This window comes from Aotus nancymaae, unplaced genomic scaffold (genome assembly GCF_030222135.1).
Source record: "Aotus nancymaae isolate 86718 unplaced genomic scaffold, 86718_ANA_hifiasm-v0.15.2.pri h1tg000004l, whole genome shotgun sequence".
Taxonomy (NCBI): Eukaryota; Metazoa; Chordata; class Mammalia; order Primates; family Aotidae; genus Aotus; species Aotus nancymaae.
Genome location: NW_026988415.1, coordinates 29,759,688 through 29,903,866, shown reverse-complemented (window position 1 = coordinate 29,903,866; position 144,179 = coordinate 29,759,688). Strand labels below are relative to the sequence as shown.

Sequence of the window (144,179 nt, the reverse complement as noted above, 5' to 3'; positions counted from 1 at the left end):
AATGAAGTTATAATAAATTAATCAAAATACACTTTAAGACAAAGAATATTACTTCATTAATGAAAGGTACTTCATAGTGATAAGTGGTTGGGTTCATGAGGAAACTATAACAATTCTAGATTTGCACATATTTGAGGAAATAGCCTTGAAAATGTAAAGCAAAAATTAACAGAATTATAAGAAGAATTTGACAAATGCATCATCATAATATAGTGAGAACTGTAACACCTGTCTCTCAGTAATTGGCAGGTCCAGTGGAGCAAAAAACCAGCAAGTATGTTGATTTGACCAACAAAATCCACAAACTTGACTTAATGGAACATATAGAACACTGGGTCCAGTAATTGGAGAATATGCATTTTCCTCAAACACTCATGGAACACTTATAAAAACAAACTATATACTGTGACATAAAGCAAACTTCATCACGCTCACAAAGACTGGTCCCATCCAGGAAACTGGGAATGCAGAAAAGTAAATGAGTGGTCCTTGCTTCTGTGACTGAGAAGCAGCAAGACTGGTGCAGCACAACACCAGGGATGCTACCAGCGAGGTCGCATTGCAGTCAACTTGCTCTATGACTGAGGGTCAGAAAAAGCAGTCCAGGTCAACAACTCTGGGAGAGATGGTTTTATGCAGGGACTAAACTAGGGTGGGTTTTGCTGCTCCTCCAGAAGCCTGGTATTTTGCAATCTACAAATGAGGCCTCAGTTCTATGCTTGCATAGGGATCCGTCCAATAGCTAGATATGCAGAGTGACATCTGGGGATGCAATTGGGATATGCAAATGAAAGCATTAATTCCTGGGGTAACGTCATAGATATGCAAAGAGTGACCTCCTTGGAGAGGCATTGTGGATTGGGGCCAGAGGGACTAGAGGCTTCTTTGTTTAAATGAAAGTACTAATTACCCTACACTTTCAAAGCAACAATGGAGGCCTTTCAAGGCAAGAAGGTGCAGGTGACTAACATACAAATAGAGCATTTGAATCCTTTTTTTTTTTTTGAGACGGAGTCTCGCTCTGTCGCCAGGCTGGAGTGCGATGGTATGATCTCGGCTCACTGAAACCCACTGCACCCCGCTTTTTTTTTTTGAGACAGTCTTGCACTGTCACACAGGCTGGAGAGTAGTGGCGTGATCTCAGCTCACTACAATCACCTCTTGGGCTCAAGCCATCCTCCAGCCTCAGCCTCCAGAGTAGCTGTGACTACAGGCATATGCCACAGTGCCTGGCTAATTTCTTTTGGTATTTTTTGTAGACATGGAGTCTAGCCACGTTGCCCAGGCTGATCTGGAACCCCTGTGCTCAAGTGATCCACCTGCCCCAGCCTCCCAAAGTGTGAATGTTTAAACTGCGGAACTCTAAGGCGGAAGAGAGAGCCTAATGCCAGGGAGCTGAGTGGTGAAGCACTAACAGGGCTGATAAAGGCTGGTAAAGCGTGCAAGGATTGGACCTGTCCTGCCTGGACCAGAACAGGGGACAGGCCCTACATAGAGTTTTAGATCCAGGATGGAGAGAGTGCAGTGAAAAAGTTGTAGGCGATCCTGGCTGACACGCCGGGGTAGTGGTAGTGATGACAGCACCGCAGCCAGAAGCCAAAGGAAGGGCCCTGGATGCTAAGACACAGGGTCCCTTCCTGTTTCAGAGACTGAAATGTTGGAAAGCAGAGCAGGGCCAATTCCAGAGAGTGAGGCTTGGCAGCCTGGAGGAAGTGAGGCCAGGGAGCTTCTGAAAGGAATGAGTGCTTTCAAGGGGAGCAAGAGAAAGTAGAGGCTCCAGGCCCCAGGAGCATGCCTCTATGTAGAGCAGCACCCCAAGTAGTTTTGCCCAGGGAAGAGTCAGCCTCCTGGCACCTGGGCTCTGACTGAGGGAGCCAGCAGTTTGCCTGGAGGCTGGCCCTGTCCCTGGCTGCCAACACCTCAAATACTCTTTCCTGGGCCTTCTTATCTCCAGACAAGAATTAGCAAAGTCTTGGTAATTCATCTTAGAAAGCTAAACACCACATACTATGTCAGCACCTTGTTTGTAAAAGCCCGGTGTGGCTTCTTATTGCTTATGAGGTCAAGCCATAAACAGACTGCTCCCTCCCCTCTCCTCTCCTCTCCTCTCCCTTACCCTCCCCTCACCTCCCCTCCCCTCCCCTCCCCTCCTCTCCCCTCTCCTCCCCTCCCCTCCTCCTAAGCCCCATCTCTCATTCTGGTCATCCTTCAAGGTCTAGTTCAATTCCCATCTACTCCAAGAAACCTTCAAAAGCAATTTCAACCACACAGGCCTGTGTCACCTTTCTTTGAATCTGCACCACAGATGAGCATTTGTACCATTTTTGTGTTTTTGCTTTTTGTATTTTCTCTAATTGCCCTCTACACCTTTCCACAACTTAGACCAGAAGTTTCCTAAGAGCAAGCCTTTGATTTGTTGGTTGGTATCCCTCAGAGCACCTAGAAAAATGTATAATTTATTTATTCAATTAAAATATATTTATTGAGCATGTATTATGTGCCACGTATAGTTTTGAGTGCTGGGGATCTAGCTGGGAACTAATCAGAAAAAACTTCCTGCCCTGATGGAGCTTATATTCTTGTATAGAGAACAGATGACCCAGGAAGTAGGAGGAGAGAGAGGAGGTGGCCACAGGGCTTACAGTTTTCAATGGGGTGGCCAGGGCAGGCCTCATTGAGAGATCTGACAGAAGCCAGGGAGTGAGGCATGAGGATATCTTGAAGGGGAGAGAACAAATAGATAAAGAAATAGTCAAGGCAAAGGCCCTCAGGCAGTAGTGCACTTAGCTTGTGCGAGGAACAGCCAGGCAATCAGTGTTGCTGGAGGAGAGTAAGGGAGCCAAGGAGAGCAGTAGGAGAGAAGTTAGAGAGATATGGGGGTCAGATAGGGTAGGGCCTTAGAAGCCATCTTGAGGACTTTAGCACTGGAGAGTTCCGGACAAAGGGAGTGCCTTGTTGAATTAATGAGTTAATTTAATAACTGCTGTAGGCTGGGCACGGGTGGCTCATGCCTTTAATCCCAGCACTTTAAGAGGCCAAGGCAAGTGGATCACCTAAGGTCAGGAGTTCGAGACCAGCCTGGCCAACATGGGGAATCCCCAGCTCTACTAAAAATCCAAAAATTAGCCGGGCGTGGTGGTGCACACCTGTAATCCCAGTTACTTTGGAGGCTGAGGCAGGAGAATCTCTTGAACCCAGGAGGCAGAGGTTGCAGTGAGCTGAGATCACACCACTGCACTCCAGTCTAGGCAACAGAGAGAGACTCAGTCTAAAAAAAAAAAACTGCTGTGAAGTACGGAAGCCTACAGGTCTACAGGCTTCAGGACACTGACCCAGTCACCCAGAAGTGTGCCAACTCTCAGGCGGAACCCAGAGGGTCCTGTCAGTGGCCTCTTGTGCAAGCAACACTCCCTTGAGTGAACTCCACTAAACCTGTAGAAGAAAAGCACTTGCTGAAGAGCAAGGACCTTTAATGCAATTACACCCAAACATTAAGAATGAGTTATGAGCCACTAACCATGTTCCATTCATCTTTATATTCTCTGTGGTGCCAGAGGATGCCTCTCTCCCAGCTCCTACCACTCAATCCACTCAGAATCTAAGTAAGAGCAGAGCTCTTGCTGTACACACAAGGCTCCAAGACAAGCCCCCTGGAGATTGTTACTTCCAATCAGATTCTTGCCACTAAGCTCCTCCTAGGAACATGTCTGGTGCTATGAGCACACACACACACAGGAGGGAGCAAAGAATTTTTCATTTTGGAGTTAGAGAAGTCACTAAAACAATGTGATACTTGAGAAATGGAAAAGCATTTTAGATAAAGGGAACAGCAAGACAAAAGGTTTGTAGTGACAAAATATCACAGGTGACAAGCAAGTCGTAAGTGAGGAAACGCTGAGCAGGCCAGGGAGCACTAGGGAGCCCTGGGGCCTGTACAGACAGGAAGTACATCCCCTGTTAACAAGGTGACAGCCCATTTGACATCTGCTGATGGTTGCCACACTGGAACAGGTCCAGTATTACCAGGACTTCTGATTTCTTCAAAAGAAGCTGGAAATCCGGGGCCTTACGTAAAATCTCCTGACTTAAAAATAACTTTGGCATCTAGATCCCAATAAATTCCAACATAATATGGACCAAACACAATTGCTCACAAGGGACATTCAGCCTGAAGGTGGCCAGTCAGCCACCTGGGACCAGGAAGCCTGGCTGGAAGTGAAGTTGGAAAGTGTGGGGAATCTATCCTGAAGAGGCAGAGGAGTTGGGACTGCCTTTTGGAGCATTTGAAGGGAGGGGTGTCACTTAAGCTTAAGCTGAGGAGTGACATGGACAGATTTGCTCATTGGGAAGATCCCTGTAAAGGGTAGATCCAGTTTGAAAACTGTTGCTGGAACGGTGATAAAGGCCTGAAATAGAAGCATAGAGGTGAAGTTGGGTGGTGGTGGGAGGAATAGATCTGAGAGATGTTTCACCATCTCATAAGTGACTGCAGGGCTAGACAGTGGATGGGGAACTGGGGGTACTAGATACAGGAAAGGGAGTTGTCAAGAGTAAGTACTTTTAGCATTCATCTCTAATTCTGGCCAGGCATGGGGGACACTGGGTGGGTGGAGACCAAATACAAAAGACAACAAAGCGTATTCTAGTTTAGGATTGCTCACCTTTGGCCCTGCTGTCATCTTCAGTAGAATAAGTCTTTGTTGTGGGGGCAGTCTGTGCATTGTATTAACAGCAGTATCCCCGACCTCTACTCACTACATTCCAGAAGCAAGCCCCCTGCTCCAGTCATGACAACCAAAAACATATCTCCGTATTGCCAAATGTCCCCTGGGATATAAAATCGCCCCTGGTTGGGAACTATTGATCTAGAATCAGGAGGGAAATTCCCTGTTTTCAACTTCTCCTTTTTCTTTCGATTGCAGTGGTGTGAGGTTTTTGCTTGATAAAAGGTAGAGGACACTTTGTGAGATTTTTGTCTAAGGGACCAGCACTTTTAGCTAAGCCCTTGGAATATGCTGGTGTCTGTGTCCTTTTTGGACTCAGGAGGGTATCTCTAACTGGATGGAAGGAGACCTGACTTTGGAAAGAGGGACATCATTGTTTTCTGCCAGACATTTTCTTGTATATGCCCTTTCCAGCCTCCAGTTACAGAAAAGGACAAAGCCTTAGTTAGAAAGAAGGGCAAAGGTCAAAACAGCTGACCGGAGTGGCCTAGGTACACAGGGCAGTGCAGAACTCCAGCTGCCCCAGGCCAAAGTGAAAGAAAGGCCACTGGTAGTCTCACACCCAAGTTATCAGGGCTCGAAGGGTTAAACTTGATGTTGACTCATCATGATTTTGATTTACACAAAGCCATACTGAGAGCTCCTTGTCTACTGCAGTTCCTGGAAAGCCTTCTATCTGTCTTCATTCTTCCTGCAGACCAGGGAGGCGGCCTGATTCAATCCAAGACACTCTTTGAATCACAGTACACGGAGGTTACAAATAAAAGTTTTATGTTGAGGAAACAGCATTCCTGGCCCTTTCCGCCCCCTTCCAAAAATTTGAAAAATCGTTGCATGATGTTTAGGGTTGGGAAGAAAGGAAAGTAACTATATAGTCTTAAGGACAGCAGACTGGAACTATCTTGGTGAAAAGAAATCAGGTCTCCCCTCTCCACACTGCCCTTTGTTTTTTTTTCTCACAATGTTCAAATTCTCCAGGCTTTTCTGGAAGCTAATGACAAGTTGCAATCTCTGTTTTTCTAATCATTTGCTACCATTACCGTTTTATTAAGCGCTTGCTCAATCTGTGCCAAGCAGTGCCCATCATGGCACTCGGCCACTCCCCAGGGGCTCCTGTTCCAACTGAAGACTCCTTAAAAGGCAGATGATATAACCATTTTGGAAACGTTCTTGTAAACTTATTGTATAATGTTTATAGCAAATGTCAACAAGTGTATATGTCTGTGGTGGTGGGGGAGGAAAGGCTTTGGGTTACACAGGGGCTGACCTATTTGGGGTGTGGGATTTAGAAATAATGATATTATCTCTCAGTTCTACAGGCTTTGATACTTTACAAACTGTTTTCACAAACATTATTTTGTTCAATAACATATGCAGGCCAGGATTATTATTATTATTTGAGAACAGGGTCTCACTCTGTTCACAGGCTGGTTTTGAGCTCCTGGCTCAGGTGATCCTTCCACCTCAGCCTCCAGAGTACCTGGGATTACAGGTACATGCCACCGTGCAGCTTCTGGAATTTATTCTGAACCATTAGCCACAAGAATCAACATCCTGAGATTCAGCACAGGCAGGCCCTCCTCCTGGAAGCTTCCCTTGCTCCTTCTCTCCCATAAGGCACCCTTTTTGTATCCCACAATTCCTTGCTCTTCCCTTTATCATAGACCCTCAAACTGATTGCAGCTCTCTGTCCGCAGAGCTTGCTTTCGATGAGTGTCTTCCACAGTTCCTGGAACGATTTCATAAATATTTATTGAATTTGAGGGTTCTACTCTTAATTCCAAGAGGGGAACCTTTATTTTGAATAACTTAAACATCCCTGTGCCCTCTGGGTGGGGTCTAGACTAGGCATATTATCAGCATTTTTATTGCTATACTTTTTGTAACTGTTTTCAGGTATATGCATTGGCTTAATTAAACCAAAATACACCTCATTATGGGTCTCACCATCCATCTAGACATGACACTTTTTTTGGAGAAGGTGATAGAATGATGCCCCCTCCCATGAGTCCACATTCTGATCCCCAACACCTGTGAATATATTCCCTTACATTGCAAAAATGACTTTTCAGTTATGATCAAATCACAGATTTTGAGATGGGGAGATTATTACGAATTATCTGGTCATCATAATCTAATCACAAGGGTCTTTATAAAGGAAAAGGGGAAGGAAGAGGGTCAGAGTCAGATAAGATAAGGGAAGCAGAGGTCTGAGTGGTTCTGCAACAAGCCAAGGAATGTGGGCAGCCTCTAGAAGTTGGAAAAGTCAGACACAAATTGTCTCCTAGAATCTCCAGAAGAAATACAGCTTTGCCCACACCTTGATTACAAGTCAGTGTCACTTCTGACCTCCAGAACTGTAATAGAACGGTTAAGTCACGTCACTAAATTTGCAATAATTTGTGACAGCAGCAGCAGGAAACTCCTAAGGACTCTTGTTTTCCTTCCTCCCAGACTCACTGACCCTCATAGGCGCCCAAGTATCAATGCGTATTCTTTCGACTCATCTCCCATCCCCTTGAAAAATATGTAGAAAGCTGGTCATGTGCTTTAAAAAACGCAAGTATGGTACTGTCCCTCGTGTTTGGAATGTTCCTTTTAAAATCAACATTATGTATTGCCAGCTTTCAAACATGCCCTTTGTCCTTTTCACAAAGCACAGTGTTGCCAGGGTCCCCAAGCATACCCAGAAAAGTAGGTCTGGTATTAGTAACGCTGGAGTCAGGGCTAGCAAAGAAGGGCTCAGAGGTCAAGGACTGGAAGCCAGGTCTCCAGACTCCCAGGCCAAGGCTATTTTCTGCAGATGACCCTGTCCCGGTGTCCGGCAGGGCACAGCCCCTAGCACCTCCCAGGGCATGCAAGTGTGCAGGCAGCGGCGACGCCGGCTCCGTCACGCGGATGGAGGGGGCCTGGTCAGCGTCCGGACTGGGCGGTGACGTGGTCGAGGAAGTTCTGCTCGGTCAGAGACCGGACCCAGGAGCTGCGGGTGGGCCAGGTGTCGCGCCTTGGGAACCGCAGGAGCCGCCAGAGCCGCTGGCGCCCCGCCCCGCCTCCTCTGCCCGCGCTCGCCGGCCCAGGTTACCTGAGGCCGGTGGGCGGGGCGGCCCTTCCCGTCTGCGCCGGCCTCCAACCTCCAGGGCGGCGAAGTCGGGAAGTGGGAGAGGGAGCGAAGGAGGCGGGGACTGCCGAGGCTCCAGCCCAGCCGGGCTCCGAGGCGAGAGGCTGCATGGAGCGGCCGGCGCAGCTCTGCGGGCTGTGGGCGCTGCTGCTCTGCGCAGTCGGCAGGAGTGGGGGCGCCGCGCCCACGGGTGAGTGCGGTCCCCGGGGTCCGAGGAGAGGCTGGAGAGCAGAGGGCGGTGAGGGTCACGGCTGAAAGGCCGGGGAGGTCACCACTGGGCGGAGGGCCGAAGCTAGGGTGGGCCCTGGGGGCTGCCCTTCCCGCGCGGGATCTCCGGGGCCCAGTACTGGGGCAGGTTCGAGGTGGGACCCTGGAGCGGCGGTGTTTTCCCGAACTCTTGGTGCGGCGGAGGTGGCAGCGGCGAAGTAGGAGGACGACAACTTGTCGTCGCACTTCCCTTACGCCGTCGGGAAGAGCCAAGGAGGCTGCCGTACAGGGGAGCAGGACCGGGTGAGGGGTGGTCGGGTCCCGGGTCCCGAAACTTGCCCACGGCGTCGGAGGGCCGCGGGTCAGCGCCCGGAATGTCGTCTGTGATCCCTGGAGGAAATGAGGAGCCAGAGCCGGCGGGTCGCCGACCGAAGTCCAGGCGAGCCGAGAACGCGCCGGGGCTCTTTGCCCGAGGCCGCGCCAATCCTCACTATCTAAGGGTGACTCTTGCGGGTGGAACTTGAAGGGAACCTCTAAACACCCCAGTCCTTGTTGAAAACAGACGTGAGGATCATGACCTCCTCTGGCATTCAAGAAATCCTTTGGGGAACCCAGAACAGCGTCCCGGCAGATGCGCCCCGCCCCCCGCCTCCGCTGCCCTGCTCTCTTTAATAAACCTTATATTTTGGGATAACTGTAGATTAATCGAAAAGTTGCAAAGATAGTTCAGAGAGTTCCTATATATCCCTCACCCTGTTTGGTAACTTCTAGTTAATCAACCCAGCAGTTGTGAAAAATTGGGAGTTAATGATTTCTTTAGGAGCAACTCCTGGAAGGAGTGGCCTTCCGGACGTTTTTGGTGACCGTGAAAGCCACAAATTGTATGGGTTTTATTATCACATTGACACAAACACCTATATGCTTATCGCATTTTTTTAACAATGTGCTTTGAAATCCAAGTTGAAATGTTGATTAGGAAACCTTGATGCCCTCTGTGGATTCAGTCAACAAAATATATAGAGTCTGCTCTGTGCCAAGCAGTGTTTTAGGGGCGGAGGATGTAGCAGTCAGCGAAACAGATCAGGTCCCTGCCCTGTGGAACTAATATACTATTGGCGCGGTTGTGGGGTGTGTAGTAAAATATATGATATGTCTGAGGGTGCTAAGTAGAGAAAAACAAAGCTGGGAAGAGGATTGCCGTTGTAAAAAGGGTGGATAGAGAAGAAAACAAGTGTTACTGAAAGGTGGCATTTGAGTAGAGACCTGAGGGAGGGTTGAAACTTGTCCGTCAGTAATTGTTTAGTACTGAGCCAGGCTCTGTAGGTTGGCTTAGAACCTGAGAGTGTATAGCAAAATTATTGCCCCAAAAGGGCCTCTAGTTCATCTGGGGACACCTGATTTCCATAATCATATGGGGACACTGCCGTCCACAGAAGGGAAGAAACTTGTCTAAAGTTACCCATCTCATTAGTCTCCTGATTTTCTTTCTCTTTCTTTTCTTTTTGAGATGGAATCTCACTCTGTTGCCAGGCTGGAGTGCAGTGGCGCCATCTCAGCTCACTGCAACCTCTCCGCCTCCCGGGTTCAAGCAATTCTCCTGCCTCAGCTTCCCAAGTAGCTGGGACTACTGGCGCCTGCCACCACGCCTGGCTAACTTTTTGTATTTTTTAGTAGAGACCGAGTTTCACCATGTTGGCCAGGGTGGTCTTGATCTCTTGACCTTGTGATCTGCCCGCCTAGGCCTCCCAAAGTGCTGGGATTACAGGTGTGAGCCACCTCGCCTGGCCGCATCTCCTGATTTTCACAGTGCCACTCCAGCACCCTCCCTCCTACAGACTCACTCCCACATACACCTGAAACAACAGCTGGCCATCTAGACAATACTGGCAACTCCCAACTTCATCAGTTTTGTCACAATGGTTTGTTTTTATCTTGCTTATTTAGAATGCAGAAACTTCTTTCCCCATTAAAAGTATTGATCGAATTGCATTGAGGTACGGTGGGAAAAAAAATTAGATGTCTTCAGTAAGGAGACTTGAGTTTTAGTGGTTCTGATATTTACCAGCTGTGGGACTCTGGGCTCGTCATTTCCTCTCTTTTGTGCTGCAGTTAGTTTTCTCATCTGTGAAATGAGGAGGTTGAACTCTGTAAATTCTAAGAGTTCCTCCAGCTCTAATCCTCAGAATGTTTATAAAAGTGATTAGATTACTAGCTTAGTTTAATTGGTCCCACTCAATGGCCCACATTGTGGCATGTCTTAATTACAACTAGCATGTATATAGCGTTTAGGCCCGGCAGTTTTCTAAGTGCTTTACTTGTGCTATTTCATTTAATCTTTAACAAAAACCTAACCTGTAGGTGCTGTTATTAGTTTCATTTTGTACATGAAGAAGCCGAGGCACACTGAGACCAAGACCCTTGCCCAAATTCACATAGCTGGCAAAGTGGAAGAGCTAGGTTTCCAACCCTGGCAGCCTGATTCCAGAGGCCATGCCCTTAACCACTGTACTCAGTGCTCCTACCAAGCAGAAGTAATGGGAGTCCTTGACTGGCAGAGGAGTTGGATACCTCCCAGGGTAGCAGGACAGGACTGCTTGGGACCCACGAAAGTATGTGCAGGCCACTTGTTAAGAAGCTAATGATACTATATTAGGCCAGGTGCAGTAGCTCATGCCTGTAATCCCAGCACTTTGAGAGACTGAGGTGGGTGGATCACCTGAGGTCAGGAGTTTGAGATGAGCCTGGCCAACATGGCGAAACCCCATCTCTACTAAAAATACAAAGATTAGCCGGGCATGGTGGTGGGTACCTGTAATCCCAGTTCCTCAGGAGACTAAGGCACAAGACTCACCTGAACCCGGAAGGCAGAGGTTGCAGTGAGTGAAGATCAGGCCACTGCACTCCAGCCTGGGCAACAGAGCAAGCCTCTGTCTCAAAACAAAACAAAAACAAGAAGCTAATGATACTATGTGGGAGACTGCCTTTATAGTGGCTGGGCTGTGTGGTTCAAACTAGTAGTATAGGCATTCAAAAGAGAAAAAACTGAAGGTTAATAGTTTTATGGAAGACGTAAAACTTGAGCTAGATCTTCTGGATGAGTGGGATTTGAGTAGGTGGGGAATTTATTCTGGGTGGGGGAAATAGCAGGAGCAGAGACCCAGAAATGAGGGTAAGAGTTATCCTTTGTGGTCAGGAAGGAGCCTGGCTTGGCAGGAGAGTGCATTGGTAAAGTCAATCCAGGCAGAGTAGCTTGATTTATCCTTGAAGGCTCTGAGTCCGGCACAGCATAGGGAAAATAACACAGGAGCGGAAGCAAACAGCGAGACTTGACTGGGTAGGGGAACCCCTGGAGTGTGAAGCTACACAGGAATCTATGGTTGCAGGTCTCCACTAGAAAAATGTGCTGTGAACTCTTCCTGTCCAGGACCGTGACTTACTGGTGTCTTCCCACCTCTTGGGGTGCAACAGAGCATATTGGCATGATTTGGGTAACTAAGAAAGATGTTGCAAGAAAAAAACGAACAGGAGTCGGCCTGAGTGGATGTAAGGGAAGGAGACAGATGACTCATATATGACTCTTGTGATTTCCTTAACTTTTCCCGAAATGTTCATGCGTCTGCCAGCTGCTGTGATTGGACAGGCGAGAGCAAAAGCTATCAGCTAAGCAAAATGCCTTCTTATTTAAGACTAGATTGTGTTAACTCTTAATAGGATGTTGTGCTAGATGACCGTACAGACTCACTTGGGATTTGAGGTTTAGATACAGAGATACTTGCATTCCTTCCTACTCCCCTTTCTGAAGTCAGTGGTGCAATCCCCAAGAAATGGTTGAAATTAGGTGCATAAGGGAAGTTTATCAGGCAGAAGGGATCGGATACTTGTTCCATCTTAAAGGCCAGGGGTACATATCAATTCAACAGAAAACTAAAGCAACCCTTTAGAATTATTTTGTCTCTTAAAGAAATGAAGCAGATAGCTAACACATAGCTCTTACTGTCTGTGGGCACTGTTCCAAGCACATTACTTGTATTAACTCATTTAATCCTCATAATAACCCTTTGCAAGAGGTTACTGTTATTATCCTCATATTGGAGATGAGAAAACTGAGAAATAGAGAGGTTAAGTAATTTCCCTGCTAGCAAGTAGCAGAGGTGGGATATAAACTCAGCCAGTCAGGCTCCAGAGTCTGTGCTCTTAATCGCTATGCTATGCTGAAGTTATACATGAAGAGCTGTTAGAGACCTTTACAAGTAGTATAATCATTACTTATTCATGTATATGTCTAGGCATGTTGTACACACATACACAATTCACATGTATTTGTATATATTTAAACATTTAGAGATTAAAGTTTCGGTTTCTGTGTTATTATTATTATTATATTACTATTATTTTTAGACGGAGTTTTGCTCGTTACCCAGGCTGGAGTGCAATGGCGTGATCTCGGCTCACTGCAACATTCGCCTCCTGGGTTCAAGCAATTCTCCTCCCTCAGCCTCCCGAGTAGCTGGGACTACAGGCGTGCTCCAGCATGCCCAGCTAATTTTTGTAATTTTAGTAATTTTAGTATTTAGAGACAGGGTTTCACCATGTTGACCACGATGGTCTTGATCTCTTGACCTCGTGATCCACCCACCTCAGCCTCCCAAAGTGCTGGGATTATAGGCATGAGCCACCACGCCCAGCCTTAATTTTTTTTTATTATAAAATACGCATAACATAAAATTTACCATCTTAACCATTTTTAAGCATACAGTTCAGTGTTACTAAATCCATTCATAATGCCATGTAACTGTCATCACCATCCATCCCCACAACTCTTTTTATCTTGTAAAACTAAAACTCTGTACCCATTGAACAATAACTCCACATTTTCCCCTGCCCCTAGCCCCTGGAAACCAACCACCATTCTACTTTCTGTCTCCATGATTTGGATTACTCTAAGTATCTCACATGAGTGGAATAATATATTAGTTGTCTTTTTTTTTGTGACTGGCTTATTTCAGTCAGCATAATGCCCTCATGGTTCATGTTGTATCATATGTTAGAATTTTTCCTTTTAAAAAGCTGAATAATATTCCATTGTATGTATATACTACATTTTGCTTATCCATTTATCTGCCAATGGACACTTGGGTTGCTTCCATGTTTTAGCTATTTCACAGTACTATTATGAACTTGTGTATAGAATATCTCTTTGAGACCTCGCTTTCGCTTCTTTTGGGTATATACTCAGAAATGGAATTACTGTATCATGTGGTAATTCTATTTGTAATTTTTTGAGGAACCACCATACTGTCCATAGTGAAATTTTACATTTCTATCAACTATGCACAAGGGTTCGAATTTTTCCATATCTTTGCCAACATTTATTTTCTACTTTTTGATAGTAGCCATTCTAATGGTGGGTAAGGTGGTATCTCATTGTGGTTTTGGTTTGTATTTTCCTAAATATTAGTGATGAACACCTTCATGTGCTTATTGGACATTTGCATATCTTTGTTGGTGAAATATCTATTTAAGCCTTTGCCTATTTTTGAATTGTTTCTTTTTTCATTGTTGAGTTTTAGGCATTCTCTATATATTCTGGATATTAATCCCTTATCAGATATATGATTTACACATATTTTTCCATTCTGTGAGTCACTGTTTTATTTTGTTAATATTATCTTTTGATGTACAAATTTAAATTTTTTCCATGAGGTCCAATTTGTCAGTTTTTTCTTTTGTTACCTACATTGTTGGTGTCATATCCAAGAAATTGTCACTGAATCCAATGGTGTGACGCTTTTGTCTTATGTTGTCTTCTAAAAATTTTATAGGTTTAGTCTTGCGTTTAGGTCTCTGATCCATTTTGAGTTTATTCTTTTACTTGGTATTAGGTAAGGGTCCAATTTCATTCTTTTTCATGTGGATATCCAGTTTTCCCAGCACCATTTGTTGAAAAGACTGTCCACATTGAGTGGTCTTGGCACTCTTGTCAAAAATCATTTGGCCATACATGTGATGGTTATTTCTAGGCTGTCTATTCTATTACATTGATCAGTATGTCTGTTTTTATGCCAGTACACACTGTTTTGTTTATTGCAGCTTTGTAGTAAGTTCTGAAATCAGGAAGTATGAGTCCTACAGCTTTGTTTTTCCTTTTCAAGACTATTTGGCTATTCAGGGTTCCTTCAGATTTCATAAGAATTTTAGGATGGATTTTTCTATTTCTGCAAAATTATATCATTTAGATTTTGATAAGGATTGAATTGAATTTGTATATCACTTTGGATAGTATTGACATCTCAACAATATTAAGTGTTCTAATACATGAACATGGGATGTGTTTCCATATCATCTGCAGAGATAATTTTACACCCTACTTTTAACTGGATGTCTTTTATCTCTTTTTCTTGCCTAATTGCTAAGTAGAGCACTGGGTAGAACTTCCAGTACTATGTTGAATAGGAGTGGTGAAAGTGGGCATCTTTGTTTCATTCCTGATCCTAGAGGAAAAACTTTCAGTCTTTCACCATTAAGATGTTTGCTGTGGGTTTTCCATATAAAACTTTTAAGTCAATTTCCTTACACTCCTAGTTTGTTGAGTGTTTTTATCATGAAAGGTAAATTTTGTCAAATGCTTTTTCTATATCAATTGAGATGATCATGTAGTTTTTTTCCCCTTTATTCTGTTAATGTGGTGTATTAGATTGATCAATTTTTGTATGTTAAAACATCTTTGTATTCCAGGAATAAATCCCACTTGGTCATGGTCTATAATCCTTTTGATATGCTCCTATATTCACTTTACTGCTATTTTGTTGAGAATTTGTACATCAATATTTATAAGGCATATAGGTCTATAGTTTTATTTTCTTGTAGTGTCTTTGTCTGGCTTTGGTATCAGGTAATGCTGGCCTCATAGAATGAGTTAGGAAGTTTGAGAAGGTTTGGTATTAGTTTTTTAGCTGTTTGGTAGAATTTTATCTGTGAGGTAATCAGGTCTAGGGCTTTTCTTTTGTTGGGAGATTTTTGATTACTGATTGATTTTCCTTACTACTTATAGGTCTATTTAGATTTCCTGTTTCTTTGTGATTTAGTTTTGGTGATTTTGTGTTTCTGGAAATGTGTCCATTTCATCTAGGCTGTCCAATTTGTTAGTGTATAGTCGTTCATAGTACTCTCTTATAATCCTTTTATTTCTCTAGAATAAGTAGTAATGTACTCATTTTCATTTTTGATTTTAGTAATTTCATCCTTCTTTCTTTTTTATTAGTCTATCTAGCTAAAGATTTGTCCATTTTGTTGATTTTTTCAAGGTTTAGTTTCATTGATTTTCTCTATTTTTCTATTCCCTATTTCCTTTATCTCTGCTCTAATCTTCGTTACTTCCTTCCTTGTGATAGCTTAAGATTAGTTTGTTCTTTTTCTAGTTACTTAAGTTGTAAAGTTAAGGTTGCTGATTTGAGACCTTTCTTGTTTCCTAATGTAAGTGTTTATAGCTATAAATTTTTCCATTAGCACTGCACTCACTGCATCATCTAAATTTTAGATGTTTATATTTATGTCTTTCTTTGGATTTGGGAAATTGTCATATATTATTTCTTTTCTTTTCTTTTCTTTTTTGTTTTTGAGACAGAATCTTACTTTGTCACCCTGGCTGGAGTTCAGTCGTGTGATCTTGGTTCACTGCAACCTCTGCCTCCCAGGTTCAAGCAATTCTCCTGCCCCAGCCACCCAAGTAGCTAGGATTACAGGTGTGTACCACCACACCCAGCTAATTTTAGTATTCTTAGTAGAACTGGGGTTTTGCCATGTTGGCCAGGCTGGTTTTGAACTCCTGGACCCAGGCCATCTGCCTGCCTTGGCCTCCCAAAGTGCTGGGATGAGCCACCATGTCCAGCTCATTATTTTTTCAAGTATTCTTTCCTCCCTCTTCTGTCTTCTCCTGAAACCTCCGTAATACATACACTGGTCTGCTGATGGTGTACCACGGGTCCCTTAGACTCTGTTCACTTTTCTTCAATCTTTTTTCCTTTCTGTTCCTCAGACTCAATAATTTTTATTGTCCTATTTCAAGTTTATTGATTCTTTCTTCTGCCTGCTCAAATCTACCTTTGATTCCCTTTAATGAATTTTTCATTTCAGTTGTACTTTTCTGCTCCATAGTTTCTTTTTGGTCTCTCTTTAGGTTTTCTATCTCTGTATTGATATTTTGATTTTGCTTACATATCATTTTCTTGACTTTCTCCAAATCTTCCTTTAGTTCTGTGAACATCTGAAGATATTTATTTCAGAATCTTTCTTTAATATATTTGCCATCAGGTCTTTTTCAGGGACAACAGGTTTGCTGTTGATTAACTTTTTTTCTTTGAATGGGCCATAGTTTCCTGTTTTTTTGTCTGCCTTGTGATTTTTTTGTTAAAAACTGGTCATTTAAATCTGGTTTCTCTGGAAACCAGATTGTCCCCTTCCCCCAGGTTTGCTGTTTTTTGTGTTGTTTTGTTTATTGTTTTTATTTTATTTTTTTATTGTTGTAGGCTGTCTCTGTGTTGAAGATCAACCTGAAGTACAAACTTAAAGTCTTCTCAGGTTTTTTCTGGGCTTTCCCTGAGCATGTGTGGTCGCTTTCTATTTTTCCCTGTATATATAGTTTTGGTTCGTTTTGTTTTGTTTTGTTTTTGAGACCTAGTCTCGCTCTGTTGCTCAGGCTAGAGTGCAATCGTGTGATCACAGCTCACTGTAACCTCAAATCCCTGGGCTCAAGTGCTTCTCCCTCTTCAGTCTCCTGAGGAGCTGCAACTAGAAATTCGTGCCACCACACCTAGCTAATTTAAACAACAACAACAAAAAAATTGTTTTGGTAGAGATGGGATCTTGCTATGTTGCCACGGCTGGTCTTTGTCTCCTGGCCTCAAGTAATCCTCCTGCCTTGGCCTACCAAAGTGATGGGATTGTAGGCATGAGCCACCTTGCCTCTGTAGTTGTTTTGGAATGTTCTAATCTTTAATGCCTGGCTCCCAAACGTGGAAAAGGAGAAAAATGAGGTGGCATGGGAAGAGTGCAATTCTTTTATATCTTCTGGAAATCACTTCAGCTAGATAGGGAGGGGCTTGCAACAATGAGAATAGGTGCGACCACAGTGGCTGCCAGCCTTTGTCTGTGATCAGCCTCACCTCTGTGATCAGAAGCAGCAATCAGTAATCAGAATACAGATCCCTGATATTTTAGAGTCCTTTTGCCCACATAGCCCACAAGCTATGTGCAGATTGTTCCAGGAACATGTGTACAACTGCCTGCCATGGGGTTGGGGATGAAGGATGTGCAGCTACTACTATGTAAAAGCTGACATTGATCGAAATTTATTGCAATTTGCTGTTTAAGCCTTTCCTTGGAAATTGCAAGCCTTCGGTATAAGTGTTTCCTAATATAACTCTGGAGTCTTCCAAAATTGTTACATCTAACAGATTCTGCCGCTACCATTGTTATCTAGGTGAGGAGATAGATATCTGGTGCTTCCTACTCTTGCCATATTCCCGGAATCCATGTTTGTGTGTTTAAAGTGTAGGAAGTAGAAAAATCAAGAGATATGGAGGGAACCAGAAGAGAAAAAGGATGGCAGATAGCCCCCACGAAGCCCAAAATGCAAACCAGTTAGATGATCTGATCAAAAGGACACTTCAAAACAGATGGGAAAATATTAATCCCATTTGAAAGACTGAATATAGGGCAGGCTATTATTTTATTTCAAAACTGAGGTTAAAGTAGGTTTTAAAAGGTCTTAAATTATCTTGAAAATTGGAGTACAATTGAAGTGAACCACAAATAGGTATATTTTTATTATCAGGGCTTTAATTTTTGTATGGGGGTAGGAGGTAGGTGGGTGAGGAAAGTACTGGAAATGCTAAACTAGGTATCTTGGATGTGTTTCTGGAAACTGCAGAATAAGGCAGATAATCCTACAGTAAATTGTACTCTCCTGTAGGAACAATGTTTTTATTAGAGGCTCTCTACTTGACAAATGATTTGTCTTCAAAAATATCATTGATATGGTGTTAGAAAGGCCAAAATGGAATAGCCATACCTTCTCTTAATCACTTAAAATCCTAATGATAGCACTGTTGCCTAAGCCATTGGTGCTCCCTGGAACTAGCTGGGATTTAATGCAGTGCAATAGGAATTATTTGCTTCCACAGGGCCTTGTCCTGCTGTGGGCTGCTCCTTCCCACAGTTGGACCTTGGGAAAAACTATTGATAGTAGCGTTAGAAGAGTGAATGAATTGTTTTTGATTTCCAATTTTACTATAAAGGGTATACGGGCAGATTTACTATGTGGGTAAAAATGCATGATGCTGAGGCTTGGGGTCCCAATGATCCGATCACCTAGGCTGTAACCATAGTACCCAATTGGTGGTTTTTTGGTCCCCACACCCACCTCCCTACTTCCCCTGTCTAGTGATCCCCAGTATCTGTCATTCCCATCTTTATGATGATGTGTATTCAATGATTAACACCCACTTATAAGTGAGAACATGCAGTATTTGGTTTTCTATTCTTGCATTAAGTCACTTGGGATAAAGGCCTCCAGCTCCACCCATGTTGCTGCACAGGGCATGGTTTCATTCGTTTTATGTGTGCATAGTATTCCAGGGTGTATACGTGCCACATCATCTGTATCCAGTCCACTGTTGGTGGGCACTCGAACTCCTGAGCTCAAGTAATCCGCCCACCTCAGCCTCCCAAAGTGCTGGGATTACAGGTGTGAGCTATCACACCTGGCCTATTAGCCTCATGTTATAGATGAGGCAACTGAGGCAACAGGCAGATTTGTCCCATTAAGTCATTTGTCCCATATCCCTTGGCTACAGTAAATGGCAGAGCTGGGACTGTAACTTGAAAAGTGTGGCTCCAATGTCATATTCTTAACCACTTTCATAGAGAAGAGTGATATTCTTAAATACTAGTATTTCCAAATTGTTCTCTTCCAGGAATTTGGGGTTCCCTAACCTTGGGATCCACACCTTACTCAATACAGACTGTTCAGGCTGGGCACGGTGGCTCACACCTGTAATCCCAGCTCACTGGGAGGCCAAGTGGTTTGAACCCAGAAGTTTGAGACCAGCCCGGGCAAAATGGCAAAACCCTGTCTATACAAAAAAGTTACAAAAGTTAGCCAAGCATGCTGGTATGTGCCTATAGTCCCAGCTACTAGGGGGTTGAAGCAAAAGGATCACTTGAGCCTGGGAGTTTGAGGCTGCAGTGAGCCAAGATCATGCCACTGCACTCTAGCCTGGGTGACAGAGCAAGACCCTGTCTCAAAAGCAATGACAACAACAAAAAAACAGCTTGTTCAAAATCTCAGCAGTTCTGTAAGTTTAAGAAGCTCATCTTTAATTCTGCTTGCTAACATGACCTGGTAATTGGTTTTTTATAGCTTTTTTCCAAAGAAGTACTGAGAAAGAGATTTAGCAGCCTTTGTTCCCCTGAGGTCTGACACTAAACAGCTGGAGCTAGAGCTTGACTAATCTGAAGAGGGAAGAGAAAGAGGAGGAACTGTGAAACATCATTTTAAACTTTCCTGAGAACTCCTGAGACCAAGACTATCAAAATCATCACCCAGAAACTGGGTGAGGGTTATAAAGGAACCCTCTGTCCTACCTTTGCAACTTTTCTGTAAATCAAAAATTATTTCAACATAGAAGTTTATTAAAGTTATTAGAAAATAATTCCCCTAAATTTTCTAAAGTGATGAACAGAATCATTATTAATTACTTAAGGATTATAGTAATAGTAATTTACCAAATGATAGAGTTAAATCTTATACTCTATGCTAATACTTTGGAGTGCACTGGGCCTGTTACATAATCGGCGATATTTATACTGTTACCTTCCTCTCTAACTGAACAAAAAATTCCATTTGTCCCAAAACATCAAACTCACAGGCACTATGTAGTTGAGGTTTCTCTAATAGTCAATTTTATACATAGCAGCTACTTGGTCAGCAGTCTACAAAGGCCCTTGACCCTCAATATTCATTCCCTGGTGATTATTTAAAAGTCTGAAAACAACAGATGTTAGCAAGGCTGTGGAGAAAGGGAATGCTTATACCCTATTAGTGGGAATGCAAACTAGTTCCACCACTGCGGAAAGCAGTTTAGAAATTTCTCAAAGAACTTAAAATAGGCCAGGCACAGTGGCTCATGCCTATAATCTCAGCACTTTGGGAGGCTGAAGTGGGCGAATCACTTGAGGTCACTAGTTTGAGACCAGTCTGGCCAACATAAATGAAACCCCGTCTCTACTAAAAATACAAAAATTATCCAGGCGTGGTGGTGTGCACCTGTAATCCCAGAAACTCAGGAGGCTGTAGCATGAAAATCACTTGAACGCAGGGGGTGGAATTTGCAGTGAAGCGAGATCACACCACTGCACCCCAGCTTGGGCAACAGAGCAAGACCCTGTCTCAAAAAATAAATAGATAAATAAAAGAACTTAAAACAGAGCTACCATTCAACCCAACACTTCCATTACTTGATATATACCCAAAGGAAAATAACTCATTCTATCAAAAAGACACATGCACCTGTATGTTCACTGCAGCACTATTCATAAAAGCAAGGACACAGAATTAACCTTGCTAACTTTTGTAACTTTTTTGTATAGACAGGGTTTTGCCATTTTGCCTGGGCTGGTCTCAAATTTCTGGGCTCAAACCACTTGGCCTCCCAGTGAGCTGGGATTACAGGTGTGAGCCACCGTGCCCAGCCTGAACAGTCTGTATTGAGTAAGGTGTGGATCCCAAGGTTAGGGAACCCCAAATTCCTGGAAGAGAACAATTTGGAAATACTAGTATTTAAGAATATCACTCTTCTCTATGAAAGTGGTTAAGAATATGACATTGGAGCCACACTTTTCAAGTTACAGTCCCAGCTCTGCCATTTACTGTATGTAGCCAAGGGATATGGGACAAATGACTTAATCTGCCTGTTGCCTCAGTTGTCTCATCTATAACATGAGGCTAATAGGCCAGGTGTGATAGCTCACACCTGTAATCCCAGCACTTTGGGAGGCTGAGGTGGGCGGATTACTTGAGCTCAGGAGTTCGTGACCAGCCTGGCCAGCATGGCGAAACCTCATCTCTACTAAAATTACAAAAATTAACCAGACATGGTGGCATGAACCTGTAGTCCCAGTAATAGGCTAGGTGAATGAATCATTTTAACCTGGGAGGCAGAGGCTACAGTGAACTGAGATCATGACACTGCACTCCAGCCTGGGCTACAGAGTGAGACTCTGTCTCAAATAACAACAACAAAAACAAAAACATGAGGCTAATACTAGTCCCTATCTCAAAGATTGTTGTGAGGATTAAATGGATTAATATGTGTGGAATATTTAGAATAGTCCCTGGCCCAGTAAATGTTAGGTATTGTTAACTCAGCTATTATTATCTTGCCTTCCAGGACTTGGGAGAATTAAGCGAACCATTAAAAATACTGTTGATAAATTTGTTTTTTTGTGTGTGTGTGTGCTTGATTTGAACAGAAACTCAGCCACCTGTGACAAATTTGAGTGTCTCTGTTGAAAACCTCTGCACTGTAATATGGACATGGAATCCACCAGAGGGAGCCAGCCCAAATTGTAGTCTATGGTATTTTAGTCATTTTGGCGACAAACAGGATAAGGTAAGTTTTCTGCAACATGTTATATTGATGAGGTAAAGTGAACACTATGAATTGGAGCCAAGAATAAGCCAAATTCTAATCTTACATCAAAGTGGAAATTGTATTTTGGGGTGTGTTTAAATTTCAGTTGGGGAAATTATAGAAGCAACTATTGAGACAAGTGAACACTTAAAAATATTTGCTAATCATTTGATAATTAAATGGAACTGAGATTGCTCTGACAGAAAATACTAGATATATTTTTCTCTTAGGTACTCAATAAATAATTATGTTATTGTTAAATTTGTTCCTACGTTCCTGCCTGTAGCTGTATCACCGTGTATCTATATAACACTTAATTTTTCAGGGAATTTTTACATTTACCATCTTGCTAATCACATGGACAAATAGATATACAAGCACTATGTGGTGTAAAAATAAATGGCCATGTGGAAAGTGAAAAAATAAGATGTCAGTGGCAGGTGTGCTTGAGTGGAGGGTTCCCTAATGCCCGAGGAAAAATGAGGAAGACTATCAAGATTTCTAGTCAACTGATATAAGTGAATTTTTGTTAATAGGTTTGGATAATTTCAGGTTCTTTATGATAATCTTATGCAACCGTTTTTGATCTTTTTATACCTTCTTTCAGTATGTGTGTGTTTGTTGCAGGCTGCCAGCAGCGGCGAGGGGCTTGGGTGTTTGGGATTGAATTCGTCCAGGATTTTGAGTAGGCAGAATGAGAAGTTATTAGTGACAGTGCTTTGCATCAGTGAATTGTAAAAGCACCAAGTTCAGGCAGCTTTGGTGGCAGAAAGAGCCAGGAGAACTAGCTTCTGATTGGCACTGTCACTCTTAGCTGACTCTGGCCTGGGATAAATTGTTTAACTTCTCTGAGCCTTTGTTTCCTGTGTATAAAGTATGGCTTTACTCACTTCCCTGGCATTCTGGGATACAGAAAATAATGTATATAAAAGTTTAATAGTCAGGATGGAACATGCTCTTCCTCTGGAGGGAAATTTGCGAATCTGCCTTCCTCTCCCTTGTCCTGCTGAGATGTTACTTAGGGCTTAGGGCTTAGGCATTAATTGATAAAGAATTGAGGCTTGTCAGAAATATTTACATTTTAAAAGAGGTCTTCTACATGTGGAAGCCACTGATACTACTAGCAGTGAGATTGGAGTTTGCCTTTACATATTGTTGGCTTCATCTTGTTCCTCCTAAGGAAGGGCCTTAGGCATTTGGAGTCTTAGTGGTGATTTTTGGTAATTGAGCCTTGAGAAATTCATTCTCTGAATTTCTAAGACCCTAAGTGCCTCTGGGTATAAACCCTATAATCACCTAAGTGTCTAACTGAAACCCTAAAGAGAGATTACTTTTCAGGTCCCTTTTCCTTAAGCTGTCAAGGATTAATCAGGTAGCCAGGCTGGTATTCTAGCCCAGAAATCGGGCTATTTCCTCAGTGTACGTACAGAAATTCAGAGTTAAATGTAACTTTAGGAGGCAGTGGAATCAGATAGAATTGTGTGTGAAATTTTATCTCTTCCCCTTTCAAGCTGTTTGATTTTGGGCAAATCACTTAACCTCTCTGAGCTCCCATTTTCTTGTTTGTAAAATATGAGTGTGTTGTGGGGGTAATAATAGTACCTACTGAATATGGATGGCATGTGCATTAAAGGAGATGAGGTTTGTAATGCACCGACACAGAGTTAGTGCTAGGTAATTGTTAGCTTTTATTATTATTACTGTTGTTAGGTTGAGCCATGTGAAATTACCACTTTTACGGGTCAAAATATTTGAATGTTTTCAGTATTATTTGGTTCAGCCTAATGTTATCATTTAATCTTGTTTCTTCCATTTTGCCCTTGAAGAAACTAGATAGAGCCCAAAAAGGGTGACCTCTGCCTAAAGCCAGCTCATTTATTTTAGCCATTTGATAGCATTGATGACCATCACTCCTGCAGTTGTGATAAACATGGATTATTCCTTCCAATCAGTGACAGGAGACATCCTGTCTGGACCTTTTGAAGTTTATCATCCTGAGGCTGAAAATGAATGGCAGAAGTAATTTTCCTCTCCTCTTTCTGTCCTTTGTGTACAGCATTAGCATCATCAGGCCAAACTGAGGTGTATTTATCCCTGAAGCATATTGAAGAAATTATATTATGATAGTTTATACATGAGAGGGCTTATGAAAATGTTCAAAGGTCCCAAGTTGCTAAATGAGATAAACTCTTGAGGTCATTTTCGATCTTAAGATTGGAGGCTCATCAAGATGAGGGATGGGGATTTGCAGAGATTTTTGGAAAAGAAAAGATTAGTGTAAATGGCTGCCCAGCACAATTTTTAAAGCAATGTCTAATAGTTCCTCAGCTGGAAGTAGAAGGAGGATCTGGCATCAGACTTTATATATCTTTTATCACTAAGAGATAGGCAAGTCCTATTAGGTGAACTAATCAAAAGGCCAGGCATCCAAATAGGCAGATGCTGAAGCTAAGTCCCTTTCTTTCTGAGAAAGGAATTCTGGGGTTGAGAAAGGTGAACTCCCGCCAAGTGAACATTGGTCTGGGGAGATCAGTTCAGGATTCTTGCCTTGGTTTTTGATAAATTTCCAAAGGGAACCAGATTCCCTGGGGAGCATAACATCATACAGCAGCTAACAGTGAGGATGATTCACCAAAGCCAAAAGTCACGTGGGAGCCACTACACATGCCTCAAGATCTGATGGAAGGGTTAGGTGCAGTGGCTCACGCCTGTAATCCCAGCACTTTGTGAGGCTGAAGTGGGCTGATCACATGAGGTCAGGAGTTCAAGACCAGCCTGGCCAACATGGTGAAAACCTGTATCTACAAAAAATACAAAAATTAACCGGGCATGGTGGTGCACACCTGTAATCTCAGCTACTCAGGAGGCTGAGGTAGGAAAATCACTTGAACCTGGGAGGTGGTGGTTTTAGTGAGCTGAGATCATGCCACTGCACTCCAGCCTGGGCAACAGAGCAAGACTCTGTCTCAAAAAAAAAAAAAAAAAAAAGAGAGAGAGGTAAAGAAAAAAGATCTGATGCAAAGAATTTAGTTTCTTGAGTGATGCAGAGAGATATGCTTGACTTGGCAGCTGTTGATAATCTGGGTTCCTACTTTATTAGTGCCAGTTTAATATTCTTTACCTTGAACTTTGAAAGATATTTTAAAAAAATTATTATTTGTAAAATCTTTCCCTCTGCTGTCCCTTTTCTAAGTTATGTTATTATTTATATGCCTAAAGCATAAGGTTCAGATTTAGATACTAAGGCATTTTTTATTTTTTATGTTATTTTATTTTATTATTTTGTTTTGTCATGGAGTCTGCTTTGTCACCCAGGCTGGAGTGCACTGGTGCAATCTTGGCTCACTGCAACTTCTGCCTCCTGAATTTAAGTGATTCTTGTGCCTCAGCCTCCCAAATAGCTAGAACTACAGGTGCATGCCACCACACCTGGCTATTTTTTTTTTTTTTGTACTTTTAGTAGAGTCAGGGTTTTGCCATGTTGGCCAACTTGGTCTCAAACTCCTAATCTCAGGTAATCCTGACCTGAGGTGACCTTGGCCTCCCAAAGTGCTGGGATTACAGGCGTGACCCACCATGCCTGACCACTAAGGCATTTTTTAAATTAAAAATTCCATTGTGATAATTTCTGTATATAAAAACTCCATAGCCCTCTAACTGGAACAATGTCTATAACAATAAGAAAACTGGAATTTTTTTCATGATGATTCTAATTTGGCTGCATTTGTACAGTCTAATTTGACATTTGACTGTACATTTTCCCTTGGTGTCTTCAAAGGGAAAATATAGCTTCCAAACAAGAATTGCCAAGGATCCTTGGATAAGGGTGGCTCCTTCAGAGATATATAGGACTTGTGCTTAGTAAAATTGTGAGGTTGGTAAAATTTGTATTCAAAGCCTTCCTGCCACCATTACCATAATCCTGGAGGCAGGTCTTCAGCTTCACGTACTCAGAAACCTCATTTTCAGCACACATGCATCTCTCAAGGGCTAATTTTTTACTCTATTGTGAAAATGGTAATGGTGAAGCATTCTAAGAAGATTTCTATTGGCATAACTGGTGCATTTCATCTCTGTAGCCAGAGCCTGTATGGGAAGCCAAATGTTAAGTAGGTTTCTTGGTGAGGAATCAGAAATTAGTTGTAAAAATGTACTTGTCTAAGAATAGCTGGAGGCCCTACTGAGGGTAAACATCTTTGCTAGTGGGACAGAAAAATTCAATGTCCACATTCCTATATCACCCTCTTTTTCCTCCCTGTCAGAATTTTCCTGGCAGACATTTCTTTTTCTGTTCTTCCAGGGCTGACCACCTCCCTTTTCAGAGTGCTGTCTTGACTGGACCTAAGCTATTCTGGCTCTATAAAGTGATTTTGTTTTTGTGTCCTTGCTATGATTTATTCATTGTTGACTTGCTAAGTAATTCTCACAGGCCATCCATATGTCCTGGTTTTGGGGGTATCTCACAGTTGCCCTCATGCTCAGCTGGCAGCAGGCATGTGACATGGCAGAATAGCTCCTTCGGGTAGTAGATAGAACTAACTGTGGCAAATTTTCCCCTTCATGGCCGTCAACACGTAGATGAAAGGAAATATTATCTCTAACTTGAGTTAGAAACTATTGCAAAACAGGAAGCACTCTCCTTGGAGCTCTGATTAAAAGCAGCTCCATTCTTAATTATTCAAACTCTGTCAATTTGGGAAATGTTAATTTCCCAGAGAGCCCATTAATCTTGTTATTCTAAGTCATAGTAACCAGATTGGTGATTTATGTCTCTATGGTGTCTATAAATTGGCTTTCTGTGGCTCCACAAAGCTTATCTACTTTTCAGAATGAGAGTGTATATACTCAGCACATATAGCAATGCTTGAAATTTATACATGAATATGAGGTAGTCAAAATAGTCAAACAGTAGAGAAAGAGGTTTAATGAAACGTCTCTCACGCCCCCCTCCTTTATTTCCTTACCCAGAAGTAACCACGATTACTGGATTCTTTTTTTTTTTCTTTCTTTCTTTCTTTTTTTTTTTTTTGAGACAGCATCTCATTGCATTGTCCAGGCTGGAGTGCAATGGTGCAATCTTGGCTCACTGCAACCTCCCCCTCCTGGGCTCAAGTGATCTTCCCACCTCAGCCTCACGAGTAGCTGGGACTACAGGCATGAGCCACCATGCCTGCCCAATTTTTTTTTTTGTACAGATGGGGTTTTGCCATATTGCCCAGGCTGGTCTCGAACTCCTGGGCTTAAGCGATCCACCTGCCTCTGCCTTCCAAAGTGCTGGGATTACAGGCATGAGCCACTGCTCCTGGCCTGATTCCTGGATTCTTAACGCATTCCTTTTTTACCTTAATTTTCATGGTACAGTGCATCTACTTCTAAGTGAATTTTGAAAATCATATTTTGTTTCCTTTAAAATTGCTTTTAGAGAGTTGATATGTTAGCATTGTAGGTTTATAGGTAAATTTCATGATGTTTATACATTTAAAATGTGGGAAATTGTTCTATCTGCACCAGGGTTTCTCAGTGGTGACACTACTGACATTTGGTGAAGGGTTTGTTGTAGGAGGAGGCGGGCTGTCATGTGTATTGCATTGTAGGATGTTTAGCAGCATCCTTGATCTCTGCTTACTAGATGCTGATAGCCTCCCCCTCACAAGTTAGGACAATAAAAAAGTTCAATATTACCAAATGTACCTGAGAGTGGCAGGGAGAACAAAATCACCCCCAATTGAGAATCACTGATCTATACCATTTGAGAACATTTAAAAAAAAACAACACCACATTTGGACATGCTAATGTTTTATTATTTAAGTGTGTGTTTCCTGAAGCAATGCCTTTTACGATTTTCTAACCTTAGAAAATAGCTCCAGAAACTCATCGTTCAAAAGAAGTGCCCCTGAATGAGAGGATTTGTCTGCAAGTGGGATCCCAGTGTAGCACCAATGAAAGTGAGAAGCCTAGCATCTTGGTTGAAAAATGCATCTCACCCCCGGAAGGTAACAATTGAAAGCACTATTTCTTGGTGTTTAGAGAATGAATCTGAATGTTCCATTGCTTTTGTGCATTGTTCATTAATTCATTCAATTCTCAAACATTTTCTGAGTCTAATAAGGGCCAAGCATTGTACTAGGTGCTACCAGCTCAATGAAAATGTGAGTGTGTCTCTGCCTTGAAGAAGCTTACAAACAACTTGAATAACAATGCCTAATAGTTATATAAAATTTAATAGTTTAAAAAATGATATACACATGTGTGTGCATGCACATGGGCACACGTGTGCATGCACGTGCATGCACACACACACACACACACATACACCACACTTCCTTAAATCGAGCTTTACAAGGTTATCTTCTGAAGTGAATAAGGTGTGTAATATTACCCTGATCCATTTTATGAGGAAGAAATGAACTGAATGACTTGCTATATGTCTTTATATTCCAGGCCCAGTGCTTTAAAAATAAAACACAAAATACTATCTTACTCATTATATATGATAATTAGTTTGCTATGCAGGATATATTTGGGAAACCATGTTTAAAAAGAAAAATATTATGCTGGCCTAGCTCCAATACAACTCTAGACAAGATAATATAAGACAGCCCTAGGAAAAGCTGTCAAGTAGTGAGGTTGATCATTGTTCCCCAGTCCCACCTCACCTAGTGTCCTTCTGGCTCTTATGTTACATACAGGGGAGTAGCATATACTGATTAAGAGTAGGGCAACCAGAAACCAACTGTCTAAGTTTAAATCCCAGCTCTGCCAGCTATTAGCTGTATAACCTTGGGCAAATTTCTTAGCCCCTCTGCACCTTAGTTTCCTCATCTGTAAAATGGGCATGATAATGGTATCTATCTTCTGTGATTACTGGGATGGTTACATAAGTCAATATATGTGAGGTACTTAGAATAGTGCCTGGCAAAGAGTGAATGTTTTATATATATTACATTTATATATATTATGTTATCCCTTGGTTGGGTAGGGCTGGGCCCCATCTCTTACCTCCAGTCCTTAGTTCTATGTGGCCTGTGCTCTAAGCCATTCCATTTACCTGCTTTGTACTGATCACAAACATATGAAGTGCTGTTTGTAAAATTATAAAATTCAGGACTGCCAAGAGGTTTGAAACAACTTACCTGCCCTATTCTCCTTTCCTTAGGAGTTTAAAACAAAAGAAAAATGGCTGGGCACAGTGCCTCACGCCTATAATCCCAGCACTTTGGGAGGTCGAGGCGGGTGAATCACCTAATGTCAGGAGTTTGATACCAGCCCGGCCAACATGGCAAAACCCTGTCCCTACTTAAAATACAAAAATCAGCCGGGCATGGTGGCACGTGCCTGTAATCCCAGCTACTGGGGAGGCTGAGGCAGGAGGATCACTTGAACCCAGGAGGCAGAGCATGCAATGAGCTAAAATCACATGGCTGCACTCCATTCTGGGCCAAAGAGTGAGATTCCATCTCAAAAAAACAAACAACAGCAACGAAAAAACTGGCCAGGTGCGGTGGCTCATGCCTGTAATTGCAGCACTTTGGGAGGCTGAGGCGGGTGGAATACTTGAAGCTAGGAGTTCAAGACCAGCCTGGCCAACGTGACGAAACCTGATCTCTACTAAAAATACAAAAATTAGCCAGGCGTGGTGGCGGGCACCTGTAACCCCAGCTGCTCAGGAGGCTGAGGCAGCAGAATCACTTGAACTCAGGAGGTGGAGGTTGCAGTGAGCTGAGGTCAAGCCATTGCAGTCCTCATGGCAGCAAGACTCTGTCTCAAAAAAAAAAAAAAAAAGGCAGGCATGGTGGCACATGCTTGGCAGGAAAATTGCTTGAACCCGGGAAGCAGAGGTTGCAGTTAGCCATGATCACGCCACTGCGCTCTAGTCTGGGTGACGGAGCAAGACTCTGTCTCAAAAAAAATTATTATTATACTATACTGTGACATAAAATGGTTGATGATGGCTTAGTGTAGTACCCCTTCAAGGATCATGAGGGGTAACAGGTTTACATTTTAAACAGAGGTGTTTAGTTTAAAGACATTATACCTTAACTAAAGATAGAGATTTTAGGTCAGAAAGATATTAGGGCTCCTAAAGTCATGACACTTAAGAGGCAACTACTAAGAGTTCAGTTAGGCTTACCTTTCCCCAGAATTGCTTCAGGAGGAATGTTTATTTATTTATTTAGAGACAGAGTCTCGTTCTGTCACCCAGGCTGGAGTACAGTGGCAAGATTTCGTGGCAACCTCCACCCCCCTGGTTTAAGCAATTCTTGTGCCTCAGCCTCCCAAGTAGCTGGGACTACAGGTGTGTACCACCACATCTGGCTATTTTTGTGTTTATAGTAGAGACAAGGTTTCGCTATGTTGACCAGGCTCTTGTAGAACTCCTGACCTCAAATGATCCGCTCACATTGGGCTCCTAAAGTGCTGGGATTACAGGCATGAGCCACCCTGCCTGACTAAATGTTTGTTTGTTTGTTTGTTTGTTTATTTTAAAAAAAAAGATGTGTCAGTATTGATCAAAAGACAGAAACTTAAGTTGTACTTCAGTAAATTTTTTTAAGACAGGTATATATATAAAGGTTGTTTGTATGTCCACATTCATTTAGGAATTGTGTAGATATTGTCTGTGATTGAAATGGTTTTTGATCTTTTATCTCTCTTTCCAGTAAGGGATATTACTTAGGGTCCCTCAGTGATAGGGAAGATGTTTTCTTTGTATCATGAGGTAAGAGAGAAGGTTGTGAACAAATTAGATTTGGGTTTCCTCCATTCTGGGTGACTTCTGGGTAAAATGGGGTGAGAGATGAAGAGTTTACTTTCTGACGAAGCAACATAAAGCACTCTCATTATCCCCTTTGCCAAAGAGTGATTGCTACTTTGCATTACAAGGAAAGAAGGGTCTTAAACTCTTGGCCTGGATATTCTAGGCGATCCTGAGTCTGCTGTGACTGAGCTTCAATGTGTTTGGCACAACCTGAGCTACATGAAGTGTTCGTGGCTCCCTGGAAGGAATGCCAGTCCCGACACTAACTATACTCTCTACTATTGGTGAGTATGTACAGTACAATTACTGGAAGACTGATTGTAATTGTGTTGGGAGCCTTTGGATCCAACCTAGTTAAAAAAAAGAACAGTCTATTTTTTTCTGCAAACCCAACAAGATGGACAGTTTGCTTCAATGAAAAATGTGTCTGCCTTTGGTGTCTACTTTTTAAATAAACTTTCTATTTTCAAATATAGATCCTGTATGTTACCAAAAAAATGTACAGAGAGATCTCATATACCTTTCACTCAGTTTCTCCCAATGGTAACATCTTATGTAACTATAGGACATTATCAAAAGCGGAAAATTGGCATGGGTACAATCCAAAAACCTCAATCCTATTTCAACAGCTTTACATGCATTCTGTGTGTGTATATGTATAGTTGTATGCAATTTTATCACATGAAGATATACAGTGGTTCAATCACCACAAGGAGTTGCACTTTTATAGACACACTCACCTCCCTCTTAAACCATCTCTCCATCACACCCCTCTCCCCCAAGCCTCTAACCTCTGGCAACCTTAATCTGTTCTCCATCTCTTTAATTTTATTAATTCAAGAATGTTACTGGAATGGAATCCTATAGTATATAACCACTTAAGACTGGCTTAAAAAAAAAAAAACTCAGTGTAATACCCTGGAGATCTGTACAAGTAGTTGCATATCAAGAGGTCACTCCTTTTTATAGCTCAGTAGTATTCCATGATATGGATGTACCAGTTTTTTAAACCATTCATTCATTAGAGGATATCTCAGTTGTTTCCAGTTTTTCGCTATTATGAATAAAGCTACTGTAAATATTCACATACAGATTTTTATATGAACATAACTTTTCATTTCTCTGGAATAAATGCCCAAGAGTGTAATTGCTGGGTCATATAGTAATTGCATATTTAGTTTTTTTTTTTTTAATGCCAAACTGTTTTCTAAAGAAGTTAGTTCACCTTACATTCCCCCTAGCAATATATGAGTTATTGATGTCTTTTTTTTTTTTTTTTTTTTCCGAGATGGAGGCTCACTCTGTTGCCCAGGCTGGAGTGCAACGGCACAATCTTGGCTCACTCCAACCTCCATCTCCTCTTCAAGCAATTCTCCTGCCTTGGCCTCCCAAGTAGCTGGGACTGCAGGCATGAGCCACTGCGCCCAGCCTGATGTCTGCTTTTAAAAAGGAAAATTATATCATGTCTGGGGCCATAAAGTAGTTTGTTTATTGATTCATTGATTGAGATAGAGTCTTGCTCTGTCACCCAGGCTAGAATGCAGTGGTGCGATCTTGGCTCACTACAACCTCTGCCTCCTGGGTTCAAGTGATTCTCCTGCCTCAGCCTCTGAAGCAGCTGGAATTACATGCATGTGCCACCATGTCCAGCTAATTTTTGTATTTTTAGTAGAAACAGGGTTTCAACATGTTGGTCAAGCTGGTCTCGAACTCCTGGCCTCAGGCGATCTGCTCATCTCAGCCTCCCAAAGTGCTGGGATTACAAGTGTGAGCCACCACACTCAGCCTCAAAAAGTAGTTTAGCTTCCTGCAGAATAACTTTGATGTTTTGATATTTGATCCTTTAGTATTTGGTATTTGTGACTATATCTACTACAATGTTTGTTATGTTTCTAAGTTAGTCTTCCATCATTTCCTTTAGAGCCTAGAATTATTAGCAACAGAACAAGAAAGGAAGACTAAGTTAATCTGGTTTAATTCAGTAAACCTTTATTTAGAACACTTTGTGGATAAACCACTGAATGTACAGCAGAGACAAGAAACATGTCTCTTTTCTCCTGAAGCTTAAAATATAGAGGAGGAGTTAGTGCCTGATACAGTGACCTGCATTAAATTAAATGAGATAGTGTATGCTGAAGGCTGTTGCAGAGGAATAGATAGATTCCTGTGGGAAGTTAGGTTGGAGCTTGGGGTAGGGTTGTGGGGAGGTGGATGGGTGGATGGAGAGGAGACTGGAAAGATTTTTTTTTTTTTGAGACAGAGTCTCGCTCTGTTGCCCACGCTGGAGTGCAGTGGCACGATCTTGGCTCACTGCAACCTCTGTCTCCCGGGTTCAAGCAATTCTCTGCTTCAACCTCCCGAGTAGCTGGGATTACAGGTGCCCTCCACCATGCCCGGCTACTTTTTTTTTTTTTTTTTTTTTGTATTTTTAATAGAGACCGGGTTTCACCATCTTGGCCAGGCTGGTCTTGAACTCCTGACCTTGTGATCCACCCATCTCAGCCCCCCAAAGTGCTGGGATTACAGGCATGAGCCACTGCGCCCTGACCTCCCTCCGCCTGGGAGGCTTTGATGAAGGAGGCAGACTGCCCAGATGAGGGAGTTTCTCTGAGGCTGGCCTCTGGAGAAGAGCATTTTGAGAAATGGAGATATTTAATCATTGTGATACCAGGGTGGAGAAGGGGAGACCTAGTATAGGCAGTCTGCCCTCCACATGACCTTGTTATTTGTCCTTATCTCAGCCCAGACACGATTTCCACTCCAGAAAGTCTGCCTTGACCTCTCAAGTCTAGACATGTGTGCCTTCCTATTTTCTCATGACACCTTGCAATTTCTTGCATCATACTACCCTTGACTGTCATTTGTTAAGAGTGCTTCTGAGAGAATGGGATGTGAGGGACCATGTCCAAGACTTGTGAAGCTACTGGATAAACATGGCCTTTCATGCTAAAGTGTCTCTTTTGCTTGGTGACATGATGGAAAGAATTTTTGGTACGTTAAAACATTCATGGCTATATCATGGAATAGAATGCAAAAGAAACAATCACATACATTTTTGGATGAAAACCTCTAAAATTGCCCTGGGATTCACATCCTTATTCCTCCCTGGTGGAAGGATCCTCCTGGCAAAGTTGGGAAGTGCTTCAGGTGAAGCCAGAAGTTCTGTGTGGTTATGTCCGAGGTCTGTTTCTTCCCCCTATCATGTAAATCTCATTTAAGGTTTTGTAGTTTCACCTGCTCACTCTTGGTACCTGTTGTTTCTCCTTTACTTAAAGCCCTTCAGTGGCTCCCTGGTGGCTTTAGGTTAAAGTCCAAACTCTCCACCACGACAGACAAATTGCTTTATGACCTGGCCCCTGTCAACCTCTCCAGACTCAGTTGCATCTGCCTCCATGCACTCCTGCCCCCCTACCCCCCGCAGCATTCACCCACAGCAAACTTCCTTCAGTTCCTCAGACTGATTCTTCAAATAAACAGAACACTGGAATTCAAACAGAATATTCAAATGGAATAGTGGAAACATTCTGCATCCTCTTGTAGCCTAGGCCTTTCCTCTTCACCTGGTTGCCTCTTATTTGTTCTTAGCTCAGCTCAGACACCATTTCCTCTCCAGAAAGCCTCCCTTGACCTCTCAAGTCTAGACATGTACTCTTTCCTCTTGTCCCACGGCACCTTGCAGTTTCTTGTGTCATACTACCCAGCACATTGTGTTATTTCCTGTCACTTGGTGGTAGCTTGCTACAGGCTGCAGTTTCTCTTGAGAGCAGGAGCTGTGTCTTGTTTCTCTTAGTGCCTGATATATAGTAAATATTCCATAAATAAGTTTTGAATGTTTGATAGGATCCAAAGCTAGAGAATATTCAGGGTTGGGGTGACAGTTATGAGGTATAAGCAACTGAGGAGTATTAGCATTCATGAATAAAAAGAGAGAGGGATTGAGTAGATCTAGCTCCCTAAAGGATTGCTAAGAAGGGGCCAAAGAACTAAGCCTTACTAAGAAGGAGTAGCCTGGTTGTTGATATTGCAATAAGGTTTAGGGAGAGCCATTACACAAGCCTTTAAGTTGTCTTGTGAGTTGGTAGCATGCATGTGTTTATTATGCTATTAACCCCTGTTGTTTTCCCTGGAGTCATTATTGGTAAAACCTCAGGGAAAATCTTTAAAGAATCTATGTCTATATAAGGGGCTGGAAAAGAAGGGAAGAAGTCTTAAAACTGTATCTCATTCCATGGCAGACTGGGTAAGAAATTTTCCCAGCTATTAGAATCGCGTCGGCACTGGAGGCAGATGGTGGCCTAATCCTTGGGGCTCTTTCAAGACAAAAATAGGGAAATGCCTTGGGGATATACTAGCAAAAAACAAGTCTCAATGTAAATTGTTAAAAGAATGTTCCCTCTAGGTGAATGAATTACAAAAAAACTGGACTGACCAATTTGAAAAAGCATTCCTCTTCCTCTGGGATGAAGCAGGCTCTCACCAAAGCTGACAGCAGATGGTACTTGGGCTGGCTTTCAGCCATCAGTTGATGTCTTTTTGCAGGGCACAGTCTGTATAGTCACTGGAGGTGGCTCAAGACACAATCCCAAGATAGTGGTGGGTCACTAGCATCCGAGGGGGGCAGATATCAAGGATCCAACTTTTTTTTTTTGAGATAGAATCTTGCTCTGTTGTCCAGGCTGAAGCACAGTGGTGTGATCATTGCTCACTGCAGCTTCAACCTTCCAGGCCCTATCCACCTTCCCACGTCAGCTTCCCAAGTAGCTGGGACCACATGTGTGTACCACCATAGCCGGCTAATTTTTGTATTTTTTGTAGAGATGGGGTTTTGCCATCTTGTCCAGGTTGCTCTCAAACTCCTGGACTCAAGCCCACCTTGGCCTCCCAAAGTGCTGGGATTACAGGCATGAGCCACTTCACCTGGACTACTTCTTGTCATACATGATCCCAGAACTGGTCATCAGCAGGGCCTCTTTCTGTAGTGTAGATCTGTGCCGTCCAGTGTAGGAGCCACTGGCTACATGTGGCTAGTTACATTTTAATTTAAATGAATTAAAATTGAATTGAATTAAACTTCAGTTGCTTAGTCTCGCCAGCCACTTTCACAAGTGATGAGCAGCTCTTGTATTGGACAGCACAGATAGCAACCATTTCCATCGTCCCAGAAAGTTCTATTGGATGGTGCTGGTACAGATTCTGTATCTTATGCCCTTACCACCCCACAGATTATTCTTTCTGGAGCCACACTGCTTAGGTTGAAATCCTGGCTCTCTTCCTTACATCACTGTGATTTTGGGCAAGTCCTTTTTCTCTCAGCCTTAGTTTTATAATCTGTAAAATGGAGATAGTAATAATAGTACCTCCTTCTTAAGGTTGCTGTGAGGGCTAGTGTTTAGAGCCATAACTAGCTGCTAGCATATGTAGAGTAAGCACTCAATCCATGATAGTTATCAATACTGTTTATTATTATTATTATTATTATTAATCCACACTCCCTTGCAGATGTAGTCAGTACACAGTGCTGGCCTCTTCCCCTGTCTCACAGAATTAGTACCTAACCCATACCTCCTTCTTTCTTGCTTTCCCCTAGATAGATCCTTTCTAATAAAAGCCACAAAAGAAAGGGAGTCAAGGCACAGTGCTCATTAGCAAGTACCAGAAATGGTTTAGGTACCAGTATAAATCACATCAAACAAACTGCCAAAGACTGTTTTCTCTAACCCCTAACTAGGAAACATGGAGTGTTTTTTTGTTTTTGTTTTTTTGGAGATGGAGTCTTGTTCTGTCACCCAGGCTGGAGTGCAGTGGTAGGATTTTGGCTCACTGCAGCCTCTGCCTCCCAGGTTCCAGTGATTCTCCTGCCTCACTCTCCTGAATAGCTGGGATTACAGGCACATGCCACCACACCCGGCTAATTTTTGTATTTTCAGTAGAGATGGGGTTTTACCATGTTGGCTAGGCTGGTCTGGAACTCCTGACCTCAAGTGATCCACCCACCTCAGCCTCCCAAAGTGCTGGGATTATAGATGTGAGCCACCGCATCTGGCCTGGAGTCACTCTTTGAAATCAAAATAATTCATTGAAGCCCTAGGGCAATGACATGTGTTCCTGCAGGGACAGTTTGGCATTGAACAGACCCTGGCCTGTAGAGCTGGAGACTACTCATGCCAATGAATTTTAGGGAATTTTTTTTTTACCACATTAATCATCTTCTGAGTTGGAAGAATAGTCTTCAATTTGTCAATTTCCTTTTCATATCTGCAGTGTGATTCTGCAGATAAATTCATTGCATAAATTTTAACAGGAATCACCTGCTGTTTTAGGTTAATGTTTCACAAGAATTCAAAAAATGTTACCTATCCATTTTTTCCCTTCTATAAGTATTTCTAAATTACAACAAAATTGTTTTAAAATTTCATATCTGAGATCCATGAGCATATGCAAAATACTGAGGGTACAGAAATAAAAAAGGGATCAAGAAGATTGTGAATTCAAGGGGTTTCTTTCACCATTAAAAAACAGTTTTGCACATAGCTTTCTTTAGTTATGTAAGAAAAATGTCATTAAGTTTCTTCAGTTTCTGTTTTTGGCCATGTGCGGAAAACATTCCAGGACTGTCTGATCCAAAAACTAGTCATGACAATAACTTTATTTTTACAACATTGTTTTCTTCATAAACCACAGGAGGCTGCAACTAGGGGAAAAAGCTTATGTACTACTTATTGAAGGGAGAAAACGCATTTTCTATATTGAAGCATTTCTTTGCGCAGCCTTTGAAGGAATAAATACATTAGCTCTGAGTTTTTTTTAGAAACCTGATTTGCAGTAGAATCTCCTGGAGAATTGCTGTTCAAATGCTGGTTCCTAGGTTCTGGCAAAAACCTTCTAAATTAGATTCTCTGGAAGAGGGTTTGAGGAACCTGCATTTCAGAGTACTACAGAGGATTCTGAGGTAACAGGTTAGGGATTTGAGACTGTTGACTCTTAGTAAATTTTTCTTAGAATTGTCTTCCTTTTCTACAAAACTTTTGCACAACTCCCTTTGTGGCTGATGATGTAAGACTTGACTCTCTGTCTTTGCCAGTTACTACAAAACAGAGTTCTCTGATAGCCTAGATTTTTTAAAAAGTGTAATAAACACATTGTCTGCCTGCGCTGGGCTAGGTGCTGATGATCTTTGGGGAAAGGTTATGTGTAGAGGTGAAACGGGAAATAAGGTACCTACAATACTGCTTATGGAAGACATTTAAAGCCACACAGTAGAATGAGACACTTACAAAGCCATTGTGTTTTAGAACATTTACCTGGCAGTGATTCGAGGACAGTAATAATGAAAGTTAAGGAGGTCAATCTGAAGAAGCAATGGAGCCTGTAGTCATTAGGGTATGAATCTCAGGGTGTGGGCAATGGGAGTATCATAGAAGATGAGGATCCAGAAAGCTTTGCAAAGGAAGAAAGAACAGAATTTGGTGATAGAATACAGGGAACAGAAAGAGGGGAAGGTGATTTAAAATTATGTAATCTAGGAGCCCAAAGAAAATGAGCTCTGACTGATGGAAATGGGAATGTTGGGAGAAAAAACAGTTTGGTGGAGAAGAGGGTGCATGATGTGTTTTGGACACTGGATTTGAGGCAATGGTGGAACACTCAAATGGAGCAGTTGAAAATCTGGGACTAGTTCTGAAGTGAGAGGTCAGGATTAGGAATTCACAACAAAGAAACCGTAGTCAAGGGATGGGGGAGTGATAAACTGGAGGTGAGTGCACGAGGGAGTCAGAAAGAGAGAAGAATGTGAGTAGCCCTCCTACTCCTCCTCTGCTGGAACAGGGAGGAGGGAGCAAAACAAGCCAAGAAACAAGTAAGGAGCAGGGCAGAGGGACCAGAGGAGGAGTGGTGGGATTCAGGAGATTGGCATTTTCAAGAAGCATGAAACTTCTAGTCCCAGCTTTAGAATGTCTTCTCTTATACAGAAGAAATAGGCTCCTACAGTCTTCATAGCTGCTGACAGTACCAGTGTTCATCATAAAGGAACAATCTAGGTTGGGCACAGGGGCTCACACCTGTAATCCTAGCACTTTGAGAGGCCAAGGCGGGTAGGTCACTTGAGGTCAGGAGTTTGAAACCAGCCTGGCCAACATGGTGAACCTCGTCTCCACTAAAAATACAGAAATTAGCCAGGCATAGTAGTGCATGCCTGTAATCCCAGCTACTCGGGAGACTGAGGCACAAGAATCGCTGAAACCCAGGAGGCGGAGGCTGCAGTTAGCCAAGATCACACCACTGCACTCCAGCCTGGGCAGACAGAGTGAGACTCTGTCTCAAAAAAAAAATCTTTTCTTCCTAGCATATGAAATGAGTCACACTGTAAAATAGGGTGTTTTTTTTTTTTAAAGTTCTCTTGCCTATTGCTTTTCATGGACATCTTCAGTCATTAAAAAGAATTCTGCCTGCCTGCCTGCCTGCCTTCCTTCCTTCCTTCTTATTTTTCTTTCTTTTTCTTGCTTTCTTTTTGGGGTGGGGGTAAGGGTCTCACTGTGTTGCCCAGGCTGGAGTGTAGTGGTGCAGTCTCAGCTCACTGCAACCTCTGCCTCCCAGGTTCAAGAGATTCTCCTGCCTCAGCCTCCTGAGTAGCTGGGATTACAGGCGTCACAACATCTGGCTATTTTTGGTACTGACAGGGTGTCACCATGTTGGCAAGGCTGGTCTCCAACTCCTGACCTCAAGTGATCCCGCCTGCCTCAGCCTCCCAAAGTGCAGGGATTACAGGTGTGAGCCACCGCACCCAGCCTGCTCTTATTTCTTGAATACCTTGTTGAATATAATGCAGAAGATTGTCTCATTTTATCTTGTAGGCACAGCAACCTGGAAAAAATTCATCAATGTGAAAAGATCTATACAGATAACCAGTACTTTGGTTGTTCCTTTGATCTGACCAAAGTGAAGGATTCCAGTTTTGAAAAAAACAGTGTCCAAATAATGGTCAAGGATAATGCAGGAAAAATTAGACCATCCTTCAAAATAGTGCCTTTAACTTCCCGTGGTAAGTTTTAGAAGTCCTCTATGACAGTGTGGATAAAAAGTGTGATATATCTTTTGCACAATCAATACAAATAATAAAAAACAATCATTTTGGTTTTAAGATCTTCCGGAAACAAGGGATTACATTAATGTATAACTTTCTTTGATAGATCCTTTTTAAAGAAGCAAACTTGGAAATTCTATTTACTGAGCACATGTGCCAGATGCTTCATCCTTGTTTACTTATGAGTACACTGAGACTTAGAACAGTTAGTTGTAGAACCAACATTGGAATTGTCTTAGTTCATTGTTTCTTAGTTTCTGATATTCTGTTGTAAGCAACAGAATACCAGAAACTCGGTAATTTATAAAGAAAAGTAATTTATTTCTTACATTTCTGGAGGCGGGGAAGTGGAAGGTCAAGGGGCCAAATCTGGTGAGTGCCTTCTTGCTTGTGGGTACTTTCTGTAAAGTCCCAAGGCAGCACAGGGCATCACATGGTGAGGGAGCATGCTAGCTCAGATCTCTCTTCCTCTTGGTACACATCCACCAGTCCCACTCCCATGATAACCCATTAATCCATTAATCGGTGAATAGATCAATCAATTCATGCAGAGCCCTCATGACCCAATCATCTCTTAAAGACCTAATCATCTCTTAAAGGCCCAACCTCTCCATACTGCCACATTGGGGATAAAGTTTCAACATGAGTTTGGGAGAAGATAATCATTCAAATCATAGTGGGAACCCAGGCTGTCTGACTCTAAGATCCATTCTCTTGATACTTAAGAAGATGTTGCTCATATGATCATATAGAGTTCCTGAACAATCTGTCTCTTAGAAAAGGCATAGATTGAAGGTAGTATAATCAGGTGATATTCAACATATTTAAAATTCTATATGGCATGGCCACTGATCAGTTAGAAAAACCAGTATATCCATACCTGTGGGTGCCAGCTGCATGTCAGCCTGTTAGAAAGCACCCTCAACTTGAACACAAAATATCTGATTAGATTCTAACTCTTCCACTTTGGGCAAGGCATATAAACCTCTTTCAAATATTTCCTTGTCTGTAAAATGGAAAATATAGTAGTCTCTCTCAATCTAAAAAAATTGTCATAAGGTCCAAATGACATAAAGCCTATTAACTCATTTTATAAATTACTAAAGCAAATTCCATAAGTGTAATGGTTTATTTGTTGAAATATTCCAACTGGGAGCTCAGATTCTGGCTAAGTGTATACAGATGATTTATAAGCAAATAACTATCCATTGACAAGTGCTCCCAAGTCCCTGAGCAGAACACTATTTCCCATCTCTTCAAATAGTCATGGAAGTAAATTCTAATATGGTACCAAAGTCAGTTTACTTTGTAGGCCAAGGGAGTGAAGTCGGAGTATTTTGCCCAGTGGGGTAAGCGGAAGGAGAGCCCTTCTCTTTGTTTGGCAGATTATCCTAGATGACCTTTTAAGGCTTATTTTGCTGCTTTTCTCCCTGGATATGAATGGTGGCATAAAGGAAGAAGGAAGATTCTTCTCAGATGGAAGATATCTTCAAGTTGTTTTCTCTTAATTACCCATTATGTTCTGTTGCTTGGTCTTAAGTATAGCTGACTCCTGAAAAGGTAAATTGACCAGGCTAATGCATTTTTTAAAATAAATTATTTTTTCTTTTTCTGAGACAGGATCTCACTCTGTTGCTCAGGCTGGAATGCAGTGACGTGATCACAGCTCACTGCAGCCTTGACCTCCCAGGCTCAAGCTATTGTCTCACCTCAGCCTCCTGAGTACTTGGGACCACAGGCATGTGCCACCATTCCCAACTAATTTTTGTATTTTTTGTAGAGATGGGGTTTTACCATGTCGCCCAGGCTGGTCTCGAACTCCTGACCTCAGGTGATCCACCCACTTTGGCCTCCCAATGTATTTTATTCTTAACTGTGGTTATAATCATACAACATTAAAATTACCATCATAAACACTTTAATGTTTGGTACAGTTTGGTAGTGTTAAGTAATATATTCACATTGTTGTACAGCAGACCTTTAGAACTTTTTCTTCTTGCAAAACCAAAACTCTATGTTCATTAAACATTAATTTCCCCTCCCCCCAGCCCTTGGCAACCACCTTTCTACTTTCTGTTTCTATGAATTTGACTACTTTAGATACCTCATAGGAGTGGATTCATGTAGTATTTGTCTTTTGTGACTGGCTTATTTTACTTAGCATAATTTCCTTGAGGCGCATTTATGTTGCAGCGTGTGTCAGAGACTAAGCCAATTTTTTTTTCTCAAGACAGAGTCTTGCTCCATCACCCAGACTGGGTTGCAGTGGTGCAATCTCGGCTCACTGCAACTTCTGCCTCCCTGGTTCAAGCTATTCTCCTGCCTCAGCCTCCTGAGTAGCTGTGACTACAGGGGTGTGCCACCATGCCCAGCTAATTTTTGTATTTTTAGTAGAGATGGGGTTTCACCATGTTGGCCAGGCTGGTCTCAGACTCCTGACCTCATGATCTGCCTGCCTCAGCCTCCTGAAGTACTGGGACTACAGGCTTGAGCCACCTCGCCCAGCCCTAAGCCAATGTTTTAATGGTGGTCTTTGTCTGGCATTAATAAGTGACAACTAGGGAAGCCCTTTGTATCTGGTCCCTTGTTATTCATCAGGTGGAAGTACATCTGGACCCAAGCACCTTTTTATTCTCTATGTTGCATTTAGATTTCCTGATTATACCCTGGCCATTTTCTAACCAGCTGCAGGTCAGAGTTCATGTCATCTGCCAGATACCCCAAAAATGTTCCTTAAATCCATTTTACTAGGCAGTAAAATTTAAATTTCACATATTTTAAATAAACTTCTTCTATAGTTGTGGCTAATCAGAAATTTTAAAACTATATATCTGATCATGAAAGGTCACTATATGTGTCCGCTCTGTTTTGATTTAACTTTATGAACCCTACATATATATGCAGTTATGTCTCAGTATTTGTGGGGGATTGCTTCCAGGAACTTTCAAGGATACCAAAATCCATGGATGCTCAAGTCCCTGATTTTAAAAATGGCATAGTACTTACATATAGTGTATGCACATTTTCTCATATACTTTAAATCATCTCAACATTACTTATTTAATACAATGTAATTGCTATGTAAATAGTTGTTATATAATCTAGGGAATAAATGAGAAGAAAAAAGTCTGTACATGTTCAGCACAGACACTATTTTTTTAAAAAAAATATTTTCAGTTCATGGTTGGCTGAATTCATGAATGCAGAATCCATGGATATGGAGGGCCACTGACTCTGTGTGTGTGTGTGTGTGTGTGTGTGTGTGTGTGTAATCAAACTTTGGAAGCTTACTTGTGTTCTATTTTTGTCTTTCAGTGAAACCTGATCCTCCACATATTAAAAAGCTCTTCTTTCACAATGGTAACCTATATGTGCAATGGGAGGATCCACAGAATTTTATTAGCAGATGCTTATCTTATGAAGTAGAAGTCAATAACAGCCAAACTGAGACACTTGTTTTCAACGTAAGGTTTTAAAAAGTATTGTTTTTATTTGGCTATTTTTCTTTTACTTGAATGAATATCTTACATTGAAATATCAATGAAACATAGCTCTTATGTTTTTCACCTTATGATGATGATGATGATGATAATAATGGAACTTGTCTAAAATAAGGCATGGTGGAAGACTTGAAGATTTATGGTACAATAGTATCAGCTGCAAGTTTCAGCCATTTATTAATTCATCTGTAAGCTTCTTAAAATGGCCTATTAAAAATAATTCATCTGCTCAACACATTTTTATTAAGTGTCTTTTGTGTGCTAGGGCTAAGGCAGTGAACATGACACCTGACAAATTTTTTCCTTCATGAATCCTCCATAATAGAAAATGTATGTAAATAAGAAAGCTAATTTCAGAGCATGAGTGCTGTGAAGAAAATAAAATGGGGTTATGTAGAGTGACTGCGAGAACCAGAGAGAATATTAGGTAGGGAAATCATCTGAAGTAATGACAGTTGAGATGAGACCAGAATGATGAGGAGGCACTGGCCATGCGAAGATCTGGGTGTAGGGGTTCAGCAGATATAGACTTTGAGGCAAGAATGAGCTTAGCATGTGTAAGAGAACAGAAAGGAGGGTGGTGTGGCCAAAATGTAGCAGGAAAAGACGTCTAAGCAGTAGGCAGACATCGATCCCACAGACACTTGGAGACTCTGATAATACCATTCTGTTTCCTTGGAGACTGTGGCAACTAAAGTAATCAAATTTGAGTAGTCAGTATTTGTTGGATTATGTGACTGTATGCTATTCAGAATCAAATGCAGAATATGCTAATTAGAGGTCCTGTAGGACATTGACCAGAATGTGCTATAATCTCAGGACATCCATCCCGTTGTTCTGCTTTAGGGCAAAGGTCACAAACTAGGGCCTCACACTTTTTTGTTTGGAACACAAAGTCGTGTTTTGTTTGTTTCTTTGTTTACTAGATTTGAATTTTTTGCCCAGATTTAAAATCATAATACCTTAAGAGTGTATGTCCATAAGATGGCGCCTTAAGACCGGGAAGACTGCACCACTCACTTGTTTGCTACCTGCCTGGATCCTTTGTGTGTTTGAGTTTTAGAGGTTAGAAGCGAAATGTTTTATATTGGCTTTTAAAGGAGCCTAGCATCTCGCATGTGGGTAAATTCCTTGGTCCAGTTGTTTTAGCTCATCATGGAACTTTCAAAATGCTTGCTAAAATAAGCCAGTGTTGACAGGCTGTAATTTCAACTACAGAGGGAGTGACCAAGTCCACAGCAGAACAGAAGAGCAAATGCTCTTCTGGGCATTTGCATTATGAATCTTTCTGCTGAAATGTAATAATCATTATTGGCACCAGAAATTAAGTGCCCTATGAAATACAGCAAAGGGAAAAAACTAAGGGCTTCCTTGTGGAAGGGGGCTTGTGCTTGAATTTACAACGAAAGAAGTTATCAGAAAGCTGAAATAATACTTGTTTACTCCAGTCTTTACTGCTCTCTCCTCTCTGAAATCCTGAGACGCGTGCTGCTTATAGTATTCATTTTGCCACTCAATTATTTTCTTGCTGTTTAACCTATCACATATATCCATTTTCTCTCCACTGAAAATATAAACTACAGAAAACCAAACACCACATGTTCTCACATACAAGTGGTAGCTGGACAATGAGAACACATGGAGGGGAACAACATGTACTGGGGCCTGTGAGGAGTTGGCAGGGGGAGGGAGAGCATCAGGAAGAACAGCTAATGGATACTGGGCTTAACACCTGGGTGATGGGTTGATCTGTGCAGCAAACCACCATGGCACACGTTTACCTATGTCACAAACCTGCACATGTACCTCAGAACTTAAAAGTTGATATTAAAAAAAAAGAAAATATAGAATCCTGTAGGAAGGAGTCAGGTGCTATCTACTTTGTGCTGTTCCTGCTACTAAATAGCAGCTAACATGTATTGAGTTATTACTGTGTGCTAGGTATCTTAATAAGCACTATATCTGAATTGTTTCATTTAGTCTTCACAATAACCCTAAGGATCTAGGTCCTGTTATATTGTCTCCATTTTACAGATAAGAAAGCTTAGTTATTCCTAAGGTCGCATTTCTAGTAAGTGGTAGAATCAATATTTAACCAAAATTGTAACTCTAAAACTTGGATTCTTAACCACTAGAGACCACCTCAGTACTTCCTCTTAATAGCAATAACCATCATTCATTAAGTGTTTATGGCATGGTACAAAGATACTCTTCTATGTGCTTCTTAATACAGTATCTCATAGCAACCCATGAAATAGAAACTATTTTAATCTACATTTTATTGATGTACATTTTAACCTACATCTTAGCCTTAAAACTAAGGCTCAGAGAGGTTAAGTAACTTGCTATAAGCCACACAGCTAATAAGTCAGTATGACTTCAAAGGTTAGTTGGTCTCTATGTGTTAAACTTTGACCAAGAATACTTAGTATAATGACATATGCATAATCACTTAATAAATTATTATTGAATTGAGTTACTTTTTTTTTTACAAACTTCTGAACTGAAGGGAACACATATACTATGGAAGTTACCTACCTAGATCAGAACTATTTTCTATTTGGAATTAACTCTGTTTGTACACTTGAGTTTAATGTTTTCTCTCCTAGCAGACGTAGAATATCATCAGTTTATTGTGTGCTCACTGATTTTGAGCTCTGCTGCTTAGGCTTTTTTTTTTCTTTTTGAAGAATTATTTTGCCTGGTGTTACACTTAAGAGGGGGAAGTACGCTGGAACATGAACTGGTACCATCACATGAGGGCTGTAGTCAGAGGTAGCTCATGATAGAATTATGACGTAAGGAACAACTTGTCTGTGACCACCCCCTTACCCCCCAATTTCCCAGCAAACTATCTTCTTGGTGCCCTGGCTTTCCTTCTCTTAGTGGTCTCTGAAGAGCCAGTAAACTATGCAGGAGGATTTACATTTGAACAAGAGCATCTACAGATTGATTCTTGGAGTTTGGAATTTCTATATATGGAAGATGGTCCAGGGGAGGAGGGACATCAATTTGCAAGTTGATCTCTCAACTGGTAGTTGACACTTGTGATTCCCCAACAGATCTATGTTCTAAATGGCCAGTAATAGAGTATAGTAGCCCCCGAGTGTTTTTTTTTTTTTCTGAACCCCTGTATGAAATATTGAAAGGATGTCCCTTCATCATTTGCTTGGCCTCTTAGCTCTTCACACATGCTGGTAGGAACCATTTAGTGAATGACATTAAATGTCAAAAATAATAGCTATGTGTTATGATCTTTGTTCCATGTTTAAATGTATCTTTGATAGAAGTTGACTATTTAAGCAATAGATTGTCATGTGTTTTTTACCCCATTTTTGAAATACTTTTATTTAAGGAAATTAGTATTATCTATACATTAGACAGCAAGTGACTTCTATTGTGTGGAGGGGAATTTTGCATTACACTTTCCTTTCTCCAACCCAGTCATGTTTTATATCTTATACTCTCAATAAGGGACACTGATCTCTCACTCCCTGTCTCTTATTTTTAAAAGTTTTTACTGAGGTATAATACACAATAAAAATTACACAAATCTTACGCCGGGCGCGGTGGCTCACGCCTGTAATCCTAGCACTTTGGGAGGCTGAGGTGGGTGGATCACCTGAGGTCAGGAGTTCAAGACAAGCCTGACCATCATGGTGAAACCCCACCTTAAAAAAAAAAAATTACACAAATCTTAACCTATATAGCTCAATGATTTTTCACAAATGATTTTTCACCTGTGTAACCAGCACCACAGAAGCACCCTCATAATCCTCTTCAGTTGCTATCCTCCCAAAGAGCAGCTACTATCCTGACTTCTAATCCCATAGATTGATTTTGTTGCTACTTTTAAAACTTTATGTAAATGGAATTATACAGGATGTACTTTTTTTTTTTTTTTTTTTTTTTGAGACAGAGTCTTGCTTTGTCGCCCAGGCTGGAGTGCAGTGGCGCAATCTCAGCTCACTGCAACTTCTGCCTCCCAGATTCAAGAGATTATCCTGTCTCAGCCTCTGGAGAGCTGGGATTACAGGCATGCACCATCATGCCTGGCTAATTTTTTTTTTTTGTATTTTTTAGTGGAGATGGGGTTTCTCCATGTTAGCCATTCTGGTCTTGAACTCTTGGCCTCATGTGATCCACCCTCCTCAGCCTCTCAAAGTGCTGTGCCTCAGCCACTGTGCCTGGCCCAGAATGTACTTTTTTGTGTGTTCACCCTTTTTTCACTCAACATTATGTTTATGAGATTCACCAATGTTGTTTCCTATAGCTGTAGATGGTACATTCTCATTGCATTCATTCCATTGTGTGAATATACCACATTTTATTTATCCACTCTCCCATCGATGGACATTTGGATAGTTTCCGATTTGGTTTTATGAATGGAGTTTGTATGAACATTCACATACTTGTCTCTTGGTACACATGTGCGTACATTTGTATTGGGTATTTATATAGACATATATGGGTCATAAGGTTACATATGATTGTCTCTAGTAGATAATAAGTTTTCCTAGATGGTTGTGCCAGTTTTTACACTACTAAGCAGAAATTTTGAGTTCTAGACGCTTCATATCCTCACAACACTTGGTGTTGTCAGGTAAGTGTGTGCATTCTTATCTTGTGCATTTAATTTGCATTTTTCTCATGACCAATGAGGTTGAACACTTTTTCAGATGTTTATTGGCAACTTGCCTATCCTCTTGTGAAGTGCCTGTTCAAGCCTTTTGCCAGTTTTTTTTTAATTGGGTTTTCCGTCATTGCCTTATTAGTAGGGTAGGAAAAAATATATATGCAAGTCCTTTGTCAGAAATTGCAAATATGTTCTCACATTCGATGCGTTGCCTGTTAGTTTCCCTGATGAGGTGTCATTTGATCGACAAAAGGTTTTAATTTTAATATAGATGACTTTATTTAAAAATTCCCTTTATAGTTAATATGGGTTTTTTTTTTTTTTGGTCTTGTTTAAGAAATATTTCCCTTCTTCAAAGTCATTAAGATATTTTCTACATTTTCATCTAAAAGCTTGCCATAGTTATGTATGGATGTATTTATTTTATCTCACACATTTAAATCTTCAATATATCAGGAACTGATTTTGTGGATACTATACTTGAGGTAGGGGTCAAGATTATTTTTTTTCTCATATGTGTATATAATTGACCCAGCACCACTTATTAAAAAAGGCCAACCTTTTTTCACTGTACCTGGTCATCTTTTAATGGGATAAAAGGAAAGGTTGTTAGAAATGATTAAGTGATAGAAAATGGGTTTTTAAACACTTAGAACTCGTTCTCTCTTTTTTTTTATTTTCTAGGTTAAGGACGAAGCTAAATGTCAGAATCCAGAATTTGAGAGAAATATGGAGGTCGGTAAATTCAACATTAGCTATTTGGGCTTAGGCTTAGAGCAGTTGGGGGCTGAGCTGCTTTGAGAAAAACAAACACTTTGTTCTGTGAGTTATTGCCAATTTTTTTCAAGAGTCAAAGATAATTGAAATTGCAATCCAAGTCTTAATCATAGCCAGAATTTAGCAGATAATTATATTATGATTCAACAGCAATGAAAAAAGAATAAACTGGCAATATTCCTTGTATTTTTTTTATTTTATACCTAAGAATACATCTTGTTTCATGGTCCCTGGTGTTCTTCCTGATACTTTGAATGCAGTCAGAATAAGAGTCAAAACAAATGAATTTTGCTATGAGGATGACAAACTCTGGAGTAATTGGAGCCAAGAAATGACCATAGGTAAGAGAACAGAATTTTTATTACATTTAAAACATTGATGCTTTAAAAACTAAGCTGACGCAGAAAATAGACTGGGGAAAGGGACTGTCATGCTCTCTTGATGTCAGGAAAAGAGTACTTAGAATTGAAATTTATTTTCTTTTTAATCACTTTCAAATCACACAGGGTTAATTTACAATATAAAGTTCTTTAGGAAACCATAATCCAAATGGTTTTATCTTCTTCTGTGTCTCATTTCCATTTTATTAACAAACTTAACAAAAAATATAGAAAGCAGGCATAGGCTGGACACAGTGACTTATGCCTGTAATCCCAGCACTTTGAGAGACTAAAGCAGGAGAATCGCTTGAGCCCAAGAGTTCGAGACCAGCCTGAGCAACATGGTGAAACCCCATCTCTACAAAAAATACAAAAATCAACCGGGTGTGGTGGTGCACACTTGTGGTCTTGGCTACCCAAGAGGCTGAGATGGGAAGATCACTTGAGCCTGGGAGGTGGAGGTTGCAGTGAGCCAAGATTGTGCCACTGCCCTCCAGCCTGGGTGACAGAGTGAGACCCTGTCTCAAGAAAAAAAAAAAAGAAGGCAGGCATAATCAAATTTGCACATTGTATAGTATTAGAGACTGTCCTACATGCTTGTTGGCAGAAACAAGAGTGGAGCCATTTAATAGACAGAAACCTGTATCTAAGCTTGAAAAACTCATTTATTAATTGAAAGGCTGAGCAAGCCAGGCTCAAGTACAGGACTGGAAAGACCTGTGCTTTATGGATCTGTGTGTGGTGGGGTGGGATACGGGGCTTTATTTGACTATAAGTGCAATGTGACTCAACATTGTAATCTTACATGTGTCAAAAAGGCATATACAGTCTTAGACAGGAATGATAAGTGCAGCACCCAGAAGGGAATATTGCAAGTTTGACACAGAGCTATGGCCACATCAGAATTGTGCATTATTCCATTCTGAGCACCACATTAAAGGAGTTGCATTGGCAGACTGGAATCTATCCTTGAAAGGGTGATCAGGATGTTGAAGAATCTCAAAACTTGGCAAGGAATAATTGGTAAAGTAACCTTGAGGAGTCATGATTGCTGATTTCTAATATTTGAGGTATTGTCAGGTACAAGAAGGAATAGGCTTTCCTTTTTGTTTCTCCAAGGGGCAACACAGAACCAACTTAAGAACTTTTTAAATAGCTGTCTAAGTCAAACAGGTTGTTGAGGTAGTCAATTCCCTATTAATTGGGAAACTTAACAAGTTATGTGCCAGGCATGGTTGCATTCATTTATTTATTGTTGCATAACAAATTACTCCAAAGTTTAATGGCTTAAACCAACATACATTTACCATCTCACAGTTTCTGTGGGTCAGGAGTCTAACCACAGCTTAGCTGGAGGTCTCATGAGGTTGCAGTCAAGCTGCAATGAGAACTGAAATCTGTCTGAAGGCTTCATTGAGGACAGAGAATTCACTTCCAAGTTTACTCTTGTAGTTGTTGGAAAGCCTCATTACCTCACTGGTTGATGGAGGCTGTAGCAGGTTGAATTGTATCTCACAAAAAGATATGTTCGTAGGTGCCAACTCCTGGTACCCGTAAATGTAACCTTATTTGGAAATAGGATTTTTGCAGATATAATCAAGTGAGGATGAGGCCATGCTGGATTAAAGTAGACCCCTAATCTAATGACTAGTATCCTTATAAAAAAGAAAAGTCACACAGAGCACAGAGATACACAGATACACAGGGAAGAAAGCCATGTGAAGATGGAGGCAGAGACTGCAGGAATGCAGCTACAACCAAGGAACACCAAGGATTCCTAGGAGCTACCAGAAGCTAGGGAAGAGGCAAGGAGGGATTCTTCTCTAGAGCCCTCAGAGGGAGCATAGCCCTGCTGGCACCTTTATTTTGGACTTCTAGCCTCCAAAACTCTGAGATGATACATTTCTGTTGTTTAAAGCCATCTAGTTTGTGTTAATTTGTTAGTCAGCCCTAGGAAATGAATACAGAGGCTTCCTTTAGTTCCTTGCCACTTGGACCTCCCCACAGGGCTACTTCCTGATATGGAAACCAGCTTTCCCAAGTGAGTAATCCAAGCAAGAAATAGAGTGTGAGAGAACACTCAATATGGGAAACATGGTCTTTTATAACCTAACCGTAGAAATGACATCCCATTACTGCTGCTGTTCTGTTACTTAGAAGTGAGTCAATTAGTCTAGCCCATGCTCAAGAAGAGGGGATTACACCAGGGTATGAATATCAGGACTCAGGAATCATGTGGAGTAATCTTAGTGACTGTCTAAAACAATGGTGCCAGGCCTTGATGATGCTTTCTAGATGTTCATGACTTAGTGGGAAAAATGAATGTGTATATAGACAAGTGATAGTCTATGTGTTAGATATAGCAAGGCAGGCTTTGAAACTGGACAATGGAACTGGAATTTGAGTCCTGACGCCATTATTTACTAAATCCTTCTGGATGACTTACTAAAGGTCTCTGAGCCTTATCTTTCTCATCTGCTTAAATGGGAGATAATGCTGTCATTATAGCATATATATGAGATAAGCATGCAAAACCATGTAGTATGGTATCAGCAATATAGTAGGTGCTTATTTAAGAATAATAGTTGTTAGGATTATTTTAGGTATTTTAGTAGTGATAAGTAACCAGTAAGAAAACGTAGTCACTGTTAATGAGATGACATATTTAATATAGCATCTTTGTTAATAGTGTCTAAAACTAGTTAAGATCTCCTGATTTACCTGAGCCGGAGGGAAAAACCAGCCCCATGAGCATCCTCTGGGCTGGCCCAGTGCACAGGGGGAGGCACTCCATGGCTGGTCCTCGCTCTGTCAACCCATGCGGCCGCCATGACCTGGAGCACCACCGCCCGGGGCGCCCACCAGCTCAACAGCACCACATTCATGTGGCGGCTCTTCCCCGCCTGGCAATCGCTGTTGTTGGCCAGCATCATGCTGCAGCTCTTCTTCTATGTGGGCCTGGCCTTCATCAGTCTGGACCTCTGTTACTCCTCCAGCAGCGTCAAGGAGCTGGAGTACGACTACACTGGCGACCCGAGCACCAGGAACTGTTCCGTGTGTGCCACGGCCTGCCAGGGCTGCGCGCCACCGCCTACCTGCTCATGTGCCTGGTACTTCTCACTGTCTGAGCTCTTCCAGGGCCCCGTGTACCCCTACCACGTGCTGACCAACTTCTACCAGAACAACCGGTGGTATGGAGTATGCTGCCACGATGCGCAGCTGAGCGGGCTGCCTAGCACGCTGCACCACCCGGTCAACGGGCACATCCCCTGCGCCACCTGCCCATCGCGCACCCTGCAGCGCCATCACCAACAGCCTCTTCAATGACTCCTTCTTGCTGTGGCGCCAGCGCCAGCCCTGCGGGCCCTATGTGGAGGTGCCGTGCTACTGCACTGCACCGGAGCTACCACACTGCACCGGAGCTACCGCACTGCACCGGAGCTACCGCATTGCAGCGGAGCTACCGCACTGCACCAGCATCGCCCAGTAAACTGACTACCCCCTCAAGTTCCACAACCCACTGCTGGTCAACTGCAGCCTGATACTGGCCTTGCATGGCACGGCACCCCCGCTCAACTGGCGTCTGCCGGTCTACGATAAGTTCAGCCCCATCCCCAACAACACCGGCTTCATCAACCAGGACTTCGTGGTGTGGATGCTCATGGCGGCGCTGCCCACATTCCGCAAGCTGTATGTGCACATCTGTTAGGGCAACTACTCGACCTCGGGGCGCCTATGGCGTCAGCAATGCCTACAACTATCCTGTGCGTGCATTCGGCAGCCACAAGCTCCACATCTTCAGCAGCATCTTGTGGATGGGTGGCAAGAACCCCTTCCTGGGCATCGCCTACCTGGTCGTCAGCTTCCTCTGCATCCTTACCGGCTTTAGCATGCTGGTCATCTCCATTCACTACCAGGACCAGAAAGATGACGACAATGAGGAGGAGGGGTGATTCCAGCTTTCCAACGACCCTTCCTGCTGCTTGCTAAAACTCTCACGAGCTTCTTTCAGCCTCTCCCCTTTGCCCCTCATCCTATTCCAGTCTCTCCTCGCTTTTCCTCCCTTTGTGAATGAGGGGGCCAGAGAAGGGAATAACCCTCTTGCTCTTGGGGGCTGCTAGAGTCTCTTGCCTGGTGGTGGAGTGTTGACTGCAGAGTGAAACATCCTTGCAAACTCTCCCCACCTCCTCCATGATACCGACTTGTCATGTTAGGTTCTTCAAGTCTGAGAGTGGAAGGGATCCCTGTAGAGACTCATTTTCAACCCCTTTCAGAGGAAGAGATTGAGAGACCTAGCAATGTGAAATAACTCAGTCAAGATCAGGCAGCTGGCAAGTGGTTCCTGACACTGAGGCTAGAGCTTTTGCCACTACAGTATAGTGGTTTCCTTTTCTTTGTGGCGAGGGTGGGTTGGGATGGAGAGTGAGGCCCACAAATTACCTGCAGAGGCATGGAGGGGTGTGGGAGAGCATATTTGTTGAATATACAGGTAGATTAGGAGGCATCAACCCCAGAGATTCTGACACAGTAATGGTGAGGTGAGATGATTGATGCTGTTTTAACAAACTCCTCTGGAGACCTCCATATTCCCTCAAATTTGGAAATCACTGTCCTGAACCAGGTTGGACCTGAAGCGGTCACCTGAGTCCAGTTTTTCAGGTAGTAATTTGTTCCCAGGGACAGTGACACCATAATGTTGCAGGTTTGGTCTGGCACGCTACCTTAAATATAGTAAGCTATTAATGACTTGTGGAATTAATTTTTTTAAATCAATATCTCTGAGCTGGGCGTGGTGGCTCATGCCTGTAATCCCAGCTCCTCGGGAGGCTGAGGCAGAAGAATCAATTGAACCCAGGAGGTGGAGGTGGCAGTGAGCCGAGATGGTGCTACTGTACTCCACCCAGCCTGGGTGACAGAGTAAGACTGTCTCAAAAAAATATAATAAATAAAATAAAATTTAAAAATCACTATATCTGGAAAACTATTTGGTGTACAGATTTGTAGGACAGGGTTTGTGTCAATTCATTTGATATTTTCATATAAAAGCAAACAGGCAAACTTTACCAGGTACTGTGTAGAAACCTGAAAATGTGAGGCCAATTTGTACAGTTCAGAGGGAATGCTTTGACCGTAGAATCAGATAGCTGGAAGGGATCTTTGAGGGAAAGTAATTTCCCTAAAGTAACATCTATGTCTCCTGGCCCAGTCTTCTTTGTCATTTAATTTGTGTGTGTGTGCACACGCATGTGTGTGCACGCTTACAAAGGGCTTCATTCATACCTTTTCTCTTGGATCTGAAAAATTGTTTTTTTATGTTTGACAATGAGATATGTTTGTAGTAATCATATTTGAATCAGTACTAAGGCATATATAGTCTTATATGTAAACTAGAATCTCAAGATTATTTGAATCTTTGAGATAATGTTAAAAGTCTTAGCTAAAATCATTCCATTGATTTTATTGATTAACTAACATTAATCAATATGTTTAAAGTTATTCTAAGAAGCAATAGTTTTGTTTAAAAAGCCTTTCTTTCATGGCAAAATAGCTTAAAAGAACTTAAAAAAAAACCCTTTGTGATATGTTACCAGTTTATATGCTAAAAGCAGTTATTTGCTCTCTGTCAGACAGAATTTCTCAGTGCCTGCTGTCTGTTATAACCGTTTTCCAGTTGCTACTCATTCGTTACTACTTATTCTTTTTCGTTTAAAGCAGTGTAAAATCTTAAAGTGTTTTTTAATCAGTTAAGAAATATTGTATTGAATAGTTTGCATTCTAGTTTATTGAATATAGTTACTGAACAATGAACAATGTGCATGTCACTGACATCTGTCTCAGAGCTTCTGGGACAATCATGATTTGAGAGATTCTATCCATTATTACATATACCAAAATAATTCCAATGTGTTGGCTTCCCAGCGTCTGAACATGACACAATTTTATTATCAGATTTTGTATGGTGATTTTAGGCTATGAAAACATGATTATTTTGTGTACATAAATTTTTATTTGTTATGAATGTTTGAACAGCTCACTAACGCAGCCCTCCTCTATGTTGAATAAAAGAGTTTACTACATCTTTTTACTATGTAGTTGAGAATAACATGTATTTTGTCATTTTTAGAATGGTTAGTTTATTTCTATAAAATTTTAAATGAGGCTGGGCTCAGTGGCTCATGCTTGTAATCCCAGCACTTTGGGAGGCCAAGGCGGGCAAATCACTTGAGGTCAGAGCTTGAGACCATCTGGCCAACATGATGAAACTCCGTCTCTACTAAAAATACAAAAATTAGCCGGGTGTGGTGGTGTGCACCTGTAGCCCCAGCTACTCAAGAAACTAAAGCAGGAGAATCACTTGAATCCTGGAGGTGGAGGCTTCAGTGAGCCGAGATCATGCTATTGCACTCCAGCCTGGGTGACAGAGTGAGATTCTGTCTCAAAAAAAAAAAAAAGGTTATATGAGACCATGAAAGTTAAGGGACTCTGATTCTGATTAAATTAATGAATATGGTTCCTGGCCCTATTCTCTAGGTTTTTGAAAGAGAATAAAGCTTATGTTTGTCTTTTAAAAAATATCCTGATTTCAGGTAATCTTTAAGGTGTTTGCTCATCCAGGGAAGTTCAGGTACCAGAGGAGGACTTTTTGTTTTTTTTTTTTTTAACTGTTAAGATAACAGAAGATAATTGAAGAGTTTTGGAAAATAGGTTGGGGGAGGGAGCAGAAATATTTGTGATCTTACTAGCTAACAGAATTGCTGCTAGGTCTATTACTAAAAGCATTTTGTTTCTCAAGTCTTTCTGTTTGCTTTTCATTCTCCAGGTAAGAAGCGCAATTCCACACTCTACATAACCATGTTACTCATCGTTCCAGTCATCGTTGCAGGTGCAATCATAGTACTTCTGGTTTACCTAAAAAGGTAAGGTAGCTGCCCAGGCAGGCTTTATAGTTACTGCTAGCCTGCTTGCTATGGTTATTACTGTTAGTGCTTGTGTTTTATGTTTGCTCAGTGTATTAGAAGCATGTTGACTGTAAGTGGCTTTTGGGAGTATGACATGACAAGGAAGTATTACTATGCTCACTTTCTTTCTCTTTCTTTCTTTCTTTCTTTCTTTCTTTCTTTCTTTCTTTCTTTCTTTCTTTCCTTTTCCTTCCTTTCTTTCTCTTTCTTTCTTTCTTTCTTTTCTTTCTTTTTCTGAGACAGAGTTTCACTCTGTCACCCAGACTGGAGTGCAGTGGCATGATCTCAGCTCACTGCAGCCTCTGCCTCCTGGATTCAAGCAATTCCTGTGCCTCAGCCTCCTGAGTAGCTGGGGTTACAGGCACCCACCACTACACCCGGCTAATTTTTTGTATTTTTAGTAGGCGGGGTTTCACCATGTTGGCCAGGCTGGTCTCAAACTCCTGTCCTCAAGTGATCCACCCGCCTTGGCCTCCCAAAGTGCTGGAATTACAGGCATAAGCCACTTCGCCTGGCCACCACGCCCACTTTCTAATGAAAAACGTGTTGGATTTGTTTTCCAGGGCTCCCTGCTGAAGCACTGTTCCCTTTACATGTGTTTAGGATTGTTGAATAGGCCCTATGTTCACTTACTCTTTGAAAATCCTAATTTATCAAGTTAGTCAGTAGTTCTTGAAAGAAGTTTTAGAAATGGAAAAAATTGCTAATAAAAATGACTGTCTGGGCTGGGTGCAGTTGCTCATGGCTGTAATCCCAGCACTTTGGGAGGCCAAGGTGGGTGGATCAAGAGATTGAGACCATCCTAGCTAACATGATGAAACCTCGTCTCTACTAAAAATACAAAAATTAACTGGGTATGGTGGCATGCACCTGTAGTCCCAGCTACTCAGGAGGCTGAGGCAGGAGAATTGCTTGAACCTGGGAGCTGGAGGTTGCAGTGAGCCGAGATCACGCCATTGCATTCCAGCCTGGCAACAGAGCGAGACTCTGTCTCAGAAAAAAAAAAAAAAGACTTGTCTGGTATTAATGCAAAGCAGTCTACTACTTAATATTGTGGGAAAGAGAACTTCACCAAGTTGTCATAAATGGATAGTAGTCATTTGTTGAGAATACTTTATTTTCTCTGTTTCCTTATAGGTACTGTTATTTGCTCTTGCAGTAAATAACTAAGGTTGGAATAACGTTATTAAGCTGAATCCAAAACCAATATTTTATCATTATTTTATATATATTGAACATTATTATATATATGTAGTGCCTATTTGTGAAGCAGGCACTGTTCTAAGGTGCTAAAGTTACAGCAGTGAACAGGACAAAGTCCCCATCTACATTCTAGAGGGAAAGATACACAACATGCACACACACACACACACACAAAATAAATAATAAATACTATGATTTCACATAGTGAGAAGTATAATTGGGAGTAGCAGGGTGTGGCTAGGAAGTGATAGGAGGTTCGTTTTACATAGGATGGCCAGAGGACTCCTCTCTGGGAAAGTGACATTTCAGGAGAGATTCCCAATAAAGTAAAGAAGTGAGTCATTCAAATATTTGAGGAAAGAGCATTCCAGGCCAAGGGAACAGCAAATACAAAGGCCCCAAAGCTGAAATGCACTTTATTCGTTTGGCTGGAGTGGAGAGTGCAATGTGGAAAGTGGCAGCAGGTGAGGACAGGGAGGTTGGCCAACCAGATCATGCAGGGCATGGCAAGGACCTGAGATTTTATTCTAAGCATGATGAGGAGCATTGAGAGTTCTGAGCAGAGTAGGTACATGATCTGAGTTGCTGTCATAAAAGATCATTGTAGTTGCTGAGTGAAGAACTGACTTGGGCAAAAGTGGAAGCAGATGAACTAGTTCGGAGGCATTGCAGTGTTTTGGCAGAAAGATGAGGATAACCTGTACTGGGGGTTAGCAATGAAGATAGCAAGAAGTGGTGAGAAATAGTATATGTTTTGAGAGTAGAATTTGTAAGACTTGCTGATAGCTGTCTGTCTGTGGAGATATGAGGGTAATTGAGGATTCAAATATAACTCTTAGATTTTTGGCTTGAACAACTGAGTGAATGCTGGTGCCATTTACTGGGACAGAGAAGACTGTGAGGAAAGCTGGGTTTGAGGGAAAGATAAGGACTTCAGTTTTGCACATGTTAAGTTTGATATGCTTATTTGATATCCAAATAAAGATGTGAAATAAGCGATTGAGTGCATGAATCTGGAGTTGAAGGGAGAGGTCTGGGCTGGAGATCTAATTTTGGGAATCCTCGGCATGTGAATGGATTTAAAGCCCTAAGACTGAAGGGAATGCTCATAAAGTGAGTGAGATAGACAAGAAGACAAAAGACAATCCTGGGGCACATCCGTGGACACACCCTGGGAGATGGAGGCCAGCCCACCAAAGGATGCTATAAGATTGAAAAATGGAGATACATAAGAAGAAAAAGAAAAAGATGATAGGGTATAAGTGATTCAGTTATCACTGATGGTCCCTGTGCTCCACCTATGGGCAAGAATAGAACTGAATGCCCTTAGAATATTGATTTTCATGTACCCTATTTTAGAAATTTCTTTACAACTGCCTTGTCAATAAAGATGACTTGTATACCATGTCTTTTGTCCATGCCCTCTTTTAATATTTATTAAATATTAAATAATATGGTATTTATGTGGGACACTCCTTTGGACTGGAAGGTTCGAATCAAAATATCTCTGTTTTCTTAAGGCTCAAGATCATTATATTCCCTCCAATTCCTGATCCTGGCAAGATTTTTAAAGAAATGTTTGGAGACCAGAATGATGATACTCTGGTAAGAACAGATTTTGTGGGCCTTGAAATTGTTTTTGGTTTTTTTTTTTTTGAAAGCTATGGGATTTTAAAAAATTGTGGTAAAGTGTGCATAACATAAGATTTACCATTTTAAGCATTTTTAAATATACAATTCAGGCTGGGGGTGGTGGCTCACACCTGTAATCCCAACACTTTGGGAGGCTGAGGCAGGAAGATCACTTGAGCCCAGCAGTTTGAGACCAGCCTGGACATGAGACCACTGCACCCAGCTAATTTATATATATATATATATATATATTTTTTTTTTTTTTGCAAGACCCTGTTTCTACAAAATATATAAAAATTAGCCAGGTGCAGTGGCATGTACCTCTAGTCCCAGCTACACAGGAGATTGAGGTGGGGGAGGATTCCTTGATCCCAGGAGTTTGAGGTTGCAGCGAGCCATGATCATGCTACTGCATTCCAACCTGGATGACAGAGCGAGATTCTATTAAAAAAAAAAAAAAAAAGAGTATACAGTTCAATGTCATTAAATATAAGTCGTGCAACCATCACCACTATCTCTTTCCAGAACTTTTTCGTCATCCCAAATAGAAATTGTGCCTGTTGAACAATAATTCCCCATCCCCTCATTCCTCCCACCCCTGGTAGCCTGTATTCTACTTTCTGTCTCTATGAATTGAGTATTCTAGGTACCTCCTATATATGAAATCATACAGTATTTGTCATTTTGTGTCTGGCTTATTTTATTTATCATAATGTTTTAAAGGTTCATTCATGTAGCATATATCAGAATTTCATTTTGAAATTAGTTCTTATAAAGTAGAATTTATTTTTAAAAATTTTGAAGAAAATCTGATTTAAAATCAGTCCAAGCATACCAGTTAAGAAGTCTTCAGAATACTTTGCTCATCTCATATGACTGGGCTCCATTTGCTCTCTGGGTTAGGGGATATATTTTATCAAAACATGCAGGGGGAGGGGCCTCCTTTATGAAGCTAGCCTAATGGGCAGGCCTTCTGACTCTTGGATAATTTATAAAACTTGATGTGGAGAAATAGAAACATACGGTAAGCAATTGAAATGCATTGTGTTCATGTTGTGTCTTGGAAAGCTGGACTCCAAGACATAGAAGCGGAGCAGCCCTACCCCACACAGTTGGTTTCCTGCAGACTCTCATGCTAGAATTTGTGGCTAGAAAAACCTAAGACATTATGGGAATAAAAGGGTTTGAGGTTTCTATAATAATACATCCACCCTACTGAAATAATAAAGACACTAAATGAAATAAATATTATTACCATTGTGTATATCTTAAATGAATAATAACAGGCATAGGGCACTTAATTTAGGGAAGTAGTACTGCATAGTAGATAATAGCCTGATTTCTGGAGTCAGATTGTCTGGATTCATATCTCTGCTGTGTCATTTACCATCTTTTTGACCTTGGATAATTTCCTTAGTTTCTCTGTAACTCAATTTTTTCATTAGTAAAATGGAGGTAACAATAGCACCTGCCTCATAGGGTTATGTGGATTAAATTAATTTAATACCCAAAAATTAATTGAATGGAAACTGCTTAGCATACCTGGCACATTGTAAGTGCTTAATAAGTGTTAGTGATTAACATTACTATTGATAATAATTTATTTTTGTCTTTAATCCCCAAATAATTATTGTAATAATGGGTGATTCTCAATAGCAGTGATGGTATTTGGTTAGGGAGGGAAGGCAGAGAGGCAGATATGCTATCAGAGGAGGATTCATTTGGATCACTTTTTCACCAGGTCATCTTTACAGACAGTAGATAACTCTGCCAGACCCTGGGAGTCAGGGCATGTAGATCCAGAAGTTAGATACCTGATGAGGAAATTGTATGCTGTATCTGGAGCGAGTATGATAACTATGGTTCTCCAACTTTAGTTGAGTCACAATCAACTGGAGTGCTTATAAGAAATACAGATTTCTGGGCCTTCCCTCCAGAAATCCTGATTTGGCAGGTCAGGGACAAGTTCTAGGACTCTGCATATTTAACAGGAGCCCATAGATTATCTTTGTCCTGCTAAGAGAGGCTATGGATCACACTTTGAAAATCACTGATGAAGATATTTACCCTCATCTCTTCCTTCATTTCACCAGCTGTGATAGATGCTGGAGGCTGGGAATTGTACAAGTACTCTAACAACTTTAACCATTATTGAAAGTCTGCTATGTGCCAGACAATGTATTAACTGCTTTGCCTATATTACGTTATTGAATCCACATAACCACCCTATGGAGAAGATGTTCTTAGTATTATTTTACAGATGAGGAAATAGAGCCCCAATAAGGTTAAGCAATTTAGCTGCAGTCACACAGGTTGTGGTGGAAAGGTAGAATTTGACCCAGGGCTGTCTTATGCCAGACTTCTCTTGCTCTTTCTGCTATGCTGCATTGCCTCTTGTAAGATAGAATGCTTGTCCTGAAGAACCTCACCATCTTCTAGGATGTCTGTATGACAGAAGTAGAGAGTTGGGATAGGGGATTTCTGAGAAAAAGATTTGGGGTCATATTATAAATAGCTTTAAATGGGAAGATAGTCTCATGTCTTGTGTATATTAATGGCACTCTTCATGCACTGCTTGTGGGCCTGTAAAATGATATATATTCTTTCTGGAAGGCAACCTGGTAAAATGTAACAAGAATCTTTAAGTCTATGATTATACATTTAGGAACCAATTTGGAAGAAATAATCCAACAATGGCATAAGAGTGGTCAATGCAGCATTTGCTTTTAACATGAAAAATTTGAAACCAATGAAACATCAACAATCAAGAGTTAGATTAAATAAATAAAAATTAGGTTTTCAAAGCATTTAATGTTATAACAAAATACTCAAGATACAACAGTAAGAAACAGACCATAAACATGTAGTATATTATAATCATAATTTTTGTTGAAAATGCATTAATACATACATAGAACGAGGGGAAGGAAATGGGTCCAAATGAATGATTATTTCTAGGCAAAGGGATTGTGGGTAACTGATATTATTCTCTGTCTACCTCTCTGAAATTTCCAAATGGCCTATACTGGGCATGTACTACTTTTACAATAAAAGAAAATCTGTACAAGTCATTAAGGGGAAAAGAGAATATTGTAGTCAACCAGGTCTGAGAGATAATAGAGACTTGAACTTAGGTGGGAGCAGAGGAGATTGACGTAAGAGACATTATTAAAGGAAATCAACTCATTATGACTTGGTGAGTCTGTGTGGGTGATGAGAGGTAGGGAGAATAAAAAATAATTTCAAGTTTTCAAGTCTGAGTAATAGCGTGAATGATGGTAACATTGACAGCAAAATCAGATCAATTATCTTTCTCAGAGATGAGAAAATTGCTTTTTTCAATTTGCTGTCTAGAGGATAATATGTTGTTTTTGTCCCGATGAGTCAGATAATTCTGTAATTTGGTGACGCAGATATACTGACAATATGGACCATTAAAAGCACAAGGTATTTTTGTTTTGTCCATTGCAGACCATTAAACAAAATCAGTTCTTTAAAACTGAAAGTATAATAAAAATTCCAGAGATGGGGAAGGGTAAGAGAACAAATTTTTATGTCTGCTTTTAACCAAATGAAAAACTGCTTTCTTCACATGGCATCAATTGTCACAAATTGGACTGCATATGCTACATATTCTTTTACTTCTAGAATCATTGAATTATTGAATGAACATAGCCCTAGAGGTCAGCTAATGAGGTAGATATTGACATGTTTAATTATTTCCCTTTAATTATAAATGTTCAAAACTGAAGATTCTCACTCATCTCCCTCTCTCTCTCTCTCTCTCTTTTTTTTTTTGAGATGGAGTTTTTATTCCTGTTGCCCAGGCTGGAGTGCAATGGTGCCATTGCAGCCTCCACCTCCTGGGTTCCAGTGATTCTTCTGCCTCAGCCTCCCAAGTAGCTGGGAAAACAGGTGCCCACAACCACACCCAGCTAATTTTTGTATTTTTAATAGAGATGGGGTTTCACCACGTTGGCCAGGCTGGTCTTAAACTCCTGACCTCAGGTGATCCATCTGCCTTGGCTTCGCAAAGTGCTGGGATTACAGGCGTGAGCCACCGTGCCTGGCCTCATCTCCCTCTCTTTAGAGATAGGGACATTAGGAGCCACAGAGAAGTTCCTCAAGGACTATCACTGTGTTAGGCCAATCTTGTATTGCTGTTATTGCTATAAAGGTGTAACTGAAACTGGGTAATTTTTAAAGAAAAGAGGTTTAATTGGCTCATGATTCTGCAGGCTTCACAGGAAATGTGGTGCCAGCATCTGATTCTATTGAGTACCTCAGGAAGCTTACAGTCATGGTGGAAAGTAAAGGGATAGCAGGTTTCTTACATGGTGAGAGTGGGAACAAGAGGGGGTGGGGGTTTGCCATATACTTTTAAACAAACAGATCTCATGAGAACTTACTCACTGTTGTGAAGACAGCACTAAGCCATGAGGGATCCACCCTGTGACCCAAACACTTCCCACCAGGCCACACTTCCAACGTTGGAGTTTACAATTCAGTATGAAATTTGGCAGGGGCATACATGCAAACCCTGTCAGTCACATAGAGAGGTAACAGCAAAACCTGGACTAGAAGCCATATAGCCCAAAGTTACCAACTTCCAATCCAAGGAAATAATCCTTGTCCTTTTTTAAACACTCTCTTCTTCCACCCTGCAACATTGATGGTTCTTATAAAAATTTCTTTAGTTATGGCGATAAATAAATTAAATCTTCAGTATAGTTTTCCTTAAAGTTACTAGTGTTTTGATGATGTTTTGTTCATTACTGTAGTAACGTTTTGGCCAACAGCATTTCTTTCTGTTGCTTTGCTATTTGCCTTTTCCTTGTAACCAATTGGGCTGCTGGCCATATTGAGGGGAGGTAAGTGGAGTTGCAGAGGGAATTGCTTTTTCTCTCTATCTGCATTTCTTTTATCCATAAAAAAGATCTATTCTCCCCCTTCTTCTTGGAAACCAATTCTTCTTTTCAACGTTGTGCCATTTTTATATTCCTGATCAGAAAGCAGCTTTTTAAACATAGAAATAACACCCAAATACTGCTGATGGTTATTTTTTACTTCAGTGTATATCTTTTTTTTTTTTTTTGAGACAGAGTCTTGCTCTGTAACCCAGACTGGAGTGCAAGTGGCACCATCTCGGCTCACTGCAACCTCTGCCTCCCGTGTTCAAGTGATTATCCTGCCTCAGCCTCCCAAGCAGCTGAGACTACAGGTGGTGCCACCACGTCCAGCTAAATTTTTGTATTTTTAGTAGAGATGGGGTTTCACCATGTTGGTCACGCTGGTCTGGAACTCCTGACCTCAGGTGATCCATCCACCTTGGCCTCCCAAAGTGCTGGGATTACAGGTGTGAGCCACCACCCCTAGCCTCAGTGTGTATCTTTAAAAACTAAAAATGCTTTCCTACATAGGCAAAATAGCATTACTGTACTTTAAAAATTATTAATTCCTTAATTTCATCTAATACTCAGTCCATATTCAAGTATTTCCATCTGCTCAAATTGTGGTTAAGATAGTGGCTGAGATTGACTACTATATTTAAGGTGATAACAACATGTCCCCTCCTGCCATCTGCACTTTTTCCCCCATTGCTTCAACACAGATAATCTGTGCAGTTTTATGCTAGCATCTTGTCAAGTCTTCAGCTAATGCTTTTTACATCAGTTCGTATTCTTGCTTGAATCAGTAATTTCCTTAGGGGTTGATTATTACAATTTTTCTCTTTTTATCATTTCTACATTTACTTTATGTTTTTTTGAGACAGAGTCTTGCTCTGTCACTGAGGCTGGAGTGCAGTGATGCAATCTCTGCTCACTGTAGCCTCGACCTCATGAGCTCAAGCAATTTTCCTGCCACAGCCTCCTGAATAGCTGGGAATCGTGTACCACCACACTCAGCTAACTTTTAAATTTCTTTTGTGGAGACAGGGTCTCAAATTTCTAGGCTCAAGCAATCCTCCTGCCTCAGCCTCCCAAATTGCTGGAACTACAGGTGTGAGTCACCATGCCCCACCTATTTCTACATTTATAAGCTGGCACTTATCTATAAAGTGCTGCTTTCAGTCATCAACTGAGCTCTTTGTTTCTTCTGAAATCCAGTTCCTACTAAAAAGGCAAGCTGCATATTTAATTATTTCCCTTTATTTATCAATTTTTAAAGTGAGGAGTGAATTAATAGATTCCTCAGATAGTACCAAGTTGTTCCCCTCCATACCACCACATTCAACTTTTTTTTGATATTAAGAATCTTTATTCACATAAAAATATGAAACAAAAACCAATTATAATAAAACAGAAAATAATAACTCTTTAACAAATACCTTATAATTTGGAGTAAATGACAAACTAATATATCTCTCAAACATTTTGATAAAGAGATTCATGGGTCTGATCAAAAAGATTTTTATGAGACCTTAGTAATTATTATGTGTTAATTATTACAATAAATTTCCTTTAAAGCGATCTAACTGTGGAATATAAAAGCTTCCATATGTGGAAAAATAAAAGTATTTAATTGACAACTTATTATTCAAGTTTTGCAAAATGTGACTTTCTTTCTTTTTTTTTTTTTGGGACAGAATCTCTCGCTCTGTCACCCAGACTGGAGTGCAGTGGTGCAATCATAGTTCACTGCAGCCTTAACCTCCTGGGCTGAGGTGATTCTCCCACCTCAGCTTCCCAAGTAGCTGGGACTACAGGCATGCACCACCATGCCCAGCTAATTTTTTGTATGTATGTAGAGATGAGGTTTTCCACGTTGCCCAGGCTAGTCTCAAACTCCTGGACTCAAGTGATCTGCCTGCCTTGGCCTCCCAAAGTGCTGGCATTACAGGCATGAGCCACCATGCCAAGCCTCCACTTGTTGTTTTTCGAGTTGCAATGATTTTAAGGTGTGGAGATCTACAATTCATTTTGTGTAACTTTCTATTTTGAACATTGATCTGAAGAAGACTGGGGTATGAAATAGGTAGACTTGTATACCAAAGGCCAGTGTTTTTGCATCAGGCTAAGATAAATGAAACCCCCTTCACTTCTATAGAAAATCCACTGTGGAAAATAACCAAATCTTGAAAGTAATCTTAACTTGAGACTTGATGTTTCATTGTACTACCAAATTTATGTCTTTAAAGCATAAAAGCCTATATAATATGCTGTTTTCCTAGGCTCAGATAATTACCCACTAAAGGCCGGTTGTGTAAGCCTCCTAATCACTGATTCTCTTCATCTGTGATGTTTTTCATCTTTGGCCATTATTCTGTTGCTGATTACCTTGTTTTTAAAATTATCAGTAAGGATTGAACTCTGGACTGGTAATTGCATGGATTTATTTATTTTTTTTTTGCAAGTGGTTTTAAAATTAGGCAGGCATATAATTCACAGAATTGAATGATAGGACAGAGCCATTGCATTTATTTCTTTTACCTTACATGGGCATATTGAAGCAGTACTCAGAAAAAGGCCAGTGTGTTGATAAAGGGTGAAAATGAGAGTAATTCAAATTTTGGGAATGGAAAAAAGGCAATCAGAAAGATTAATGTATTCTGAGAAGCCCTTTCTGCTGTAGAGTTCACCTCATTAAAACAAATTGTTTTTTTCTTGTCCAGCACAGCCAAGTGTTAGATCTAATGACCAGAAACGAAAGTGTAATTTTCAGGGTGCATTTTAAATAGTTACGCAGTTTTTATTTGTGAAAAATCCATGTAACAGACACACAACACGCTTCACCACTATACATTCATGCAATTTTTTATTAAAAATTTTTTTTCTTATCACTTTGGAGGCCAAGGCAGACAGATCACCTGAGGTCAGGAATTTGAGACCAATCTGGCCAACATGATGAAACCCTGTCTCTAATAAAAATACAAAAATTATCTGGGCACAGTGTGTGCACCTGTAATCCCAGCTACTTGGGAGGCTGAGGCAGGAGAATCACTTGAGCCCGGGAGGCAGAGGTTGCAGTGAGCTAAGATTGCACCATTGCACTCCAGCCTGGGGCGACAAGAGCGAGACTCCATCTCAAAAAAAATATATATATATATATATAATATATTAATTATATTTATTTATAATTTATAAATATATTTATATATGTATAAATATATATATTTCTTTTAAAAGCAATATACATTTAGTATAGACAAATTAGAACTACAGATACTCAAGAGAGAAAAACAAAATCACTCTTAATCCTGTCACCCAGACATAACTATCTTTAATGGTATGTGAACAACATAGGGAAACTGAAATACCTTTAGTGATAAATGGAATAATAGCAACCACAATAATAATAGTTCATACTTACTGAACCTTTACTATGTGTCTTAATAACACTGTCATATTGAATTGTATTTGAATGTAACAAATGAGAATTAAACTAAAGGAGTTTCTGAACTTTTGATATATTATAAAATAATTTTTAATGATGATTGAAAAGCAGTTTTTCCATATGCTCTTCCCATTTGCTCCCCATTTTTACAGTGGAGCATCTCCATTGTGGGTGTCCTCATATAGAGCCCTCACTTAGTCTTACTTCAGTGTGTGGAGATACACTTGATGCTCACTACCATTCTTTATGTCAGCATTGCTCCAGTCATTTGAGTTGTTTGAAGCTCGAAAGTTTTCTCAGGAAGGATTAACGGGACTGGCATTTCCTAAATTATTTACGCATTGATGGAATTCACTACATTTATCAATGAAAGTCATTTTGGCAAGATATAAAATCCATGGCTCATAGGTGCTGCCTTGTGTTTCTTAAATGTGTCATCCATTTTCTTCTGGCATAATATGTTTTTGTCAGAGTCAGCAGACAATATAATTTTCCTCCTGTATTAAAACACTTGGTCTTTTTGCCTGGCTGTCAAAAGATTTTTTTCTTCATAGTCTAATAATTTTACCAGAATATGTGTTGGTGTTGTGATTTTCTGTGGTATATGGCATGCCTTCTCAGTATGTAATTTTAAATCTATTTTTTAAATTTTTAGTAAAAGTTTCTTCACTTATAGATGTTAATTATTCTGTTCCCATGTTTTCTTTGATCTTTCACATCTTCTTTTTTGTTTTGACACAGGTTCTTTCTCTGTTGTCTGGGCTGGAGTGTGGCGGCACCGTGATAGCTCATTGCAGCCTCCAACTTCTGGGCTCAAATGATCCTCCCAACTCAGCTTCCTGACTAGCTGGGACAAGCATGTGCCAGCATGCCTGGCTAATTTTTAAATGTTTTTTAGAGACACAGTCTTGCTATGTTGCCCAGGCTGGTCTTAAACTACTGGCTTCAAGTTATTCCCCTACCTGGGCCTCCCAAAGTTAAGGGATTATAGGTGCGAGCCACTTCCAGCCCTTCCAGCCCTTTCACAGCCTCTTGAATAATTTTCACCCACCTTCATTTCTTTTTTGTTAAAAAAAAATCATACTTTTCATATATTTCTTTAAGGTCTCATCTGATGTTGTGTTATGTTTATTTGCCCCATGTTTCTTCTAGCTTAGTCTTCAATTTTGAAGTGATTATTTTCTTTCACTTATTTTTTATTTTTTGAGATAGAGTCTCTGTCACCCAGGTTGGAGTGCAGTGGTATGATCTTGGCTCACTGCAACCTCTGCCTCCCAGGTTCAAGTGATTCTCCTGCCTCAACCTCCCGAGTAGCTGGGATTACAGGCCCCTGCCACCTCACCCAGCTAATTTTGTATTTTTAGTAGAGGCAGGGTTTCACCATGTTGGTCAGGCTGGTCTCGAACTCCTGACCTCAAGTGATCCACCCACCTCGACCTCCCAAAGTGCTGAGATTACAAGTGTGAGCCACTGCGCCTGGCCTTCTTTTACTTGTAATTCTTCCCTGAGTTTTGTCATCTAATTTCTGAGTTGTTTATATTGACTTTAATATATTCTTCTACATTATTTCCTTTTTCATATCATGTAACTCTATTAATATACTTCAGCTAGTTTTGAAATACTAGGTTGTAGCTTCAATCTATTTTGTGGATATAATGTTCTGTTTTAGTTCTGTAAGAATATTATTCTGTGGCTCCTTTTTATTTTATTTTATAATTTTAAACATTTTTTATTTTTTAAAAAAGTTGTGTTTTTTTGTAGAGGTGGAGTTTCATCATGTTTCCCAGGCTGTTCTCAAACTCCTGGGCTCAAACAATCCTCCTGCCGTGGCCTCCCAAAGTGCTGGGATTACAGGCATGAACAACCAGGCCTGGCCTCTGTTGCTCATTTTTGCATGAAATTAGTTTCCTGAACTTTTAGAAGGAGGCTTGATTGAGACAAGTTTATTTTTCCTAATGTTATGACTCTAGAGTTCCATCCTCTATCGTTTTTGAGAATTATAGTGAATTACATTCTGAAATCTTCTGGCCCTTTCTGTCTACCTTTTCTGCTTTTATCTAGGCTTTCTTTTTTGTCTCTCTCTTTCCTGTCTTGGCCAATTTGTAATCCAGTCTTAGTGGTTTTTCCTCAGAGTGCACCTTTGCTCTGGAAGGAATTAGGGATTAGTTTTGAGAGTTTCTGGAGGGCCAGGCTGCTCCTTGCACACAATCACTGCTTGAAGATGTAAAACCCTCCCTTTCTCAGTTGTTTATAAATTTGCTTGCTGAAGTTTGAGTTATTTTACAGTTCTCAGATCTATAGGATACCATGTTGAGTCTGTTTATGTACTCTTCCGTAGCTAATGCCATTTTGGTCTCGTAACTATCTCTAATTTGGCTGCACTCACTCTTACTTTGAGGTTCGTCGGGGAATCATTTTCATCTTGTTTTGTTGTAGATTGTGTTGGTAGATTTTGGCTTTGCTTTCCTATTTATATTTTCCACCTGTATTTTTTTATGGTGACATTTGGGAAGATTCAAGAACTATGCTGCCACCACCATCTTCTTCCCAGAATTTTTCTGCAAACTATAGATCAAGGGGCAAATCCTGCCTACCACTTGCTTTTGTACAATCTTTAACCTAAGAATGGTTTTTGTGCTTTTAAATAGTTGGGAAAAAAATCTAAGAATACTATTTCATGGCACATGAAATTAAGATTTCAGTGTCATAAAGTTTTGCTGGCCAGGCCCATTTATTTATATATTGTCTATGGCTGCTTTCATGCTACAACAACAGAGTTGTATTATTATAGGCACAGAGACTATATGGCCCTCAAAACCAAAATTACTTCTTATCTAGGCATTTTCAGGAAAAGTTAGTCAACCCTGGTCCCCTATAATATACTTTTTAGTGGCTAAAGAATATTCCATTATGTGCATATATTATAATGTACTTAACCAAATTCCTATTATTGGGCATTTGGATGAATCCTAAATTTCGTTACATAGGCATCATTTCACAGCTAAGTATAAGCATATGTATTAATATTTTGTTACTGTCTTAGGATAAATTGTTACAAACCAGATTACTTGATCAAGGGGTAAGGTATATATATTTTAAACTCTTTGATTGATATAGGCTGAGTATTCCTAATCTGAAAATCTAAAATCCAGACTGCTCCAAAATCTGAAACTTTCTGAGTGCTAACGTGATGTTCAAAGGAAATGTTCATTGCAACATTTTGGATTTCAGATTTTTGTATTAGTGATGCTCAGCCAGTAAGTATATAGTGCAAATATTCCAAAATCTGAAACACTTCTGCTCCCAAACATTTTGGATAAGGGATACTCTACCTGTATTCACAAATTGTCATACAGAAAGGTTGTACTAATTAAATTCTCATTAGGGAAACTGGCTAAATAAGTTCTGGTGCATTCATGCAATGAAATATTACATAGAGGTTAAAATGAGGTAGATCACTTTTACTGATGTATAAAAATATGTAACATATGCTGTTAGCTGAAACACCCAGGTTGTATATGGAGAGTATGATTCCCTTGTGTTAAGGAAACTGAGGCATTAAAATGTACAAACTTTAATTTTTTCATAAGAAGCATAGATTACAACTAAGTTGTGCCAGTTCATATACCTACCAGTAGTATGTTTGATTGGTTGTTTGACCACACTTTTGCCGATATGATGTTACCTAATTTTAAAATTCTTGCCAAGTTGATAGATGAGAAAACAGGTTTTGTACTTTTTTCCAAGTTCATTGGCTTGAATGAATTCTTTTGTGAAATTCTTGTTCCATGTCCATTTTTCCTTGTTGTATTCCTCTTTTGGTGGTTTGTAAAGCTCTTTACATATTAGATATTAACCCTTTGGTTTCTTATCCATGTTTTCCTTTGTATTGTATTTAGGGAGATTAGTGATGTACAAAAGTTTTTTTTCCTTTTTTATGCAGTCAAATCTTCCTGTATTTTTAGGTGTAAAGAGCCGTTTCTACCTTAGATGTATATACTTGTTCCTCTACATATTTTTCTAGTACTTATTTGATTTTGTTTTTTACACTGAGATCTTTAATCCATCAGCAATTTATTCATGTAGGCTATGAGGTAGGGTTTAGCATTGTTTTCAAATACTTATATTACCCAGTTGTCTTAGTGTCATTTATTAAATAAGCCATTTTTTCAAGGTTATATAATTTTTTCAGATTGTTTTTATTAGAAATCTGAACACTTCACGTTTTAAAATCAAGTTTGAGGTGTAATTTACAATAAAATTTACTCTTTTTTGAGTATTCAGTTAGAAGAATTTCAGCAAATTATATAATTTTGTAACCACTGCTCCAATAAAAATATAGAATATTTCCATCAACTCCTAAAAGCTCTCTTCTGCTCCTTTGCATCAACCCCCTCTGTTAATCCTAGACCCTTGCAAACACTGATCTGTTTTTTTGTCCCTAAAGTCCTACCTTTTCAAGATGTCCTATAAATGGAATCACAGAGTACATAGCTTTTTGAGCTTGGCTTCTTTCACTCAGCATAATGCATTTAAGAGACATCCACATTGTTGCATGTGTCAGTAGTTCATTTCCTTTTATTGCTGAGCAGTATTCTATGATATGGTTGTACCAGTTTATTTAACCATTCACTTGTTCAAGGACATCAGAGTTGTATCTACTTTTTATCTCTCATTAGTGAAAATGCTATAAAAATTCATGTAGAAATCTTTGTATGACATGTTTTCATTTCTCTTGGGTAAATACCAGGGAGTAGGATTTCTGGGTCATGTGGTAAGTGTATGTGTTATTTTATAACCAGCTGTCAGACTGTTTTCCATAATGACTGCACTATCTTGTTTTCACCAACAATACATAAGAGATACAGTTTCTCTGCATTCTTATGAGCACTTGGAATTGTCAATATTTTTAATGTTTTAGCCATTCTAGTAGGTGTGTCAGGGTTATGTAATTTATTTAGAATTATTAGCATATTTTGAGCAGTATTTCCCAACTTATCCCCTCATCTCTTAACTTGCTCAGTCTGTCTTCAATTGCACAACCTGAGGCAGCTCTTGTTTCTGTTTTTCTTTTTTCCATTTTTTTTCCCTAAGAATATCAGTGCAGAAAATGAGCTTAGACATAATCTAATGCAGGATTTGGCAGACTTTTTTCTCTTAAGGGCCGGATAGTAAATAATTTTGTTTTTGCAAGCCATTCAGTCCCTGTCACAACTCAACTCTGCCATTATAACATGAATGCAGGTGAAGGCCATACAGAAACAAAGACAGGCATTCAGCCAGATTTGACCTGTGAACTAACTATAGTTTGCTGACCCCTGGTTTAGTCTAACAACTTTATTTTACAGATGAGAAGACTGAGCTCAGGTTTAACCCTTTCCTCTGATTTACAAGTGAAAAAGGCAAGGACCAGGATATTGGCTTTTACCATAAGAGACATGCTTGAATTGGGTTCAAAATAAGTGTGCCTTATGTGTAATTTCCTGTCCTAGCTAATGATGTTAGATGAAGCTCTTAATATAGGGTCTTTCAGCAATTTCAATTGCAGTAAGACTTTTGGAACATCTTCTGTTTTGCCATTCGTCTCGATGCTACTTGGCATTCTGAGCCTATTATATCTCTGGAGCAATGAGCATTAAGAAAATAAAGGTAATAAAGGTCTCAGCGAAACAGTTGGTCTAAGAAGGGCATGACATCCTTTTATTCTTCTTAATAGATTTTGTTTCCAATGTTTGAAATGTCCAGATTTGTTTATCTGTGGATAGTCATTGTACATCATGTAACTATCCCATGATTCCCCCCTCAATTTAATGTTAATTCGTGATTGTTTTGTTTCATTAATCGTTCAGATAGATAAAGATCCTTAGATCAAAAAAGACAAAAACAAAACCCAGGAAGTCATACACTTGTGGTTCCACGCACACAACAAACCTAAAAATAAGCATTGGCAGTAAGTACTCAGGGAAAGAACACTATTTAGGAATGTCATTGTGTATGTGTTTTTTCCTCCCTTCTAGCACTGGAAGAAGTACGACATCTATGAGAAGCAAACCAAGGAAGAAACCGACTCTGTAGTGCTGATAGAAAACCTGAAGAAAGCCTCTCAGTGATGGAGATAATTTATTTTTTACCTTCAATGTGACCTTGTGAAGATTCTTCCCATTCTCCATTTGTTATCTGGGGACTTATTAAATGGAAACTGAAACTACTGCACCATTTAAAAACAGGCAGCTCATAAGAGCCACAGGTCTTTATGTTGAGTCGTGCACCGAAAAACTAAAAATAATGGGCCCTTTGGAGAAGAGCATGGAGTCATTCTCATTGAATTATAAAAGCCCGCAGGCTTCAAACTAGGGGAGGAAGCAAAAAGTGATGAAAGCAGTAGAGTTAATCTTATCAAGAGTTGTGACAACTTCCTAAGGGATCAATACTTACTTTGTGTAATTTGTAGGGGAACTCATTTTGGGTGCAAATGCTAATGTCAAACTTGAGTCACAAAGAACATGTAGCAAACAAAATTGATAAAATCTAATATCTATTGTCTGGGATCCCATTGAACCATGTTTGTGGCTATTAAAACTCTTTTAACCATCTGGGCCCGGTGCAGTGGCTCACACCTATAATCCCAGCACTTTGGGAGGCCAAGGTGGGCAGATCACTTGAGGTCAGGAGTTTGAGACCAGCCTGGCCAAAATGGTGAAACCTCGTCTCTACTAAAAGTACAAAAATTAGCCAGGTGTGGGTGTGTGTGCCTGTAATCCCAGCTACTCGAGAGGCTGAGGCAAGAGAATCACTTGAAGCTGGGAGGTGGAGGGTTGCAGTTACCAGAGATCGTGCCACTGCACTCCTGCCTGGACAACAGAGCAAGACTCTTGTCTCAAAAACAAAACAAAACAAAAAAATCTCTTAATAGTCTGGAGTCATCATTCCCTTTGACAGCATTTTCCTCCACTTTGAAAGCCCCAGAAATTAGTGTTGGCCATGATGATAACAACTACAGAAAAGGCAGAGGCAGCTTCTTTGCCAAGAACTTTCAAAGCCATTATGTTAAGGGCAGTGGAGGTAGAATGACTCCTTGGGTATTAGAGTTTCAACTATCAAGTCTCTAATGATGTATTGTCTTCACCTCTGCTACTCAATTAGTATTTACTGTGTCTTTGGCTTGTGCTAGGCCCCTAGGTGTGAAGCACAGACCCCTTCCAGGGTTTACAGTCTATTTGGGACTCCTCAGTTCTTACCACTTTTTTTTTAAAATCTCCACCAGCCATTTTTCAGACCTTTTAACTCCACAGCTCCCACACTGATTTCCCCCTTTTGCATTCTCCCTCCTTCCCTTTCTTGTAGTCTTTTGACTTTCATTGGAAATTACGATGTAAATCTGCAGGATACCTAGAGGAGCACAGGATAATTTGTGTCTCAGGTTAAGTGTGAGTAGACCAAGAAACGATGACTAATTCTTGCATATTTTGTAACTTCTGTGTGAGGGTTTTCAGCATTGATATTTATCTATGCATTTTCTAAACAGAGATGAGGTATTATCTTCACTTAGAACTTTGCTATTTGAAAAAAAAAAATAGTTGAATCTTCTCTTTCTTTACAAGATGGGCCCAGGACTCCTCTTTTCTCTGCCATAAATGATTAATTAAATACCTTTTGTGTCTTACATTGATAGCCAGCCATCCAAGGCTCTGTTTATGTTTTTTGGGGGCATATGTTAGGTTCCATTCTCACCTATCCCCACAACATAGCCATATATATACCTCTATTCTTACTTCCTCCAAATTTAAAGAAGTATGGGAAATGAGAGACATCTCCCCACACCCCATTTCTCTCCTCACACACAGACTCATATTACTGGTAGGAACTTGAGAACTTTACATCACAAGTTCTCCCAACATTCACCGATGTTATTAATATGATGATGCTACTTGCAATTTCTGCTCCTAGGGGAGGGGAGATAAGAAACCCTCACTCTCTACAGGTTTAGGCACAAGTGGCAACCTGCTTCCATGGCTGTGGAGAAGCATGGTGCCCTGGCTTCTCTGAGGAAGTTAGGTTTCATGACAATGGCGATGTAAAGTTGTTTCCTCCTTGTGCTTTTATTCTTGAAGTCAGATTGAGGCCGGGATACAGGTATGATAGGTATTCCACTTTGTTCTGCTGTTCTCTAGAAAAAATATTTGGTTTTCCTGTCTAGGAATGAGATTAATTCCTTTCCAGGTATTTTATAATTCTGGGAAGCAAAACGCATGCGTCACCCTAGCCATTTTCACTGTTACCCTCTTTAGATGGCCATGAAGAGGATGCTGTGAAATTCCCAAGGAGCATTGATGTTGACAGTCATGTAGTCTGGGAGTGGGGAAGTGATCTTTCATTCCCATCCTTCTCTTTTAGCAGTAAAATAGCTGAGGGAAAAGGGAGGGAAAGGGAAGTTATGGGAATACCTGTGGTGGTTTTATAGTTGCTAAAAAGTGATCCCTAGGTCTTGGGACCTCTTGGAGTCTTCTGTGGGAAACTACTAGGCTCATTTACTATTTTAGGTCTAACCTGTGTGGATTTTTTTCCTCACATACCTAAGCAAACCCACTGTCGGGATGGTTATTCTCATTCTTTCATTCAGTTAAGTTTTTTCCTTCATCTGGGCACTGAAGGGTTATGTGAAACAATGTTAACATTTTCAGTAGTCTTCAACCAGGGATAGTTTTTGTTTAACTTCTTATAGGAAAGCTTGAGTAAAATAAATATTGTCTTTTTGTATGTCACCAAATGTTTTCCTTTGGTCTTATTTTGGGGAAATGGTGGGAGGCAGAGAAAATTGGAGTTAAAAGAAGAAACATTATGAAAAAATTCCAAGCCAGCTGTTTTATCTTACAGTCATTTATCATGAGCTTCCTTGATGTTCTGGCTGTTCTGGTGTGCCTATGTTTTCTGATAAGGGCATGAATGCACTTAGTTTAATATTGATTTAGCCTTTGTAAGCAGCACCTAAAGGGACTTAAGTATTCAATAAATTGTAGTTATGATAATTAATAGAAATGGAGAGTTGGTTCTTTCTAATATTAAGCTAAAGTGGAGTACAATATGATTACTGTAATGGTATACATGATGTGCAACCTCTAGTCACAAGGTAATGTATCGGCAGGTTAGATTGGAAACTAAGGAAATCAGTTTTCAATAGCTGTCCTTTCAACAGCTGGTAATATAGTTTCATATTTTCTATAACTACAGAAAAATGGTTTTAATGTCAGAGGTTTGCTTTCCCTCATTTGTGTTAAGCTCCAGGAGTGTGTCTTTAGCCAGACCACATTTGCTAATTACTCTGAATCTTTATAGAATCCAAACCCTAGGGTAAGAGTGAAGGCTCTGATCTTGGTCAAGTTATTTCTTTAACTATCTAGAATTATCCAGGAAGATTCTGAAAATCCATTTCCAGGTAAGTATAGTTTTTTTGTTGTTCTTGTTTTAAAGTAAGAAACCTCTTTTCTGATTCTTAACACATCAACACTGAGTATTGTAACAGAAAACATTTAAAATTGAGGACCCCCTTGAGATTGTAAATTTTTGTGAGATCTATGGAAAATAAATTCCTGGAGCCACAAACATGATCACTTTGTCTCAAGGGGAGAGGAGCCAGAATGATCTAAGCACATTTGCTTTCCAGAATAATTTACCATTTTATTGTTTCCATGAACTCTTGCTCTATTAAAGGTGTAACTTATGCTCACATGAATAGCACATTATGCCACGAGGTTATTAGTGGTCTTAAAAGAAAGCAGGGGGACAAGAACATTTATTTCAGAGACTATTTTAAACCCTAAGGATTAGATCAAAGTTTTTTGTAAATACTGTAGCTAAATCTTGGCATGCTTTTACTTTAAGCAAGGGAGGAGTTTTACTGACATTTGGATGTGCTCGATATTTTTGACATCAATCCCCAAGATGATTTCTTCCTGAAGGTTTTTTGGCTTTTAACTATCTTTCTTAATGGTCACATTTTTAGTTTACCACTAGCAACAGGAAAATATTTAACTGCTGGTTTTCAGCATTTATTGGGTAGACCATTACACAAAAAGAGAAGATGATTAACAGTTTCTGAGTGGCTACTATGTGCCAAGTTACATGTGTTATTTCACTTAATCTCTATGCTGGCCCCATGAGATAGGCTGTGGTGTTTAACTGAGACATAGAATGATTGAGCTGTGTGTGCAAGATCACATAGCTAGTAAGTGACTAAGACAAAATTGAGAAGCAAGTCAGCCTGACTTTAAAGCCTGTATAATATAGTCAGTGATATATTTACTCATCCTCAAAAGGCAGTTACCTAAAGAAAAAAAATCTTATTTTATATTATTGCCAAATTGCTTATCAACTGGAAGATTTCTGATTTTAAATCATTAATTGCAAAGTGAGAATTTTATAGTGTCTTTTTAAGAGATTCATTTGTGCATTCATTCTTCCATGAGCTAGGCAATGTGGTGCATAATAGGAATTTAGAAGTAAATAAGATTTGGCTTAGTATCAGGTGGTTAGTTAAGGAAAGGCTCCTTTGTATAGGGGAAAGAAACCTGGATTCGCACTTAGGAGTTCCAAATGAATGGGGGCAGTTAACATTCTCTGTCTGGGTCTGTTTCCCCATCTGTAAAATGAAGATGTTAGACAGTGATGTATAGTCCCATCCATGACTCATAATGGTGATCATAGGTTATGGAGTTCATTTGAAAGTGAGAATCTTTGCTATAAACACTAGCTCTAGGCATCAGTGTTCTCATCGGTAAAATAAGAAGGCTGGACTAGATTAGCTTTATTAATTTTGACATCCAATAAAGGCTAAGATGATGATTTTTGTTTTACAAATCAAGAAAATACCTCTTACTTTTGCTATAGGATATAGCTAGCTATTAGCAGAAACTGCCAAAAATAAGCAGAGAAGCAGGCCCTTTAATGCATCGGGTAGAACAAAGGAATTAATACATTAGATGAGACCTGTGATCTACCCAAATCAGGATTTTCACAAGGTCCCAGCCATGATCGTGTCTAATAAATATTTCTTGATATACATGTATGTTACTTTAAAAGTCAAGAGTATTATAGGGCTTATTGTTTAAAAAAAGCAGTCTCCTGCGCCACTCCTCTTTACTCCTGATTCCTGCTCCTAAAAAATATGTCAACACCCTAATTCTGGGACCTGTGACTATGTAACTTTACATGGAAAAAGGAACTTTGCAGATGTAACTGTGTTCAGGCCTTAAGATAGGTTTTCCTGGATTGCCTGGGTGGGCCCAATATCAAGCCCTTAAAAGCAGAGAAATTGGCTGCTTTGGCTGAAAGCAGAAGAAGAAGGAGTCAAAACACAAAAAGGGCTCAAAGTGCTGTTGCTGACTTGACGATGTAAGGGGCCACATAGGAAGTGTGAGAAGGAACTGGATACTACCAGTAACTTGAATGAGCCTGGATGGACATTTCCTCCCAAAGCCTCCATATAGCTGGCAGACACCTTAATTTGGGCCTTATGAGACCCTAGGCAGAGAGCACAGCCACACCGTACTGAACTTCTGACCTACAGAACTGTGATATAATATGTTTGTGTTATTTTAAACTATATTTAACATGTTTAACCTGTATCTTTTTTTTTTTCTTGGTTTTTTTTCTTTTTGAGACGGAGTTTCACTCTTGTCACCCAGGCTGGAGTGCAGTGGTGTAATCTCGGCTCACTGCAACCTCTGTCTCCCGGGTTCAAACGATTCTCCTGCTTCAGCCTCCTGAATAGCTGGGATTACAGGTGCCTGCCACCACGCCCAGCTAATTTTTGTATTTTTAGTAGAGATGGGTTTTCATCATGTTGATCAGGATGGTCTCAAACTCCTGACCTCGTGATCCGCCCACCTCAGCCTCCCAAAGTGCTGGGACCACAGGCGTGTGCCACCACACCCGGCCATACCTGTTTCTTTTGGTATATAACCCTTTACTTTTGAATAATACCCTAATATTGCAATTTCTTATCTTTATTTAGCTTTAGAAACGATCTAACTTCTGTTGAAGGAGAGGAATTAGCTTTTATGCCTCTTGCACACATGTGGACACATACATTTCTCTTCCACAAATATAAATATTTTGGCTAAAATAGTATTTGTATTACGTTTATGTAAATGTTGCTTGTGGTTAACCCATGCACTGTACCATTAATTATATTTCCTTTGTTTTTCCTATATTGTCTTTCTTTGATTTGTTTTTTATGTACCTGTCATGAGTTCAGTCCCAAACTTTCTGACAGAACCATAAAACTTCACTCAGTATGATCAAACATACTAGGTAATCCATGAGTTTCATGTATTTTTGGGGAGACAGCCCTCTTTAGAGTTTGTTGCCCTTCTGATCCATCCTAAAATGGTTGTTCTCTAGGCCTCGCACCCAACCTGCCATCCTGGGAATTACCTCCACTTCTAGCTTCTGTTTCCTGCATCCCCAGTTGTCCCCCTTCTTGGATTATGCCCTAGTTTTGCTGGACCACACCATTTACTAACTTCCTTAGAAAGGTTGCATGGGAGGTGATTTTATTTTATTTCATTTTTTTCAAACAGGGTCTCATTCTGTTGCCCAGGCTAGAGTACAGTGGCATGACCATGGCTCACTGAAGCCTTGACCTTCCGGGCTCAAGTAATCCTCTCACCTCAGCCTCCCAATTAGCTGGGACTGTGGGCACATACCACCACGCCTGGACAAGTTTTATTTATTTTATTTTATTTCTTTAATTTTTTTTTTTTTGAGACAGGATCTAGGTTTATCACGCAGGCTGGAGTGCAGTGGTGCGATCTTGGCTCACTGCAACCTCCGCCTCCTGGGTTCAAGCGATTCTCCTGCCTCAGCCTCCTGAGTAGGTGGGATTACAGGCATGTGCCACCATGCCCGGCTATAATTTTTATTTTTTGTAGAGATAGAGGTCTCCCTATGTTGCCCAAGCTGGTCTTGAACTCCTGGGCTCAAACAATCCTCCCACTTTGGCCTCCCAAGGTGCTGGGATTACAGGCATGAGCCACATGCTCCCAGCTAAAGTGATTTTAGTAAAATCATTCTGTGTCTAAATATAATCTCCACACATGATTAAAATTTTTGCTAGGTGAAGAATTACTAATTGGAAACAATTTCCTCTGAGAATGTTGAAAGCATTATTCCGATGTGTTCTTGCTTCTAGTGTTGCTTTGGAAGTCTGATTCCCTATTGATTTCGAATTTTCTATATGTAACTTTTGTCTGCAAGATTTTCTCATGGCCTCTTTCTCTTGGTGTTTTAAATTTTAATGATATGCCTTATTGTGGATCTTCTTCCATTTACTGGGCTGGACTTTGTGAGCTCTTCAATTTAAAAATGCATGCTTCATTTTTGAGAGATTGCTTTCTATTATTTCTCACATAATAGTTTCCCTTCTATTTTCTTTATCTCTAGGATTCCTATTAGTTGTATATTGGACATCCTGGACTGATTCTCTAATTTTCATATCTTTTTCTCCCATGTTCCATTTATTTGTCTTTTGAGTCTGCTTTTTGGGAGATTTTCTTAACTTGATCTATCTGAGGCTCAGTCCTCATCTGTAAAATGTTGATAAAAGGACCTACCACATAGCGTTGTTGTAAGGTGTCAATGAAATAAAACATGTAAAATGCTTAGTGCAGTGAACTTCAATAAATGGTAGTTGTGATTGCACATACTGTTATTCTGGAACCAATTTCTTCTCCTTTCTCATGTGAAAATGACAATCCTGGTGGTAGCAATATATCTTGCTTTTACAATATCATATTATACTATAATATTTGCCTTCATTGTAGTGAATTTGTAATGACATGGCATTTTCCAATTATACTGTTTTTAGAAAAAAACATTCTATGGTATAAATCCAGTTAGCAACATTAACTCTTATTTATCCTTCTACAAACACTTAAAAGTGTTTTTTTTTTTATTTTTTCTTTTCTTTCTTTTCACTCTCCCCATATCTCTGGAGTAGATGAGAACTGGAGGGATAATGCTGGATATCCACTCCCTGACAGTAAAATAGGTAGTTTGGAGCCCAAATTACTTACTTTCTCAGGATGAGAATGCAGTACAAACCTTTAACATACACTCTGCCTGCGATGCAGCCCCAAATAAGGCTGGCCAGTATCTGTGGGCACTGAGGAGGCTAATGGACAATTAACAAACATCAAGTCCAGAGGAGGCCTGGATTTGCTGTAAGCTTTGCAGCCAGGGTGCCTCTGCCTGTCCACTTAGGACACCATGAAGACTAGAACTAGGATTACAGAAAAATAATGTCTGTAAGTGGAGAACAATCTGACTTTACTACTTTATTTTCATTTATTCATCTGTTCAATTAAAGCTGTGTGACATGGGCACCAACCAATCAGGTCAGATCCTGACTACAATATACTTTGTAGGTATGTATCAGCCCTGGATTCAACAGATATTTATTGAGTGTTTACCATGTACCAGCACTGTGCTCAGTACTGTGTGGTGCGGGGCAACTTTCTTTCTTTCTCTGAGCTTCAGTTGGCTCACTTGTGAAAAAAAAAAAAAAAAAGGAGTGAGTGATCTACAGGGATTCCTTTAGGTCTGACATTCACAATCAATAAAATGGTAACTTTTGCTTGTTTTGGGAAAATAATGGAAACAAGTATAGAAAAAAAGCAGCTAACTCAAGGCTTGTAGATTTGAAAATGGGGGGAAAACAGATAATTATTCTATGAGTTATTGTTTGACTTGAGAATTGGATTAAGAATGAGTTCTAAATGTCTTATTTTCATGTTTCCAAAGAGAGACAAAGATAACTCTAATCAAGGGGTGAGTTTTTTTTACAGCCTTGAACATTCAAGCTCCATCCCACTATCCCCCAACAACATGTATATACAAGACACCTTCCCCCTAAGGAGTCTACTGCTTTCTTTTAGCATCCTCTCTCCAGCTGCTACCACTTCCAAACCCTTTTGTCCAGTGGTTGGCAATAGCTTGTCCACTCTGACAAGAGTCCACGTTCCAAGCCTTTCCTAACTTCTTCTTTTTACAGACTTGTCCTGCCTCATTTCCTGTTCCTTGTGGCCTCTGCCTCTCATAAGACATTTGATCAATTCATCTTTGCTAATGTGGCCAAAGATGGCTAAGAAGTTTGTGGGTTACCATTTCTGGATAAGATTCATATTACAAGGAGCCTCCCCAAACCATGCTAATACTTGTATGGTGAATTTTTAAAAATATTTTATTATGGCAAAGTTCAAACATATATAAGTAAGGAGACTGTTACAGTGAATGACCAAGTACCCATCAACTAGCTTCAACAATTATCAAAATGGTCAATCTTATTTCATCTATATATCCACCCATTCTCTACTTTCTACACTATGAATTATTATTATTATTTGAGACAGAGTCTCACACTGTTGCCTGGGCTGGAGTGCAAGGGCGCGATCTTGGCTCACTGCAACCTCTGCCTCCCGGGTTCAAGCGATTCTCCTGCCTCAGCCTCCCAAGTAGCTGGGATTACAGGCACCCACCACCATGCCCGGCTAATTTTTTGTATTTTTCGTAGAGATGGGGTTTCACTAGTTTGGCCAGGCTGGTCTCGAACTCCTGACCTTGTGATCCACCCACTTTGGCCTCCCAAAGTGCTGAGATTACAGGCGTGAGCCACTGCACCCAGCAGATTCTGGAAATTATTTTTTTTTTGAGACGGAGTTTCGCTCTTGTTACCCAGGCTGGAATGCAATGGTGTGATCTCGGCTCACGGCAACCTCCGCCTCCTGGGTTCAGGCAATTCTCCTGCCTCAGCCTCCGGAGTAGCTGGGACTACAGGCACACACCACCATGCCCAGCTAATTTTTTGTATTTTTAGTAGAGACGGGGTTTCACCATGTTGACCAAGATGGTCTCGATCTCTTGACCTCGTGATCCACCCTACTCGGCCTCCCAAAGTGCTGGGATTACAGGCGTGAGCCACCATGCCCAGCCCTCTGGAAATTCTTTATAAGCATAGTCAGACATCTCTGAAAGAAGTGAAAACTCAAGTTCAGCCTTGAAGCTTCGAAGTTCTCACACAACCAAGACACAGTCTTCCTTAAAAAAAAAAAAAAAAAAAAAAAAAAGCTGTGCATAAACACACACACACGCAGACACACATACGCACACACACACAAATGCCAATTTCTAATATGTCTAGGGAATGTTTTAGTACAGAGCATATCTGTGTTGGATAATTTTTTCCCACTGGATAAGAACCAATATAAACAAATTAGAAATGTGATACTAAAAGAGAATTTTTCAACATGGATTAATTAAGACCAATATGGGGCAATCCTTTTTTGACATTTTTAAATGCACTGAAAATTTTAAAGCAGGGTGGGAAAATAGACTATGGGTCTGAATTTTAGGTTGAAAAAAATTATCTGTGGTCAAGTGTGTGTTTTGTAAGTCTGCTGAGTTTATACTTGATCATGCAGTTTTCCATAAGTTGCTGCCTTGAATACCACTGGGAAATATACAAATCATGTAACTGTGAAACCAACCCAATTGTCCCACAGAGCTGATGTTTCTGGTCTCTTTAAATAATTGATCCTCCCAGTTTTAAAATTTGAGAAAGTTACATTTGTCTTATTGGAGTTCCTTTCTCAGGAAACAAACCATCAGGCCTCCCAGATAGTATCAAGGAGCTGAAAATCACCAAATCACTACATGCAGACAGTGAGAAGCCAGACCCCTCCCCATCTTGATTGGCTGACAAACCATCTGCTTCCTATTGACCGACTCCTCCTCCTTATCCCTCCCTAATTCCTGTTTCCCCACACATGGTTTCATTTCTTCCCTGCTATACAAACACCTACTTTTAGCTGGTCAAGGAGATGGATTTGAGGCTAATCTCTCATCTCCTTGGCTGCTGCACCTGATTAAAGTCTTCTTCCTTGGCAATACTCATTGTCTCAGTGTTTGGCTTTCTGTGCAGCAAGCAACAGAACCTAGATGGAACTCCCGGTGTTTTGGTAACATTATTACAGACCTCTCAGAATGGCTAAAATCAAAATAATGACAACATCCCAATAATAGTAAGGATGCAAATAATTCATATCATTCATACATTTCTTATGGGTATATAAAATGGTACAGCTACTCTGGGAAAGCGTGGTAGTATCACATAGCCCAACAATTGTACTTTTGGGCATCTATCCCAGAAAAATAAAAACGTATGTTCACACAACGACCTTTACAGAAATGTTTATAACGGTTTTATTCATAATTTTCAAAAACTAGAAAGAACTCAGATATCCTTCAATGGGTGGGTGAATAATTGAACAATTTTTAGTACATTCACATCATGGAATACTACTTAGCAACAAAAGTGAATGAACATCACCTCACACTCATTAGGATGGCCACTATTAAAAAAAACAACAACAAAATAAAAAGTGGTGGGGATGTGGAGAAATGGGAACCCTTGTGTGCTATTTGTGGGATTGTAAAACGTTGCAACAGCCATGGAAAACAGAATGGTAGTTCTTCAAAAAATTAGAAATAGATCTACCATATGATCCAGCAATCCCACTTCTAGGTATTTATGTAAAAGCATTAAAAGCAAGGTCTTGAAGAGATATTTCCACACCATGGAGTCTGGGAGCAACATTCCTGTTAATGTCTGCTCTATTCCACTTTGTGCTTTTATTCATTCACTCAAGAAGCCTTTAGATGAGTATAGATTGTGTACAAGATGCTGTGGTAGATTCAAAGAAGAATAGGGCATGCTTTCTTTTTAAAAAAATAATTGAGATGGTGTCTCACTATTTTGCCCAGGCTGATCTCAAACTCCTAGGCTCAAGTGATCCTCTCGCCTGCCAAGCTTTAGCTGGGACTGCAGGTATAGTGCATACTTTCTGTCCTATTACTGCTGATACTCCAGGGCAGGAATAGCAAATTTGTCTCATCATGTGGATCAGTTCTTCTGGACTGTTTCGAGAAGGATTTTGAGATTGGGCTTGGGCTCAGTGGGAAGACAGCTAAGATCTATTACTGATGTCTCTCGTTGGGCACTGGTGGGAGGGAGTGACTCGATGCACTTATGCCACATAGTTACCACCTTGGCTAAAGGCTAAAGTGACATATTCATGTATATAAATAATGGATAATCAACAAGGCAGAATATTAACAATTAGAGCTATGAAAGGAGGTCCAAGTAAAGTACTGCATACAGGCAGTGGAAAAAATGATGGGAGTGTCGGGGCTGGGAGGATACCAAGAGAAGTTTTTCGAGGGCAGTGCTAGTTAATCCACATCTTAAAGCAAGAGTAGAATCTGAAGAGATTAACAAAAGGGGGCATTCCTGTCCTCAGAAGGAGTTTGAGTAGAGGCACAGGTGGGGTGGAAGGATGGATCGTGAGAGAAAGATGACCGAGATAAGCAGATGACCTAGGGGATTAGGCAAGAGGTGGAGAGGACCTGCTCCTTGCCTGGCAAACAGGAAAGGAGGGCACAGATCTGGAGTAGTTTTTAGAGGTAGACTCACCAGGACTCTATGAATGGGAGGGAGATGCTCAAAATGTTATAGAGAAGCACAGGCTTGGGTGGGAAAAGGGGAGTAGATGAGAAATATGAATTTCATTTTGGACATGTTCACTATAGTATGCTGGAAGGAACCAATAGGTTATGATTTCCAACAAGGTTGGTTACACTTATGGATGGCAGTGAGAGGAGAGCAGCTTCAAGAGTCAGGGTCATGGGAGCTAGCTGCCAGGGAAAGACCCACGAGGCCACTCTCAGAAGAAGATACATTGCGAGCCCTCTCAGCACATTGTGAGGACAGCCCAAATGTAAGCTAGCTCTGGGGGCAGTCATGGGATGGCGGGTTAGATGTCAAAGCGGAGCATTCGTCAGGAACTTGGCCGCCCAAGAGCAACACACTGCTGCCATCTGGGGGCTTCATGTAGAAATTGTAATGGCAACTTTGTGAAAGCCACTTTGTGAGATAGGACATTATTTTGGATCCAGCAAGACCCTTCCTCTCAAAAACCTGTTATAGTTCTTCCCTAAATTCTTTTCAGTCTAGCTCCACTTCTCTGTCCCCAATGAAGGAAACCATGGGTGCACGTGTTCTGTAGCATTCAGAAGGACTGAACCCCTGAAAGCAGACTACTTTCACTCAGCTACAGCATCTAGCACTGAATTGAGATCCTCCATGCTCCTGCTACTGCTGTCCTCTGCAACTGACCATAGTTCTTGCCTGAACCACCCTCTGCCGGATCCCCCAAATCCCCTCATTTTGACTTCATCACTTCCTGGTTCTGACCTTTGATACTAGAATACTGAATTTTTGCCTGCAGGGGCACAATGTACTCTTCCATGTTTTCTTTTGCTAACATCCTCTTCCTAAATGAAACTGGATCTTTATTTGTTCATTTTGCATTCAACAAATATTTATTGAGTGGCCACAGTGTGTCAGGTACTAGGATACATTAGGGAGCAAAAATAGATGTGGCCCCTCAGAAACCTATATTACAGTCTAACTGTAAAGCCAGAAAAAAATCATTTTAAGTGTGATAATTGCTACGAAGGAAAGGTCAATGATGCAGTGAGGTGTAGTAAGGTGAGATAAAGAAAAGGTCAATGAGACTGTGAGAACAGGTAACGGGATTCTGACTTAGTCTTGGAAGGTAGCAAAACTTTTCTGAGGATGTGACATTTAAGCTGAAATTTTAAGGATTGGTAGAAATTAGCCAGAAATTAACTGTTCTGAAAAATATGAAACCACTAAGGCTGGGAAAGAAGGGACCATCATCCTTGTTCCTCTGTCTTCTGTGATGATAATGCAGCAGGGAGATTCAACTACTTTACACAGGACAGTCTCTGGGAAAATCTCTAATTCTGAGTTACCACGTCAACTACAATGAAAGCATATGTCTAAAAAATAACAATTACAACATTAACTAGAAAATCAGGAAATAAAACTTCTCCAAATTAGACTGTCCTAATGAAAATAGGGATGGGTACAAACAGACAAAGAAATACTAATGTTCTTGAAGTCTTGAAATATTATCTTTTGGTTTATTTCTTTCATTTTTATTTTTCATTTAAATAATTGAATCGATTTTTTATTTTCTGAGACAGGGTTTTGCTCTGTTGCTCAGGTAGGGGTGAATTGATGCTATCACAGCTCACTGTAGCCTTCAACTCCTGGGGTCCAGCAATCCTCCCACCTCAGCCTCCTGAGGAGCTGGGAATACAGGTGTATGCCACCACACCCAGTAATTTATTTATTTATTTATTTACTTACTTACTTACTTTGTATTTTTAGTAGACACAGGATTTCACCATGTTGTCCAGGCTGATCTTGAACTCCTGGGCTCAAGTGATCCACCTGCCTCAGCCTCCCAAATTGCTGGGATTACAGGCGTGAGCCACTGCACACAGCCGAACTGCTTTTTTTTTTTATTTTTTTGAGACAGAATCTCATACTGTCGCCCAGGCTGGAGTGCAGTGGCACAATCTCGGCTCACTGCAACCTCTGCCTCCTAGGTTCAAGCCATTCTCCTGCCTCAGCCTCCCAAGTAGCTGGGACTACAGGCATGCACCACCATGCCGGGCTAATTTTTTTGTATTTTTAGTAGAGACGAGGTTTCGTCCTGTTGGCCAGGATGGTCTTGATCTATTGACTTCATCGTGATCTGCCTACCTCGGCCTCCCAAAGTGCTGGGATTACAGGTGTGAGCCACCGTGCCCGGCCCGAACTGCTTTTTAAAAATCTCTGTATGCAACAATCTTGCATGTTCTTCACATGTACCACAAAACCTAAAATGCAATTTAAAAAAATCCAAAAAAAAGATACAGAATCACAGATAGAGAGGAGGAATACGTTCCAGTGTTCTATACCACTGTAGAATGACGATATTTAACAATAATGTATAGTTTCAAATAGCTAAAAAGAGGATATTGAATGTTCCCAACACAAAGAAATAATAAATTTTGAGATGATGAATATGCTAGTTACCCTGACCTGATCACTATATGTATGAAAACATCACTATGTACTCCATGAGTATGTACAGTTATTATGTGTCAAATTTTAAAAATTAAATTTTTAAAAAAGAAAAAAAATCTCCGTATACACTCATTTGAACAACTTGATCATAATTTCTTAAATCTTTTAACAATCAGACCTGAACCAAATCAAGATACCAAAACCCATCTGAGCTTCAGACTCCTCATCGGTAAAATAGGGATTATAATAATTGCTACATCCTAGGGCTTTGGAGTCGACACTTGCAAAGCACTTCCACCGGCGCCCTGCCCATTGTAAGTGCATAATACATGTTAGTATTATTATTCCAGGGATGACCTGTTTGTAGAAGATGTCAGGGAAAATACTTCCAAGCTGATGGAACGTTGAGTTTGCTTCAACCCCGTGTCATGGCTGGTTACCTCAGCTATCCAAGGACCAAGGTGTATGCCACCACACCAAGACCAAGGTGTATGCCACCACACCAGACCAAGCTCTGACATGAGAAATGATTAGTGAAAAAAAGGGAATCAAGCCTAGTGCATAGCATATAACTCACCTGGCTTACAGAAGTACAAACAAAAGCTTATTCTGTAGTTCATATTTATTTATTTATTTTATTTATTATTATTATTGAGACAGAGTCTTGCTGTGTCGCCAGGCTGGAGTGCAGCGGAGCAATCCTGGCTCACTGCAACCTCTGATTCCCTGGTTCAAGCGATTCTCCTGCGATTCTCCTGCCTCAGCCTCCCAAGTAGCTGGAATTACAGGCATGTGCCACCACACCCAGCTAATTTTTGTATTTTTAGTAGGGACGGAGTTTCACCATGTTAGCCAGGATGGTCTTGATTTCCTGACCTCGTGATCCTCCTGCCTTGGCCTCCCAAAGTGCTGGAATTACAGGCATGAGCCACCGTGCCCTGGCCCTAGTTCATATTTATAAGAGATCTCCCCTCCCTCATTCCTAACATGTAATCATCTGGTCCCTGCCTAAATCCCTCCAGTATTGTCATTTTGGAGAGGAGTGCCCCATTTTTGCAGAAAGGCCATTTTTTTCATTGATAGTTCTAATTTTCTGGATCTATCTTCAACTTCCAGAGTAAAAAAAATCGTATTTGTCATATATCTTCCCATTAATCTTCCTTCTTCTCTGGAGAACCAAACAGAACAAAAAAAGGCCTCACACAATTGGCAAAATTGAGTAAAGACAGTAGATTAAAATATTGCATCACTGTTAAGTGTCCTAATTTTGATAATGGTCTTCAATGAGAATGGCCTTGTCCCTGGGAAATATGCACTGAAGCATTAGGGAGTAAAGCTGCATGATGCATGTGACCTGCCTGCGAATAGTTCCAACAAAAAGAATATTAATGTATAAGTAATGAGAGAGAGTGATAAAAACAAATGCCAAAATATTTAAAATTGGTGGGACCTGCATAGATGGTGTATGGGAATTATTTGTTCTACTTTTACAGCTCTTCTGTAATTTTAAAATTGTTTCTAAAAAAAAAGTTAAGAAAAATCCTGGGCTGGGCACAGTGGCTCACGCTTGTAATCCCAATATTTTGGGAGGCTGGGGCAGGTGGATCACTTGAGGCCAGGAGTTTGAGACTAGCCTGGCCAACGTAGCTAAACCCCGTCCCTACCAAAAATACAAAGATTAGCCAAGTGTGGTGGTGCACACTCATAGTCCCAGCTACTTGGGAGGCTGAGGCAGGAGAATGGCTTGAACCCAGGAGGCGGAGGTTGCAGTGAGCCAAGATGGCGCCACTGCACTCTAGCCTGGGTGACAGAGTGAGACTCTAAAAAAGTAAAAATAAAATAAAAAGTTACTAAAAATCCTTCCTCTTTTATAGAACAGCTCTTCAAAGGATTGAGAGCAATCACCACATGTATTCTATTCTACTTTTCTATCTCACTCATTTGTTCGCTCTTCACTCATTCATTCTTTGATAAACATTGATCGAACACTTGCTTTGTACTATGCCCAGAGCTGGGCACTGCGGAAGTGGCAGAGAAGAAAGTCAATTCTACCTGGCTCTCATGGAATTCAGGGGCACTTGGTGGAGACCAAAGGTAATCAAATTATTCTACAAGCAATTGTATTCTTTCTACTCTGATAGGGCTATGAAGTAAGAATCAGGGAGGGTGGGGTGGTATGAGACAGCCTGCCAGAGGTTTCTGAACCTGGAAAGTGGCACCAGCATCTAAGGTTGTAGAGATACAAAGGGCAGTGTGCCAAAGAGATTAGCACTCCTTTGTGAAAACTCTTGGCTGATGGGAAGGATTTGTGAGCCCAGGTGAGCAGCTTTGGACAAGCTGTTCCATTTGTCAAATTGTTCCATCTGCTTCCTTAAATGTCACAAAGTGTTGAAGAGAGATTACCTGAACTTGAATGACAGCTGCTGTTTCCCAGCCGTGTAATTGTGAAAGAGGATAGCAGAGCCTTGGTGCCTTCATGCAGGTTGAGATCCTTGTCCCCCATCAATCAATCACAGCTATGCCTGTTAGCACGGCTATGGCAGTTGGGTCCCTTCCCACACAATTTCAAGCCTGAGCTTGGATTGAGCCCAGATGAGTCCTGGGAACAGAAACTCCAACAGGAATCGTGCCAGTTTCTGTAACAGGATTTGCCTTGCAACCTACATGAGAATACTGAGCTTTAGAGTCATCAGCATGTATTTTCTTCCCCTAAGGAAAATAGCCGTTAAATGTGGGGGTGGATTTGAAGATCAAAGCTGAGGATATGCATGTGAAGCCTATCACTTAGAACATAATACACCTTCAACAAATGGCAGCTATCATTCTTGTCGTCACTGATACCAACATGTGATGGGTGAAGAAAATTGAGGTGGCAGAGGATGCTGGATATTTAAAACCTCCAGGGCACTGTCAAGGGACAGGGGACAGGGCTCCAAATGGAAGGATGCAAGAACTTGCTTTTTTTTTTCTTTTTTTGAGATGGAATCTTGCTCTGTTGCCCAGGCTGGAGTGCAGTGGTATGATCTTGGCTCACTGCAGCCTCCACTTCCTGGGCTCAAATGATCCTCCTGCCTCAGCCTCCTGAGTAGCTGGGACCAGAGGTCCACACCTGCCTGGCTAATTTTTTATTATTTGTAGAAATGGGATCTCCTTATGTTGCCCAGGCTGGTCTTGATCGCCTAGACTCAAACAATCCTGGCACCTTTGCCTCCCAAAGTGTTGGGATTACAGACATGAGCCACTGCACCCTGCCAAGAACGTCCTTTCACCTATCATAGTTTTACTTGTCATGATCACGTGACTAGTCAGTATTTGAACTGTAGTGCATATATTAATCATTCATTCAATGAATGTTTACTGAGTGCTTGCTATATGCCAGACGCTGTCCCAGGTGCTGGGGATACACAAGTAAACAAAACAAGTAAATACTTAGCTTCATATTTCTATATACTATAAGATTTTTCACAGTGCTTTCATGTCCATGATTTCATCTGTTCCTCACGACAATCCAATGAGATGAGTACTATTATTATTTCCATTTTATAGATGAGAGAACTGATGATATATCCAGACATTAATTAATTAGTTCAAGAGTGACAGAACTGGCATTTGAGCCCACGCCCCCAGGCTGTAGTTTAGTGCTCCTTTCACCACACACACACATTCGGAATGGCCACCATTGTGATCTAATTCTTGCCAGCCTCCCTCTTGCCAGCGGGCCCCCAGGGCTTTCCAGCCTGACTTCTGCCTCTGGACGCCACTCTCCTCCCCGACTTGCTCTAGATCTTAACTCTGCCACAGCAGTCCAGTTGATCAGTAAGCAGGGATTTCTGAAGCACCCAGCACCATGACTTCACAGTGACTCCCAAAGGGCCACTTGGGGCTCAGTCATCTCAGTCAGTCCAGACCAGCAGGCTGGCCTACATTTTCTGAGGTGTTGCAGCTATGCAGAATTGGTTGAACTTTTTGCTGGGCCCCTTTATGGTGATGCTCTGGGCAGGTGCTCTCCTGTGTTCAGATACCTAGGGCAGAATGAGAGGAATTGACAAAATAACAGTTTCAATGCCAGGTTCCCCATTAGGAGTTTGACTGCACTCCCTCAGATTTGGTGGCATGTGCTGTCCTGTTGGTAATATACTTCCAGTGACCTAGAAATCCTACCGCTATGTTCCTGAGGTTTGACCAGACTTTAAAACCTGCCACATCATAGCAACTTAAGCAACTTCTAGGAACACCTATTTACCAGGTGTTATTTAGAGAACACAAGAGATTTAGGTCTGCTTTGAAATGGTACATTTGCACTATATAAACTTTCCTAGTACACAAAGTACTCAGGCTTTTGGACATTTTCTCCTATTAAGTCATATAAATAGCTTAATAAAACAGTGTTTGGTTAAAAATTATTTGAATTCCCCACTGAACAATGGTTATGTTCAACTTGAAGAAAACATGGAAAGTGCACAGGTTTTGGAATTACTTGGACCTGTTTTCAAAACATTACTCAATCTTTTAAAGCTGTGTGACTTTAGGCTTCTTACTTAACCTCTCTGAGTGTCAGTTTCTATTACACATACCAATTCGCAAGATAAGTTTGAGGAATAAGAGAGTTGGCATATGTAAAGCACCTGACACGATGCATGCCGCATTGGAACATTTAATAAATATTTATTCATTTCAACCTCCTTTGGGCTGAGAAAGCAGAACTAGTCTAAGAAAGAACTTTCAGAAATGTAAATGTTTTAAAATGCAATTGTGGGGGTGAGCATGGTGCTCACGCCTGCAATCTCAGCACTTTGGGAGGCTGAGGGGGGGTGGATCACGAGTTCAAGACAAGCCTGGCCAACATGGTGAAACTCCGTTTCTACTAAAAATACAAAAATTAGCCAGGCAGTAGTGGTGTCCACCTGTAATCCCAGCTACTCTGGAGGCTGAGGTAGGAGAATCGCTTGAGCCTGGGAGACAGAGGTTGCAGTGAGCCAAGATCACACCACTTGCACTCCAGTCTGGGCAACAGAGTGAGACCCTGTATCAAAAAAAAATGCAATTATAATATTTTCATGTACTATATCTACAATAAATGGAAAATAGGACAATAACAGACATACAATAGGGATTCAGAATTAAGGCATCTCATAATGAGCTTTAGGAAGAAATAATAACAGATGCCAGTTATAGAGCATACTCAGCTAGGTGTGGTGAGAGGCACCTGTAGTCCCAGCTACTTGGGAAGCTGAGGTGGGAGGATCGCTTGAAGCCAGGAGTTGGAGGCCACAGTGCGCTATGATAAGTACAGTAAATGGCTACTGCACTTCAGCCTGGGCAACAGTGAGATCCCTTTTCTAAAAAAATATTCACAAAGTATTACAAGGATAATCTTCTTTAATATGCACAGTAACATTTTAACTAGATACTATTATAATCTCCATTTACTGATATGGAAACTGAGGCCCAAAAGGATTATGAAACTAAAAACTAAACGGTAGATGCAGAACCTATTTGGTTTGGCTGTAGAGCCTGCATGCTTTACCACTATGACCCTATCTTTAGTGCTTTGTACAGGAACCAAAGAAGTAATTCTTTTAGGAAAGTCAAATCTTCCTTCTCGTCTTCATGACACTCTCTCCACTCCTACTCCCTCTTTTAATCTTAGGGACACTTAATTTAGGAACCCTTTTCTTGAAATATCTGGAATCAATAGCCTGGCTCTGTCCAACATTTTAACAATTCAGTGTAGTCCACATACACTCACGTGAATGAGTTTAATTTTAACAGTTTATTGAGCATAAAACAGATATACAGAAATGTGCATAAAACATATATGTAAATTTTAACAAATCATTAGAAAAGAAATACCCATGCAACCCCCAAGAAAGATCAGAAATAAAACACTAGGATGCCACAGAAGCCCTCTGTGGTTCTCTTTCTAATCAAAGCTCTTCTCTCACCCCCAGGCAGAACCACTAGCCTAACTTTTATGGGAGTAGTTCCATGCTTTCTTTTAGTTTTCGATCATCTCTCTATGCATGTCTAAGCAATATAGTTTAGTCTCACCTTTTTTTGAACTTTATATACATGAATTCACACCATAAATACTTTTTTTAAAAAAAAGCTTTATTGTGATATAGTGCACATCCTTAAAATTCGTCCTTTGAAAGTGTACAATTCAATGGTTTTAAAACATATTGTTGTATGACCATCATCACAGTCAATTTTAGAACATTTTTATCACCACAGAAAGCAACGCTGTACCTACTAGCAGTCACTCTCTTTTCCTTCCTCCCCACAACACCTGGCAACCTCTAATCTACTTTCTGTCTCTGTGGATTTGTCTTTTCTGAACATTTCATGTAAACAGAATCATACAATATGTGGCCTTTTGTGTGGGCATCTTTCACTTAGCATAGTGTTTCCAAGGTTCACCCATGTTGTAGCATGTAACAGCACTTCTTTCCTTTTATTCATACGTAGTTGATGGACATTTGAGTGGTTTCCGCTTTTTGGTTATTATTAAAAATGACACTATGCACATTAGTATACAAGTTTTTGTATAGACATAGGTTTTCATTTCTCTTGGGTATTCACCTGGGAATAGAATTGCTGGGTCATATGGTAATTCTATATTTAACCTTTTGAGGTAATTTCCAAACTATTCTCCAAAGTGACTGCACCATTTTACATTCTTGTGAGTATTATTTGAGGATTACAATTTCTCCATATCCTTATCAACACTTGTTATTATCTGTCTTTTTTATTATAGCCATCCTAGTAGGTATAAAGTGGTATCTCACTGTGGTTTTAATTTGCATTTCCCTGATGGCCAAATGATGTTGAGCACCTTTTCACTGGCCATTTGTATGTTGTATATATTCCCTGGAGAAATGTTTAATCAGATCCCGTGTCCATTTTAAAATTAAGTTGTCTTTTTATTGTTGAGTTGTAAAACTACTTTATATATTCAAGATGAAGATCCTTTATCAGATATATAATTTCTATATATTTTCTCTCATTCTGTGGATTGTCTTTTCCACTTTTTTTTTTTTTTTTTTGAGACAAGGGCTGGCTTTATCTCCCAGGCTGGAGGGCAGTGGCGTGATCTTGGCTTACTGCAATCTCTGCCTCTCAGGCTCAAGCTATCCTCCCATCTCAGCCTCCTGAGTAGCTTGGATTACAGGTGCTTGCCACCATGCTGGCTAATTTTTGTATTTTTTGTAGAGATGGGGTTTCACCATGTTGGCCAGGCTGGCTTTGAACTCATGAGCTCAAGTGATCCACAGCCTCGGTTCTCCCAAATTGCTGGGATTACAAGTGTGAGCCACCATGCCCAGCCCTGACAGTGTCTTTTGATGCACAAAATTTTTAAATTTTGATGAAGTCCAGTTTATCTGTTTTTTTGTTGTTGTTGTTGCTTATGCTTTAGTGTCATATCTAAGAATGCTTTGCCTAACTCAAAGACCAAAGATTTACTTCTATGACTTCTTCTAAGAGTTTTATAATTTTAGCTTTTACACTTAGGTCTATGATTCATTCTGAGTTAATTTTTGTACATGGTGTGAGGTGTTGATCCAAATTCATTCTTTGCATGTGATATTCCCTGCACCATTTGTTGAATGGACTTTTCTTTCCCCATTGAATGGTCTTGTCATCCTTGTCAAAAATTAACTGACCATAAATGTATGAGTTTATTTCTGGACTCCCAATTCTGTTCCACTGATCTATATAACTATCCTTATTTCAAGACCACACAATTTTGATTACTGCAGCTTCATAGTAGGTTTTGAAATTGGGAACTGTCAGTCCTCCAACTCTGTTCTTTTTCAAGATTGCTTTGATTATTCTGGGTCTCCTGCATTTCTTTTTCTTTCTTCCTTTCTTTTCTTTTTCTTTGAGACATGTTCTCACTCTGTTGCCTAGGCTGGAGTGCAGTGGCATGATCTCTGCTCACTACAACCTTCGCCTCCCAGGTTCAAGTGTTCCTCCTATCTCAGCCTCCTGTGTAGCTGGGATTACAGGCTCAGGCTCGTACCACCATGCCGGGCTAGTTTTTGTATTTTAAATAGACACAGGGTTTCACCATGTTACCCAGGCTGTTCTCAAACTCCTGGGCTCAAGTGATCCACCCACTGTGCCCTCCTGAAGTGCTGGGATTAGAGGTGTGAGTCACCACACCTGGCTTCCTGCATGTCTGTATGAATTTTAGGATCAGCTTCTCAGTTTCTACAAAGAAGCCAGCTGAAATTATGCTAGACATAACATTGAATCTACAGATTAATCTGTAGATTTTCATTTTATCAATATTTAGCCTTCCAAACCATGATGATCAAATTTCTTTCATTTATTTAGATCTTTAATTTCCCTCTACAACATTTTGCTATTTTTAGTGTAAGTGCTTTACACTTCATTTGTTAAATTTATTCATAAGTATTTTTTGATGTTATTGTAAATGCAATTGTTTCCTTAATTTCATTTTTAGATTGTTCATTGCTAGTGTATAGAAATGCAATTAAATTTTGTATAACAATCTTGTATTTTACAATCTTGTTGAACTCATCTATTAGTTCTCATAGTTTTTCAATGATGTCCTTGGAGTTTTCCATGTACAAAATGATGTCATCTATGAATACAGATAGTTTTATTTCTTCCTTTCCAATATGGATGTCATTTATTTCATATTTATTTTGCCTAATTTCCCAGACTAGAACCCCTAGTACAATGTTGAATAGTGGCAAGAGAGGACATTCTTGATGTGTTATAACATTGCTTTCTACTTCACTAATTTCTATTTATCATATCATTGTTTTAAAATTTTATTGGGCTTATTTTGCTTGCTTTCTTACATCTTGAGATGGAGGATTAATTCATTAACTCATTAACTTGTGTTTTTTCATCATTGCTTACAGATACAAAGGCGGGGTTTTTTGTTTTGTTTTGTTTTAGAGACAGGGTCTGGCTATGTTGCCCAGGTTCATGCTATCTTCCTGTCTCAGCCTCCTGAGTAGTTGGGACTACAGGCATGCAGCACTGCACTCAGCTCCCACAACTTTTGATATGAGTATTTCTATTATTGTTCAGCAAAAAATATTTTTAATTTCACTATCATTGTTCTTTGACTCATCAGTTATTTCAGAGGATGTGTCTTGGTTTCTAAACATACTGACATTTTTCCAGTTATCTTTTTATTATTGGTTTGTTACTTACTTGCATTGCAGTCAGATTTAATTCTTTGAAATTTGTTGATGCCTGCTTTCTGGCCTAACATATGGTCAAATATTATGAATGTTTTGTATGTATATTCTGTAGTTGTTGTCTCCAGGGTTGTATACATTGGCTATTAGTTTGTTATTAATAATATTGCTCAAAAATTCTATATCCTTAGAGACTTTTTTTTTGTCTCCTTTGTAAGGACAGTCGCCTCGCCGGGAGCTTGGACACCGCCCCCTCTTCTCCCTATCCGAGAGCTCGGACACGTCCACCTCCCTCGCTGGGAGCTCGGACACCCCCCACCCGCCCCATCGGGAGCCTGGAAAAGAAGCCCCGCCAGGACCTAACCGATAGTATTTTGTCCCATCCGGGCCCCACTCCCTGCCTAGTATTTTGTCCCATCTGGGCCCCACTCCCCCTCTAGTATTTTGTCCCATCTGGGCCCCACTCCCCACCTAGTATTTTGTCCCATCCGGTCCCCACTCCCCGCCTAGTATTTTGTCCCATCCGGGCCCCACTCACCTTGGGCACAACCAATCAAACGCCTCCACTCCCTATAAAACCCCATGTCTGAGAGGAGTCCGTGCGACTTCTCCGGTCCCTCCTGTCGGACTGCAGAACCTCGCTCGGGAGCCGAATAAATTCACATTGGATCTTCTTGTGCTGGCTTCAGTTTCTTCTTTTTAAACTCAGCAAGAACCCAAGAACCCTTACAAGTTGGCGCCCACTGGACGTGGTGGCGCGTGTCTGTAGTCCCAGCTATTCGGGAGGCTGAGGCTGGAGGATCTCTTGAGTCCAGGAGTTCTGGGCTGTAGTGCGCTATGCTGATCGGGTGTCCACACTAAGTTCGGCACCACTCGTAAGGGTCATTGGGTTCTTTAAGGGAGGGCTAGGCTGTGCGAGGGGTGTGGATGTGTCCGAGCTCCCGGAGAGGTGACCGGCCTTACATCCTTGATCAACTACTGAGAGAGATGTGGTAACACTTCTGATTCTAGTTTCATATTTGCTTATTTCTCCTTTAGTAAATTAATTTTTTCTTTATATATTTCAAGGCTTTGTTATCAGTGCATACTCATTCAAATTTGCCAAACTTTCTGGTGAATTAAAACTTTTGTCATAATGAAATAACCTTCTAATCTCTCATAATGCTTATCACTTTTAAGTATATTGTGTCTGCTATGAATATAGCTATACAAGTTTTCTGTTATATATTATTTGCATGATTTATCTATCTCCATGCTTTTACTATCAACCTACCTGTACCCTTATATTTTGGATTTGTCTCTTTTCAACAGCATGTAGTTATATTTATTAATCTCATTTGATGATATTTTTTAACTTGAGCTTTTAGCTCATAAAATTGTTTATGTTTTGTAATTTTAAAAATCCTTTTATTGACACATACTATTTATACATATTTATGGGATACATGGGATCTTTTGATACATGAATACAATATGTATCTAGGGTAATTAGGATAGCTATCACCTTGAACATTTGTCATTTCTTTGTGTTGGGAACATTTCACATCTTCTCTTCTAGCTATTTTGAACTATGCAACGTATTGTTTTTAACTATAGTCACCCTATGGTTCTATTGAACACTATAACTTATTATTTCCCCTAAGCCATTAACTACTCTCTCTTCACCCTCCCCACCACAAACACCCTTCCCAGCCTCTGATAACAATCATTCTACTCTCTACCTCTGTGAGATGCACTTTTTAGCTCCCACAGATGATTGAGAACATGCAATTTTTATCTTTCTGTGCCTGGCTTATTTCAGTTAACATAATGACTTCTAGTTCCATATATGTTGCTGCAAATGATAGGATTTTATTCTTTTTCATGGCTGAATAGTATTCCATGCGTGTATATCTCTACTCCATTTTCTTTTATCCATTCATCCATTGATGGACATTTAGTTTTATTCCATATCTTGGCTATTGTGAAGAGTGCTGCAATAAACCTGGGGGTGCAGGTATTAATTTGATATACTGATTTCATTGCCTTTGGCTATATATCATATGATTTCTGGATGGTATGATGGCTCTTTTTCATTTTCTGAGGAACCTCCAAACTGCTCTCCATAGTGACTGTAATAATTTACATTCCCAGCAACAGTGTATAAGAGTTTTCTTTTCTCTGCATCCTTCTCAGAATTTGTTAATTTTTGTCTTTTGATAATAGCCATGCTAACTGGGGTCACTGTGGTTTTGATTTGCATTTCCCTGATGAATAGTTGAGCATTTTTCATATATTTATTGGCCATTTACATGTCTGTTTGAGAAATGTCTATTCAGATCCTTTGCCCACTTTTAAATGGGATTACTTGGGTTTTTTGATGTTGTGGATCACAAACATTTAATAAAAGCATTCATATATTTGGGTTTAAAGCTACAATTTCAGTTTTTGCTTTTATTCATCCCATTTATATTTCTTTCTTGATTTTAAAAAAATTGAGAATTTTGTGTTGATTTTTCAACTTTTCCCCCTTCCTACTATTAATAACTTGGAAATTTACATCCTGTTGCTATTATTTTAATAGTCACATACTATTAATTACTAGATATATAATTATCTTATCAGAATGTAAATTTAATAAACACCTACATAACTTCCAATATGATACCAGGCTCTTAGAAATGTCAAAATCCACTTATGCCCCTCCTGATGTTTTTTTCTGATTTTATGATACTTTAAGTTTACTTTTTGCAAAAGGAAAATAGATGTTTTTCTGATGTCTTATTCTGCCAATGTTCTCTTACATTGCCCACGTACTACCACTTTCCTTGCTCTTCATTCCTTCCTGTATTTCTTTTAAGGTCATAGTCCTCCTGAAGTACATACTTCAAATTTTCCATTAGCTTGGTTTGCTGGTTACAAACTCTCTGTTTTGTTTGTATAAAAATAACTATTTTATCCTCCTTTTTAAAACTTTTGTAAGTGACACAGCCCTTAGAATGCCAGGTTAATATGTGCAGCATCTCCCCATCCAGTCTTTGATATGCCTGAGCCGAAGCCCAAGTTTGAAGTGCCCATACGCTCTCAGAAACCTTGTGAAATAACAATGCCTATCTGAATAGGATCGATGAGGCACTTATATGCGATAACGATGGAAAATTCCTGGCATGGAGGTCGAAGGCAACTAAAGGTAGTTATTATTCTTTCAACTGAAGGCATTGGCTCTGAAACTTCCAGATTTTAAGGGTTTTTTTTTTTTTTTTTTTGGCAATTGGAAAATGAAATGTGGTCTCCTTAGAACCACCAGAGCTAGAATACTTGTAATTGGAAGTCCCCTTACCCACAACCCCTCTCCTATAATATGAGGCCAGAGAAAAGGTATGCTCCGTATCCAACTAGAGCCAGTTTATCAAATGCTCCTCCAAGCCCTGTATGAAGAGATTTCACTTGGTTCTGATGACCCAACCCAGGCACCTTTACACAATCAAAATTTTTTACACAGCTCTGAGATACAGTCTTTGTCCTTTTTGATGCCACCAGGTCCAACTACAGATCACCTGATTTGGCAATGAAACCAATTTAAATGCAGAACAAGATTCTGTTTAGAGGCCAGGGTCAGAGGTTAGCACTGGGGAGCAGAAGCAAGAGTCTGAAGAATATCCCTAAGCTATTGCCAGCATCACCCCCCATTGTGTGCAGAAAGCAACCTGCCTTCTCTGCACCTCCAAAATCCTCCACTCACCATCATCACCATTCCAGTGTTCCATCCACAAGAGAAAGGTCATGCCTCTGAGATGAAGATGTTTGTCTTTAGATGTAGATTGTTTACTCCAAGGAATTCTAGGTATTGGGGTTGGAAATAAGAAGGTAGAAAGGAGCAGGAGAAGTACCTTGGCAGGCTGAAGCTGAACCTAATAGCAGCTGAAAGGTATCAGACTGTTCACTCACTTCCAAGCATCAGGAGTCAAGAATAAGCAACTCCTTTGCACTTGGACAGTCCAAGTGCACTTGGTCTTGACCTCCCCAAAGTCCCCACAGGAGTCTCTTAACCACACTTTACATGAGGGAAGGAAGACTTGCTTTCCCAGAACCAGAAGTAAGGGAAAATGGAGTGCTGCAGGCTGAACTATGTTCCCCCAAATTCATATGTTGTAGTCCTAACCCCTCAGGTACTGTAGAGCATGACTGTATTTAAAGATAGGGCCTTTAAAGAGGTAATTAAGGGAAAAACGAGGCCCTCAGGGTAGGCTCCAATCTGACTTGTGTCCTTATCAGAAGAGGAAATTTGGACACACTGAGAGACCCCAGGGGCACATATGCACAGAGAGGATGGCTATGAAAAGATTCAGCAAGAGGGCAGCCATGTGCAAGCCAAGGAGAGAAGCCTCAGGAGAAACCAACCTTGCTGGCACCTTGAACTTGTACTTCCCAACCACCAGAACTGTGAGCAATACATTTCTGTTGTTTATAAACCACACAGTCTATGGTATTTTGCTATAGCAGCCCAAACAGACTAAGACAGCACCATAATAAATTTTCACAAATTTGGTGGCTTAAAACAAGAGAAGTTTAATTTCTCACCGTTCTAGAAGCCAGAAACTTAACATCGGTTTCTCTGGGCTGAATTCAAGGTGTCAGTAGGACTGTGCTCTATTCCTTGCCTCTTCCAGGTTCTGGTGACTGCTAGCATTCCTTTGCTTATGACTTCATCACTAATCTCTGGTCATTGCCTTCTCTTCTTGGTGCACCGGCTCTCCCTCTGCCTCTCTTATAAGGACACTTGGGATTTGGATTTCAGCCTGCTCGGAAATTCAAGTCAAAAGCCTTAACTTAATCACAGCTGCAAAGACCGTTTTACTTCATAAGGTAACATTTACAGCTTTCAGGGATTAGGGCTTGATATATTGGGGGTGGGAGGGCATTATTTAGCCTCATACAGAGTCCAAAATCTTTGCCTAAAATGTCAGGAAGATCATGGATTCCAGGTAGGCACATCTGCTCTGGAGTTGCATTTCATCACAGATAACTGTGGACAGATATTTGAGACAGGCTCATTTACCTATTCACAAACCTCACTACACCTCAGAACCAACCGCAGCGCTAGTTAAAATGCAATAAAAAAATACTAAATACAAAACCACACCGCAACCCCTAGGCCTAGTCAATCTGAATCCACCAGAGTTGAGGCCCAGAAGCCTGCATTTCTGACAAGCTCTCCCAAATGACTCTGATGTCTTGCACCCATACTCGAACGGGTATTGGTTGAGAGCCTTGGTGCTCCAACTCCCCTCTCTGTTAAATGGACATACTGCCACTTCCTTCACAATAAAAGAGGAGATGTCTGTGAAAGCCTATATGCACAATGCACGGGCTAATGCTTTTCCCGCCCCTTCCCCTCTTCTCCCTCTTTCCCCTATACTAAGGTGAAGAACTTTTATTATTTACTTGATTTTGGACCCACTTTGTGTTTAATGCACCTGGCCTAAGATGCAGAGCTGAGCCCCGGGAGAAGGGAGGGGTTGGGCGAGAAAGAAAGAGTCGCAAATTGCCGGGTAACAGGAAGATTGGCTCCATCGGTCTAATCAAGGGGCACTTGAGATTCCGCGGGCCTGCTGTGCCCTCCCGCCTCCGCCTGCCCGCCAGCCCGGAACACTCGCCCCTGCCCAAGGCCGTGCGGGCCGTCCGCCCCCGCGCTTCGCTGATTGGCCGCACTGGCCCACTCGTCACGCTCTTTTGTCTCGGCTACAGAGATAAAAGCTGCCGCCGCTGCCTTAGGAACCGCGCTGCCTCGTCTCGGCTACCCCTGGCTGGGCAGCCCTGCGAAGCAGCTCCTTTGGGCAGCCCCGAGTCGGAGGAGGCTCCCGTTCTTTTCCCCTGCAGGGCGGAGGAGACCAGAAGGCGGAATCCACAGCTGGCGACGCGGGAGCATTAGCTGCTCACCAGTGGAGCGCAGGTAAAGAGCGGGGGGCGCGATTGCCCGGCGCGGAGAGGGGTGGGGGAAGACCCACCAGTACCGGGCGGCTCCCCGCTTGGAGAATCGGTGACTGCGAGGCAGGGGTAGGAGCGCTCTCGGGCCGGCTGCGCTGAGGGAGGAGGTGGGGTTCACCTGGATACTGCGGACTGGTTAGGATTTGCCTGGATTTGGGGGTGGGGGGAAAGGCGAGAAGTAGCGGGGGGAGGAATCTCAAGCTGTTTGCCTGGAGCCTCCTTTGCATCTCCTCATCTCTTTCTGGGAGGAATATGTGAGTGGGTGTGTCCAACTCTTATTCCTTTTCTCCGTGGCAGTCCATCAAAGCCGCATCTGAACTTGAATTCTGTACAGCTGATTGCAGAGCCGGTAGGCTGACGACGGTTTCCCGGGGGAAATGTAATGCTCGGGGCGGGGGGGGGGGGGTGCTGGTCTCTGGCTTATATTCAGGAGGGGGCAGAGAATTTTCCGCCTGGCAACAGCGGAGGCGGTGGGTAGCAGGATGACGGGTGAAGCTGCTTCTAACCCCCCCCCCCTTCTCTGGCCTTCTCCGCTGTGGCGCAATCTTGAAACCTCGAGGACCCGGATCTGCGACCCCCTGTGGACAGAGGTTGACCTTCCCCCCACCCCCAGACGAGCTTTCTCACGGAGAGCACTGTTTGAAGAGACTGGAAATAAAGGTGTGCTCTTGTTTCAGAGCTCGTGTAAGAATCTGAGAAATAACGAGAGGGATGGGGTGGGGGGACACTTTGAGAAGGGGGTGTGGTTGAGACCAGAGACCGTGAGATTAATGAGATCTTATTTTGTTTCCACAAACTGTGATCATTGTACTCTATTTGGAGAGCCCAATATCAGCTCCAGACACTGTTACACCTAGAATTTGGAGCAACAGTTGCCATCCCTCTTAGAGGACTGGTGGGAGGGATGGATGTGGCTGCAAAAAGCGCCTTGCTAGCACGCAGGCATCAGGTGGCTCTGGGAGGTTGTAAGTGCCAATCTCTTGTGGGATTATTTTTAGGGTAGTGGGCAAATATAAAATGTACTGCAGGATATTCAGGTAGGGAGAATGCAGCTGCAGCCCGCTCCTTTATTAACACCCCCCCTCTTTCTTTTTTACAGCCCCTGCTGAGACAGGAAGACAGAGCCACCTCCTCTCCTCTCCCGCCTGCAGATTACGCTTTTCTAAAAAGCCTAGGCCTCTTGTTATATTCAGATACCCTCTCGCTGTCAGTCATGGCTAGCATCATTGCACGTGTGGGTAAAAGCCGGCGGCAGAACTCACCCTTGCCACCTTGGCTCTATTCCATGATGAGGTCCCTGGGGAGGAGTCTCAGTCCTATAATGGCCAGCATGGCAGAGAGAAATATGAAGTTGTTTTCGGGGAGGATGGTCCCAGCCCAGGGGGAAGAAACCTTTGAAAACTGGCTGACCCAAGTCAATGAGGTCCTGCCAGATTGGAATATGTCTGAGGAGGAAAAGCTCCAGCGCTTGATGAAAACCCTTAGGAGCCCTGCCCGGGAGGTCATGCGTGTGCTTCAGGCGACCAACCCTAACCTAAATGTGGCAGATTTCTTGCGAGCCATGAAATTGGTGTTTGGGGAGTCTGAAGGCAGTATGACTGCCCATGGTAAATTTTTTAACACCCTGCAGGCACAAGGGGAGAAAACCTCCCTTTATGTGATCCGTTTAGAAGTGCAGCTCCAGAACGCTATTCAGGCAGGCATCATAGCTGAGAAAGATGCAAACCAGATTCGCTTGCAGCAGTTCCTTTTAGGCGCTGACCTTAGTAGGGACCTCCGCCTCAGACTTAAGGAGCTTCTCAGGATGTATGCAAATGAGCAGGATCGGCTTCCCACTTTCCTGGAGTTAATCAGAATGGTGAGGGAGGAAGACAATTGGGATGATGATGATGCTATTAATCGGAAGCGGTCCAAAAGATCTGAGTCAGTGGGAGAGAGGGCAGTCAGCCCCGTGGCATTTCAGGGCTCCCCGCCAATAGTGATGGGCAGTGCTGACTGCAATGTGATAGAGATTGATGATACCCTCGATGACGACTCTGATGAGGATGTGATCCTTGTGGAGTCTCAGGACCCTCCACTTCCATCCTGGGGTGCCCCTTCCCTCAGAAACAGGGCCAGACCTCAGGATGAAGTGCTGGTCATTGATTCCCCCCAAACTTCCAGGGCTCAGTTTCCTTCCACCAGTGGTGGTTCTGGCTTTAAGAATAATGGTCCTGGGGAGATGCAGATGCGTAGAGCCAGGAAGCGAAGACACATTCTCCGCTGTTCCTATTGTGGTGAGGAGGGCCACTCCAAAGAAACCTGTGACAACGAGAGTGACAGGGCCCAGGTTTTTGAGAATTTGATCATCACCCTGCAGGAGCTGACCCATACCGAGATGGAGCGATCAAGAGGGGCCCTTGGCCGATACAATATCTTCTCTCAGCTTCTGTAAGGGACCAGCCCCCAAGTTTCAGTAAACCCTTACCTATATCAGCATCCAGTGCTGGGAAAACTGGGGTGGGGTAGGGTGGGATGGGGTGGGGGTGGGGGTGGGGTGGGGCTTCTGCTTCTAACTGCATGAATTAATCCACAAAGCGGCTATCTTTTGGGGTGGAGGAGAAAGGGTCTTGGATAATAGCACATTGGAGGGAGATAGCCTGACCTCTGTCCTTGCTCCTTCTCCTTGCAGCCTAAGGGTCTGTTTTCTGTGCGTGCCCATTTCCTTGACAGCTTTATTCTCTTTGTGAAAGTGGTATAAATTGTTGTTAAATCTTTGAACTATAAAAAATTACAAAAAGTGAAGTACAAATTACCCAAATCTCTCCACCCTTATATAATCATTGTCAACCCTTTGATGAGTGCCCTTCTAGATATGTTCCTATACCTATGTACCCAGATAGATATATGTATAGATAACAGTGATGAAATATAAGTGCTGTTCTATACTCTGTATTTTTTCACCAGACAATATATGTTGTGAGCTTCTTTCTATGTCAATAAATATATCAGCATCTATCTTAATGTGTCTGTGCTGTTATTTTAGGAAGTAAAAAAAAGAAAATATAGTAAAAGACTATAAAGGGGGATTGTACTCTGAGTTGGGGTTTTTAATCAACCTCATTTTGCAGATGAGGAAAAAAATAAGAAATGGGCTGAGATATTTCCCAACGGTTAAAGGACAGAGCTCCCTTACCACAACCAGCCTGTCCCTTCGCTCAAAGAGCCAACTCATGACACCCACTCGTTGACAAAACCCCAATGCTTTCTTCTCTGACATACCCAGGAGTCTGCTGGGGGATGGGGGAGTCTGGTGCTAAGGTAATAATAGCCCAATATGGGGATATCAGGGGCTCCATTTCTGTTCACTTTGGGGATGGGCAGTTCTCCTTCGTCTGGGCATATTCCTTAGATCATTGTTGCTGTGGCTGCCTCTGGACAACGTCCTGGTCACAACAAGGAATCTCTCCTGTGGGCTGACACCAACTTCTGCCCCCTCCCCAATTAAGGAAAAGAGAGAGCAGCCACTCATGGGAGCTCAGCATTAGCAGGCTCAGCTCCTGATGGCACCAGACCCTCCCCCTGTAAACTTTGAAGCTATGTGCTAGAGGACCCCGGCAGCCCACGGACTCCAAGTTAGCTTGGGAGGCACGAAAAACAATTTATTTGCCGAGGCATGTGAAGGAACGTGGGGATAAGAAAGCCAGGAAGCCCTGAGCGCTATGTGAGCAGAGAAGGGCATTCATGGGAGAGGGAGAGAAAAGAGGGACCACCTCCTTGTCCCATCCTGGAGGGTGATAAAAGAGGACTTGTGTGTGACCTCAGGCTGCAAAGGTCCCTATGTTTTTTGCAGGTGCCTAGGCCCCTATTTTTGCGAGCAGGACAAGGCTGGGGAGTGGGGTGGAGGTGACTGCCCTGAAGGCAAGGTCGGAGTCGAGTATGAAATGAATATGCAGATTTGGAGCTCATGGGGAGTCTGCCTAGCCGGAAATAGGGCCTCCTCTGAGCTGAGAGGATAGACTTTGCAGCAGTGAGAGCTGCTGTGGGGGAGAAGCACAGGGCTGGATGGGCAGGGGAGAGGAGAGAGTGCTGTGATCAGTCAATTCGTAACTACATTGACTGAGAAAGGGAGCCTGGGAGACATCATAGATCCTAGGGTTTCAAACCAGTCTCTGGGCTGTGTTGTACCAGAAATGCCTCAGGTTGAAGGTCCCAGGGAAGGCTATTAGGGTTCTGATTATGTTGGCAGTTGATAGTCCATTCAGTAGGGACAAAGGGGGTTCAGGCTGAGGCTCCAAGGAAGGAGTGGTAGCCAGGCACTACAAGAAGTCTTCCCTGGGCTGACATGCCAAGAACCTGGCTTGAAGTGCTTCTCTTTCCAGAAAGAGCCTCTTGGCTACTCCCTGGTTTATTGCCTGTGCTCCACTCATGACCCCGCCATCTGACCTGCCACCCCAGGAGACACATCCAGCTGCTGGTGGAGGGTGTGGAGGCTCACTTGCCTGTGCTCTGCCCAGTCTCCCTTTCCTCCTCCCCCAACATTCAATGTTTGCCTTAAGCCTCAGCCTCCTTTACCCTCATGACCATAAGGAGACTGGGAGGGCCATTCTGCCACTGATCCCCCTCCCATTTTTTTTTAATTTTTATTTTTTAAGACAGAGTCTCACTCTGTCACCCAGGCTGTAGTGCAGTGGTGTAATCTTGGCTTACCGCAACCTCCACCTCCCAGATTCAAGCGATTCTCCTGCCTTAGCTTCCCGAGTAGCTGGGATTATAGGTAAATGCCACTGTGCCCGGCTAATTTTTGTATTTTTAGTGGAGACGGGGTTTCGCCATGTTGGCCAGGCTGGTCTTGAACTCCTAACCTCAGGTAATCTGCCCACTTTGGCCTCCCAAAGTGCTGGGATTACAGGCGTGAGCCACCATGCCAGTATCTGACTTCTGACCCTCTAGCCAAAAACTGAGTCAGGAGCAAAGACTCAAGAGAGCCACTCCTCGCACCCTTCTGGAGCATCTCTGGACCCCTGTCAGCAATCTCAGTTTCTCCAGAGCAAAAAGAGGCCTCTTGTGCACCCCCAGACAGGAGGCAGCTCCACTCAGGTCCCAAAGCCACAGAGGCCCCCAACATTCTCCAGCTTGCATAGGGTTTAACCCTTAATTCCTCCCTAAATCTACTCCTGGGTGACATCTACCCTTCTCAACTAGTCCAGATTCGAATATTGTTCCATTCCTGCTCACGTTTTTGGTTTTACTCTATAAACACTTGTTGAATGATTTGTCCAAAGACACAGATTATGCTGTTATTTCTTTCTATTACCAGGGGGAGTAGAGAAATAAAAAGAAAAATGAATAAATCCTATCCATACCACTACCTTCCCCTTCACTGCAGTGAGCGTGGATGTTTAGTATAGACCACTGCTTTCACTGCTTTGAAAACCTGTTTTATGACTCATCCTTTTTCACCCCCTCCTTTAAAAAAAAAAAAAAAAAAAAAACTTTGTGTGACACTGGCTTTTATTTTATTCAAGAAATATGTATTATTCCTAATTGGATACCTGGGCATTCACATCGGACAAATAGAGTTACCCAAAAGGCTTTTAGAGAATTTTGTGTCGAATAGCCTTCATTTAAAGTTAAGGGCTTATTTTCTCCCTTTCTGCCTTCATTCTCACTGGTCGCTAAGAGATGAGAAATTGCTATTTCATCTTGTCAGAAGAAACCAATCTCTGAGTGCCCTTTTGCACAATCTCCCTCCTTCCTGGCGTCTTGTCCCTCCGTTTCCATGACATCCCTCTCTCACAGTTCTCGCTTCGTGACCTTTTGATGCCCACTTCTCGTTCTCCCTTGCTGAATCTTCTTCTTCTTCCTGATCCTTCTGTAATACTTATACAACAAACATCATTAAAATTGTTATGTATTTTTTGAGACAGGCTCTGGCTCTGTCTCCCATGCTGGAATGCAGTGGTGCAATCATGGCTAACTGTAGCCTTGATCTTCCCAGCTCAAACAATTCTCCCACCTCCCAAATAGCTGGGACCACAGGTGCAGGCTACCATACCTGGCTAAATTTTTAATTTTCAGTAGAGACAGAGTTTTGCCATGTTGCCCAGGATGGAAAATTGCTGTTCTCAAGAGCGTATTATGTGCCAAACATAATGTATCAGGCCCTTTAAAGGCATTGGTTCCTTAAATCCTCATCTTAACCCCATACGGTATTGCTATTTTTACATATTTTAGATGAGGAAATAACCTGGAACATTAGGCAGCTCACCTAGGGTCAGGCAGCTAGTTAGCAGTGGAGCCAAAGGTCACATTCCCAGGGACTGGCTCCAAAGCCTACACTCTTTTTTTGTTTGTTTGTTTGTTTGAGATGGAGTTTTGCTCTTGTTGCCCAGGCTGGAATGCAATGGTGCGATCTTGGCTCACCGCAACCTCCGCCTCCCAAGTTCAGGTGATTCTCCTGCCTCAGCCTCCCAAGTAGCTGTGATTACAGGCATGAGCCACCACGCCTGGCTAATTTTGTATTTTTAGTAGAGATGGGGTTTCTCCATGTTGGTGGGGCTGGTCTCAAACTCCCGACCTCAGATGATCCGCCCACCTTGGCCTCCCAAAGTGCTGGGATTACAGACTTGAGCTACTGTGCCCGGCCCAAAGCCTATACTTCTTACATGTCTCTCATGTTCATGGCACCCTGTCATGTAGGTGTTATTATCTGCATGTGACATGTAACAAAATTGAGGTTTGTAAATTCGGGATAATAAGACCTGTCTTTCCAAGTGTATCCTGTGTTTGAGTGATTAACACAGGGTTAGTCCACTGTAGACTCTCACGGACTCTCAAGAAACAGCACCTACTAGAATCTGCTAAAATACATTACTCTGCTACTGAAGAAAGGGCAGGAAAAATTAAATGCTGTCCATACCATGCATACAATGCTTATTCAGTGTTAATCTGAGGATGTGACAGTCTGGTTCCAGGAGCTACACTGAGCTTGGTGATAGGCACAAAAGTGGATTCAGAAATGCCTGAGAGTTTAATGATGATGGTGATAGGACGATAAGGGAACTCGGCCAAAGTGCTGGGATTACAGGCGTGAGCCACCCCTCCTGGCCAAGGGATTTGAAACTTTTAGTGAATGTTGAAGTAGATTCCTTGGACAGGAATGACACTAGCTCACCCCTATCCCCTACACATGGTTTGTATGTTCCCAGGGAATTTCTCTTTCCCTCACAAGTCAGAGGTACCCCTATCTTTTAAGATAGCTCAAGACTAGCAACATCTTCCTCCACCACAACCATTCTCCCTAGCAACAGATGGGAGCAAGGGGTGAGTGGTGCTGATCTCAGAGTGACATAGAGGTTCCGCCGTGCATGGTAGGAAGGAGGTATGACTCAGGTCTGAAGAGTCCTCTACAATTCAGGTAACCTTGAAATCCTGCCACTGCCAGGGTTCTCAGGGGCAGGATAAAAGGAGGCAGCAAGACTAGCTCTGGGTCTTGAGTTCTCATCCTGGCAGGAAATATGTATGGATCCTCAACTGCAGCAGCTCGTTGCAGACCAGAGCTGACAACTTAGGTTGGCCTCACACAAATGCTCCCTCCAGATATGTAACATGTTCACCATCTCCATTTTACAGACTAGGACATTGAGGTGCACACAGTTATTATCACTTGCCTAAGATTACACAGCTAGTAAGGGTTGGGGCTGGAATTGAACTTCAGATCTGCCTCTCCCAGAGCCAGAAGTCTTTACAGTTATACTATAAAGTCCTTCCTAATGGGTACAAAATATCTGATCATTCTATCTGTTGCATCCTGGGAACCAATTTCTTTTTTGCTGTTATTTTCTTTTTCTTTTTTGCTTTCTTTCTTTTTTTTTTTTTTTGAGACAAAGTTTCACTCTTCTTGCCCAGGCTGGAGTGCAATGGTGTAATCTCAGCTCACTGCAACCTCTGCCTCCCAGGTTCAAGTGATTCTCCTGACTCAGCCTCCTGAGTAGCTGGGACTACAGGCACATGCCACCACGCCCAGCTAATTTTTGTATTTTTAGTAGAGACAGAATTTCACCATGTTGGTCTCAATCTCTTGACTTCGTGATCCACCCGCCTCTGCCTCTCAAAGTGCTGGGATTACAGGCGTGAGCCACCACGCCGGGCCAAGGGATTTGAAACTCTTAAACCTAAAGTTTGATAATGTGACATAGATGAAGCTACAAAGAAATCCATTTCCCACTTTCTGCCATGCTAGGAGTGAATGGTCCAACTAATAAGTGATACCGTGGGGATCTGAGAACCAAGCAATGGGTATAGAATGTCTTTCAGGTTTCTGATTTCATCTGCTAGATGAGTGGTGGCTCAGCAATGTGCACTGTTCTCTCATTGACTATCTCCTCTCTGGCAGCACTTGTTCCACGTAGGAGGCAATAGCAAAGACAGGCATTCACTGAATGCCTACTGGGTGCCAGGCACTTTGTTCATTCTAGCCACAAACATTGGTTGAGAAACAGCTCTGTTCCAGGGAGTGTTCCAGGAGCTGGTGATGCTGCAGTTAACTAGAATGTCTGCTGTTGCTGAGCCTGGTGGGGAGAGACATCAATGTACAATATAAGTCAGTAAATTATGTAGTATACTAGAAGAGGGGTGTGTGATTGAAAAATAGAGGAGGCAAGGGAGAATGGGGTTGCTGATGATCGGATGTGCTGTTTTGAAAGGACCGTTCAGGGTCAGCTTTAATGAGAAGATGGCACTTGAGCAAATACGGGAACATGGGGAGCAATTAAGGCGCAAGGCTATTTGGAGGAACAATGAGAACAGCCCGCGCAAACCGGTGAGGTGGGAGCATGCTTGAAGTCTGTGTCAAGATGCCCCAATAACATTGTGCTAGGCTTAGAGGATAAAAGCCTAGTGGGGAAGGCAGCTAGTTATATAAGCAATTACAACAAAATGATAAATGCTACCTAAGATTCGGGGAATGAGCTTTAACAGGGTCAGGGCAAGCTGGCCCGAGGGACTGCCAGATGAGAGGATATTTGTTTGATGAGGGTTTTGCCAGGTGAAGAGAGTTACTGACTGATGGAACAGCACACTGGGGGTCAGAGAGAACACAGAGAACACAGATGGCCTGGTGTTTCAAGCCCTGTTTTCGAGCAGGCACACTTCATTTTTTCCAATTAGACTGAATGATCTGAAGGCACACCGAGAGCTTTAAATACAGAGCATTCTCTTGCAAGTATGAAGCCTAATTTATTCAGCCAAGTTTTACTCATGGTCTTTTAACTTGTTTCCAGTTTTCCGCTATTACAAAAAATAAGCTAGGGTAAACATCTTTGTTCATAAAAATTTTTTACCTTTCTCTGGCTATGTTCTCGGCATCAATTTCAGCAGATCATACTGTTGGATCCACGGATTTTCATATGTCAACCTTTGATGCATTTCCTAGTCGGCCTTTCAGCAAGAGTGCGTCAATCCTCAGTCCTACCAGCAGTGTAGGAGAGAGACTGCTTGTCCACATCCTCATCAACAGTTTGTTATTTTTAGTATCTTATCCCAGAAATTGTATGTAAAAATAAATATGAAGAGAAGATGGTTTCAGGCTCTAAGAAGGAGCTTTCTTAAATTTATCATTTTTTCCCTGTCTGGTTTAATAAAAAAAAAGGAGACGGAGGCTATGCTACTGTGCAGGCTTTTGGTCATGAGTATGGCAATTAGAAATTGGTTTCCATGGCTGGGCATGGTGGCTCATGCCTGTAATCCCAACACTTTGGGAGGCTGAGGCAGGCAGATCACAAGGTCAAGAGATTGAGACCATCCTGGCCAACAGGGTGAAATCCTGTCTCTACTAAAAATACAAAAATTAGCTGGGCGTGGTGGCATGTGCCTGTAGTCCCAGCTACTCAGGAGGCTGAGGCAGGAGAATCACTTGAACCCGGGAGGTGGAGGTTGCAGTGAGCCGACATTGCGCCACTGCACTCCAGCCTGGCAACAGAGCGAGACTCTGTCTCAAAAATCATCCCATGTGCATTTGTTTTCTAATCCCATGGGCATTTGCAAGATGCCCCAACAACATTGTATGAGGCATAGGGGATACAAGCCTGATAATAGTTCATAGGTCCTGAAGCTAAACTGCCCAGATCTGAAGACCAGTCCCAACATTTACTAGTTGTGATCCCAGTCAAGGTATTTAACCTCTCTACGCTTCAGGTGCCTGTCTCTAAAATGGGGATAATAACAGTACCTATCTTAGAGAGTAGTTGTAAGAAATAAGCAAGTTACTATATGTGAAACACATATTACAGTGCCTGGCAACAGGTAAGAGCTCTATAAATATTAGGTATCATAAGCCATTATCATTTAACAAATATGAACGCCTATAGGCACAGGTTTGAGGAATGAATGAGAGGAAAGTGGAGACATTAAATTTATGTTTTTCTTTACCCAACTCATGAAATATGGGGAGATCAGCGACAGGTTAATATAGCCAAAGAGAGCCGCGGGGTCAATTCAAGCATTACAATTCCTTTATCAAACCCCATTTCTGGGAAAGTTGCCCAGTCCTTCCTTTTCTGCTCCTATGTAGACTTCTACCATAATACATATAAAACTGTCACAAAGGCAGGGCACGGTGGCTAATCCTGTAATGCCAAAATTTTGGGAGGCCAAGGTGGGCAGATCACCTGAGGTAAGGAGTTCAAGACCAGCCTTGCCAAAATGGTGAAACCCCCTCTCGACTAAATAGACAAAAAATAGATGGGCATGGTGGTAGGTGCCTGTAATCCCAGCTACTCCGGAGGCTGAGGCAGGAGAATCGCTTGAACACAGAAGATGGAGGTTGCAGTGACCTGAGATCGCACCATTGCACTCCAGCCTGGGCAACAAGAGTGAAACTCCATCTCAAAAAAAAAAAAAAAAAAAAAAAAACAGAACCTGTCACAAAAACATGTTTGATGTTTGTTTTCATATTTACTCATGTGTTTAATATCCACAATATTCATGTTTTACATGTCTTTTCTCTATCCTAGAATCCAGGCTCTTTGAGGGCTGGGGCTATGCCTTATTTGTCTTTATAAAAGGATTTCTTTGTTAGTGCTTTATTTTTAGAATATATTCACATGCTTAGAGTAAGGAAAACCACTAAAGACAGAAAGACAAGGAATCCACTAAATTCCTTAAAAATATGAAGCTACCCAGGTTTGGGGATGGTAACTGACCAGGAGGGCATTTTATCTTTTTTGTTTGTTTGTTTGTTTGTTTGTTTGTTTGTTTGTAGACAGGGTCTCGGTCTGGAACCAAGGATGGAGTGCAGTGGCACGATCATGGCTCACTACAGCCTTGACTTCCTGTGCTCAGGTGGTTCTCCCAACTCTGCCTCCCGAGTAGCTGGGACCACTGGCATGTGGCATCATGTCCAACTCATTTTTGTATTTTTGAGGTAGAGACGGGGTTTTACCATGTTGCCCAGGCTGGTCTCAAACTCCTGGACTCAAGCAATCTGTCCGCCTCAGCCTCCCAAAGTGCAGGGATTACAAGTGAAAGCCACTGTGCCCGGCTCATTTTATCTTTTGACTGGGGCTTTGGGAAAGTATGAAGATGTTAAGAAGGGAAGTTGAGGAAAATCATAGCTGGTAGTGGCAACTTCCTCTATAAATTTTAACATTATAAGACATCTCTGAGAGACTATGCTTAACTTGAGTAGAATTTGGTGAAGTCTCCTTGAATGTGCCTAACTTCAATTTCTTTTCATGAACATTTTCACCATCTATTGCAGTTTCCCTACAGTTTCTATTCTCTTCCAAAAAGCAGCACTATACAGAGTATTCCAGATGTCATCAGACCCATATAGTGGGACTACCACCTTCTTCAATCTGAACATGTGTCAAATGGAAATAACAGTCTCAATCACATAGTGTTGTAAAAATTAAATGAAATGTTTAAAAAAGAAAATAACTGTCTTGAAAAATATGGGTGTTTTGGGTACCCTTTGCTATTTTCCTTCTATTAAGGAACAATCAAGAGTGATAACAGGGCCAGTCACGGTGGCTCAGGCCTGTAATCCCAGCACTTTAGGAGACTGAGGCACACAGATCACTTGAGGTTAGGAGTTTGAGACCAGTCTGACCAACATGGTGATACCCTGTCTCTACTTAAAAAAAAAAAAAAGGAAAGAAAAAAGAAAAGAAAAAAAGTTAGGGCATGGTGGCGCATGCCTGTAATCCCAGCTACTTTGGATGCTGAGGCAGGAAAATCACTTGAACCTGGGAGGCAGAGGTTGGAGTGAGCTGAGGTTGGTCTCACCACTGCACTCCAGCCTGGGTGACAGGGTGAGACCCCATCTCAATTAAAAAAACATAATAAATATGATTTTCAATTACTATGTATTGAACATGTCAATAATATAGTAAGAATTCTTAATCCCATTTAAAAGGAGATCAATGAGTCTCAGCAAAAGATAGTAACAGGACTAAGGTTATACAGTCAGTAAGTGAATGATAAGTTGGCTCCAAAGCCTGTGAACTTTCCATATGTATTTCAAGTAAAAATATTGACATTGCTTAGAAAAACTGTATCATAATGGAAGATTAGTTTTTGGGGCAGGAGAAATAAGCAGATATGAATACTCGACCAATTTCCTATTCATCAAGCACAGGGCAAAGCTGTTTGGAAAACTGTAAGTAAAGGAATTTAAATTTTACTACTGGGAACATGATAGAGGTTGGTTTTAAATATCCTGGATGGACCAAGATCTAATTTTGGCTCAGGAAAATATAATTTAAAACAGAATCTTGGGGCTGGTCATGGTGGCTCATGCCTATAATCCCAACACTTTGGGCAGGAGGATTGCTTGAGCCCAGGAGTTTAAGGCCAGCCTGGGAAATATAGTGAGACACCAGCTCTACAAAACCACAGGCAATGTATGCCTGTGGTCTCAGCTACTTGTGGGGGCTGAAATGAGAGAATAGCTTTAGCCCAGGAGGTCAAGGCTACAGTGAGCCCTGATCATGCCACTGCACTCTGGTCTGGGCAACAGAGTGAGACCCTGTCTCAAAAAAAAAAAAAAAAAAATCTTGACCACGTACAGTGGCTCATGATTGTAATACCAACACTTTGGGAGGCCCAGGCAGGAGAATTATATAAGGCCATTCGAGATTGCAGTGAATTGTGATGGTGTCTGAGCCTGGGCAACAGAATCAGATTGTTTCTAAAAACAAAAAAAAAGAAAAGAAATGTAAACTTTTTCCTTCTCTGTCTGCCAGAATGTTTTGTAAAACTATTTTGTTTATTGAATAATTTTAGGTTTGTTATAAAAGTCAAATATTTAGAATGTCACAAAATTATGTAAAATATAGTTAATATTTAAATAATCATAAAAGTATACAGTAAAATAAAAATAAATCATAGGTAAACACTGAATATTTTGGCATATTTCTTTTATTTCTTTTTTCTTTTACTTTTTTGAAGGCAGGGTCTAGCTCTGACACTCAGGCTGGAGTGCAGTGGCACCATCTCAGCTCACTGCAACCTTTGCCTCCTGGGCTCAAGCCACTCTCTCAACTAAGCCTCCCAAGTAGCTGGGACTACAGGCAACTGCCACCACACCTGACTAATTTTTGCATTTTTAGGAGAGATGGGGTTTCGCCATGTTGCCCAGGCTGGTCTTAAACTCCTAGACTCAAGAAATCTTCCCATGTCGGCCTCCTAAAGTGCTGAGATTACAGGTGTGAGCCACCATGCCCAGCCTGGCATATTTCTTTTAAATCTTTTTTTCTAACTCTGTGAATTAGATATATGTATAATTTACTTTATTGGGATTGTACTCTGGGAGTTTTACATATGATGTATTTATAAAATTGTTTTTGCTCTTTTTCTACTGACAAACGTGGTAATTTTGAGAACAAACTTAAAGATTATTTGTCAAAAAAGAGGAGTAAGGAAGGGGGTAAGGCCTGAGCAAATATAAAAATATACTAATGGGCTAGGCGTGGTGACTCATGCCTGTAATCCTAGCACTTTGGGAGGCCAAGGCAGGCTCATGATGAGGTCAGGAGTTCGAAACCAGACTGGCCAGCACAGTGAAACCCTATCTCTACTAAAAATACACACACACAAAAAAAAATATCCAGGCATGGTGGTGCGCACCTGTAGTCCCAGCTACTTGGGAGGCTGAGGCAGGAGAATCGCTTGATCCTGGGAGGCAGAGGTTGCAGTGAGCTGAGATGGCGCCACTGCACTCCAGCCCGGGCAACAGAGTGAGACTCTGTCTCAAAAAAAAAAAAAACAAACGAATAAAAAAACTATAATAAACACTGTGTTTTTACTGGCTGACAAATATTCACCATAAATTGTAATAAATATGACTCTTTTCCTAGAAAAATCAAGAGAATTGATGGAAACACAGCTGAAAATAAAACAATGAGGGACAATAACATAAAACTGAACGACTTAGGAGAAGAAAATGATACCACTCTTGTGAGTGCACCTGTTCGAAGATTTGAATGAATGGAGGAAACTCAAGCTTAGCCAGAGGGTGGTGGGCCTGGTCGCTGGGGTGAAGAAGATACCACCATAAAATCATCCAGGTCCCAGCCACATCATAGGCCAACCTGACAATTACAATTCAGGGACCCCTTGCTCCAATAGGCCTGCCAGTTATGTAGTTCACTGGGAATGAAACAAGTGTGAGGCACAGCACGGTGGCTCACACCTGTAATCACAGAACTTTGGGAGGCTGAGGCAGGTGGATCATTTGAGGTCAGGAGTTCAAGACCACCCTGGCTAACATGGTATCTGTCTTTACTAAAAAATACAAAATTAGCCTGGTGTGGTGGCATGTGTTTGTAATCCCAAGTACTTGGGAGGCTGAGGTAGGAGAATCGCTTGAACCCAGGAGGCAGAAGTTGCAGTGAGCCAAGATCACGCCACTGCACTCCAGCCTGGGCAATGGTGAGACTCCATCTTAAAAAAAAAACAATTCGTGCAAATGCTTAGCTAATTATTCTAACACCATTAGTTGAATAAGTGGGAGGATCAGTTGAGGCCAGTAGTTGGAGATCAACCTGGGCAACATAGCAAGACCCCATTTCCACAAAAATAAAAAAATAAAAATGAAATGCTGGCTCCCCATATATCATCAATGCACCTGATGATATGACAAAGCCGCATTTATTGCTTCCCTCACTATGGAAGAACACCACTTCGTGAAGCTTTAGCTTTTTTTCAGAGAGGAAAAGTAAGATCAGAATTTATTGAGAAAGGAAAATTGAGCTTAAGGCGGTGGGTCTTTCAATGCGGGGATTTGATTGGGATTGGGTAAGAACCATGAGATACCAACAGTCTAGGATTGGTGGGGCAGCAAGGGGAGGATTTTAATGAGGCATTCAAAAAATTGTAGTGTGGGAAATGTTGGTGTTGTTCATTGACGAGTTGATGGGTCTTTGTGGATTTGCCTGCAGAGAACGTTCTGGAAAAGTAATGCGAATGAAGACAGGGGACTAGCAAAGTCCTTTTTATGTAGATGCTAAAGGGTGGTTTTTTATTCTCAGTGTGCAGGCCGAGTTTGGAGATGGACGATTTTAATTCCCATATACATACATTTTTAATGAACAATACACCTTAGGCATGTGTTTATTTTATATAGTGTCAAAATCCTTTCGTTTCCCGAAGGTGTTTATTGAGACCTGAATTAGTTGCTAAACTAGCTAGTTTAAAGGTAAACTACTAGCTTTAACCTGTCTGCTAAAACCTTCAGGTGGATTATTTCATTTGAGCCTCACAAACACCTGTGAATCCTCACAAACACGTCATCATTATCGTCCCTATTTTATAGAAAAGGAGAGTGAGACTCAAAATTAATAATTAGCTCGCAATCTCGGGGCTACAAATACATGTTTTCAGGGACATCAGCAAAACCCTCTTAATCAAACAAACACCCCAAAACCCTGCTTTATTCCGTTTTTGCACAAGGGAGCTGGAATCCAGGTTCAAATAATTATCTGGCCATTCTGTCTTCGCAAGGGTCCTTTTCCCTTTTGGGAGAAGGGAGGAAAGGGTGGAAGCAGCTTCCACTCACTCCAGCTCGGGCTTGGGTCAGCTCCCTGGGCGTAGCGGAGCCCGCCCCGGTGCCACCCACGCGGCCATTTCCGCCGCAGAGGCCGAGACCGCGCCTCCGGCTCACGTAGGGTCTAGCGGACCATCCTGCTAGCTCTGGCGGCGCCAGCTCTGCTCTCCTCCGGTCACCAGGGGGCGCCAGAAACAATGGCGTATCCCGAAAGGGACGGCGGCTACGTGACTAGGGGGTCACGCGCAGGGTCTTGGGGGACCGCCTGGGATTCCGGGACGGCTGCGAGGAGGGAGCGGCGAAGTGCCGAGCCGACTCCGGCTGCTTTCCTCCCTCCACCGCCTGCTCGTTTCGCCGCGCGCGGGCCGGACAGTGAGGCTGCAGCGGCGAAAGCGACTCAAGTCTGGGAGCAGCCGCGTGAGCTTCCCGGTCACTGGGAGGCCCCGGAAACAGACACCTCACCCTGACATTGTGGCAGGTTTGGCCCTTCTCGCAATGCAACAAAGGAGTGACTTTGTCCCAGCCTTTCCCCTAGCCAGGAGAGGTGCTGTTAAATCCCATTGCGCCTCCCCACCGGCCTTGGAGAGATGAGCTTTCCCCTGTAGTATCCCAGGGGAGCAGGCCGACGGGATGGACTTTGTATCTCTTAGCTGATCTGGTCAGACATCCTTGACCAATAAGCACTTACCCAGTTGCCCACACTCCAAAAAAAGAGAAAATCACATCAGTCATTTGATCAATCATTTTCATGGATATGCCGTAATAGAACAATTCACCTGGTTGTGAACTGGGCTGGGGAGTTTCAAGGAGTTTGTTACCTGACTAGTTTCTTGCTTGGTGTAGAGGCCTTAGGCACTCGCACACTTAAATTGCCAGAGAGGCCAGGGAGTGTCCAGACTACACACTGGGGTCACTCAACTGGAAACACGTTGTACACCTCAAGACATCCTACAATTTCACAGACTGAGATGCTGGCTGTGATGTCTATGCAGCACAGCCCCAAGCCCCAACCTACAGAAATGCCTCAGCAACTTCCTTCACCACGGTTCCTTCTTTTTCTTTTTTTTTTTTCCTTTTTTTGTGGGGGTGGTGGGGGTGGCGGTGGCGGTGGGAATGGAGTCTCACTCTGTCACCCAGGCTGGAGTGCAGTGGTGCGATCTCGGCTCACTGCAGCCTTTGTCTCCTGGGTTCAAGCAATTCTTCTGCCTCAGGCTCCCGAGTAGCTGAGATTACAGGCTCCTGCCACCACTCCCAGCTAATTTTTGTATTTTTAGTAGAGACTTGGTTTCACGATGTTGGCCAGGCTGGTCTTGAACTCCTGACCTCAGGTGATCTACCTGCCTCGGCCTCCCAAAGTGCTGAGATTGCAGGCATGAGCCATCATGCCCTGCCTTACCACAGTTCTTAACAGAGGTAGTCTACTTGAGGAAAAACAATTAATTTAGAATGAAACTGAATAATGTAGTAGATTGAGGAATTTTTTTCCCCAGCTTTGTACTTTACATACCATCAAATCCACTGATTTTAAGTGCACAATTTGGTGTTTGCTTAAAGCTCATCTCTCCAAGGCCGGTGGGGAGGCGCATGGGAATAATGTAATAGATTGAGGAATTTTTCCCCCAGCCTTGTACTTTATATACCATCAAATCCACTGATTTTAAGTATACAATTTAAAAAATAAATTTAGCCAGGAGTCCCAGCTACTTGGAGGCTGAGGTGGGAGGATCACTTGAGCCAGGGAGGTCGAGGCTACAGGGAGCTGTGATTGCACTACTGCATTCCAGTCTGGGTGACAGAGAGAGACCCTGTCTCAAAACTAAACAAATAAACAAAAATAAATTTATGGAGTTATGTAACCATCATCACAATATCGTTGTAGAACATTTATCCTATCCCCCACGAATTCCTAGAAGCTATTTGCAGTTCATCGCTTCTTGCATATTTAGCCCTAGGCAACTATTTGTTTGCTTTCTGTCTCTATATTGTTGCTTTTTCTGGACATTTCATATGAATGGACTCATACGACATGTGGCCTTTTGTGTCTGACTTCTTTCTTTCTCTCTCTCTCTTTCTTTCTTTGTTTCTTTCTTTTTTTTGACAGTTTCCCTCTTGTCACCCAGGCTGGAGTGAAGTGGCGCGATCTTGGCTCACTGCAACCTCTGCCTCCTGGGTTCGAGCAATTCTCCTGTCTCAGCCTCCCGAAGTACCGCCCGCCACCACACCCAGCTAATTGTTTTGTATTTTTAGTTGAGATGGGGTTTCATCATGTTGACCAGGCTGGTCTTCAACTCCTGACCTCAGGTGATCCACCCGCCTTGGCTTCCCAAAGTGCTAGGATCACAGGTGTGAGCCACTGCACCCGGCCTGTGTCTCGCTCCTTTTACTTAACATGATGTTTTCAAGGTTCATTCATTTTGTAACATTATCAGTACTCCCTTTTTCTGGCTAAATGATATTACATTGTATGGATATACCATATTTTGTTTTTCCATTCATCAGTTGATAAACATTTGAGATGTTTCCACTTTTTGGTTGTTATGAATAATTCTGGGAATCTTTGTATACAAGTTTTTGTGTGGACATATGTTTTGGGTTCTCTTGGGTATGTACCTAGGAGTGGAATTGCTAGGTAATACAGTAACTGTATGTTTAACTTTTTAGGAACTTCTGGACTGTTTTCCAAGATGGCTGCACTATTTTCTGTCCTCACTGGTAAATGTATGAGGATTTCTATTTCTCTACATCCTTATCAATACTTTCTTGTCTGTCTTTTTGATCGGTGTCTCATTGTGATGTTAATTTGCCTAGATTGAGTGATTTTTGGTGCATTTGGTTTAGTTGGTTTCACTTCATTTAACGAATGCCTTTTTAGTGTTATAAAAATTAGGAGCTGAAATGAATAATACATAGTCCTTCCTTGCAAGGAGCTCATGGTTCCTTCGGGAAGACAGACAGCAAACAGTGACAGTACATCTTGTTAAGTTCTCTGAAGGGAGTTGAGGACAAGATGCTCTGGGGAGCAGAGAAGAAGAACACTTAACCCTGCTTGAAGGCGGGTGGAGGAAAGTATTAAGGAAACCTTTTCCAGAGAGGTCTTAATGTGCCTCTGGTTTTCTTTTATTTTAATCAAAATTGTACTAGTACATACTGCAGATTTTTTTTTTTTTTGAAGCAGGGTCTCGCTTTGTCATCCAGGTTGGAGTACAGTGGCATGCGTGATCACAACTCACTGTATCCTCAACCTTTTGGGTTCAAGCAATCCCCCCACCTCAGCCTCCCAAATGCTTGGAACTATGAGTGCACACCACCACAGCTGGCTAATTTTTAAATGCTATATAGAGACAGGATTTTGCGGCCAGGTGCAGTGGCTCACCCTGTAATCCCAGCACTTTGGAAGGCCGAGGTCGGTGGATCACCTGAGGTCAGGAGCTTGAGACCAGCCTGGCCAACATGGCGAAACCCCGTCTCTACTAAAAATACAAAAATTAGCTGGCTGTGGTGGTGTGCACCTGTAATCCCAGCTACTCAGGAGGTTGAGGCAGGAGAACTGCTTGAACTCAAGAGGCAGAGGTTGCAGTGAGCAGAGATCGTGTCACTGCACTCCAGCCTGGGTGACAGAGCAAGACTACATCTCAAAAAAAAAGAAAGAAAAGAAAAGAAAAAACAAAAAAGATAGGGTTTCACCATGTTGCCCAGGCTGGTTTTGAACTCCTAGGCTCAAGTGACCCTCTTACTTCAGCCTCTTAAAGTGCTGGGATTACGGGTATCATACTATAGTTTAAAAAAATCAAATAGTTCTACAAGATTTGCTTTTTTTTTTTGAGACAGAGAGTCTCACTCTGTCGCCCAGACTGGAGTGTAGTGGTGCAGTCTCAGCTCACTGCAACCTCTGTTTCCCAGGTTCAAGCGATTCTCCTGCTTCAGCCTCCTGAGTAGCTGGGACTACAGGCGCCTGCCACCATGCCCAGCTAATTTTTTATTTTTAGTAGAGACGGAGTTTCACCATGTTGGCCAGGCTGGTCTTGAACTCCTGACCTCAGGTGATCCACCTGCCTCGGCCTCCCAAAGTGCTGGGATTACAGGCGTGAACCACCGTGCCCTGCCAAGATTTGCTTTTTTAAAAGAGGAATCATTCATTTTCTTCCCCATTCCATGTTGTCCCCAAAAACAACCACTTTCTGTTCTTTTAACTCTTTGAATATTTTCCTGTATATCTTTAAAGAGCATATTTTTATTTGAGAAAAAGAAGCCCCAACATAGGCCAATTACCGTCCTCACTTGCACTGATTTTTAAATTGGCAGCTCTATTAAATATTAACATATGGTAAATTATGGAAGCAACAGTCACAATGCAGCCTACCTTTTGTCCATTTAAATGAAAGAAGACAGGCATGCTCAATAGTTAGGTACTAGAGTAACTGAAGTAACACAATACATACTTGTAAAAAACGTGGGCTAGGTGCAGTGGCTCACGCCTGTAATCCCAGCATTTTCAGAGGCCAAGTGGGCAGATCACCTGAGTTCAAGAGTTTGAGACCAGTCTGGCCAACACAGGTGAAACTCTATCTCTACTAAAAATACAAAAATTAGCTGGGTGTGGTGGCGTGCACCTGTAATCCCAGCTACATGGGAGGCTGAGGCAGGAGTATCGCTTGCACCTGGGAGGCGGAGATTGCAGTGAGCCAAGATCACACCGTTGCACTCCAGCCTGGGCGACAGGAAAAAAAAATGTGGCTGCGGAATTATTTTCCTCATTGGTGCTTTACTATCATATAGCTCCAATATGCCAGCACCCAAATGTAACTGTCAATTATGAGGAATGTTACTTTCACTTAAACTTTAAAAGAAAACCACAAATGAGCTGCATGGGGTAGTACAGGGATTGGCAATCTATGACCTGTGAGCTAAGAATGTTTTCAGATGAATAGTGACAACAAATTTGATGATAGGGAACACTAATTTTCAACCCCAATGGAGCAAAATTTTATTTTTGTATTCTAATCTTTTCATTAGTAGAACTGTCTTATAAAACCTTATAGTCAATTGTTATTACATTTTTAATTTCATTAATAAAAAATTAATGTTACTGGCTGGAAGCAATGGCTCATGCCTGTAACCCCAGCACTTTGGGAGGCTGAGGTGGGCGAATCATGAGGTCAGGAGACTGAGACCATTCTGGCCAACATGGTGAAACCCTGTCTCTACTAAAAACACAAAAATTAGCTGGATATGGTGGTGCACACCTGTGGTCCCAACTGTTCAGGAGGCTGAGGCAGGAGAATCACTTGAATCTGGGAGGTGGAGATTGCAGTGAGCCGAGTCATGCTGCTGCACTCCAGCCTGGGACAGAGAGCAAGACTCCCTCTCAAAAAAAAATTGCAGAATTTTGTTTGCTCTCATGTAAATACCTATATAATATCCTCAATCTTGCTTCTTGGTTCATAAATTCTAAATTATTAACTCTCTGACCTTCACAGGAAAGCTTGCCAACTCCTGGTTTAATAGAATAAAAAGAAGTATGGAAAGCAGTTGACATGTACTTGCTATATGACCTTGGGAAGTCACTTTACGTCTCTGGTCTTTATTTTTATTATTTATAAAATGGAGATAAAGGGTAATGGGTTGATGAGATAAACTCTAGCATGAATCTCCCACCCCCTAAGTTTTTGATTAATTAATTATACCAACATTTATTGAGTTACTATTATATACCAAGAACTGTTAAGTGAATTGGGGATATAGCATGAAAAATTTTTTTTTTTTTTGAGATGGAGTTTCACTCTTGTTGCCCCGGATGGTGTGCAATGGCATGATCTCAGCTCACCGCAACCTCCACCTCCTGGGTTCAAGCAATTCTCATGCCTCAGCCTCCCAAGTAGCTGGGATTGCAGGCATGCACCACCACGACTGGCTAATTTTTGTATTATTAGTAGAGGCGGGGTTTCTCCATGTTGGTAAGGCTGGTCTCAAACTCCCGACCTTAGGTGATCTGCCCGCCTCGGCCTCACAAAGTGCTGGGATTACAGGTGTGAGCCACTGTGCCCGGCCGAAACAAAATTTTTTCAAAATTTTTGTCTGGAAAGAGGATACTGTTCTCAATGAAAAGAGACTTAAGATGCAGCGTATGGTCTGAGATTTGATCATGATTTGAACAAATTTGCTTTATAGGACATTTTTGGGAAAGTTAGGGAAATTTGAATATGAATGGTTATTAGATGATGTGAAAACTTATTAACATGAAATGGTGGAGGTCACTAACTGAAAAGGGCAGTTGTAAAACATTTTGTACACTATTTCATTTTTGGTAGAAAATGCATTACGTATTATACATACTTAGAAAAATATCTGAAATGATATATACTAAGCTCTTAACAGTGGTGATTTCTGTGTGATGGGAACACAATGTTCTATTTAGTTATTTTTGCTTTTGAATTTTTCACGATGAATATATACTGCTTTTGTAAAAATAACAGATTATTTCTAATTTAAAAAATAATCTCTCTTTTCACAAAGCTTATAGCTAATGCCTCTTGTAAGTATTCACATTGTCAAATTTGTCACTATTTTTTTTGCAGGGCGGGAAAACATGTAAGAATGGAGGCTCCCCCCTCCCTTGCAGGTAACAAAGTATTGGGGTATTCTCTGTGAAATGCTACTGAATGTAAACTGATGCTACTGGCATTCCTTTGGGAGTTAACTGATAAGTCGAGCTTTCATAGTCTTCCCAATTTCAGATGACTCTAGATTGAATTTCTTTTTTCTTCTTCTTTCTTTCTTTTTTTTGAGACAGAATCTTGCTCTGTCACCCAGGCTGGAGTGCAGTAGCATGATCTCGGCTCACTGCAACCTCCACCTCCTGGGTTCAAACAATTTCCTGCCTCAGCCTCCTGAGTAGCTGGGACTACAGGCCCCCACCACTGTTGCCTGGCTAATTTTTGTATTTTTAGTAGAGACGGGGTTTCACCATGTTGGCCAGGCTGGTCTTGAACTCCTGACCTAAGATGATCCACTCACCTTGGCCTCCCAAAGTGTTGGGATACAGGCATAGCCACTGCACCTGGCCTAAATTGGATTTCTTATCCTGCAAAGCCAAGGTGAAGTCCAGACCATGAAAAAGCAGAAAATGTATCAAGATAAATGCTACCTTATGAGCCCTAACAATAGCCCTGTCAATAGCTTTCTTATAATGGAGGTTTTCAAAATGAGACTGGATTTTGTAGGGTGACCAGCAATTAAAAAGAAGGACCAGAGAGGCAAATATTGGCAGTATACATCTAAGCACTGGTCAGAAAAGAAGGAACCCAGCCCAAGAACCTGCCCAATCTGATACTAGAGTTAGGTGTATCTCTGTTGCATCCATGAGCACATCAGGCCAGCAAAGCCTGATGTGATTAAGCATTGGAATCATGTAACTGCTTCTCTTATTGTAGGCCAGGAGTCAGCAGACTTCGGCATGTGGACCAAATCTGGTCTGCCATCTATTTTTGTAAATAAAGTTTTATTGTTTATTTATTTATATATTGTCTATCACTGCTTTTACCCTCTGATGGCAGAGTTGAGTAGTTGCGACAGAAACTGTATATGACTTACAAAGTCACAAATATTTACGATCTGTTCATTTATGTGTTTATTCATAAGACAAGGCCTCACTCTGTCACCCAGGCTGGAGTGCAATGGAGTGATCACGGCTCACTGCAGCCTTGAACTCCTGGGCTCAAGCGACCGTCCCACCTCATCCTCCCAAGTAGCTGGAACTACAAGTGTGCCCCACCATGCTCAGCTAATTTTTAAATTTTTTATAGAGATGAGGTCTTACTGTGTTGCCTAGGCTGGTCTTGAACTCCTGGGCTCAAGTGATCCATCCGTCTCAGCCTCCCATAAGTTCTGGGATTACAGGCATGAGCCACTGTGCCCAGCCTATCTGGCCCTTTAAATAAAAAGTTTATGGATCCCTCTTCTAGATTCACCAGAAAATTGCCTCAGTAGGCATGCCTGTGGAAGAGAATAACTACTTCCAGTTATATTCTTTTCTTTTTTTTCCTATATATTTAAGTCATGTTCCTTTCATCCAAGGGAAAATGAAGAAAGGGACTTTCTTTGGTTTCTGCCTGTGTTTACCTTTGCCAAGGACCTTTGTCTCACTAATCCCTCTGCTCTTTTCAAGGAGGGTTTCAGGTTCTGTGTTGTCACCCGAATTGTGACCTTTACAAAGCCCTGCTGATCTGCTTGGAATTTGACATGATGTGCCCTTCTCTAGATTTCCATCTTTACTTGTAGTACTTGCTTATTTAAATTTTGTTTGTCTTTCAAGGTGCCGCTCAAGAACCACTCCCTCCAAGATGTTTTCCTGGATTTCCTCACTAAAATAATCTCTCTTTTTCCTGGGTGAGTCATATCTTTTAGTTTATTCATCTCGTTTGGCTCATATTCACTGATTTACATCCATACTCATTGCTTTGTGCTTATTTGTATTCATGAGTTACATTCTCTACCAGATTTTAAATTCCTTGAGAGTAGGTACATATGTTGTTCAACTTTTTTTTTTTTTGAGACAGATTCTCGCTCTGTTGCCCAGGCTGGAGTGCAGTGCACGATCTCAGCTCACTGCAACCTCCACTCCCCGGGTTGCTTGTGCCTCAGCCTCCTGAGTAGCTGGGATTATGGGTGCATGCCACCACGCCTGGCTAATTTTTTGTATTTTTAGCAGTTTCTTCACGTTGACCAGGCTGGTTTCAAACTCCTGACCTCAAGTGATCTGCCCACTTTGACCTCCCAAAGTGCTAGGATTACAGGCGTGAGCCACTGTGCCCGGCCTGTTGTTCAATTTTAAATGAATTATTTTTTTCCCCATCATCAGATGCAAAAGAGGTTCAACAATAAAGTGAATTGGTAAGTTCTACCATGTACTTCAGATCCAATCTTTAGTTCCCCAATGTTTCCACTGAGGATTTTTCCTGTGAAATGGTGGAGTCACTTCCTTTGTCCCCAGTCATCTTTGTAATTTCAAGCACCAAGCTATGATTTTCTATTCCATTGCTTTGATGGAGTTGCTTCCACTAGGGGGAGCTCCTTACTATGCTATATAGTCAATTTCTTTATCTTCAGGAGACAAAAGAAGGAAGACTTCCTCAGACAAAATGTCAAAACAATGGTAGGAAGTAGGAACTGAAAACATCTCCTGGGGTTTGACGATGTCACAGCACTAGCTGGCTTCTCAAATGCCATTTCACTTGTCATATTGTGTTTTGGTATAATTCTGGCTCATGTGTCAAGATTTCCCCCTAACCAATTTATTTCATTCATTCCATTTACAAATACATATTGTGCATACTTTGTGTCAAATATTGCTGTATATGCTGGGACTTCATCTGTGAATAAAACAGACCAAGTCCCTGACTTTATGGAGCTTACATTCACATATGGGCAGCAGACAATAAGTGAGATAAAGAAAGAAAATATACAGTCTAGTAGATAGGGATAAATATAAAAGAAAAAAGCAATGCAGCATCTCGTAGGCTATTGTAAGAATTTTGAATGTGATGGGAAGCATTGGGGAATTTTGAGTAGGGGAGTGATGTGATCTGACTTATATTTTATAAGGACTGCTGTGGTTGTTTTGTGGAAAGTAAATTATAAGGGGACAAGCTTGGGTCAGGGGAGGAACAGTGGAATTGGGGAGCAGTTGTTGGATTTTATATACATTTTGAAGGTAGAGCCAACTGGATTTGCTAACAGATCAGATGTAGGATATGAGAGGAATCAAGAAAAGCAGGGTCACCATATGGCATAACACTAATAGCATTGACGAAAATGTGACTGGTGCCCCCTGGAGTTCTGTAACACAGTATCTCTGTCCAAGATGATGCCAAGGCTTTTGGCCTGAATGGTTGGAAAGATAGAGTTGACATTAACTGTAATGGTGAAGACTGTCGGATGAACAGGGTTGGGAGTATATTGGAAGCTCAATTTTGGATGTGTTTAATTTGAGCTGCCAGTTAGACATCTAAGTGGGGATGTTGAATACGCTGTGGGATGTATGAGCCTGGCATTCAGAGGAGTGGCCCAGGCCAGAAATAAAGATTTTTGAGTCATAGGCATCTACATAGTATTTAAGGTATGATATGGACGAAATCACCAAGGAGTGAGAATAGTTAGAGAAGAGAAGGTGACCAAGGACCAAGCCCTGAGACATCTCAACATTTACAGTTTAGGAACGTAAAGAGGAACAAGCAATGGAGGCTAAGAAAAAGTGGCCAGAAGGTAGTAGGAAAAGCAGAAGAGACTGGTATCCTGGAAGCCAAGTGAAGAAGATGCTTCAATGAAGAGAGAGTGATCAACTGTGAAAAATACTTCCGGTTGGCCAAGTAAGATGAGGGCTGGGAATTTTTGGTAGAATTTAACAACATAGAGGTCACTAGTAGCCTTGATAAAAGCTGTTTCAGTGGACAAAAGCTTGATGAGAATGGTTCAAAAAGGAAAGAGAAGAAAAAAATTGTAGACAGGGAGTATAGATAAATCTTTTGAAGATTTTTGTTTTAAAGATGAGCAAAGAAATGAGGCAGTAACTCAAATGGTATGTGGGATCAAGAAAGGGTATTTTGAGTGGGAGAAATAATTGCAAGTTTGCTCCAGAAGTACTTACCGAGAGTTGAGTTCACTTGTACTTATTCACCTTCATTTCTTGGGGGTTGTACCCAGTAATCCTCAGGGAAGGTAGATATGACAGGAGGGGATGTTGCCAATAGGTTTGAGTGGAATGAACTCTAAGGGAACCCACGGATGCCCTTTAATAAAACTGAGTTCAGAACCTCTGCAGTTAGCAGAACAGAGTATCTTCATGTACGGAAAAAAACTGGGGCTGTTAAGTCCAGCTATCCTTTTCACCTACATAGTGATTCTAGCCTCTTTTTCCAACTTTGGAAGATCTGGCCTCAAGTTACACTAAAGAGAGTCTAAAGATCTCCTTCCAGAAATATTATCTATTGCACGGAAGGGAGAGGAAAAGAAGTTCTTATAGGTACTGTGAAGCTGACTAAAACCCCAGGAAATGTTTCAACCAAGTGGGAAACTTGACATAAACATTCTGGCCACAGAGTCACTGGTCATTTCCCTGTTCCTTGGTGAGACGTGGCCTCAGCAGCAGAAGACAGTATAGTGCTGGGCTTGCTTCTTAGCTTTGTACTTCAGTAGTAATGGCTTTGAAAACACATACAAGTTTTACTGGACTCCATGTAGCATTTTGGTTTGAATTTTTATGTTTTTTATTTTTATTTTTATGTTTTTGAGACAGTCCCACTCTGTCGCCTAGGCTGGAGTGCAGTGGTGTGATTTTGGCTCACTGCAACCTCCACCTCCTGGGTTCAAGCAGTTCTCCTACCTCAGCTTCCCAAGCACCTGATACTACAGGTGCCTGCTATCATGCCTGGCTAATTTTTGTACTTTTAGTAGAGGTGGGATTTCACTGTGTTGGCCAGGGTGGTCTTGAACTCCTGACCTCAAGTGACATGCCTGCCTCAGCCTCCCAAAGTGCTGGGATTACAGGTGTGAGCCACCGTGCCCAGCCTCAATTTCTTTCCTATTCTCATGCCTTCAAGGCTGAGCTCATATGTTACCTGCTCCACAGAGCCTTCTTTGAGCCCCCTCTCTGGCAAAAGTCACCATTTCCTCTCTGCATCTATAATATTTTTTTCTTTCTTTCTCTTAGCATGTATCACATTGTGTTATGGTTGTGTGGTTGTAAACTGAAAAGGCAGTAGAGGGTAGTGATGAGAGCATGGGTTCTGGAGTTAGGCTGTTTGTATTCAAATGGTGGCTCTTGCAAGTTGCTTAACCTCCCCAAGCCTCAGTTTATCTGTCTCCTCTCAATTTAATAACAACAATATAATAAGGGTTTCATAATAGGGATTTTGTAAAGATTAAAGAGATTAACAATGTGAAGTACTTAGAACAGTGCCCAGCACATAGTAAGTGCTTAGTGACCTTTTGTCATTTGTCTCTCTTCTCATTGAGGAATAAGACCATATTTTTGTCTTTGTACCACTAATGCATATTGCTGGACTTGGCAGAGAGTACTAGGTACTTAATCCATTTTTGTGTGAATAAACCAGGTTTCTAAATCAAACCAATTTAAATTCTTGTTTAATAGTTTCATAGGTATATAGCCCTTTTATGAGATCACTCATTCATTCCTGTGTACCACTCTGTGTAGTAGTTAAGAGTGGGGTTGGGCACGGTGGCTCACGCCTGTAATCCCAGCACTTTGGGAGGCCAACACAGGCAGATCATGAGGTCAGGAGATCAAGACCATCCTGGCTAATAGGGTGAAACCCCGTCTCTACTAAAAATCAGCTGGGTGTGGTGGCACGCGCCTGTAATCCCAGCTACTCAGGAGGCTGAGGCAGGAGAATCGCTTGAACCCAGGAGGCAGAGGTTGCAGTGAGTCTAGATTGTGCCACTGAACTCCAGGTTGGGTGACAGAGTGAGACTTGGTCTCAAAAGAAAAAAAAAAGAATGAAGGTTCTGGAGCCGATCACCTGGTTTGTATTGTTGCTTTGCCACTTACTTGCTGGATGAGATTAGGCATGATACTTAACATCTCAGTGCCTCAGCTCTCTCACCTGGAAAATGAGGAGAAATATAGGATGTTAAACATAGGGTTTCTGAACACTCAAAAGTTAACTATAAGTATTATTAGTAGTAGTATTTGAGATGGAGTCTCGCTCTGTCACCCAGGCTGCAGTGCAGTTCACCCAGGCTGGAGTACAGTGGCGCCATCTCGGCTCACTGCAACCTTTGCTCCTGGATTCAAGCGATTCTCCTGCCTCTGCCTCCTGAGTAGCTGGGATTACAATTGCTTGTCACCACGACCAGCTAATTTTTTTTCTGTGTTTTTAGTAGAGACAGGGTTTCACCATGTTGGTCAGGCTGGTCTCAAACTCCTGACCTCGTGATCCACCCGCCTTGGCCTCCCAAAGTGTTGGGATTACAGGCAGGAGCCACAGCATCCAGCCAACTATAAATATTATTAATCTTATCAGCAATTAAATGATTTAATGAACACCTACAATATTCCAGGAATTGTGCTAACAATGGAGGTGCAGAGATGAATAAGGCTGGGTCCCTGCTCTCAGAAAACCTATAAGCTAGTGAAGGAAACAAGTACGATCAAATCCATGTGTATGGAACCTAACAGAAGGGACCAATTTAACAGGAGGGAACAGTAACAGGAAAAGGCAGGATAGTAAGACCTTATAGAGAAGGGAAATCCTGAGCTTTGCATCTTGGGTTGACAGTCCTGGGATATTAATGTCAAGTACACATTGAAATCCCTTTTGTGGTTCATCAGAGATGAGTTTTATAACAGATTTCTCCTATCAGATTTTCTTTTTTGTTTGTTTGTTTTTGTTTCACTGAAAGCGTTTACCTGGAAGATTTTCTTAATAAGACCACTTAATGAGAGACCTCCAGACAGTGATGCTCTGTCTCACTTAGCAGCACAGTGACTGCACTGCCATTCACCTCCTCCTCCCTGCCTTGCCTTTTGAGAGATCTGGTTGGTTTTAGGAGTACTGTTACTGGATTCAACATTGCATCTAGACTTGAGGATTCTTTGTTCACATCTGGTTTGAAAAAGAATGTTTGAATAGCTTCTGTCTGTCCTCTTTGCATGGAAAGAGAAACAGGGCTAATTGTTTTATGGAAACTTCAGTCTGCTATTTGAGTGAATTTTATGATAAATGCATGTAACCAAGACCAGTGTTGATACTGCCTTCTAGTTTGGGGGCCTCAGATAAATGTTAATGCTTCTCAGAAAATATGGAATTGTCATGTCAATAAATCTTGTCCGATGCCTAAAAAAAAACTTCACCCTGCATTTTGAATCCCAGACAACCTGTTCTGGGCCAACAGTGTACCATGAGGCTTTCCAAAGTGCACCAAACGTAGTTTTAAATAGCTTTCCTTGGGCAAAGCGCCTCTTTCCTTTTGAACCTAAGCCAGAGGGCCCTCACCAGCAGAAGACTAAATTTCAGATGCTACTGTCTGGCCCTCTCCCTCCCTTTCAATGAATTTTCTGAAAAAGTTGGCATTTAGATTCTTTCTTTCCCACCCTAACAATCAGGCAGGAGAGAAGTAGAGAATAGCATATGTTCTAAGAAAGGGCTGGGGCCCCTTTCTAGCTCACCCTTTTAACAGAGGCCTCTCAGAGATGATGGGACTGGAGCTACATTTAAGTTATTGAGATCAAAGACAAGGTGCAGGTAGATGAAAATCTTAATGTTGCTTGTCTCTCAGAAAACCAATAAAGCCACTGAAGCTTGTCTAGTTCCCCCAAGTAGTTAATGAGAACAATAGAATTTTGAGTTCCTAGTGTTCCTTTGGAGCTGATTTTGGCAGATGACAAGCAGTTTGTAAAAGGGCTTATTATTCGAGTAGAGCTTTGGCTGCCTGACTTTTAAGGTTGATTATTTATTTTACATGTTGTATAACAGGAGTGTTGGGCAGTGCTCAGAAGAGGTTTTTGGGGTCAGAGATGTAAGGACTTTTCTGACTGGCTTCTCCCAACAGAACCAGATTCCAGCTGCGGAGCAAGGGGTAAGCTTGTACACACGACCCAAGCCATGACTTTTATCTAGCCCCTTACCACCAGACAGGCCTTCTCACCAGTTCCTTTAGGGGGAGAATATATCGAAATTTTTATCATGTCAGTAACCCAAGAAAAATATTTCTCTGTCTATGTAAGTTCTCAAACTTTCATTGGTGATGTGACCTGCTTTTTAAAGAAACATTTTTAAAGACATAGTTTGGTCTTTTGCAATAAGCAAAGTGGGGTCTCTGTCAGCTCAGTAAGTAGATGCCCTGAAAGGCAGAGCTTTCAACTGGTTATAGTGAAAAATAGCTAAGAGAGGTCTTCTCTCATTTGTGAAGAGTGTCAAGCCAAAGTTGTTCCATCCCTTTTGTTTTCAAGGTTTAAACTGTTGTGCTTCCTGGCCAGGCACGGTGGCTCACACCTGTAATCCCAGCACTTTGGGAGGCCAAGGCAGGTGGATCACTTGAGGTCAGGAGTTTGAGACCAGCCTGGATAATATGGTGAAACCCTGTCTCCACCAAAAATACAAAAAAAAAAAAAAAAAAAAAAAATAGCCAAATGTGGTAGTGCATGCCTGTAGTCCTAGCTACTCAGGAGGCTGAGACAGGAGAATCTCTTGAGCCGGAGGGCAGAGGTTGTAGTGAATGGAGATCGTTCCACTGCACTCCAACCTGGGTTACAGAGTGAGATTCTGTCTCAACAAATAAAAATAAAAAAAATAAATGAAGTGTTGTGCTTCCTATCTTATGCTGGACCTGCTGGCTCAATGAGAGATTGAGGCGAATGTTAGACATCTTGGAGACAGCGAATGAAGGATGTTCCTCTCCTTCCTATTCTAAACTTTAAAAGTATGCTGAACCAGGGCCTATGAGATGCTGAGATTTTTTTTTTTTTTTTTGAGATGGAATCTTGCTATGTCACCGAGGCTGGACTTGAATTCCTGGGCTCAGGCAATCCTCCTGCTTCAGCCTCCCAAGTAGCTGGGACTACAGGTGCTTGCCACTATCAGATAGCTTTGATAAATAGAAACTTAGTTGTGTCTCCTGTTTTTTATGGGAACCTAATGTATGAGGGAGTTCTGTGTATAAAGGTTACAACCAGCATTTGTGTCCAGTGTCATCAGTAAAATGGGAAGTAGCAGAAGGAGATGATAGGTGCCTAGGAAGAGATTTCATGAGCTATTCAGTAAATTTTGGATGCTTTATGATATTTGGAAGATGTGTGTCCTTAGGAGAGATCACCTCTACACTTGAAGTTACTATTTCATGGCAAACCATTCTCCTTCAGAGACAAAGTTTTGTCGAATAGAGTCTTGGGAAACATGAAATCTGATCATCCTGGTAGAGTTTGTGTCTCTAAAAGGAACTATACATTGTGGGTGTGAGTAGCTTAATTTCTTGCACTAAGTTTCTGGTATCCTAAATGGAACACTGCTTTGGTGCCTGTATTAGTCAGGACAGGCTAGACTGATACAGTGACAAATAACAAAGGTTTATGTGTTGCTCACATAATATTTGATATAGAGTGGTTGGCCCTCTTCTATCTTGTAGCCATGCCATCTGGAACAGATGACCTCCAAGGACACCATAGCAAAGAAAAGGAGAACTGGAAGCCCATGTGCCTGAATCCCCTCATCCCAGAGGTAACACAGAACTTCCACATACATTTCATTGGCAAGAACTTATCACCTAGCCCCAATCTAACCACAAGGAAGACTGGAATATGTAGAGGCATACCTAGTAGATTTTATGTCTATTAATAGTCTCTGCTATACCCCCTCAGTACCAAGTGACCACTAACTTCCCACCCTACTCACCAGGAATGTATAGCTGGTGATGATTTTCTAATTCTGTAAGAGTCTAGATTGTGAACATCAGACCACCTCTTCAGTCTAACAGACAGTGATTGTTTTACCCAAGGCGAGGAGGCAGCACAGGCAGTACTCACTTGTTTGTCAGTTACAGTCCTTTCCCTCTCTCATTACTCACCATGAAACACACATTGTCCCTTCTAGTTCTGTCCCAAGCGTCATACTCATAAGAACATAAGAAGTGCCCCCAGATCAAACAGGGGTTCTTAAATAGAAAGTGAGATATTTGTTCTTTATGAGATTGACCTTTTAAGAATGAGGCAGGCTGTACCTAATTCTCTAGGGACTCTTAATATCTCATGGTTGTGTCACCATAAATTAATTCCTGAAAAACCCTCTAACAAGGCTAAGTGAACAGAATTTCCCAGTGTCCTGAGAGAAGGAAAATTAATGTGGTCTTTCTCCCAGAAGGATGACCAGTGGAGCCTTTTCCAGATTTCTCACTAGAAGTAAAAACCAAATTCCCGGAAGGAACCTGAGCGGTAAAAAGTGGTTGGCTGCTCCTGACCTGACTCATAGAGTTTAACTGAACCATACCACTAGAGCATACTAGTGTTTGTGTATGTACATGCATACACACACGCACACATTCACACACAGTCCTATGGTATTTGGTGACTTTGGATGCCCAGCTCTTGCAACAATTTCCTGCTGTCATTCTTTTCCCTTTGAATCTCAGGGGTGAGAAAACTAAAGAAATACTATCGTCTTACTGCCTTTAGTATCTTCCATAGAAAAGGAGTGGCTGGAGTCAGTGTAGATCAACCCAAGCAGTACAAATCTGCCATAATTGCAGCTCAGCTTTCTTGCCTCCAGCATGTGTACCTTTCTGAAAGGTAGGCCCTTAGGCCAGATGTAAGTTATCCACTCTGTGCATAACTGTTTGACTTGGCTTAGAAGCATGAAAGGTGCAGAAATTAAGATGGGTAAAGGGGCTACATCTGAAATAGGGCCATGATGATTAGTTCTTCCTTTCCTTCCTTTGGCTTCATTGCTGTATTCCATGTGGGTCTTGATATCTTGAATCTGGATGAGATACCCAAATAGTCAGTCCTTGAATATAAATCATATCCTTGTATAGAATCACTGCCAAACTCAGTATGGTTAAAAGATTTTTAACACCCAGCTGCAGCATTCACTCTGGTTGGAATTTACCATGTAAATTTATTTTACATATGTAAGTGTCATATCCTTTATAATGCGTTCTTAATTGTTGCTCAGTTCTTCCAGATAGGATTCCTTTAAAAAATTCCTTATGTAATCTTTTAATCCTGGTTGGAAAACATCACTTGACAGTTGCTGTTTATACAGGCATACCTCGTTTTATTGTGCCTGGCTTTATTGTACTTTGCAGATATTGTGTTTTTCACAAATGGAAGGTTTGTGGCAACCCTGTGTTGAGCAAGTCTGTTGGCACCATTTTCTCAACAGCATGTACTAACTTTGTCTCTGTCTCACATTTTGGTAATTCTCTCAGTATTTCAAACTTTTTATTATGATTATATCTGTTATGGTGAGCTGTGATCAGTGATCTTTGACGTTACCACTGTAATTATTTTGGGGTGCCACAAACTGTGCCCAGATGAGACAGTGAACTTAATTGATAAGTGTTTATATTCAGACTGTTCCACTGACTGGCCCTTCTCCAAACTCGCTCCTTCTCCTTGGGCCTCCCTATTCCCTGAAATACAACAATATTGATATTAAGCCAATTAATAACCCTACAATGATTTCTAAGTGTTTAAGTGAAAGGAAAAGTCACATATCTCTCACCTTAAATCAAAAGCTAGAAATGACTAAGCTAAGTGAGGAAGGCATGTCAAAAGCCCAGCGAGGCCTCTTGTGCCAGTTAGCCAAGTTGTGAATGCAAAGGAAAAGTTCTTGAAGGAAATTAAAGTGTGGTTCCAATGAGCATGTGAATGATAATAAAGTGAACAGCCTTATTGCCAATATAAAGAAAGTTTTAGTGGTCTGGATAGAAGATCAAATGTTTCCTTAAGCCATGATACTCCCTTAAGCCAAAGCCTGCCTAATCCAGAACTAGGCCCTAACTCTCTTCAATAATATGAAGGCTCAGAGAGATGAGGAAGCTGCCGAAGAAAAGTGTGAAGCTAGCAGACATTGGTTTATGAGGTTTAAGGAAAGAAGCTGTCTCAATAACATGAAAGTACAAAGTGGAGCAGCAAGTGCTGATGGAGAAGCTGTAGCAAGTTATCCAGAAGATTAACCAAGATCATTGATAAAAGTAGCTGCGCTAAACAACAGCTTTTCCATGTAGACAAAACAGCCTTATATTAGAAAGAGATGGCATCTAGGAATTTTTTTTTTGAGACAGAGTCTCACTGTGTTGCCCAGGCTGGAGTGCAGTGGCACCATCTCAGCTCACTACAACCTCTGCCTCCAGGGTTCAAGCAATTCTCCTGCCTCAGCATCCTGAGTAGCTGGGATTACAGGTGCCCACCACCACACCAGGCTAATTTTTATACATTTTAGTAGAGATAGATTTTCACCATGTTGGCCAGGCTGGTCTTGAACTCCAGACCTCAAGTGATCCGCCTGCTTTGGCCTCCCAATGTGCTGAGATTAAAGGTGTGAGCCACCGCGCTGGGCTGGCATCTAGGATTTTTTTTTTTTTCTCCTTTGGAAGTGCTTTCACACTTGGCTTTACCTGCAGACCTTTGATAAGCTTCTGGAGTTACTGAAGGCGTATTCAGTCCTGTTAGTGATCGTTAAGATAAAAAGAATACTTAGCCTGGAAAAGCACTTTATTTTGTAGAGATGAACTATCTTTTTTTTTTTTTTAAAGAAAGAAAGAGAAAGAAAGAGGGAGAGAGAACAGGAGTCTTGCTCTATTGCCCAGGCTGGAATGCAATCTAAAAATAGGTGTTAAAAACCTCTTTTTTGCCGATAATTGTGCTTAACAGCAGAGACAGGAAGGAATAAGAGAAGAAAATAACAAACAAACAGCCAACCAATATTTCATTTAAGTCTGTGAAATGCTATGCAAATGCTGAAGAGTGATTTACTTCCAATTATGTGGTCACTTTCAAAATAGGTGTAATGTGATACTGAGAAAAATGTATGTTCTGTGGACCTGGGGTGAAGAATTCTATAAATATTCACTGAGTTTGCTTGTTCCAGGTCTGAGTTCAAATCATAGATGTCCCTGTTAATTTTCTATCTCATTGATCCGTCGAATATTAACAATATAATGTCAAAGTCTCCCGCTATTATTGTGCGGGAGTCCAAGTCTCTTTATAAGTCATTAAGAATTTGCCTTATGTATCTGGGTGCTCCTATATTGGGTGCATATATATTTATGATCATTGACTCCTGTTGTTGCATTGATCCTTTTACCATTATGTAATGTCCTTCTTTGTTTCTTTTAGTCTTTGTTACTGTTAAAGTCTATTTTGTCAGAGACGAAAGTTACAACTCCTGTTTTTTTTTGTTGTTGTTGTTGTTGTTTCTTTTTGCTCTCCATTTGATTGATAAGTCTTCCACCAACCCTTTGTTTTGAGTCTTTGTGTGTCCTTGCTTATGAGATGGATCTGGATACAGTGTACCGATGGGTTTTGACTGTTTATTCAATTTGCCTGTCTGTGTCTTTGATTGGGGCATTTAATCCATTTAAATTTAGGATTAATCTTGATATTTGTGAGTTTAATATTGTCGTTTAATGCTAGCTGGCTATTTTGCCCATTAGTTGATGTAGATTCTTCATTATGAAGATACTCTTTACCTTTTGGTAAGTTTTTGGGATGACTGATACTGGTTGTTCCTTTCTGTGTATAGTGCTTCTTTCAGAAGCTCTTGTAAAGCAGGCCTGGTGGTGATGAAATCTCTGAGTGCTTCGTTGTTCATGAAAAATTTTATTTTTCCTTCATTTATGAAGCTTAGTTTGGCTGGATATGAGATTCTGGGTTGAAAATTCTTTCCTTTGAGGATATTGAATATTGACCCTCACTCTCTTCTAGTTTGTAGGGTTTCTGCTGAGAGATCTGCTGTGAGTCTGATAGGCTTCCCTTTATGGGTAACCTGACCTTTCTCTTTAGCTGCCCTTAGAATTTTCTCCTTTATTTCAACCCTGGTGAATCTAACAATTATGTGTCTTGGGGTGGCTCTACTTGAGGAATATCTTTGTGGTGTTCTCTGTATTACCTGGAGTTGAGTATTGTCCTGCCTTACTAGGTTAGGAAAGTTTTCCTGAATAATATCCTGAAGAATATTTTCCAACTTGGATTCATTCTCTTCGTGACATTCAGGTACACCTATCAAATGTAAATTAGGTCTTTTCACATTCCTTTTTACTCTTTCTTCTCTAATCTTGTCTTCTTGTTTCATTTCATTAAGTTGGTCTTCGACCTCTGATATCCTTTCTTCTGCTTGATCAATTCGACTGTTAAAACCTGTGCATACTTCGCGGGGTTCTCGTATTGTATTCTTCAGTTCCATTAATTCACTTATATTCCTCTCTAAATTGTCTATTCTCGTTAGGATTTCTTCAAACTTTTTTTCAAGGTTCTTAGTTTCTTTACATTGGGCTAGGACATGTTCTTTTAACTGACAGAAGTTTTTTATTATCTACTTTCTGAAGCCTAATTCTGTTATTGGAATGCACTTGTTCTCCATCAGGCCTTGATCCTTTGTTAATGAGGAACTGTGATGCCCTGTAGAGGGAGAGGCATTCTGATTTTGGGTATTCTCAGCCTTTTTACGCTGGTTTCTTCCCATCATTGTGAATTTATCCACCTGTCGTCTTTGTAATTACCGACTTTCAAATTAGGTCTCTGAGTGGACGTCCAACTTGTTGATTCCCAGCACCGGAATCTGAGCAACCCACTGCGCCAGCTCAAACAGCGGTATTAAGATTGATGGTGCTTTTCTGCCCAGGAATCTCCGGTCTGGCTTCCTTCTTGAGTCCCTTTTTCAATCAGCTGAACAGGCTACTCTGCCTTCCCAGAGCTCCAAACGTCGACCAAAAGGGGACCCAGTCCCGTTTACTCAGCACCAAGAACCGCCACTCCAGGGCGCTGGCAAAACCGCCGCGCCTGCCACAAGAGTCATGCTGGCGACCCGTGGGGCTCCTCTGCTGGGGATCTCCTGGTCTGTGAGCAACAAATATTCGTCTGAAAGTGTGGCGTCCTCTCGTTCTCTGCGCTTTCACTGGGAGCTACAATCCTGAGCTGCTAGTAATCGGCCATCTTGGATCTCTCTCCTGCATCTAGGATTTTAATAGCTGGAGAGGAGAATTCAGTGCCTGGCTTCAAAGCTTCAAAGGACAAGCTGACTCTCTTGTTAGGAGCTAATGCAGCTGGTGACTTTAAATTGAAGTCAATGTTCATTTATCATTCTGAAAAATCCTAGGGTCCTTAAGAATTATGCCAAATTCTGATTGTGTTCTATAAATGGAACAACAAAGCCTGGATGACAGCATGTCTATTTACAGCATGGTTTTCTGAATATGTTAAGCCCACTGTTGAGACCTATTGCTCAGAAAAAAGGATTATTTTCAAAATATTACGGCTCATTAGCAATGCACTTAGTCACCCAAGAGCTCTGATGGCTATGCCCAAGGAGACTAATGTTGTTCTCATGTCTGCTAACACAACATCCATTCTGTTGCCGATGGATAGACTTTCAAGTCGTGTTTTTTAAAAAACTACATTTTGTAAGGGTGCCATAGAGCTATTTCTTTGATAGATCTAGGTAAAGGAAATTGAAAATCTTCTGGAAAGGATTCATCATTCTAAATGCCATTAAGAACACTTGTAATTAATAGGAGGAGGTCAAAATACCAACATGGCCTGTAATCTGAGCACTTTGGGAGGCCAAGGCGGGTGGATCACTTGAGGTCAGGAGTTCAAGACCAGCCTAGCCAACATGGTGAAATCCTGTCTCTACTAGAAATATAAAAAATTAGCCAGGTGTGGTGGTGGGCACCTGTAATCCCAGTTACTCAGTAGGCTGAGGCAGGAGAATCTCTTGAACCTAGAAGGTGGAGGTTGCAGTGAGCCGAGATTGTGCCACCGCACTCCAGCCTGGGCAACACAGTGAGACTCCATCTCAAAACAAACAAAAAACAAACAAACAAACAAGAAAACCAACCAACATTAACAGGAGAGTTGAGAAGTTTGATATGCTTCGCATCTGTGTCACCACCCAAATCTCATGTCGAATTGTAATCCTCAGTGTTGGAGCTAGGGCCTGGAGGAAGGTGGTTGGATAACGGGGGTGGTTTCTCATGCTTTAATACCACCCCCCTTAGTTGCTGTCATCACATTCTTGTGAGATCTAGTTGCTTAAAAGTGTGGATCACCTCCTCCCCCCTCTCTTTCTCCTACTATGGCCATGTGAAATGACTTGCTCTTCCTTCACCATCTGCCATGATTGGAAGCTTCCTGAGGCCTCCCCAGAGGCTGATGCTGCCATGCTTCTTGTACAGCCTGCAGTACCATGAGCCAAATAAACCTCTTTTGTTTATAAATTACCCAGTCTCAGGCATTTCTTTATAGCAATGCAAGAATGGGCTAATACAAAGTTGATTCCAACCTTCATGGACGACTTTGAGGGGTTTAAGACTTCAGTGGAGGAAGTCACTGCAGTTGTGGTGGAAATAGCAAGAGAACTAGAATTAGAAGTGGAGCCTGAAGATATGACTGAATTGCTGCAATCTCATGATAAAACTTGAACAGATGAGTATTGCTTCTTATAGATGAGCAAAGAAAGTGGATTTTTGAGGTGGAATTTTACTCCTGGTGAGGATGCTGTGAACATTGTTGAAATGACAACAAAGGATGTAGAATGTGACATAAACTTAGTTGATAAAGCAGTGTCAAGGTTTGAGAGGACTGACTCCAGTTTTGAAAGAAGTTTCACTGTGAGTAAAATGCGATCAAAAACCATTGCATGCTATAAAGAAATATTTTGGGCCAGTCATGGTGGCTCATGCCTGTAATTTTAGCACTTTGGGAGGCTGAGACAGGCGGATTGCCTGAGCTCAGGAATTCCAGACCAGCCTGGGCAACATGGTGAAACTCCATCTCTACTAAAATACAAAAAATCAGCCAGGCGTGGTGGCAGGCGCCTGTAATCCCAACTACTCAGGAGGCTGAGGCATGAGAATTACATGAACCTGTGAGGTAGAAATTGCAGAGAGCCGAGATCCTGCCACTGTACTCCAGACTGTGAAACTCTATCTTTAAAAAAAAAAAAAAAAAAAAAAAAAGTGAAACTCTGTCTCAAAAAAAAGAAAAGAAAAGAAACCTTTTGGAAAGGAAAAATCAATTGATATGGCAAACTTCATTGTTGTCTTATTTTAAGAAATTGCCCCAGCCACCCCAGCCTTCAGCAACCACCACCCTGATCAGTCAGGAACCATCAACATCAAGTCAAGACTTTCCACCAGCAAAAGGATTATGACATGCTGAAGGCTCAAATGATTATTAGTATTTTTTTTAGCAATAAAGTATCTTAAATTAAGGCATTTTTTTAGATACAATGCTATTGCACAATTAAAACACTGTAGTGTAGTATATTATAAACATGACTTTAATATTCACTGGGAAACCAAAAAATATGTGTGACTCACTTTATTACAATATTCACTTTGTTACAGTTGTCTGGAACCCAATCCACAACGTCTTCAAGGTATGCCTATATTTCCCCTTTCATTACCAGTAACAAAATTTTAATTCTTCAATTTCATATTTTCCTGTCTTCCTCTTCTAGTTCAATCTCTGCTATTGGTTGCCACTTTCTTTGATAAGTTTGCTTCACTTTCCCAATATCAAATCCTAAGCTTTATTCCCTTTACTGTATCTTTAATTTCAGGTATTTTGTGTGGTTTCTAGCAAAACTTTTAAGTGACCGAAGATATGTAACTCTGAGCCAGTTAGAATCTGTTAGACTTACGTGATCTTTCCAAGGAGTTCAGAGTAATTCACCTTAAAAATTAAACTTTTCCATTGTAGTTCTTCATTTATCATCTCCAAATATCTGGAGACTAGGTAGGGATGATTTTACCCTTCGTATTTTAAGAATGGACAAATCGAGATTCAGAGATGATAAATAACTTTTCCATCATCATTATCCTGCTGGTTCTTTGATATCCAGACCGAAGTAATGAAATTATGACCTGTGAATTCTGCATTATTACCTCCTTCATTGGCTAAAAATGACACTGGGACAGGCTGAGGGAGACTGCTGTGCATTGTATGGGAGTGAATGTTCTGACAGAGGCAGAACTCTGTACTTAGGTGTCCCTAAAAGGCAGGAACCCCAGCATCTAAACAATCATCCTTTGATATCCTGTGTCTGGCTGGGCCTTTGGCATCTGGCCCAGCCCTTCCAGCAGAACCCTGTGGTAATCCTTGCCTACAAAGTATGGGGATGCAGTGGGCATTTAGCTGCCAAGAATGTTATAGACAATAGAAATAGAGAAATTTCAAGTTTTCCTTCCTAGAGTAACAAGTGACAACTTAGGATGGGAGGGAGAATGGCCTTCTTTATAGATTACCAGATGAGTTAGTGACTATGAAAGTGGTTTCTAA

At 41.4% G+C, this 144,179-nt stretch overlaps 3 protein-coding genes across 4 annotated transcripts; all 3 read left to right on the top strand.

The window, feature by feature from the left end:
- The first annotated feature begins 27,649 nt into the window (after positions 1-27,649).
- Positions 27,650-75,766, top strand: IL13RA1 (interleukin 13 receptor subunit alpha 1). Its single transcript, XM_012475945.2, has 9 exons — positions 27,650-27,734; positions 30,663-30,783; positions 39,349-39,536; positions 42,894-43,042; positions 48,399-48,449; positions 48,700-48,832; positions 55,692-55,788; positions 58,554-58,638; positions 73,017-75,766. Exons 2-9 carry the CDS (start codon positions 30,719-30,721, stop codon positions 73,107-73,109), a joined length of 861 nt encoding a protein of 286 aa, XP_012331368.2. The 5' UTR covers positions 27,650-27,734; positions 30,663-30,718; the 3' UTR covers positions 73,110-75,766.
- LOC105733509 (cell cycle control protein 50B) lies at positions 50,267-53,723 on the top strand. The gene is given in 4 exon segments (XM_012475959.2): positions 50,267-52,159; positions 52,161-52,252; positions 52,349-52,591; positions 52,593-53,723. Coding segments are annotated over 4 exon segments (1,026 nt in total). The 5' UTR covers positions 50,267-51,700; the 3' UTR covers positions 52,825-53,723.
- Positions 75,767-102,936: 27,170 nt separating the features above from the next.
- Positions 102,937-105,642, top strand: ZCCHC12 (zinc finger CCHC-type containing 12). Of its 2 annotated transcripts, XM_021676457.2 has the most exons (4): positions 102,937-103,108; positions 103,441-103,492; positions 103,703-103,803; positions 104,243-105,642. In XM_021676457.2, the coding sequence occupies exon 4, from the start codon at positions 104,357-104,359 to the stop codon at positions 105,575-105,577; it is 1,221 nt and encodes a 406-aa protein (XP_021532132.2). In that variant the 5' UTR covers positions 102,937-103,108; positions 103,441-103,492; positions 103,703-103,803; positions 104,243-104,356; the 3' UTR covers positions 105,578-105,642. The 2 variants fall into 2 exon arrangements, with proteins under 2 accessions (XP_021532132.2, XP_021532133.2); XM_021676458.2 differs by lacking the exon at positions 102,937-103,108 and having other exon boundaries at positions 103,287-103,492.
- The last annotated feature ends 38,537 nt before the right edge of the window (positions 105,643-144,179 follow it).

What these genes read in the sequence shown, in the direction of transcription:
- IL13RA1 (XM_012475945.2), top strand. Translation starts at nt 30,719, where the DNA reads ATGAAGTGTTCGTGGCTCCCTGGAAGGAATGCCAGTCCCGACACTAAC. An exon ending in CTTCTGGTTTACCTAAAAAG is followed by an intron (nt 55,789 to 58,553) that starts GTAAGGTAGCTG and finishes TGTTTTCTTAAG; the next exon opens with GCTCAAGATCATTATATTCC. An exon ending in ACCAGAATGATGATACTCTG is followed by an intron (nt 58,639 to 73,016) that starts GTAAGAACAGAT and finishes CCTCCCTTCTAG; the next exon opens with CACTGGAAGAAGTACGACAT.
- ZCCHC12 (XM_021676457.2), top strand. Translation starts at nt 104,357, where the DNA reads ATGGCTAGCATCATTGCACGTGTGGGTAAAAGCCGGCGGCAGAACTCA.